The sequence below is a fragment of the Amblyraja radiata genome, chromosome 11 (assembly GCF_010909765.2).
Source record: "Amblyraja radiata isolate CabotCenter1 chromosome 11, sAmbRad1.1.pri, whole genome shotgun sequence".
Lineage (NCBI taxonomy): Eukaryota > Metazoa > Chordata > Chondrichthyes > Rajiformes > Rajidae > Amblyraja > Amblyraja radiata.
In genome coordinates, this window is record NC_045966.1 from 48,998,505 (window position 1) to 49,136,915 (window position 138,411).

The following is a 138,411-nucleotide window of genomic DNA, read 5'->3' on the forward strand; positions in this document are numbered from 1 at the left end:
CTATAAGAAGAGGTTGGACAAACCTCGATAATTCTCCTTGGAGCTTCAGAGGACGAAGGGCATCCTGATAGCAATACATAAAATCATGAGAGTCATGGATAGGGTAGACAGTCAGAGTCTTTTCCCCAGGGTAGAAATGTCAAATACTAGAGGACATAAATCAAGGGGAACGTTTAAAGGGGATTTGTGAGGCAGGTTTTTTTTTAACATTGTGAGTGCCAGGTACCTGGAACATGTTGCCAGTCGAGGTGATAGAAGCAGATACAATAGCAATGTTTAAGAGATATTTCGGTAGACACATGGACTGGCAGGAAATAGAGCGAAAAGAAATATGTGAAACCAGATAGGAAGAGTTTAAATTGACATCACAGTCTGCAAGTGGGCTTATTCCTATGCTGTATTTTTTATGTTCAATGTTTTAAAGCAGCCTTACCTCGGTTTCAAATTTTCGTAAGTTCTCTTTAAGGTTCTGTATATTTTTGTGCATGGCCTTACACGGAGTAAGTTTCTGTAGAGTTTTGGCAGCTTTACAGAATGCGTCAGATGTACTCAGATCCTGCAATGAGATTACTGAATACTTAAGCAGTGACAACAAATAAATCAGTTACACCAGATAGTAACTGTCTTTAGCCATGAATCGGTAATAATCTGCAAAGGTTCTGTACCTGTATTTTGAAATTAAACAACTTGATTGATTGATCATTTGAAAGATACAGCATAGAAACAACCCTTCAGCCCACTGAGCCCACGCTGATCATCGATCAGCCATTCATATTAGGTCTACGTTAACCTACTTTCATATCCACTCCCTACATACTAGGGGCAATTTATAGAGGCCTATTAAACTACAACCCCCCCCCCCCCCCCCCCCCCCCCCCAAGACTCAGGGATAATGTGCAAACTTCGCACAGACAGTACTTATGCTTTAGCTATTTCAGATTTTGTTACACAAGTTTTGATGCGGAAATTCGGATAGATATTAGTAGATATTGATTTGCCTTTCAATAAAATTTGATGCTGGTACATTGATGTGGTGGGGGTCGTGGGAAATAGGAGAAATGTTTGTGCACCTGGATGGTGCGTTGGGGTGGGTAGGCATGGGAGAGGATTGAGAATGGATATGTCAGGGGGGATAACTTTAAATTGGAGAATTCAACGTCCATGCCATTATCAAGGTGAATATGGTGGTGCCCCTCCAATCTGCATGTGGCCTTACTCTGGCAGTGGAGGAGACCAAGGACAGAAAACTTGATATGGGAATAGGAATCAAAAGGGAAGTTTTAAAAAATAAAGCTATTTTTGATCACAATAAGTTTATTTTTACTTTAAATTTAAGTTACTGCAAAGTAAAAATTCTAAAAGTGGCATATTTACATTGTATGGAAGAGTATGGTTGCACAAGTATCAATAAACGTACTTACTTGTCAATTTTATTGGTTATCTGCTGTTCTTAAGAGATAATTGTGTTGGACATAGAGTCTCTTGCCCAGAATCGAGCATCAGACGTCATAGGTTTAAGGTGAAGGGTAAAGATTTTAATAGGAGTCTGAGAGATAACTTTTTCACACAAAGGGTGGGAGGTGTATGGAATGAGCTGCCATAGGAGGTTGTTGGGGCAGGCACTATTGCAACAGTTAAGAAACAATTAGACAGGTAAATGGACAGCACAGGTTTAGAGGGATAAGCCCCAAATGCAGTTAGGTGGGACTAGTGTAGATGGGACATGTTAGTTGGTATGGGCAAATTTGGCCCAAGTACCTGTTTCCTTGCTGTATGACGATGACTCCACGACTCTATAACTCCCTGGACTGATATTTTTGCAAAGCATCTCTTTTTCCGCTTGTCAATTCCTAAAGAAACTTTTAAGCAGTTCTCTTGTTCCCGATGGAACTCATGTTATAATCAATTCAGCCCACATAATACAAATACTGTTTTCGAATTCATCAATACACATTATATCCAATTTGCAATATGGAAACATGAGTTATAGCAGAACAACCTGTATTTTTGCATATTAAAGCTGGAGGAGAATCAAATATTATTCAGAAATAATACACATATATAAAAATATTTGGAAAGAGAATTGTTTAATTATTCTGATAAATGGGTCACAAATTATTTAAAGTTTTCATGCGCTGCAACCTGCTTCTCCGGATTCTCTAATAGACCAAGGTTCTCTGTGGAAGTTAAGTGTGCCAGCACATCGTGCTTCAATCACCATTTGTGTTCCATATTAATGTTTCATTTCTTGTAATATTGAGCTTTCTCTTAAACACATCCATGGTAAACACATCCTGACTATTAATTCATATGTAAAAGTGCAATAACGTAGAACTGGTGTGAACAGATGATCGAAATGGGGTGTTAACTCGGTGGGCTGAAGGGCCTGTTTCCATGCTGTATTTTTCTATCATTCAATTATTTTGATCAGAAAATATATCGTTTAATTTATCATACATCTTCTTAGTTTAGTTTACTTTAGTCTAGAGTTACAGTCCGGAAACAGGCCCTTTGGCCCACTAAGTCCGCACCGAGCAGTGATCCCCATACACTATCTATACACTAGGAACAATTTACAATCTTACCAAAGCCAATTAACCTACAAACCTGTACGTCTTTGGAATATGGGAGGAAACCGGAGCACCCAGGGAAAACCCACACGGTCAAGGGAAGAACATACAATCTCCATACAGACAGCATCCGTAGTCAAGATCGAACCTGAGTCTCTGGCGCTGTTAGGCAGTAACTCTACCATTGCACCACCATACCGCCTTTGATCTCTAAAGATGTATCATTTCACAATTGACAAGATTAAACTCTAAAATGGATGTTCATTGACAAAATGAAATACAATTCACAAAGTGGTGTTATAGTATATAATGCGCGACTTACCTTAATATTGCTGAAAATGTCCATCACCATGTCATTTTTACAGGCATCCTTCAAATCAAAGGAACATGTTGTTAGACCACCTCTACTCGAAGAAATAGATTCCACAAAAACAGTTCAGCAAAATATGTTGATCACTGAGAAAGTACAATATAGCCAAATCCTATAAGAGTATCAAATCGTTCATGAATAAGATGAAGTCTTCTGTCTCTATTGTATTTTCTATCAAAAATCTAGGATAAACATTTATCATCAGTCAATATAATTGTTTGTTTTAAACCCAAGTCTTCTTTATGATTCTTTTACAGAGTAATAAATAAATAGTTATCCTTTGCAGACAACCTGAAAAATAACTTAGTTTTTCATTTTTTTAGAACATTTAGTGTTCAACAGGTAACATATAGTGTGAGATATTTTCTATTTTTACTCCTTTCTCTGGATCTTCCTGAGGACTTGAAATTTTAAATCCTTTATGGATCGTCACGTGGCTTATAAGCAGGCAAAGTTAAAATGTTCATTTCAAATGATCAAATTTGTTCGATTGTATAATAAGAATCCTGACTCCATACAGTATTGTGACATTAAGTGGTCAGCAATTATTTATACAAAAGGTACTTACAGGTACTTGCGCCTTTCTTATATCTTTCAGGGTTTTAATGATCTCCTTCACCGCTCGATGAGTTTTTTCGGGTCCTGATGCCCCACAGACAATGCTCAGTGCCATGGCGAAAAGCAGAACCTCAGTTTTCAGCATCTTGGTTTGGCAATGTTCTGACTACTTGAACAAGTCAAAGATAAAGATTTCACCAGAAGCTTGTTGAAGGTTGGTAGGTGAACATCTCTTTAAATACTTATTCATTCTTGGAAAAAAAAAAGTCCTTGAGTGTCACCAAACCACCCATATCTGATTGAAACTGATTAGAATTAATCTGTTCAAAAATGTAATTACATAATCTAAAGTCTACCTTCTGCACTGAAGTGGGCAGGAAGTAAACCCTTATCTGGCAATCACTGCTGAGTGAACATGGGGAATTAGGCAGAAGGTTCAAAAGCAGAACCCCAAAGATTGCAATCTCTGTATTAATCCTGGTGGCATGTGCAAGTGAGGGTAGGAGTAGAAGGATAAGGCAGATGAATGTGTGTCTGAGGACCTGGTGCAGGAGGGAGGGATTCAGGATCTTGGATCATTGCAATCTCTTCCAAGGCAGAGTGACCTGTACAAGAGGAATGGGTTGCAAAACTGGAGGAAGACCAATATCCTGATGGGAAGAATTTGTTAGTGCCACTCGAGACGATTTAGTCTGGCATGTGGGTAGGATCCAAAGTAGGCAGATGCCAAATTTGAAGAAAATTTAGAAGTTAAAGCAAGAAAGTTCAGTTGGTAGAATAGACAGGAGAAGGGTGGAGAGCCAGGAAGGTCCCACAGACTAAACTGACTTTATTTTAATTCAAAGGGAATAAATAAAACAGGACACATATTTAAGATGAGGGGGGGAAGATTTAATATGGACCTGAGGGGCAAATCTTTTTACACAGAGGGTGGTTTGTGTATGGAACAAGATACCAGAGGAGATAGTTGAGGCAACGTTTAAAAAACATTTGGACAGGTAAATGGATAGCAGAGGTTTAGAAGGATATGGGCCAAATGCGGGCAGGTATGATTAGTTTAGATGAGGCATGTTGGTCGGCATGGGCAAGTTAGGCCAAAGGGACTGTTTCCACACTGTTTGGCTCTAAGAAGCCTGACAGGTCAAGCAGGTAAACTAACTCTTTGCATGAATAAGTAGGAACTGGGAAAGTATTGACATTACAGAAAAATGGTTGAGAGATGGGCTAGACTGGCAGCTCAATCCTCTGGGTACAGAAGCAGCAGATGTGATAGAGGTGAAGAGGGGACACTTCACCACAGTACTTAGAAAGCATATTCCTCAGGGATCGTCCAGTGAGGTAATGGGAGGATAAGGAAATTTGATGGGGATGATCGCTTTGATGGGCTTGTATTATAGGCCCTTCCCCAAAAGTTATGGAGAAAGACAGGACCGATCAATAAGTTAAAGTCCTAAATTGGGGTAGAATTAATTTTGATATTAAATTTGGTATCATTAAAGATTGATTGGAAGATGGTGTTTGCAAATAGAGGGATGTCTGGCAAGTGAAAGGCTTTAATAAGTGAGAAAGGGAGAATTCCCAGCCACCATGTTCTTGTGAGAGTGAAGAGCAAAGCTGGTAGGATTATAGCATTCTGGTTCACAATGTACTGTATGTTGAGGCGCTAGTCAGGGAAAAGAAGGAGGCGTATGTCAGGTATAGGCAGTTGGGATCTAACAAACCCCTTGAGGAATATAAGGAATGCAAGAGTAAACATGAGGAAAATCAGGAGGGCAGCAAGAAGATGTGAAAAGGCTTTGACAGATAAGGCTAAAAAGAATCCTTAGGTAATCTACAAATATATTGAGAGAGAAAGGGTAACTAGGGAGCAAACATGGCCAATTAAGGATCAAAAGTGAGGTTTTAAATGAATATTTTTGTGTCTGAATATACTACAGAGAAGGTCCTAGAAGCTTGGAAATTCAGGGAAGAGAAAAATGATGTCTTGAAACATCCACTTTACAAAAGAGGAAGAAGAGGTCTTGAAGAGCATAAAAATAGCAAAATAACAGGTGCCTTACCAGGTGTAACCCAGAACATTGTGGGAAACTAGGAAAAACTGTTGGGCCCTGGCAGAGATATTTTTAGATTGGAGACCTATGATCAGTGCAGTGGCTCTGGAAACCATACTGGTCCACTGCTTATTATCCATATCGATGATTTGGGTGAGAAGGTAATTTGCATGGTTAGTAAGTTTGTGTTAGATATCCTCTTGAATGTCAGCAGTCTTTCTGGTGAAGGGATGTTAGGACCAGGAGCAAAAAATAGTTGGAGGAACTGTTTTTTGCTCCAGGTCTCAACAGCGTGTGTGTCTACACCTTACGTTTTGACCATCAAGACTCCTACCATTACATTCTTTTCTCTTTTGGCGCTCATTGACTAATTTTAACAAACCTTCTCAAGAGAGGACTCTCATTGCACATCTGGAATTCAGTTCATTGATCCACATTTGGCCCAAGGCTAATAAGAGATCCATTGACACCTTCTATCACTTTACTAACGGAAAGGAGAAGGCCAATTGATCTCTCCCACTTTTTGTGGACAATTATTGGTTGAAAAATTACCAGTCACAGTATTGTGGTTAAAGATAGAGCTGGAGCATGTATTGAAGCCTGCAGCCAAGATGTTGTCTAAGAGTTCAGTTTAGTTTAGAGATCCAGCCCTGAAATAGGCCCTTCGGCCCACCAAGTCCACGCCGACCAGCGGTCCCAGTACACTAACATTATCCTACACACTAGAGACGATTTACTAATATACCAAAGCCAATTAATCCACAAACTTGCACGTGTTTGGAGTAACATGCGCGTCTTTGGAGTGTGGGCGAAAACCGAGCACCCGGAAAAAACGCACGCGGTCACGGGGAGAATGTACAAACTACGTACAAGACAGCGATCATAGTCAGGATGGATCCCAGGTCTCTGGCATTGTAAAGGGCCTGTCCCACTTTCACGACCTAATTCACGACCTTTTTTACTCATGGACATTTTTCATCATGCTAGAAAAACGCCCCGACCTACTTGATGCCACGAGTACCTACGACAAGCATCAGGGCCTGCTTCGACCTACCTACGACCTCCTACGGCCTCGTGACGACCATGCTGCGAGTATGAGTCAAGGGCAAACTCGGCAGAGGTCGTGAATTAGGTCGTGAAAGTGGGACAGGCCCTTAAGGCAGCAACTCTACCGCTGCGCCACCATGCTGCCCAGACAGAGCTTAGCCTTTACTTTAACAGTGATCACAGCTATTTCTTCATGTGGAGTGAATTAAATGTGGGTAAGAACAGTGAGATTTGGGTGTCGTTAGACTGGTGATCAATTGTGTTTGTAGACCTGGGCAAGTTAATGGTTCAGTTGCTGTACTGTGGCAGATCCTTGTGCATTCTGACCTAATATCAACTTGAAAAGTCAGTAACACCTTCTTATCTTTGTTGCTGCCTTTACGTTTTGCAGAAAATATTGTTTTTATTTACTACTGTTACAATTTTGCTATTTGCATAATCCTGTACATTATAATTTTATTTCCATTTTATTTGGCGCTCATTTAATTTTCTTGCAATTTCTCTATTAACAATCTACTTGCCTATCTGATGAATAGTTAGTTGATTTTATTACATCCACTCTGTTAAAGCATTAGGAAAAAAAGCATACAATTTTTGAGCTGGAGAATAATTTCAGAACGAAAATGAATCGTTTTGCAATTTCAGCTAAATCTGATATTGATTTCATCAGAGATCCCCTGGGTGCACATATATTGAAGAGAGGAAACCTTAACCGACTCCAGAGCTCACAGTAACCACCAAGAGTCATTTCAAGAAAATGCTAACTATCAAACCAAGCTATCAGATTTCGCAGTATACTTCACAAACCAGCTAGCAAGCAATTTTATGTTTCCGAAAAAGCTTTGGAAAATTACATAAATTATAAAATGTTCAAATGGTACGACGGTACAATGGTACAAATGGTACATTAATTCTTCATCTTGTAAAACTGTGGTTATATGAGAAATATTATTTAATATTTTAGTCTGGACAAATCAGTTCAAATTGCATTAATTATAATTCTATATGTTAGGGTTATTGGTTTACAAAAAAAAGGCTACTGTCTTTGTAAGAAATGTCAGTGCAGCACAGTATCAATACTAGAGGGCAATGCATTTAGGTGAGATAGGTAAAATTTAAAGAGGATGTACAGAGCATTATTTATACAGAGGGTAGTGGGTTCTTGGTAGTGAATTGGTATCAATCAGGCAGATTAATTGTCCGAGATAGTATCATGCTTCTTCACAGTCCTTGGAAGTACACTTATCGAGACAAATGTCGTATTATATCACATTCTTGATTTGTGTCTTGTTGATGGTGGAAAGTCTTTGAAGTGTCAGAAGGTGAGCCACTCACAGCAGGATATCGGTGGCCAAGGCAGACTGCCCCAGTACCGTTGGACTCCTCTTGGACCAACAAAACTGATAATCCAGAAAGACTCTGGAACCAATGGAGCTGGAAAATTGATGGTGGACCTGTACATTAGAGCAATATACCATGTTATTTGTTAGTTGAGAGTTGCAATTTTACTGAAAAATCTAGGCTAGAAGCATGGTGAGTTTTGGTCTGTAAGTCTTCAGTAGTCCACCTAGCCCCATAGCTTTCTCTGTATCCACTGCTCCCAGCCATTTCTTGATATCGTGATGTGAATTGGATTGACTGCAAAGTAGCTTCTGTGACATTGTGGTGTCTCAGGAGGAAAATGAGATGGAACATCGACCATGGTGATACAAGAGGTCCATTCCACTTACTAACGATGGTCAGTGTTAATAGATCTACAGCCACTTCAGCTGTCAAATGTGGACCATTGCAGAAGGCTGGCATAAATTCTTGGAGTTAAACACCACAGTGAATATTATGTTGGGTCTTACTTTCAAATGCCCTCTGTACTCCGTGCCTACAATTTAGACTTAAAAAGTGCTAGAGAAACATTTTTCTCCAATATCATTAACAACACTAATAAGGCAAAAATCCTATTTGCAACTGTTGACAGACTGACCAACCCCCCAACACAAATACCACCTGAACTCCATTCCATGCAGAAATGCAATGAGTTTGCATTATTTTATACTGATAAAATTGAAGGCATCAGACGTGCCATCAATATCTCCGCTTCAAACAAAAATGTTGGATCACCACCCTGTTTAGGCAATAGTAACGTGGCAATGATGACATGCTTTAATGTCATAGACTCTAAAACTCTTGTGGAAACGGTGACACAACTAAGGCCATCCACCTGCTGCCTTGATGCTTTACCTACCAACTTCTTTAAGAATGTTTTTGACTGCCTAGCGATAGACATACTGCAAATAGTCTATCTTCAATCAGGTAATTTCCCAAAAGCCTTGAAAACTGCAGTTATTAAACCTCTTTTAAAAAAGCGGAGCCTAGATGCCTCTATTATTAACAACTATAGACCAATATCAAACCTATCTTTCATAAGTAAAATCATTGAGAAAGTTGTCCTCCAGCAACTTAATCACTTCCTGGCTTCAACTGGCTGCTACGACAACTTCCAGTCAGGATTTCGACCTCTTCATAGCACCGAGACCGCCCTTATTAAAGTTGTAAACGACATCCGTCTTAACACAGACTCTGGCAAAGTTTCAATATTAATGCTATTAGACCTCAGTGCTGCATTCGACACTGTTGATCACTCAATACTTTTGGACAGGTTGGAAAAATGGGTGGGGCTTTCAGGCACAGTCTTAAGTTGGTTCAGGTCATATCTACAAGATAGGAACTATTTTGTTTCCATTGGCGACTTTGTATCAGAACCAACCAACGTGACGTGTGGAGTCCCGCAAGGTTCGATCTTAGGGCCCTCTTTATTCAACATCTACATGCTCCCACTAGGGCAAATCATGCGAAATAATAATATTGACCACCACTGCTATGCCGATGACACTCAAATCTACGTAGCGCTATCACCAAATGACTATCGCACCATAGATCTGCTGTGCCAGTGCATTGAGCAAGTCAAAGACTGGATGTGCCAAAATTTCCTCCAACTAAATAAGGACAAAACGGAGATAATTGTTTTTGGTGCTAAAAAAGAAAGGCTTAAAGTAACCCAACACCTTCACTCTCTGTCCCTGAAAACTTCAAACAAAGCCAGAAATCTTGGGGTTATTATGGATTCAGATTTAAATTTCGACAGTCGCATCAAATCAGTAACAAAATCGGCCTACTATCACCTCAAAAACGTAGCAAGATTAAGAGGACTCATGTCAGCTCAAGACTTAGAAAAACTTGTACATGCCTTTATTACTAGTAGGCTAGATTATTGTAACGGTCTCCTTGCAGGTCTTCCGAAAAAAACTGTCAGGCAGCTACAGCTTGTTCAGAACGCTGTTGCTAGAGTTCTAACAAAGACCAAAAAATTTGAACACATTACACCAATTCTTAAATCCTTACATTGGCTCCCTGTATGTCAGAGAATTGATTTCAAAATCCTGCTGCTCACCTATAAATCACTACATGGTTTAGGACCAAAGTATATCACTGACATGCTTCCACTATATAAGCCTTCTAGACCGCTAAGATCTTCTGAAACCAATCTGCTAGTGATTCCCAGAGTAAATACAAAACATGGGAAAGCAGGATTTAGTTACTATGCAACAAATAGCTGGAATAAACTTTACTGAAGATTTAAGACTTGCCTCAACTTTGACCACTTTTAAAACAAGACTGAAAACTTTTATGTTTACTTTAGCTTTCAGCTAAATCTTAACTACATTGAACTTTTAACTTTTGCACTTTTATAATGCATTTTTAATTTTGCTTTTCTTTTCTTTTAATTCTTCTATTTTATTTCATTTTATTATTTCATTTTATTGTATGACATGTTTTTATGTGAAGCACTTTGAGTCTGCCTCGTGTATGAAATGTGCTATATAAATAAAGTTGCCTTGCCTTGCCTTGCCTACTTTCAGCTGGATTTGTTTCCAGATGCAGATCAAGTTTCTTATGAAACCAAACTCAACAGTGTGGGGGTTAACCCAATAATTAACCTTGAATGGCGATAATTCAGCTACAGGATGATACATGGAAAATCCATCCCATTTCAGCAAAAAAAGTGTGTGAAGCATCATGAAGTTGAATTATTCTGCTCAAGATTAGCTACTTTATCTGGTTTCTTCGTAAATCTAAATTAATATGGAGACATTGATAGGTGTATCCAAACAAATGACAAATTATTCAGACTTCAACCAAATTAGTTTGATTGCACATTAAAAGTAATTGAACTAGTCTTCTGCAACACTGGTTGGAGCAGTTTTATGATACTGGTTGATATCTATTCACTACCATAGATGGTGTACTGATTTGAGCATCGCATTGTCATCTTATCTATCCTATGCTATTCTGATTCTGAATTAATTAATATGCATAATTAGAATTGGAATTGTGATAGAGGTATGGGTGATTTCCAAATTGGTCACAAAATGATCTAAATTTGATTAACATCAGATGCCAATGTCAACTTTTTCAGCAAACCTAGTCAGTAAACTACGACATTAGATAGAACTTAACCGGGAAGCCCTGAGTGGGGATCAGTTTTGCAAACAGTATATCAGCAATTCAATTAACATATGAGAGATTGTTCATCCACATGTTTTCTTTGTACTCAAAATTAGACCTATCTTTCATGGAGCAAGCAACTGAATGGAGATACATTCAGTGCTGAATACAATCAAATGTGTAAGTAATTCACACCTTCACCACTGTCAATACCGCAAGTTACATTCAAGAACAGAAATGTGGGTAGTGAAAAGTTGTGATTTGCATCAGTGTTACAAATCTACACAAGCCTTCTGCCACAGGAGTGTTACAAATCTACACAAGCCTTCTGTTAGATTAAGTCAAGATTGTAAAACTGTTTAAAGGAAGATGGATTCAAGATATTCACAAAAAATCTTGAGTAACTCAGCGGGACAGGCAGCATCTCTGTAGAGAAGGAATAGGTGACGTTTCAGGTCGAGACGGGACTGAAGAAGGGCCTCGAACCGAAACGTCACCCATTCATTCTCTCCAGAGATGTTGCCTGTCCCGCTGAGTTACTCCAGTTTTTTGTGTCTTTCTTCGGTTTAAACCAGCATCTGCAGTTCCTTCCTACACTTTGCCCCATCGATCAAACCTGGTGCTGTGAGGCAGCAGCTTTACCAGCTGCACCACTGTGCAGCCAATATTGTTTGGCTAGTTTCAGTATTTAGACACATGGAAGAGTCAAATGAGAAGGGAACTTGCAGTAAAGTAAAATGCCCATGTGCCAGCTGCTCCAATCCTACTAGGTGGTAGGCGTGATGGGTTTGAGAGCTGTAATCAAGACCATTGATAAGTAAATGAAGTGATGCACTGGGTAATGGAGGAATCAAATGTTTAAGCTGATAAGAGAATTCAATCAAATAACTTAGCTGGATGGTGGTGACCTTTTTGCATGTTGTTATTTCAGGCAGATAATTCCATCATGTTTGTAGGTAGCAGAAAGTCCTTGGAGATTCATGTAGTGAGTTGCTTATCATAGGCTGTCAGCTTTCGACTTGTTCTCATAGCATTTACAGTATTTCAATTCAATTCAATTCAATTCAATTCAACTTTAATGTCATTGCACAAATACTGAGTATGGGTACAACGAAATGCAGTTTTGCGTCAGTCCGTAGTAGTAGTGCAATATAGAAAATTATATATTAAAATATAGATCATTTATATGAATGATCCATTTAATTCTGGTCAATAGTGATCCCCAAAACATTAGCTGTGGGAGTTCAATTAAATTCGAATTGTCTCTTTGGGGAGATGGTGTCATTTATCACGACTTCTTTTAGAAAGATGAGGAGAAATTTATTTAGTCCGAAGGTGGTGACTCTGTGGAATTCTTTGCCACAGTGGCCACAGCGGTAGAGCTACTGCCTTACAGTGCTGGAGACCCAGGTTCGATCCCGACTACCGGTGCTGTCTGTACAGTTTGCACGTTCTCCTCGTGACGGCGTGGGTTTTCTCCTGAATCTATGGTTTCCTCCTACGCTCCAAAAACGTGTGGGTCCTTTATGATACTGACTCCCTTTATGTGACAGTCCCTCTTATAGATCCCTTCGATGGTGGGGAAGTCAGTACCTGTGATCAACCGGGCAATGTTTGCCACTTTTTGAAATCTCGTTCTTTCCTGGATATTCGAGTTGGCAAACCAAGCCACAACACAACCAGTTAATATGCTATCTCAATACACCTGTAGAAACTCAAGAGCTTATTTGTCACCGGTATTCTTAGTGTAAGAGGTGAGAAGTTGTTAGAAGTCAGTGGTTTACACACATGCTTAAATAACTCAAATGCTAATAAAGATTAAGCTGTACTAACCCTTGTCCAGGAGTCTTTTGTTTAACACGTCGATTGGTACAATGTAGAGGTAATAGGATCAAAAACAGTATATTTGGAGAATTCCACATTGTCAGGTAGATGCCAGTGTTTTTGAAATACCAGAACAAGTTTGGTTAGTACAGGAGCAGCAAGACTTCAGCCTAACGGCAGATTCGATATAACCAAATGCAGCATCCAGTATCCTCATACATTTGTAATATAAACATAGAGTGATTATAGTTGGCATAAGAATGGCTTGTGTGATTAAATTTTTCTCAGGGAGAAGCTGCATTGTATGTACTTGACACTGAACAAATATTAAAAGTTAATTAACCTTATTTGACACTCAGATAATGGGCCCCACCACAGGTTAATACAATTCTATGAGAATGTTCGCATGAGGCCGTAGTTTGACTGGATTGTGTGACTGTTCCCTTCAGAAGTTTGTGAGTAATGTCAGGTAGACTGGATATGCCTTTGCTATACATAAATCTAATGCCACATGATCCATCTTGTTTTGTTTTATTTTATTTTGTTGGAATGGCACAACTGGCTTGCATGTTTTCTCATGTTTAAATATTAACTATATTCCTGTGCGTTAATATCACGTAATTCAATTCAATTTATTGTTATGTGTACCGAGGTACGGTGAAAAGCTTCTGTTGCGTGATAATCAGTCAGCAGAAAGAAGTGGCATGCGGCGTCACACGCACTAACCACCCGCACACACACGCTAACTACCCACCTTGATATTATATTAATATTACTTAGAGTGGGGGGGGGGGGGTAGAGAGTGAGGGCAGAATGAGAATGGGGAGAGGGAGAATGGGGAGAGACAGAGAGGGGCAGAGACAGAAATGCAAGATACAGAGGGAGAGGGGGGTGGAGGGGAGGAGGAGAGGGAGGGTGGAAAGAGAGAGATGGGAGGAGAGGGGAGGAGGGAGAGGGGGGCTGAGAGGGGAGAGAGCGAGAGGGGAGAGAGAGGGGAGCGAGAGAGGGAGAGAGAGGGAGAGAGAGGGGAGCGAGAGAGGGAGAGAGGGGAGGGGAGGAGAGAGGGGGAGGGGCAGAGAGGGGAGGGGGAGAGAGGGGAGGGGGAGAAGAGGGGGGGAGAAGGGAGGGGGGTAAGAAGGGAGGGAGGAGAGGGGTAGGGCCATCCAGCAGCCGTCGGCATCAAAGTCAGCCTCAGCTCCATGGCCTAACATCCTCGGCGCATCCTCTCTGTTCCCCCAGAGACCGCCGGTTATCTCCGGGTCGTCAGAGGACCGATTCCCGAACACTTCATACCCCGAGTACAGGGAAGGGGGGGCGAGTCTGAAGCGTTCGGGAGGGGGTCTGAGGGCATTAGTATTTGTCCTGTGGAATCTAGTCTCTAGACATCTTAGTTCCACCTTACTAACCTGACTCAGAACTGCTGTAGCTTTGGGAGCAACAGCAGGAGGAGATTAGCAAGAGATACGACTGATTGGTTCTAGCCCGAGTGGGAGGAGAGAAGTGAGTCAGAGGGGTGAAAACAGTCGAAACGTAGATGCCAAGCACAGGCAGACTTTACTCAGAACTGGTGTAGATTTGGGAGCAACAGCAGGAGGAGATTAGCAAGAGATACGACTGATTGGCTCTAGCCCGAGTGGGAGGAGAGAAGTGAGTCAGTGCTGGGAAAACAGTTGAAAACTGAGGAATTTGGTTTGTAAATTGGTAAATCAGGCAATTTATCAGTCAATTTAAGCAAGACTGCTCTTAGGGAGCGGCAGTGAGTGAGCGGCCTTGTGAGGGAAGTGTGAGTCTTTGGCGAGGAGACCACGCAATACGCTTGAGAGGTAGAGACGAAAGAAGGAGATGTCAGGCAAGCTCATTCAGTGCGATGCTTGCAGTATGTGGGAGGTCAAGGACACCGCTGGTGCCTCTGGCTGCTACAAATGCGAGAAGTGCATCCAGGTAGAGCTCCTGAAGGACCGTGTTGGGGAACTGGAGAAGCAAGTGGATGACCTCCGGTTCGTCCGAGAAACGAGTCGTTCCTCGACAAGTCCTACAGTAAGATTGTTACACCTAAGGTATGGAAGAGAGAAGGTGGGAGACAGTGAGAAAGGGAGGGAAGCATGGAATGCCAACGTCCCCGGGAGTTGTACCTCTTGTGAACAGGTTCACCCACTTAGAAGCTGTCGGGACAGAAGACATGTTTACACTGAGCGGCGGACTGGCTTGCGATGCGAATAGGGCTGTTGAGCCAAAACCAAAAAGGCCTAAGGCCATTGTAGTGGGAGACTCCATTGTGAGAGGTACGGACAGGGGTTTCTGCGGCAACAGACGGGATGCGAGGATGGTGTGCTGCCTTCCTGGGGCCAGGATCCAGGATGTCACGGACAGAGTGCAGAAAATCCTCAAGGGCGAAGGTGAACATCCGGAAGTGGTAGTGCATGTCGGCACAAACGATGTCGAAAAGAAGGGGATGAATATTCTGCAGCGTGACTTTAGAGAGCTCGGAAAAATGCTGAAAAGCAGGACCTCCAGGGTTGTTATCTCCGGTTTGCTTCCAGTTCCTCGTGCTGGCGAGAGCGGGAACAGGGAGACACGGGACCTGAACGTGTGGCTGAGGAACTGGTGCACGGGGCAGGGATTTAGATTCGTAGATCACTGGGATCTGTTTTGGGGTAAGGGGGAACTGTACAAAAGGGATGAATTGCATCTTAACAGGTGTGGGACCAGCATTCTGGCAGGCAGGTTTGCCACTGCTACACGGGTGGTTTTAAGCTGAATAAGGGGGGTGGGTGTCGAATGGGATAGTGGAGGATGGAGTTAAAGGGAAAGGGTTTCTTAAATGTGTGAGCGTAGAGACAGAGGGGTGTAAAATGAGGGTAGAAGCAATAGGTAGCAAGGTGAAAAGTAAAAGTGGCAGGCCGGAAAATACAGGGCAAAAATCAAAAAGGGCCACTTTTCAACAAAATTGTATAAGGGGTAAGAGTGTTGTAAAAACAAGCCTGAAGGCTTTGTGTCTCAATGCAAGGAGCATTCGTAATAAGGTGGATGAGTTGAATGTGCAGATAGCTATTAATGACTATGATATAGTTGGGATCACGGAGACATGGCTCCAGGGTGACCAAGACTGGGAGCTGAACATCCAGGGATATTCAATATTCAGGAGGGATAGACAGAAAGGGAAAGGAGGTGGGGTAGCGTTGCTGGTTAGAGAGCAGATTAACGCAATAGAAAGGAAGGACATTAGCTTTGAGGATGTGGAATCGATATGGGTAGAGCTGCGAAACTAAGGGGCAGAAAACGCTAGTGGGAGTTGTGTACAGGCCATCTAACCGTAGTAGTGGAGTTGGGGATGGCATCAAACAGGAAATTAGAAATGCGTGCAACAAAGGTAAAACAGTTATAATTCAATCTACATATAGATTGGGTGAATCAAATTGGCAAGGGTGCTGAGGAAGAGGATTTCTTGGAATGTATGCGGGATAGTTTTCTAAACCAACATGTAGAGGAACCAACGAGAGAGCAGGCTATTCTAGACTGGGTATTGAGTAATGAGGAAGGGTTAGTTAGCAGTCTTGTTGTGCGTGGCCCCTTGGGCAAGAGTGACCATAATATGGTTGAGTTCTTCATTAGGATGGAGAGTGACATCGTTAATTCAGAAACAAGGGTCCTGAACTTAAAGAAAGGTAACTTTTAGGGTATGAGACGTGAATTGGCCAAGATAGACCGGCGATTGATTCTTAAAGGGTTGACGGTGGATAGGCAATTTAAAGCCTGCATGGATGAACTACAACATTTGTTCATCCCAGTTTAGCAAAATAATAAATCAGGGAAGGTAGTGCATCCGTGGATAACAAGGGAAATCAGGGATAGTATCAAAACAAAAGATGAAGCATTCAAATTAGCCAGAAAAAGCAGCCTACCAGAGGACTGGGAGAAATTCAGAGACCAGCAGAGGAGGACAAAGGGCTTAATTAGGAAAGGGAAAATAGATTATGAAAGAAAACTGGCAGGGAACATAAAAACTGACTGCAAAAGCTTTTATAGATATGTGAAGAGAAAAAGATTAGTTAAAACAAATGTAGGTCCCTTGCAGTCAGAAACGGGTGAATTGATCATGGGGAACAAGGACATGGCAGACCAATTGAATAACTACTTTGGTTCTGTCTTCACTAAGGAAGACATTAAAAATCTGCCGGAAATAGCAGGGGACCGGGGGTCAAATGAGATGGAGGAACTGAGTGAAATCCAGGTTAGCCGGGAAGTGGTGTTAGGTAAATTGAATGGAATAAAGGCCGATAAATCCCCAGAGCCAGATAGGCTGCATCCCAGAGTACTTAAGGAAGTAGCCCCAGAAATAGTGGATGCATTAGTGATAATTTTTCAAAACTCTTTAGATTCTGGAGTAGTTCCTGAGGATTGGAGGGTAGCTTATGTAACACCACTTTTTAAAAAGGGAGGGAGAGAGAAAACGGGGAATTACAGACCAGTTAGTCTAAGGTCGGTAGTGGGGAAACTGCTAGAATCAGTTATTAAAGATGGGATAGCAGCACATTTGGAAAGTGGTGAAATCATTGGACAAAGTCAGCATGGATTTATGAAGGGTAAATCATGTCTGACGATTCTTATAGAATTTTTCGAGGATGTAACTAGTAGAGTGGATAAGGGAGAATCAGTGGATGTGTTATATCTGGACTTTCAGAAGGCTTTCGACAAGGTCCCACATAAGAGATTAGTATACAAACTTAAAGCACACAGTATTGGGGGTTCAGTATTGATGTGGATAGAGAACTGGCTGGCAGACAGGAAGCAAAGAGTAGGAGTAAACGGGTCCTTTTCACAATGGCAGGCAGTGAAGAAGGCTTTGAGTATAGGAGCAGGGAGGTTCTACTGCAGTTGGTGAGACCACACCTGGAGTATTGCGTACAGTTTTGGTCTCTTAATCTGAGGAAAGACATTCTTGCCATAGAGGGAGTACAGAGAAGGTTCACCAGACTGATTCCTGGGATGTCAGGACTTTCATATGAAGAAAGACTGGATAGACTCGGTTTGTACTCGCTAGAATTTAGAAGATTGAGGGGGGATCTTATAGAAACTTACAAAATTCTTAAGGGGTTGGACAGGCTAGATGCAGGAAGATTGTTCCCGATGTTGGGGAAGTCCAGAACAAGGGGTCACAGTTTAAGGATAAGGGGGAAATCTTTTAGGACCGAGATGAGGAAAACTTTTTTCACACAGGGTGGTGAATCTCTGGAATTCTCTCCCGCAGAAGGCAGTTGAGGCCAGTTCATTGGCTATATTTAAGAGGGAGTTAGATGTGGCCCTTGTGGCTAAAGGGATCAGGGGGTATGGAGAGAAGGCAGGTACAGGATACTGAGTTGGATGATCAGCCATGATCATATTGAATGGCGGTGCAGGCTCGAGGGGCCGAATGGCCTACTCCTGCACCTATTTTCTATGTCTATGTAATGAATCAAGGGCTCATTTGATTAAGTCCGCATGGTGTGCAAGTGCAGCAGCTCCCAATGTACCACATGAATTGTAGACTGGAATGAGTGGCTTGTTATAGGGGGCCCCAAAGGAAAGACGAATATTATTCTGTCATCGCATATCAAGCTAGATACTCCTTGACACTCATATTTCAATTATGGCAGTGATGTCAATGTATAAGGCACCATCTTCACTTCACACCAGAAGAGAAATACAATCATCCTGTGTCTCACCTTAAACAGTGAGCTAGTAGGGAAAGAGAATGCCTCATGCCTCTCCAACTCAATCAAATCAGTACACTCCCACCATCAACACAAATGCCCTCCAAGTTATTGATACTGCCGAGGACTTGCCTGCCACCCTTGGAAAAGGTGGGGTTTGGACTAGGATAATAAATTGGCAGTGCACAGCTAATAGTGTCAGAGTGTCAGTGACCTGGTTTCAATCCTGACTCCAGTGTTGTCTGTGCAGCTTACTCATTCTCTGAATGCACGGTTTTCCTTTTAGTGTTCACGTTTCTTACATCCCAAAGTCATGCAGACTGGTAGATTAATGGGTCACTGTAAATTGCCCCTATAGTGTAGATGAGTGGCAGAACTAGAGAAAATTGATGGCAATATGTGGATAATAAAAATTGGATTAATGTACAATTAGTGTAAATGAATGATTGGTGGTCAACAGAGACTTGGTGAGTCAAAGAGCCCGTTTCAATGCAAATTCCCTCTTATTCTAAATTGATACTCCCAGACTTGGTTTCTTGGTCCTCCAAAATATTCCAAATGGAATTTAAACTGGAGGAATTTAAACAGAAAGGATGGGCGACTCTGACAAGGCCTCTATAGTCACAATATGTACAGAGCATCGTCTTGTTATATTTTACAGGAGAGATGAACACACGACCATATGACAATGCCCCCAATCCAAGCTCCAGCCATCTCATCATCCTGGCCCCAAAACAATAATGACAAGCATAACATCGGTTTTCCTGAGGCAATGTTGGAGGGCATTGCAGATATGGCTATTCTTGGTATCTCAATTTATAGTTCAATCATTCTCAATGCCCATCATAATCTAAGAGGTTATTGATAGTGGAATAATGTAATACATAGGAACTGCAGATGCTGGTTTATACCAAAGATATGCACAAAATTCTGGAGTAACTTAGCAGGTTAGACGGCATCTCTGGAAAAAATGGATGGGTGACGTTTCAGGTGGGGGGCATTTATTGATAGTGGAGATGGAAGAGGTAGCTGGAAAGGCTTGATTACATTTAAAAGATTAGGCAAAGCTAGGGCAGATGAAACTCAACAAGGGAAAATATTTTGAAGCTGTACGAGACTCTGTACATACATTTAACTAAAAGCTACAGCATAGGTACAGGGAAGTGGGTCTTTTTCTCAAGAGGACAGGAATATAAATAGGTAGAAGTATCTATAGTTTCGTAGCCTCAGCCCAACTCACCCATTTCTCCACATCACTCCGTAGAGTAATGCATTGCTGGAGTACAGTTGTTATATTCCATCTCAGGAAGAATATATTGGCCAGGAAAAGGTGGTTGTGGGGGGGGGGGGGGGGGGGGGGTGTGAGGTGAGAGAGAGAAAGGGAGTGCAAGGCCACCCAGTGGAGCTAAATAATTATATAAACTGTCCCCACTCAGTTTGCATTTCTTTGCATTTGGAAGGTAAAATGAGTGGAGTTTTTGAAAGATTTGACAAGTGAAAAAACACTTCTTAGCAAAGCCCAAAAAAACAAAGCATTATTTTAACCTCATTGCAAGGCTCTTCTACAGTGATACAAGTCTTATACACAAAATGTAGAGGAAGCCAATTTCAAAATACTGAAATTACCATTAAGATTTTTGTTTAAATATGGAATTGAGGCACATGGGTGGCATTACACTACTGATTCCCACTGATGTAAATTAATAGTAAACAGATGACTACTTCTGTTCCTATGATTTCCACTGCAAAGTTGTTAGTTGAGACACAACCAAACCTTTTGATTCAGGTACTAAATTGGAACTGATGCTACTTTTCTAACACCAAATCAGATGACATCACAATTTTTAATTGACATTTAAAACAAAGACAACTCATTTAACAATCATGGTACATTCATTTCAAATAGCATTGCTAGCTGAGGTTTAGTGATAGCAATCTACATGTTTTATTTTTTGACATGAACATGCTGCATATATATACATATACATGGTCTTATATGTAAACCACTGCACAACCGACACAACAGATTACATGGAATAACCAGTAAAAACACATTTTTTGAAGAGCTTAAACCAACTGCTCGAAGCACATCGCATACGAAGTTAGTTTACATGAGGTGAAACATTAAAAACGAACCAGGGAGCCCCTGTAATAATCTCATCACATATCCCAGTATTAGTATATAATTTAAGAACATGTGCAGATTTCTATTATTATTTTTTAAACACTCTACAGTAACCTTTGCTACAACAATGGACATCGAGTACACAGTAATAAAACAAAGACAATGCTTTGCATTATGAATATGACATGCAACAATATATTCAACTGTTAAGTTCAAATCTATAGTAGACAATAAAGTCACCATGACCAATTGTTGTTAAATCCGAATACTTAAAGAATTGATGCTCATCCACAGATTAAAAAAAGGTTATTTTAATATGCTTGAAGTAAACAATTTTTCAGCTAAATTCTTGAGATTAATTTGAGAAATTACCACATTAAAGCATTAAAGTTCACAAAAAAAAACAAAATGCAGATATCTCAGAGATCATTTGCAAACCACTTACATGGTCAAGTTTCTCAATCTGATAATGCAGATATTTCAATAATTATGCAGATAACCAAATCAGCTGTACTTGCAGTTTTATATTACAGAGGTTTACATTCCACTAGCAAGTCTGCGGGATTCTGTGTAAAAAGTTTTTAATTTGTAAAGCTCGTTTCACGTGGCAGATTTTATTCCAACACTGAGGAGCTTAGGTAGTTGCGAGGGGCAACCAACCTTAATTTTAGGATACGGGGGAACCTACCCACTGCTGCCCCAGTGGTTCTGCTTGTAGGACTCTGGCATGGTCATGTCATCCATATATTTGAACACAAGTTCTGATCACTTTTGTGCTCTGGTACTATATAATAGAGGTATTCATTAATAATGTCAAAGGGAAATAAGTTGAAAATAGGGTATTTAATAGAATTAGTTCATTTGAATCCTTCAAAGCTATTACCTCTACAATATAAATCCTCATGCTTTGGATTATTAAGTATATTGATTTTTTTTCTTTAGTCACACTAAAACCTAAATTTGTTTTTAATCCTTGGAACCAGAATCAAGACATTTTCTGACCAAGAATGAGCTAATTAAAATAAATATATTTTTCGACTCCTAAATGTGTGGCAAAGAATCAACAAACTCCCAGGTTACTGTCAATGACCTGTTTAACATATTACAGAATGGAAACAAATTAACCTTTCTGTGGACACAGCTGGGTACTTTGAATTTGACTCAGTGTCCTGCTAATTTATGAAAATGACAGGACTCTGGGGTCTTTACAGCGAATGCCACATCAATGAAAACTGAAAGGCTTACCATATTTTTTTATCTGCTACTACCCTAGAACCACACACGGGCACCAAACATTGCTGTTTCAAGTGATGTAAACTGCAAGTATTCCCAGGTCAGCATCAAGCTCTGTGCATCCAAAGCATCAGCACATAAAGATTCATTTTGCACTTTAAACAGTAATTGACGGCAAAGTCTTGAGAATGGGTGGCGATCTGTTTTACTAAAGTTATAAATAATTGCTTTTCCTAACCTTGTAAAATGTTTACATAGCTGAATGGTACAACATTTAAGAATATGGTTGAACGTCATCAATAATGGGAATTCATACTTTGTTGGTGCAAGCTGACAATTTCCTTGTTATCTATCCTACAGCAGTTTGAACAAATCTCGGGTACCTTCCTCCCAGAGAAAAGCTGATGTACCTTCCTCCCAGAGAAATGCTCTAAGCAGAATACTTCACATGTTCACAAACGAGAGCAGCTTTCCATTTCACAAATACAAGGAATGTTTAAGCAAAATATCTGAGTTAGTGTTTTAAAAATAATAACTATCAAAGACTCGTTCTCCAATCCTGAGTTCCTGGTGGAGACGTGTTGAGAACTTAAATAACATTACAGACAGAACTACCCCACCATGGGCACCACCCTACACATGTGCAAAAGTGCTTTACTGTTGTTTCCTATATATATGTTTAAAGCTTCCTTAGTTAACAGCTTCCAATACATAGAATGTTTCAATTTATTTCTCATGCATTAAATAGCTGCCAACTGTCAAATGAAATGATCGTTTAATGTGATTTGATCAAGGAAGAATCCAAGACCATCACCAGTAGTGACTAGTACTATCCATTAAATTCAATACCACTGTATTTCGTTTTACCTTTATCCATTGAGTGATTAATTTTCCATGCCTAAAACATTTTACAAAGTTCAATTTCTACTATACTAGTTACAGTATTCCATGTTGAATGTCTTCATAAAATAATTCGGACTTATTCTCTTGTGATTTTGACGAACATCGAACTTTTCCCAAAGTATAAATCAACAGCGGAAATAACAGCTCATCCCTAGTTATCTTCCCAAATCCTCCCTTGTTTACTTCTTAATCGTCCCCATCAAATGGAAGTCAGTTTCTGTGTCACAAAACCCTTTCATCTTACGGAACCTCATCTCCATCCTTTCCATTTTCTTGAATCCTTGCTGGCGATGAAATAGAAGGCGAATAATTAATGTTCTTCTTCCTCCCCACTCTCCCAGGGTAAAAGATGTACCTTTTAATTTAACAACGTGGTTATGAAAGGACTGATGTAATATGCATTGCACTCTTAGAAAAATAAAGGAACCATACTATCCAGAGTATTCAACATTCACTTAACTTACATCAGTCACTGAACACAATCATAACTCCAAACCCTTAACATGTCACACCAACAATAGCACACACGAGGCTTTAACCAAACACAAGATGTACATGAAAAAGTGGTAAAAATGATGCCAAGTTTGAACGTTAAGGTCTCTATATTGCAGGAATTACACAGGATAGAGGTAACAGTTGCAGCTCAATGAAGTTACTTGGTACCTGATGTTTGGAACAATTTTAGAAGCTTAAAGTCCTTTAAGCTATAAATGTTTAGTATTATTTGCTTTAAATTTAAAGTCAGATACATATTTTTTTAATGAATAGCTTAGCTGCCCAAATGAGTACTTTATATTCACTGATAAGATACAATATAAGCCAAGGAATCTTGACTTCTCAAAATAATAGAATCTCAAAACATTAGTTAACAAAACTTGATCTCATGACATTCCATCATCATTAGCAATAAATTTGTCACACAGACCAGTAAATGTGGGTTCAAGAAATGCTCGTATGATACATAAATCATAATTGTTCTTTGCCATGGCATTTTTCAATGTCCTGCAACATTTCCCACTATAGTCAGACTGGTCATTTGATCATTGAAGGAGTCAATTCCAGCTTCAGCCTTTGTAGACCGTTTCCTGATTATGAAAAAGAAAACAAACCATAATAATTATTCAAAGATGTAAATTCAGCTTAATATTTTCCTAAGTGTATGTCAAATTACTGACCCTGTTATCAATATACATTAATAACGTACTTAGAATATAAGATGTGATTTCAGTTGAGATGAAGATGAACGTAGAAGTGTAACAACACAGAAGATAACGTTTAATGTTTTGATGATGAGGATAACACTGGCCTGATGGAATGAGCACTTGCAATGAAATGCAAGAATACAATCTTAAGTCTGGTGGGAAGAATGAGGATAGATAAAACAAACTAAATATTTCTGTCTTCCACCTCTCTTTCTCATGCAAAAAAAAAAAAAGCTTCTCATGTCCCCCTGTGCTGATGAAGTCATCAAACAATTTCCACGCAGAGTGAAACCTAGAAATTCTATTTTCAACAATGGTATATAACTGGACAAATGGATACAGGTCCACCACTGATTTTCCAGCAACTGGTGGTCAGGCACCTCCCTTAATCCAGACAACATTATGAGAGTGCACTTGAATTCCCTGCCAGAAGTCCCCCCGAAAATGTGGCGCCTAGACCAGATGAGGCGGCCAATCTTTACGTCATCTGGGCCGATATCCTGGCCCCTGGGTGGACCGTTCTGGTATCCTAGGATTCCTCTCATTGCCAGTGACCTCCGTTGGTTTGGCAAAACAGATAATCCAGAAAGGCTCTGGAACCAAGGTTGCTGGAAAATTAGTGGTGAACCGGAGCTTCGTCTTTGACAAAAAATTTGTGTATCACTCAAGGCAATCCATATTCATATTATCACATTGTTAACTAATAATCAAAAACATTATATTCTACATCACTGAACTGAATATTTCCTATGTATCACTATGCAATGCAGCATCTTTAAAGTTTGGTTTATTAAGTGAGGAAATAAGTGGTTAAGATTGTCTTAGTGTTGATCGCAAGGAAGTTCTGGAGTTCTATACTACAGAGAATGATGATTTGCAAGGGAGAAAAGCAGCTGGCGATGGTAATTTACACAAGGTAAGAAATGAAAGTGAACAACACAACAGGAAATGCACTCTAGGGGAGAAGATAAAGCAGGGAAAAAAACAGCATTACTAACAACTACCCCAAGTCTGGAGCAGCAACCAAATATTGCGTGGAAACACGTAATAAACATAATGCTAAACCATAATCACTCAAAATCCATGCACCTTCAAAACCGATTATGTACACGCAACCTGGGTGTTACAGCTCTTCAGGTAATAGTAGGTATGTTGCAAAGCCTACCTGAAGTTCGCTGAAAATCTGTCCCAGCCCGTGTGCGCGATTTTGGCGCCGTTTAGAGGGGGGCGGGTTTAAAACGCGATTTTCCCTAGCCTGTTCAAATCGAGGTTTTTCAGCCTAGTTAATTATTAACGAAAAATCGCTGGAAGATTCCAGCTGGAGCTATTTTTAGTTTTAAGGGCTTTCTTTACTTGTTATAGTAGGTTAAAAATTAACCTCTAAACCCACGACTGCCGACAACAGGTCGGATCTCATACAGGGGAAAACGGAAGGTAGGCTGTTTATTTTTACGTTAAAAAGGGCTTCTTAAGATCCCTTTATACAAAGTTTAATGTTGCGAGTAGCTAATTTGGGCCTCATTATATCCCGCAGTATTTTTCTGGGCATTTGAGGGCACAAATCTACCGCAATGTGAACGTTCTAGACCAGCTTGTTCACAGGATCCCACTAGAAAGCTGATTTAAATGGACTTTAATTTACAGCAATTGAACACTAAATTCCTTCCATTTGGCCTATAAATTAATGTAAATGAGATTTAAAAATCATGTTTTATTGTGAATTATTTGTGAATATTATTTGGACACTTAGGCTATTTAAAAATGTTAATCATTTATTAAGAAATGGATAGATGTTCAGATCTAGTAATTGAAGTTTGAAATTAGCTACAATTGGGTAACTAACTAATTATATGCTTTAATTTCAGGTCATCCAAGTAAGATTATTTTATATTTGTTTCAGAATGCTTTAATCTATGATAACTGAAAATTTCATTCAGTTCTCTTAATTTTTAAGAAAGTTATGGGCTTTTGACTATCCACGATCACAGCTTTTTTGTTATGTCCATAGAAAATCAATAGGGAACAAGATGCTAATTTCCGAGTATGACAATGGCCATAACATTTTAAATACTTGATATGAAAGTGAATTAGGTGTCAAATTAAACTTCTTTTTATGCTTTATCTGATGAGATAAATTGCAGACTTGATTTTTAAAATCTCAAAATTTTGTAACATTGCTAGTAATAGCAATTCACCCTTAGAGAATTCATAAATCACTAGCCAAAAAATTGATAGAAGGGATAATATATTCCCTCTTCCAGAATTTGTGAAAAAAATAATATTGTTATTTAACTTGCATTTCTTGATACATGCACAGATTAACATTGTTTTGCTTTATGGAATACAATGATGCAGACGGTTTTCTTGGAAAATAGGGATCGCCTGCGCCCACAATGAACATCCCTGATGGAAAACCCTTATGGCTAGTTTTAAAAAGAACACTAGCAGTTGACTTGGGTGTTCTTTATTTGTTGGGCAATTTTTCTCCTAACCTACAACACATCGCAGAATGACTTGCATGAGGGTTTATTCTACTTTGGGAATTATTATCTTTTCCTGTTAAGATTTAAATGGTACATGTCAAAAATGACAAGTTACTGGAATTCATCCAATACCTTTGAAATAATATCTCAATGAATAGTCATGATTTCAAATGTTAGAAAGAATAGAACAAAATGTAAAAGTTAAGATATATTTTATAATAAAACAAACATTAAGAAAATATTTCCTATAGCCTCACTTTCTTCCAGTTTTGGGTCTGGATTTTCCTCCTTTTGAAGTTCTTGGTCTCTCCAGTTTCATTAATGACTGACGAAGACTTTCCTCAGTGTAGGCCAAGTAAACATGAGACAGGTCCACTTCAAAGGGCTGAAATAATAAAGCCAGTGTTAACTAAGAAAACAATTAGGAACTTTTGGTATACCATTCAAGACCAACTTCAAGACTCAAGGACTAGCTTTTGTTTGATAAAGCAAGATTTTCCAGGTGGGATTGACATTAACATGCATCATAGAGCACTTATGCACATAGAAAAACTGCATTTGAATTCTACACAGGGATCATTTACCAAGATGGTAATATTGTTACTATATGATTGGAGACAGCAAGCAAATTGGATACTATTTATATGTCTGTGTGACCTAAAGAACTTCACAAAAATACTTATTTTGTTGACAAATATGACCAACAGCGTTCATCCAATTAAAGTTATTACAAATAGCAATTCAATAATCACACATCGATTTTGTTTGGTGCAAATTGTCTTTGCTGCGTGGCATTATATCATTCAGGTCTGTAGGTTGTATGTTCAAGTCCTACTCAGGCACAAAAATATAGATTAATACTTCAAAGAGGTAAGGGAGTATTGCATTGTCAAAAGAATTAAAGTTGAATAAAAATAGGATTTAAAAGTTATAAAACTGCTATCATATTGCAGCAAGTTTTAAAGAAATTACTGTATCCAAATATCTTTAACTCGTTAGGAATGTATGATCACAATCGACAATAATGTCCTTTTTTAATGTCCTGAACTACAGGTTAAATTTTAACTGCAACTGAATTGAAACACACTGCCTATGATCACAAATGATTTTGTAAAATTAAGTACCCTTAAGAATGGAATGGGGCACACAATTTCAAAATAAACATATCACTGCACTTGCGAATTATTAAGTTTTTTAACGATCCAAATCACTAAAATTGATTTTTTGTGGTTTTAGTCAGTATAATGCATTTTAAATAAAAGGTTCTACTGCTTGGCGCACTGGAGGCTGAGGTGATGTTACAGAGGTGTATAAAATCTTGAGGGGAATAGATAGGGTGAATGCAGTCTTTTACCCACAGTATGGGAATCAAAAACATGAGACAAAGGTTTAGGTGAGATGTGCACAAAACAATAGACACCCGAGTGGCAACGTTTTCACTCAAGAGTGGAACGAGTATATGGAACAAGCTGCCACATGAGGCAGTTGAGGCAGATATAACAGCATTTAAAAGGCTCTTGGACAGTTACATGGATAGGAATGGTTTCGAGGGATATGGGCCAAACTCATTCCGTGTGTGGAAGGGGCCTCGAAGGACGAGAAGCCGAAGCTAAGAAGAGGAAGCCAAGATACCGAACGGAAACGACACCGAAAAGCTAGAGGGAGAGGGAGAGGGAGAGGGAGAGGGAGAGGGAGACATATGTACAGGGACATATCTATCCATGCACTGTATACTTGTATTTATACTTATGCATTTCAAATATGTATGTCATGTTTTATACTTTGGAGAGAGAGAGAGAGAGATAGAGAGAGAGAGAGAGAGAGAGAGATAGAGATATTCCAGCCTCTTAACCCCAAGCACCGTGGTAGATCAACGCTTACAAAAATAATCCGCTCTATGGTTTTTTGCAGTCCACTAGCGGCGAATGAAAATTGAAAGTCCCCCCCACCCTCCCGTCTCCCCCGGCCAGTGATGTGATGGACAATCGCTGACAAGGTCTCGGACAATCCCGTCCCCGGAGACGTCATGTCCGTTATTTGGCTTTTCGGCGTCGCATATTTGTTTTTTTGGGTGTTGCGCCTGTTCGGTTATTTGGCTTTTCGGCGTTGTTTCCGTTTGTTATCTTGGCTTCCACTTCTTGGCTTCTGCTTCTCGTCCTTCGACGCCCCATCCGGGTACCAACTCATTCAAGTGGGACTTGTTTAGCTGGGGCATCCTGGTCAGCATGCACAATTTGGGCCGATAGGTTTGCTTCTGTGCTCTTTCATTTATATCTTGTTCGTATTTTGACAATTATCAAAAAGGTGGAATAATTAAATAATAAGTGTTGAGGCTTGGGTTGGACGGGGGAGGGTTTGGTAAGGAAAGAAATGTCTATAAAGTAAAGAATTCAAAAGTGGCATCAACTTACATCTTTTTCTTTTTTGTCCGGGACTGGCGTCTGTTTTCTCATGTTGTTTCCTGTATATGCCACACATTTCTACAAGCAAGCAGAGAAATATTTTGGCAACCATAAAATTTATAATTCTAAACAATGTCTTTGCAATGTACAATGAAACAAATGTGGAAAAATTGCAAGTCTTGGATTAAGATTCAGAGGGTTGGAACAGGTAAGAGCATGTTCCTACAAAATAGGAACTGCAAAATTAATTTTATGAATTGAACACAACATTTTCTGTAGATTTCCAACATTTTCAATAAACAAACACATTGGCATTACTTTAAATGTTTTTGACATTGTTTCATTGAATTTCTTTCAGTTTAACATTCAGACCAATTCTTTAAGCACCAAAACGTAGAAATTGTTCCCACTATCCATAGTCAAATGCCTTTGTTCTGTACGCATGCCTCTAAAAACTGACATTACATTGTGAACTGTAAGGAGATTATTAAGTGATTAATTTACTAAATGAAATTCATTGTGCAATCTATTTCATTTTGATATGTTTTTCAAATCAACAAATTGTTTAATTATTAATCCAACTATAAAGATATCTAAAGCTTACAAGCTAAAGGCAAAAATTGAAATACTATCGATCCTCTCAATGAGACAATTCCAAGGCTAGCATTACGTTACAGATGAACCAAGCTTATAGTGAACATGAATCCATCTAAAGTTCCAATACATTGACTCTACAACCTACCAACTGCCACTCCCCGATGTCTTCATTCCAGTGTACGTAGTTTTCAATCATCTCCTTGAAGGCATAAATATCAATTTTAGATAAACTTGCTCTCTCTTATCTATTGGTGCCAAGCACAAAATATAATAAATGCAAAGTATAAACCAATTCACTGTACATGATTTGATCAATCCTGCACCATAAAAAACATTAGGCTCTTCTGAAGTTATACTAAGCTTTATAATTGATTATTCAGTTATTAACCTTCCCAATTACCAATCAAAATTTCTACAGGCTAAGGTCTTACATGAAGTTCTACTTACAAAAAAATTAATAGCAATTTACTACTAATTTGCAAAATCTTTAGACACAGGAAGAGTAAATGCAATCTATCACTTTCCTAATGTACTGCTCAAAATATATTTGTTTAACATTTATAATAACAAAAGTTATTCCTGTTTTGTTTTTAAAGATGTATGACAAGGAAAGTGTCCTTTAGGTACAACAGGAGCACTTGTGTCTTGAGGTAGACACAAAATGCTGGAGTAACTCAGCAGGATAGACAGCATCTCTGGAGAGAAGGAATGGGTAACGTTTCGGGTTGAGACCCTTCATCAGACTTGCGTCTGGAACCTGATCTTATCATAATGGTCCTACATTAACAATTTTCATCATTATTCATTGAGGAAAAGGATTTTGAAGTTGGAGAACTTAGCAGAGGTGAAGGCGAAAGTCTTAATCAACAAAGAGGAGGTGCCTGATGCCTCAGCAGGTATAAAGTTGGATAAGTACCTCGAAGCAAATGGGACCTATCCCTGGTTGCTCTGGGAAGCAAGGGATGAGATTGATGGGGCTTTAACTAAGATTTTAAAATCCTTGCTGACCACAAATGAGTTTCCTGAAAGGCGACAAAAATGGCCTGTCTTTTCAAGAGAAACAGGGAAAAGCCTAGCAATTATAGGCCTGAGGGTCTAACATCAGTTGTAGGCATTGTTGGAGAAAATGCTGATAGTCAAGATAAACAATCATTTGGAATGCCAGGGTCTAATCAGAGACAGCCAATGAGCAGATCCTGAGACCAAACTGATCGAAATATTTGAGGAGGTAACCAAGTGAACTCATGAGGGGAAAGAATTGGCTGCGGATTAAATAAACTTCAGCAAGACCTTTGACAAGGTCCCACATGGAAGACTGTTCTAAAAGGTTAGGACCATGGGATCCAGGCAAGTTAGCAAACTGCATTCAAATCTGGCTTGGCAATAACAGACAGAGGGTGATGGTAGAGGGTTATTTTAGTATTAGGACACCTGGTACTTGTGGTGTTCCTCAGGGCTCAGAGCTGGGACCATTACTGTTTACAAAATACGTGAATGATTTGGTTGGATGTGGATGGAAGAAGCATGATCATTAAGTTTGTAATGACACAAAGATTGTCGTCATCCATAGCATGGAGGGTGTTCTTCAGCTACAGAAGGAAATTGATGTGTTGGTAAAATAGGCTGATAAATAGCAGAGTTAAATCCATACCATTCAGGAAGGCTGTACTATCCAAGCAATCCAATCAACATCATAGTTTTGTGTTTAAACAAAAGTATGTTCGACACAAGTACAAATTATTTAACTTCATAAAAAACCTTAGATTAGCAGATCATTAAAAATCCATTTGACCTGGTATTCTTGCGGAATAAAGTTGTCAACAATGAGCATCTGGAGTCTAAGTTCTCGGCCGAGCTGTCTTACATTCTCCAGCAACCCTTCAATCTCACGTTGATGTTCTTGCCGCAGGTCTGCCATCTTTGGATAAAAACCAAACAGACTATCTGTAACATTATGTGATGCAGGAAAAACACTCAGTCATACAACATGAAAAAATGCTCTTCAACCCAATTTGTCCATGCCGAGCAACATGCCCCATCTACACTAGTCCCACCTGCCCACATTTGGTCCACATCCCTCTAAACCTTTCCTATCCATGTACATGTACAAACATATTTTAAATGTTATTGCAATAAAAGACTGTGCATCTATCCTATCTACATTGAACCATTTAATGCAAAAAAACCCAAAAAACTGGACATAATGGGGTTATTTCCAACAGGACCTCCTCTACATATTGTCAAACAGATCCACTGCAAGGTAGCGCAGCAGTGTGGCAAGTTTGGGTGCTCTTCCCAGAGAGAGGTCCGCACTCAACCGATTCAATCTCTTTTTTACCTGTATGCATAGCTTCATACCTAAATGATCCAATTATATTTTCTACAATTCTGCACTCTGTATCTTCCCCTTTGCTCCATCTATTGTACATGAGTTTGACGATTGTACTTGTGTATCAAATATCTGATCTGATTGGATAGCATGCAAAACAAAGCTTTTTACTATACCTCAATATACACAACAATAATAAACCTATACCTAAACAGTGTTACTATTACATGGAAAAGGCAAGCACAAAATTGGGAAAGGATGAGCAAAATGATTTTAGCTTCTTTCCTAATTATTCTTTCTTGTAGTACTATTTTTTTAAATGCAACCCATTCGTGACCATCTTAAAATGTAATCTGTAAATTCTAAACTTACAACTTCAATGTCCTCTGTGAAGGACCCAATACAATGATGTCTTAGCATAGATGCAGAAAGAGTACTATCACTATAGATGGCTGAGAAAGAAAATCGATGTTGTAAATGTAGATTATATTCTTAGATATATGGTTCTAAAGACTGTCTTACTGGTTTCCTGGTTTGAGTTTTTTAAATTTAATGTCCTTCTGCAGTTGTACAGAGCCCTACCGAGACCATACCTGGAGTATTGTGTGCAGTTTTGGTCCCCTAATTTGAGGAAGGACATTCTTGCTATTGAGGGAGTGCAGCATAGGTTTACAAGGTTAATTCCCGGGATGGCGGGACTGTCATGTGCTGAGAGAATGGAGCAGCTGGGCTTGTACACTCTGGAGTTTAGAAGGATGAGAGGGCATCTCATTAAAACATATAAGATTGTTAAGGGTTTGGACATGCTGGAGGCAGGAGACATGTTCCTGATGTTGGGGGAGTCCAGAACCAGGGACCACAGTTTAAGAATAAGGAGTAAGCCATTTAGAACGGAGACGAGAAAACACTTTTTCTCACAGAGAGTGGTGAGTCTGTGGAATTCTCTGCCTCAGAGGGCGATGGAGGCAGGTTCTCTGGATGCTTTCAAGAGAGAGCTAGATAGGGCTTTTAAAAATAGTGGAGTCAGGGGATATGGGGAGAAGGCAGGAACGGGGTACTGATTGGGGATGATCAGCCATGATCACATTGAATGGCGGTGTTGGCTCGAAGGGCCAAATGGCCTACTCCTGCACCTATTGTCTATTGTCACCTGCATCTAGAGTAATGTTTGTGTGGAATAAATACAATTGTTAAAAATATATAAATCTTATAAAATATGTCCCAGAAGTACCATTAAAAATGTCTATTTGCGTACCTCAGACTTTGCTGCCATCAGCATGGTCCAAACTTTTTTCAGTTTCTTTGTTTTACCTTGCGCTTCCTCCTGCAAACTGGTATACTTCTCCTCAATGTCTAGACGTTCTTGCTTTAATGAAAAACATACCAGAAAAGTACATTATTTATTTGTAGAAATAACCAGAAATAATATAAATCAATGCAACCTTTTGAAGACAGTTTTATTAAAACCCCTTAGCCATTACAAATCCTTCTTCCCCTTAGCCATTACAAATCCTTTATGCTGCAGAAAAAGGACACTGTTGGGAACTTTTGATAATTTATTAGCTTATCTGTGCTAATGTAGTTTCAATATGATCACTGACAGGGGTGACTACTTGTGACAGGAAAATGTCTTCAGTGTAGAAAATTGTTCCACCAAGAATGGCAGAATGGCACTGGGGAAGTGCTAGGGAAATCAAAATCTTTGTTTAAATAAAAAAAGAAATGTTAAGGATGAATGGAAAACAGATTAAAATGGAAAGGTCTAGGGTAAAAAAATAAAATTAAACGCAATAAACCCAAATTTGAGATGACGTCATGAAAGGGAAATGAAAAAGGTAGAAAAAGGTGGGCATTGGTTCCTTGTGTGTACTCTGCCAATCAACAAGATCACTAATCACTGTGCAACTCTCCTACACTAACTCAATATCCCCAGGTCATTACAAAAAAACTATTGATGTGATGGCAGCCTCGCCAATAGTTTGTCTGTCTTTTCGTCTTTTCGTCTTTTTTGTGTTTTAAAACTATGTGTTAATGTTCTCTTGTTTGTTTTATGTGGGGGGGGGGGGGAGTTTTTAATCAATCTCTTACCTTGCCGGAGATGCGATTGTTTTCCAGATCGCATCTCCGGTCGCTCTGCGGCCTAACATCATGGAGCTGGCGACCTTGCTCGAGACTGACTTTGAGCCCCACCGCGGGGCCGTGGACTAGCCATCAAAACCTGCGACCCCTTGCCTGGGATCGGTGCGGCCTGCGGATTTCAACATCGAGGAGCTCGCAGTCTCGGGTAGAGACTGATGTAGGGAAGCTCCAAGCCACACGAGGTTCAACCAGCCCAGACCCAGGGTCCGATCGCCCGACGCAGGGGAGCTGAGAGCCCCCCTCGATGCGGGAACTTGATCGCCCTGATACGGAGGGCTCGACCGCCAGTTGCAGGAGCCAAGATCGCCCCGACGACGGTAGGTTCGAGTGCCCCGAATGGGAGAACAAAGAGGGGAAGAAAATTGAACTTTTTTTGCCTTCCATCATAGTGAGGAATGTGGGGGAGTCGCTGTGGTGGATGTTCATGTTAAAAATTTATTTGGGGATCTTGTTGCTCTTTATTGGTATGACTGTATGACAAATCAAATTCCTCAAAAGTTGCAAAACATACTTTACTAATAAAGTACTATTATGAATATGATTATGATTTTGAATCTACTGAACAACTGAGCCTCAGCAGTTATTGATTAACAGAGGGGGCTTCTTGTATTAATAAAGTAGAGGAAGAAAAATAGGATAAGATATTTCACGAAGAGTAAAGTTAATCAGAGTAAAGTTATTCACCAAGCCAGAGAACAGTATATTAAGTTGAGGGAATCAACTAAAAGAGGCACAAAAGGTCCAAACTGCATGAACAGAAAATCTTTAGTTGAAGTTTATAGAGGTAGAAAATAAGACCCTGAAGTAAATGAAACAGACTGAAAGTAGGTCAGCATGGGCAAGATGTATGGGTAAGCAGGATTTCATACAAGATAGGATCAGATAGTCTGAAGTTGCATAGAATGCAGCACAAGATGCAAGGCTATGTATATAGAGTAGCTTAGACAAGTATGCTGCAACTATACAGGATAGGTTCAGCTGCATTTAGAGTAATGTATGCAGTTCTGATTGCACCATTACAGTAAGGGTCTGGAGGCTATGGAGAAGGTGGAAAAGAGGTTTGCCAGAACGCTGCCTGGGATGGAGGGTATTAGCTATAAGGAGATGGTAGGCACAAAATGATGGAGTAACTCAGCGGGACAGACAGCATCTCTGGAGAGAAGGAAGGGTCAAAGTTTCAGGTTGAGACCCTTCTTCAGATCAAGTCTGAAGAAGGGTCTCGACCCGAAATGTCACCCATTCCTTCTCTCCAGATATGCTGCCTGTCCTGCTGAGTTACTCCAGCATTTTGTGTCTACCCATGATTTAAACCAGTATCTGCACTTCCTACCTACAGCTATAAGGAGAGGTTGGACATACTTTTTCCAAGGGTGGGAATGTCAAAGACTAGAGGGCATATTGTTTAAGGTGAGAGGGGAAGTTTAAAGGAGATGCGCAAGGCACTTTTTAAACAGAGTAGTGGGAGTCTGGAACTCATTGCAAGGGGGTGGTGATGGAGACAGATGTGATAGGAGTATTTAGGAGGTTTTTGGATAGGCACCTGAATATGGAGGAAATGGATGGATATGGCTCACATGCAGGCAGAGGAGATTTAATTTAACTTGACATCATGTGTGATGTGAACATTGTGGACCTTAGGGCCTGTTTCTGTGCAGTATTGTTCTATGTTATATCTTTATTTTCAGAGTTATTATATTCTGAATTTGCCTACTTCTCTAATGATGAGTGAATTAATAATTCATTGTACAGTAACCCCATAGCCCCATAACCTATGAACTTTACTTTTAAAATTGGGAAAATGAACAAAACTCTCCAATCTAGATTGGAACCAATAGGAGCAAAGTCAAAGTAACCAAAGAAAATCTGTCATCAATCTATTTTGGTCATTTAAACAGCACATTATCAGGATGATTGACTGAAGTAGGGTTTCAATTTTACGATACTAAGATTGTGTTAAGAGAATCAACCTCTTTTTCCTCCAACTCTTTCCGAAGTTGTTCTGCACGATTCCGACGAGTCTCCAGTTCACAGTTAGATTCATCCAGCAACCTCTCTTGCTCTTCAGCTTTAGCCAATAGATCCACTCCTCCCACTATCACCTTCTTCTCTAGTGCTGACAATTTTTCCAACAAAGTCTGATGTTCTTGCCTTGGGAAGTCCAGTGAAAGGATTTCATTACACACTTATTTTGTAATAAATAGCATTAAGATATAAATTCTCTTCGAAGGATTAAGAAAATATCAACTTTCAAGCATATCATGATTTGCCCATAAAATGAAAAGAACGTAGGGTGGGACCATAGTAGAATATGAGATAAGAAAAATAATGTTGTGCAAATACCTTCAGTCAAAAAAAATGCAAGGACTTTTTGCACAAAGTAATTTAGTAATTGACCACAAAAAACAAAAATTCAACAATATCTTAATCAGAATATAACTAACTCATCACAATCATAGGTCCTAATTGGAAAATAAATAATATCTGGTGCAAAATTCCACCATAACTACGGATGCAAACGTTTTACAGAGCATGCTTTAGTAAAGGATGTTCTGTAAAATGTTTGCATCTGTAGTTATGGTGGAATTTTGCAACAGATATTATTATATTCTTTATACAATATTTGATATACATGGTTTACTCACTCATTATACCAAGCAGTTTTTAATGTATTCTGCTATTACTAAACTATTTCTGTTAATCCAAATGCGAGTTAACACTCACTCACACAGTATAAATTCACAGAACAAAACAGTGGAGCATCTGTGGAGGAATTGGACAGTCGGCTTTCAGGAAGGAAATGCTCTTCAGATTAATTGGAGAAGGGGGAAGCAGGAAAAGAGAGGTGGGAGAGAGGGGGGGGGGGTATAAACTCTGGCACAAGTGATAGGTGGATACTGATGTGACTGGGGAGGGGGTGATTGGCAGATGGATAGAGAAAATGACAAAGGTGAGAGGTGAAAATAAAAGGGTTCAGATATGGAAAGAAGCGGAGTGAAATGTAAAGACCTAGCAAGGTGTTTAGATGGGAGGGCATAGGGGAAGGCAAAGGATGGATGAATAAAAAGGAACTGTGAGACTCAAGGAAGGGAGGTGAATATACCAGAGGCGGAGAGAAAGCAGTGTGTCTAAGGTGGTGGGAGAAATTTGTGCACGCAGGGGTGGGGAGGAGTGTACGTGGGAAAGAGAGAGATTGGGGGGGCGATATAGGTTGAAGTTTAGATTTCAATGTCATACCATTAGGTATTAAGCTACCCTAGTGGAATACGAGGTCTTGGCAGACAGAGTGCAAGTGTTCGGCAAAACGGTCGCCTAGTCTGTGCTTGGTCTAAGATGTAAAGGAGACCAATTAAGGAACATTCACTGCAGTAGATGAGGTTGAAAGAGGTGCATGTGAACTTCTTTCTCATCTGGAAGACAGGTACTCCTTGTACCATCTGGGGGGGGGGAGGGAAGGTGTGAGAGTGGAACTGTGGTACACAGAAGACACAGACAAGGGTTCCATCCACAACAGCAAGGGGGAAGCCACGTTTACTGAAGAAAGGGGGCATCTCCAAAGTCTTAAGAGTGAAAATCCTCATCCTGGGAAGAGATGCGGCAGAGGAGAAATTGACAGTAATGGATGGAGTCCTTGCAAGAGACAGCGTGGGAGGAAGTGTACTCGAGGCAGCCATGGGAGTCAGTGGGTTTGCAGTAGATGTCAGTCGATATTCTGTCCCATGATGGACAGAAAGATTGAGAAAGAGGAGAGATGTGTCAGAAATAGATCAAATTAATGAGGGCTGGAGGGCAGGGGGGGGGGGGGTGTAGATAGTAGTAAAGCTGATGCACACAAAGATCATGTGTCATATTGCAAAAGCATTGCATTGGAGATAAATCTAAGCAGAATAACATCAAGGTAAAAGGGGCTGTGGGAATGCAATATTTTCATGACTTCATCGTTGCAAAAAAACACAGCTTAGCAACTCTTTGGTGGCAATAAAAGGGGTCTTTGTGTAACATGCCAAGCCCCACTTCTTTCACGGGCCTGCTGCTGCGAAGACAGAAGCAAACGTTATTCTTTATGGGAAAGGGGTTGCAATGACTCGGAAATGAATGAAGAGCTCCCTCCGGAAGGTATGAAGGGGGGGGGGGGAAGAAGAGAGCAGGTGTTAAAATTGAAAGGAGTCAACCTGGGTCACATTCCCAGCTCTGGGCTGGGCCTACTGCAGAACACCCTCCTATAATATTTATTTTACAGTGATCTATAATAATCACTCTCCGGGCAACATGATCTAAATTCCCCAGGAACATTCCAAAAGAGCATTGCAGCAACAGTGCCATGACCTGAGTGTGATTGCAGTGGACATCATGAGAAAAAGATGATTAGTGAATAGAATGTCCAATTGAATTTCCAGTGTTGCAATCACACCTTACTCTTAAAGATTTGCGTTTAGAAATATAGCAAAGAGAAAAAGAAATTTTACCAAATTTCTAATCCCCCTACACCAAGAAAATCAAGGAATGTGAAGATAGTACAGTAAGTGATGCTCAGGTAAAAGATCAACTGTGAGTGTATTCAGTGATAGAAGGGCTGAATGGCCTACCCTGGACTCTATTTTTGCTGCTTTTCCCTTCACTGTCATGATAGCTACATCTGGTGGCTATAAACGGATATTGCAAAACTAAAAATATAATGTGTGCAACAAATCTGAAATAAACCATGGGGCACATGAAATAAACATCTCTTTATGGTGTATTTAAGGAAATCCTACTCAGTAAATACATTTCGGGACATAGGGGTAAATTTTCCAAACAATCTATTAAAAATGCATTTAAATGAAATGTAATTCAGAATTTAAAAACAATCGCTATGAAATAAACTGGCACTCAAGATCACAAAAATTGAGTGCACATCTTCTCAACTCACCCCCACCCTATTATACATTCCAACAACCACATGATACAAACTATATTGCAGAGATACCTATCTGTCAGTTTCTTTGTTGCATATTTTTCCCTAGATTCCCTATCTATAATCTAGGGAAACACTTATTCTTCAATCAAATACCTCTCTCTTCACAAATTTGGGTAAGTTTTGTTATGTAACGATGAAGCTTAATGTATTTTTTTCAGAATAAGAACAAATGTACATCTTTAAAAATGACTAAATTACACTATAGCAATTAATCTTTAAATGTTACCATCTCTTTATCTCCCTTCCTTAAAAAGGTGGAGCAAGCAGAGATGTTGAAAATGTTCTAAGGCAAGGTTTGATAAGGAATGGGTTGGGTGGGATTGAGGTGCGATTATGGTTACAGTATGATCATCTACAATCATATTAGAATGTGGAGTATGTTCAAGGGCAGGTACTTGCTCCTGCTCTTTATTCATACAAATGATTTTGATTTCTATGTGGAAGGTTACTGGAGAATTGATTAGCTGATCAGAAAGTTTCAACACATAACTCAAGACGCAAGGCCTTACATATTTTCCAAACTTAATCACGTTAAAATCTCACCTACAAACAAATATCATCATTTGCAATCTGATGTGACCTGACCTGTTGAGTATTACCAGTATTTTCTGCTGTTATTTTAGAATTCCAGCATCTGCAGCTTTTGCGGTCTCCCAGGTTCACTCTCTCTCACCTTGACAGCCAGAAGGGGGACTATGGATGCTGTTCATTGATTTCAGTTCAGCTTTCAATGCCATAGTCCCCACCAGACTTGCTGAGTAGCTGCTGGAACTGGGGCTGAACACTCCCCTGTGTGCCTGGGTCCTGGACTTTCTCACCGTCAGGCCCCAGGTGGTCAAGATGGGGAGACATACCACCAACCCCCTCACCCTGAACACAGGATCCCCCCAGGGTTGAGTACTAAGCCCCCTACTGTACTCCCTGTAAACACGTGACTGTGTGGCCAGGTTCAGCTCCAACTCCATCATCAAGTTTGCCGATGACACTGTGGTGGTGGGCCTGATCTCCGATAATGATGAGAAGGCCTACCGGGAGGAGGTGGCTGACCTGGCACTCTGGTGTCAGGAGAACAGCCTCCTCTTGAATGTCACAAAAACTAAGGAGCTGATTGTGGACTTTAGAAGGGTTCAACATCCGAGGACCTAATTGGAGATAAATGGGACTACGGTGGATAGGGTGAGCAGCTTTAAATACCTGGGAGTTCACATCACAGAGGATCTGACATGGACAACACACACTGCCGCACTGGTGAGTAAGGCAAGGCAGCGCCTTCACCACCTCAGGCAGCCGATGAAATTCAGGGTCTCTCTGAGGATCCTTCAGTGCTTCTACTCTGGTGCTGTAGAAAGCATCTTGTCCGGTGACATCTCAATCTGATTTGGGAACTGCTCTGCCCAGGACAGGAAGGCTCTGCAGAGAGTAGTGCGTTCGGCGTATGGGAACTACACTCACCCCCGTGCAGGACCTATAAACATAGAAAATAGGTGCAGGAGTAGGCCATTCGGCCCTTCGAGCCTGCACCGCCATTCGATATGATCATGGCTGATCATCCAACTCAGTATCCCATCCCTGCCTTCTCTCCATACCCCCTGATCCCTTTAGCCACAAGGGCCACATCTAACTCCCTCGAATATACACCAGGAAGTGCAGATCCAGAGCCAGCAACATAATGAAGGACCCCTACCACCCCATCAATGGACTGTTCCAGCTGCTATGGTCAGGCAAGCGCCTCCGCTGTCACGCTGTGAAAACAGAGTGGATGAGATGGGGTTTCTTCCCACAGGCCATGAGGACTGTAAACTCTAATCTCATCAGGGACTAATTTACTATTGTGTTGTGTCTTTTTTATTTTTTTCTAAAATGTGAATACTGGTTCTGTTCTATTCTGTTCTGTTATTTCTGCACAATCCGTAGGCATTGCCACTTTCATTTCACTGCACATCTTGTATGTGTATATGACAAATATACTGGAAATCAGAAAGAAAACAAGAAATATGAATTTTTCAGTATCATTGTGACATAGGAGAACATTCAGTCCTCATCTATGCCACTCTCGGAACATTCCCATTTCCTCACTGTGATCTATGTGAGAACATGCCTATGCTCCCTTGTTGTTATCCACATAAATCAGGGATAATTTTTAACAGTCAATTAACCTAGCAACCAGCATTTTGGGATATCAAAGGGAACTAGAGTAACTGGGGAGCAACACATGGTTACGGGGAAAACATGCAAACTCAGCATAGATGGCACCTAGATTGTTGAAACTGTGCACCAGCAGCACTAACAGCTGCACCATTGTTCTGCCCGGTACTCCAAATGTCAGCCAGTATCTGAAACTCCATTTCTTTCTCCAAAGATGCTGCATGACCTGCCGAATGTTTTCTGATTTGTTCCACGTCTTTTAAAATTAAAATTTCAGGCGTTTTTGCACATTTATTAGAGTCAGTCATACAACATAGAAACAGGCCTTCCTGCCTCACTTGTATTTGCAGATCAAGGTGCCTTCCTCAGCTAGTCCCATATCCCACTAAACATTTCCTATCCTGTCTTTTAAACATCGTAATTTGTACCTACCTGTACCACTCCTCTGGCAGATCATTTCCTATACCTATCACCATCTGTGGCGAAAAAAAACATGATCCCAAGGACCACTTTAAATCTTGTACCTGTGCAGACCAGTTGCGGCCAATTTGAGGTAATGAAAGAATACACTAACCGTTTCACCACCATTACAACTACAAAGTGTAAGCCCATATGTTTATTAACTTTAGTGACATGCACCTCAAAAATCACTCATTGAACTTTATAATCTTTAACTTACTGTGCTTTCAGGAGGTCTTTTTCTCGCTTCTCCAGCTCTGCTCTTGCTTTGTTCCTTTCTTCCTCCTCCATGTCAAGCTTAGTTTCAAGAACTTTTCTCTCTTCATCAATCTTTGCCTGCATTTCCACCATCTTTTCAGGAGATACCTTCTTCTTTCCTTCATTACAAAATAAATTGTGCTACCTTATTGCACAGATCACATTTATATTTGGCCACATTTTTCACATCTGGCCAAGTAAGGCTTCCTCATAATTAAACTCATCTTTAACTACAATGACTGCCTTAACCTGTTGATCATTTCCAATATTTTTTGTTTCTATTTCAGATTTCCAGCATTTGCAGTTTTTTTATTTCCAGAGTCAGAGAGAATTTGGGGCACAGAGGCCAGTACATCAGGGCTCTCACTTAACTTTTTTTCCCTGTTGCCAGCCGGGCAACCTTGTCAGCTTTTTAGGTTGCCAAATGACAGTTTAGGTGGTCATTTAAGACGGTTTGCATGACGCGTGCGATCATGTGCTCGGACGAAGTGCGTAGTTACCATTCGGAATTATGCTCAATGAAGCATTCACATATTATGTTCAAGAAGGAACTGCAGATGCTGGAAAATCGAAGGTAGACAAAAGTGCTGGAGAAACTCAGCGGGTGCGGCAGAATCTATGGAGCGAAGGAAATAGGCAACATTTCGGCCGAAACCCTTCAGTCTGAAGAAGGTTTTCGGCCTCAAAATGTTGCCCATTTCCTTCGCTCCATAGATGCTGCCGCATCCGCCGAGTTTCTCAAGCAATTTTGTCTACATTCAAATATTATTTCTGCTTCAAATAAGTCACAAACTAAACATATTCACCAATCAAGACATGATATATACCACAATGACATGCAGCAAAATTATAATACAATATCTCAACTCTTTTTACACATTGCAATTAATGCAATTTTTATTAGTTCTTTCCACTTCCAAACAAAAATGTGGTTGGATTATTCAGCATATGATCAACCTGTGTCAATAAATCCTGGACCATGGTAACATATATACTTAACCATGCACACTACAGATTGATGCAAGCATGTTTTCTGTGAAGGACCGAAAATTACCATGACATGGCCATAGCGTAGGTCGTTATTGCTATTGGTACAGAAACACTCTCGCTTCCCACATAATAACAAAATATACAGGTTGCAAGGAAATTTCTAAAGGCATTGTATGATAATAGCTGTTAAAACTGACTATGCCCATCTAACAGGTTAAACATTACACCAACTGACAAGAGATGGCCAAAGGCCATAACTGCAGCAAATGTTCTTTTGATAATATGTTTAAAGGTGTCAAAACGCCACATTACCGGATATTCAGATTAGATGTACATGTTGTGAACAGCAATGAAGATACCTGGTTTGTACGCACCAGGTTTAAATTTTTTTGTTGATAAACGCTTTTTTCATCATTCCCACTTCAGAATTAACGTTAAAATTTCAACTGAAATATCTCCTGACCAAATTTGTGATGTATATGACCGACTGTAGAAGTAAACCCTGGATAAATCCAACATATAGTTGCGAATCTTTCTCATTAAATAACTACAGTACTGATACTCCATATTAAGAGCATTGATTTGCCGTTAAAATGAATTCTGTAATAACGTGTCAACGGTAGCAGTGACAATCAAACACCGGTTTTAATGTTTCACGTGTTCACAATTTAATTAATCCATCTTTATAGACTAAAACAAATAATAACATCGGGAATTAAAACACATTTGATTGGATTCCGTTATCAAACATACTCCATGTTCGCTCTGAAGACATTTCCAGCACAATAGGGTCAGGGGGTGTGTGAATCAGTACGGGGTGGATAGGTGGCGGGGGGGGGGGGGGGGGGGGGGAGGGTCGAGAAGGCAATCGGTGCGGAATGGATGGATTGAGGCAGGTGGATTAGCACGTGTTGGTTGGAGTATGTAAAATTGAGAGGGGAGAGCACGGGGCATGTCAGTGGTGTTGAATGGGGGAATCAGTACGGGATGGATGTGGGGGGGGGATCAGTACAGGATGAATGGGGGGTTCAGTATAGGATGAATGGGGATAGACAAAAATGCTGGAGAAATTCAGCGTGTGAGGCAGTATCTATGGAACGAAGGAAATAGGCAATGTTTCGGGTCGAGACCCATCTTCAGACTGTTCCCCCCATTCTTCTTGAATGGGGGGATCAGTACAGGGTGGATGGGGGGGGGGGGGGGCAGCTCAGCACAGGACGAATGGGGGGTTCAGTACAGGATGAAGGGAGGGGGGTCAGTACAGTGTGGATCGGAGGGTCTGTGCAGGATGAATGGGGGGGGGGGGGAAATCAGTACAGGATGAATGGGGGGGGATCAGTACAGGATGAATGGGGTAGACAAAAGTGCTGGAGAAACTCAACGGGTGAGGCAGCATCTATGGAGCGAAGGAAATAGGCAACTTTTCAGGGTCGAGATTCTTCTTCAGACTGTTCCCCCCATTCTTCTTGAAAGTGGGGATCAGCAGTACAGGATGGATGGGGGGGGGGGGGTGTCAGCGCAGGATAAATGGGGGGGAATCAGTACAGGATGAATGGGGGGGGGGGGGTTCAGTACAGTGTGGATCGGAGGGTCTGTGCAGGATGAATGGGGGATCATTACAGGATGAATGAGGGGATCAGTGCAAGTTGAATGGGGGGTTCAGTAAAAGATGATGGGGGATCATTACAGGATGCATGAGGGGATCAGTATAGGATGAATGAGGGGATCAGTATAGGATGAATGGGGGATCAGTACGGGATGAATGAGGGGATCAGTACGGGATGAATGAGGGGATCAGTACAGGATGAATGAGGGGATTAGTACAGGATGAATGGGTGATCAGTAAAAGATGAATGGGGAGATCACTACAGGATGGATGGGGTGGGATTGGTGCAGGGTAAATGGAGGGTGGGTCAGTACGGGATGAATGGGTGGCTCCGTGCAGGATGAATGGGGGTAGAAGTGCAGGATGGATGGGAAGGGGGGTCAGTACAGGATGAATTGGGGGACCAGTGTAGGATGGATGGGGGGGTGGTAGGAGAATCAATGCGAGGTGGATAGGATGATCAGCGCAGGATGAACAGAGGCGGGACTGGGGATCAGTGCGGGATGCAGAGGAGGGGTCCCAGGAGGAAGGTCAGCGCTCCTCGGACAACATCGCCCCACAGCCTTGGCCGTCCCTGTCCACCGCCAAGTGCCGCCGCCAAAGGGGAAGGCGGTTGGGATCTCCTCGCCACCGCCTCCCCTCCTCCGCCGGCCAACAGCAAGGTGCGGGGCCGAGCGGTGCAGCTCAAAGATCCTATACCTATAGGATCTTTGGTGCAGCTGCTTCAGACAGCGGAAGGAGGCCTCCCCCTCCCTCCCTCCTCCCGGCCTCGGCGTGCGGGAGGGTTTGTTTTGAAAGTGCCGTTAGCGGATTTGTAAGTAGCGGCCGCTATCAGGGTGGGCGGGGTGTGGGAGGAGAAGGAGCCGCTGTCACGGCCACTGCTGCCGCTATTCGGGGCCCGTCATTGGCTCCGACCCTTCGTCACCCCGCTCCTAGTATCTTTGCCCTACAATACAGCCGCCGCCGACACGAAACATCACGTTCGTTTTCTCCAGAGATGCTGCCTAACCTGCTGAGTTACTCCAGTTGTTTGTGTCTATCGGTATAAACTAGTATCTACAGTGCCAAGCTGGGCAAAATAAGTCGGCGTTTAGGTTGCCCGACGGCACTTTGGGTGGTCATTGGCACCCGGGCAACCGTTAATTTCGAGCCCTGTACATCCCAATAAAATAGCAAATAAAACTAAGTGGTTTGGTTACTTTTATTTTACTTAATGTTTGTTCTTTAAAATGTTTTTAATAAATTGCTTGATATGTTTAAATATTTAAGGCTGAACTATTATCAACAACATACTGTTTCTATACACAATCTAATCGTAAACTTTTTTATTTAGCATCTTAATTGGGTTTCCATCTCAGTTCATTTCACCTCCTTCATTATGGGCTATTTAAAATAGATAAGCTGCTCCTTAGTAAACACGCAGTGCATCAGTTTAGTGGAATTGTGTTTAGTTCTTGTAAAGGCAACTGCCCACACAGTAAAGTGTATATAAAAAAAACATTATACTAAAAAAAAGTACAATTGAGGTCACAAACCTGCTTGGTCTTGAATTGGCAAAAAGTTAGTAGGCCATACAAAGGCAGCATGCGAATGTAGGAGGGAAAAGAGACAAAAATCAAGTCATTATTTTTGGCATTTCCAATAGCCAAAGCGATGGAGATCACAACTCAAGCACAAACTGTCGCAAATACAAAAGAAAGTTAAAGATAATGAGTCCTACAAATCGTAACCGTGCATGTTAAGAAATAAAATTGCACTAGCAAAAAGCTCTAGTTATTTATTTACTTATTTTTAATTAAAAGCCTATGTAAAAGCACTAGTTATTTAAACATGAATTTAGTGGATAAAGTTTATTTTGAAATGTAGTTCTCTCCACAAATTTCTTTAGCAACTCATGCAAGTTTGTTATTGTAATAATAGAGGTTTGAGTTGCATATAACAAACCTCTAAACCCATCTTTCAGCTGACAATCAAAATCATTGAGAAATGGTTACAAATATTTGAATCCACTAGGATTCCTAAACATGTTTAAGTACGTAAATGTTTAATTCCCATATCATCTTAGGAGTTCTGCTGCCCAGGCACATTTGCTGCCTCTCATCAAGAACAGGGTTAGGCTTGTAAGGACAAGGACAGGGAGCTCCTAATCCCTCCCCCCCCTCTCCTCTTCCAAGGTTCTCTCTGTGGCAGCAGGAGGATCTTAATGTATCTCATACTCCTGGTGTAAAGTCATCACTTGAACCATCAACTCTGTTTCTCTCTTCACAGCTGCTGCCTGATATGTTGAGTACTTCTGACATTTTCTAATTTAATGCTTCATTAACATGTAACTTGCTGAAAAGAACAGCTAATTAAGTGCCTTGTTGGCTGCTAAAATAGGGCAGAACAGGTATAATCCAGATACGTTAATTGCTCCGAGAAAATTTTAGGCCAGGCAAGTTAATATGGCTCAAAGGTTGCATTTTGAGGCCTGAAAGAACAATCTTGCTTCGATCACATAACTTAAAACTCAACTTTCGTGAACTCTTTTCACTAAGTTTGGCATGTATAATGACTCCCTGACTCTTATACCCAATGCCCCAATAAATAAAGGCAAACATACCATAGGCCTTCTTTATCACTTTATCTACTTATGTTGCCACTTTCAGAGAGTTATCGACTTCGACCCCAAGGTCCCTCTGTACGTCAAAGTTTTTAAAGGTTTTGCCATTAATTGTATATTTTCCCCTTAAGGGCCTGTCCCACTGTACGAGGTAATTCAAGAGTTCTCCCGAGTTTCCCGATTCGAACTCGGAGAATTACGGTAATAGCCGCTCGTAGGTACTCGGGGTTCTCGTGGACACTTTTCAACGTTGAAAAAACATCACGAGCTTACCGCGTTTCCCGAGTACCTACCGTTAGCGTTACGAGCCGCTAAGAAAAGTCCCTAGCTCCGATGTACCCGTTCTTCTACGTACTTGCATTCTACGTACTTACCACGTGTTTGATTTTTTTTTTTAAACTCGGGAGAGCTCTTGGGTAAACTCGTATAGTGGGACAGGCCCTTTACATTTGACACTTGTTCGGATTAATTTCGATCTGCAATTTCTCTGCCCATATCTGCAGCTGATCTATTCCCGCTGCATACTTCGACAACCTTCCTCACAGTCTGCGACCCCAGCAATCTTGGTGTCATCTGCAAACTTACTGACCAACCTTCCTTACATTCACATGCAAGTTGTTTATATATCTATCTTACAAACAGGTCTCAGTAGAGATCCTAAAGCGGCCTTTTCACGGGGCGACTTGACGCAAGAGTTAACCAGAGTTTAACATCGTGGGAACCTCGTGCGATAACAGTACGGCATTCGTGGACCACCGTGGACCACCGTAGCGCTAACGGCAGGTAATCGTGTATCTTGGTCACTCGGGAGAAAATTCAAGAAAGTTTGAATTTCTCCAAGAGTGACTTGTACACTTGTGGTTGAGCATTGCAACATTGTATGAACATAGTGGCCAGTGCGATATCCGTAATAACTCTTGCGGGTACTGTGGGAACTCCTGCGAACGGTGAACCCGGAAGCTGGACAGAGGGGACAGAAGGTGAGTAAAAATTGTCTTCTGTGGGATTGAATTTAAAAAATAAATAAAAATAAAGATTTGCATCCGCATATGGACATCAACTTATTCATGAGTTATGTTAATGAGATTCAAGAAAATAACTATAATCTTTAAAAGGGACTTTAAAAGGGACTTTACTGAAAGGTTACGCATTTTTATGGTCCGTGAGAAATTTTTCACATGTACTTCTTTGAGAGATACAGGTCGGAGTCCTCGCCGACTAGCGATCGATGCCTTTCCGAAGCAGGGTCCGGAACGCTACCAATCAATGGTGTACAGAGACCCGTGTAAGGAGTGAACTGCACATGCTGGTTTAAACTGAAGACAGACACAAAAAGCTGGAGTAACTCAGCGAGTCAAGCAGCATCTCTGGAGAAAAATAGCTGATGTTTCGGGATGAGACACATCTTCAGACTCAATTCCGATTAGGCTGTCTGAAGAAGGGTTCCGATTCGAATCGCCACCTATTCTTTTTCTCCAGAGATGCTGCCTGACCCGCTGACTTACTCCAGCTTTTTATGTTTTTCTTCCCAGATCTGACTTACCTGCTGAGTTACACCAACATTTTGTGTCCTTCTGTGCGTATTAACCAGCATTAACCAGCGTCTGCAGTTCCTTTAGACATTACCTAACTTCAGATTTTAGATATAGCGCGTGGGAACTCCTGCGAACAGTAAACCCGGAAGCTGGACAGAGGGGACAGAAGGTGAGTAAAAAAGGTGGTCTCAATATCGACAAGGGAACATGTGTCCTTCGAGGACGTCCCACCTAATTGTCATTGTTGGATAATCTTTTTAACAGGAACACTTGCAGAGATGGCTCCCAGAAAATCTCAAAGAAAGGGGGTAAAGCGTGTCAGAGATGTTTTTGCCATGCAGGAGAATGAGGAGGAGACGCAGCAAGAGAGACAGGTGGAGAGGCAACAGGAGATGCCACAGATAACACTGCCTGTGGGCTCCTTGGAGCAGGGAGAGGGTGAGCAAGGTGGATTTCAGATTGCCTCCCCAGTAGCCGTTGTAGGAATAGCCTCTACAGACGCTTATGTAAAGGGAAGATGGCAGAAGGTAAGGCCATATGACTTCACCAGGGAACAAGAGGGGGAACTTGTAGAATGGTACCAATTTAACGAGATTCTCTACGATAAATCCAGAGAGGATTATAGAAACAGGGAGAGAAAAAGGAACCTGCTGGAGACGAAGGCTGCCGAGTTTCCCGAGTGCTCATGTGAGTTTATATAACGATATATGTTCATCAAGAGGAGAACCATTTAATGTTATCCAAGATTTAAAAACATACATTGCTATTGATGTAAAAGTGCTGTGTTTGCAGTTAACTTAAACTTCTCTTATAAGTCTGTCTGTGCCCTGCAGCTACAAAGTAAAAAAGTCGCAGACAGCGCGTCAATTAACAAAACCACCATCCTGTACTCGAAATTACTTAGTATAGGCATGTCTCCAAATGAGCCAATTCAACCAAGGGAAGATATTTATAGTGTGTGAAAAAAAAAGTTACATCATTTGTGTCACGTGTAGTTCACGATGTTCATTCAAGATTTAACGCGAAAGTTCGGGAGACGGACAAGTCACTCGCACAAATAACAGAAATGCCGAGTACCGTGGGAACTCTTTATCTACCCCCCGTTATATCGTGCGAGACTCGTGCTGGACCACGACCACTTCACTCTGGTGACATCTTGCGTCAACTCGCCCCGTGAAAAAGCCCCATCACGGAACTCCACTGGTCACAGACTTTCAGCCTGTAGATTGTCCTTCCACCACAACTCTCTTCATTCTATCACTAAACCAGTTCCGAATCCATACGACCTGTTAATCCCGTGCATCTTAATCTTCGATCAGTTTACAATGGGGTATTTTATCAAATGCCTTACTGAATCCATGTGGACAACATCCATCGCCCTTGGTCACCTCCTTCCTCAAGTTGTTTTCTATCTCAATTTCAAAGTACAAATTTAAAACTACAGAAAAAAAGGTAGACGGGCCAAAATAGACTATATACAACAATGCATGCATGTCAAAGACTTGCAAATGGTAGGTTAACTGGTTATTGTAAATTCCACTCTCCCCCTCCCCCAAAGTCTAAGTGAGTGGTAGAATCTAGTAGGAGTTGCTAAAAATGTTGGGAGAGCAAAAATGGGTGGCTGGTGTAATAAAAAGGAACTGGATATGCTAGTTTAAACCAATGATGGTACAAAATGCTGGAGTAACTCAGTGGGTTAGGTAGCATCTCTGGATAAAATAGATCAATGATGTTTTGGGTCAGGAAGAAGACCAAGCCAAATCAGGGCCAAATTGGGTGGTTGTTCTGAACTCAATGAACAAGAAAGGCCTGTTTCTGTTCTGTGCCTCTATTTGAGGGGTATTCAGTCAATGTCTAAATATTATCCTGCAATCACTCTCAACAGAAATATAGTCAGGATTCCTGTGTAATCATTGGCAATCGAAGCAATTATATTCTAATACAAATTAGCATAGAACAGAATGGATAAAACCCGAGTCCAGAGATAATCTCACTGCAATCCAAGATGGGTTTGTCAGGATAATTAATGTAAGGACCTATCTAGAACAAGACAGCACTGTCTCACAATGAAGGCACCAACCACCCAAGACTGAGAGGAAGAACATTTTATTTTGGGTTTTGAATTATTGGAATTAATAATTCCATAGTTGCGTTAGTCAAATCAATGTATATTCAAGGTGAAGAAGCACTGATTTTTTATTGAGAGAGTGAATCAAGGTTTATGATAGGAAAATTCATACAAAATATTAGCAAAGATTTCATTGAATGGTGGTGTGGCTTGAGGGACTGCATGAATTACTCCTGCATCTTTTGTTATAATACAACAGCAATTTTCTAGATCCCATAAAGTAAAAGATAATTAACCAGAATTGGTTTTAATGAGGTTTGACCACATAAGAAATGTTAACCGCAATAAAGAGAAGAACACAAGAATGATGGAGCAGGAGTGGGTCACTCAGCCCTTCACCATTCAATATGATCATGAGTGATCTATGCTCTTTATTTAACATGGGATATTTTACATGCCCCCATGGGGAAAATAGGATTCTGGTTTAACATTTAAACTGATATGTTAGAAAGCATAGCAGCAGTACATTTTAGAACTGAAGTGGGATTTGCATTTAACAAGCATGTGGATACTTTAAAATAACAGAAGCATAATTTGTTGGTATAATAATGAAGGTACTACCTGTTACAATAATTAACCTGTCATACAATAATTTAATGGCCCGTATGTTTTCTTCAGGCAAATGAAAAATATTTGTGTATGTACCCTTATGTAGAAATGCAAATATTAAGATAAGCAATTAGGTAAAGTGAAGACATTAGAGTATTAACATAACATCAACATATCAAGGCCAACTACATGAAGGTTAATTTATACAGGCACCTTTCCGTTTCTTTTTCTTCTCTCTTCCCTCTCCATTTTCCCCTTCTTCTTCTTCATCTTCAGACGCACTTATTTCTGAACCAGAGATTTCTTCGCCTACAAATCGTTACAATAAATTAAATACAAGCAGTTCCCTGGTTGCATGAGGGTTTGATTCCTGAGAACATCCATTTTCTATAGCTATCCATATCATCTCACACTGCATATCTATATATATCTATATATATCTATATATATCTATATATATATATATACATACACTAGACTAAGTGGGTCCCAGCATCACACGGGAGAGCTGGTCCCCCAACGCAATATTCCACCTCTCCACTAATTCCAATATTGGTGGCCAGTGGGGAAGGGGTGGGGGCTTTCAGGAGCACTAGTATGGGTGTTGTGGGCCGAAGGGACTGGTTTCCAGAGGGCTAGTATGGACATTGTGGGCCGAATGGATTCTTGGGCTGGCGGCTCAGTCACTCAAGCCTGTTGTGCTGGCAGCTCACTCACTCACGGCTGGTGGGCTGACAGTGGACACGGCTATTCCTTGAAATTCCATTTCAAGCATGGTGCAAGGTCACCAAATTCAAGTGCAGTTTCTTACCACTTCAAGCAGGGTGCAAGGCCACCAAATTCAAGTGCAGTTTCATACCATTTCAAGCAGGGTGCAAGGCCATTAAAGACAGTGAGTCGTGACCTCTCCCTCCTCCATCTTGCAGAGACTGAGCCACGGCCACACTTCTGGGTTTTATAGTCCCTCTCCCCCTCCCACCAGAAGGGGCGTGGCCTTCATGCGTGAATAACTGGAGAGAGAATCTCAACATTTTTTAAACACTAATAACTCTTTTATTTTTCATCGATGGGAAAAATTCTCGGCACCTGATGAGCGGAGGGGGACTGAGTAAGATGGCCAAAAATCACAGCCGTACGTGGTAGCGTTTGTTCTAAAATCAATATAAAGCGCAAACAGGAAGTGGTCAAGATTAGACTATTAATTATATAGAAGGCAAGGCAACTTTAATTAGGCAAGGCAACTTTAATTAGGCAACACAGCTTTAGCATTTCCAAACCTTAGGCAACACAGCTTTAGCATTTCCAAACCAAAGGCAACACAGCTTTAGCATTTCCAAACCAAAGGCAACACAGCTTTAGCATTTCCAAACCAAAGGCAACACAGCTTTAGCATTTCCAAACTATATTTTCAAACCACATTAAGCGCAATGACAGGTCAGTAAAACCACTCACAGTTTAGTAGACATGTATTCAGTATTATTCACAGCTCAGACTGAGAGACGTGACTCACTCGCTCCCCCGTCTTGCAGAGACTGACTGAGGCACTCAACACTTTGGGTTTTATAGTCCCTCCGAAGGGGCGTGGCCTTCAGGAGAGAGAATCTCAACATTTTTTAAACACGGGTAACTCTTTTATTTTTCATCGATGGGAAAAATCATCTTGTCCTGCGCAGTGGAGGGGGACTCTGGAGTAAGATGGCCAAAAATCACAGCGGTAAGTGGCAGCGTTTTTTCTAAAATCAATATACAGAACAACAGGAAGTGGTGAAGATCAGACTTTTAATAATATAGATGTATATTACTAAAACTGTCATCTTGTTTGTTTGTGCAGGCGATGTTGCCGAGCCCTGGACTAACCAAACCCTTGATCCTGTCCCGCCAACATTTTCTCAAAATTTATCAACTTAAATTGGGGGTGCATCTTCGACGCAGGTGCTTCATCATTGCCAGAAAATACGGTACATAAGAACGTTTTGTTTTTTTAAATCGTGATTTTCAGGGATAGGAGGGAGGTTTCATTTAAAACAAAAATCCACAATTTCATTTTGTGGGGTGGGGTGGGATAGGGGGGAGGTTTCACTTTATTTTAAAAATCGCGATTTTCATTGTCGGGAGGTGGGATAGGGGGGAGGTTTCGTTTTTTTTAAATCACGATTTTCATTGTGGGGGTGGGTGGAGGTGAGGAGTGGGGGAGCAGGGGGATAGAGGGAGAAGAGAAGGGTAGGGAAGGGAGACGGATTATGGAGGGAGGGCTTAGGGCAGGGGAAAGGAAAGGGAGGGAGAGGTGAAGGAGGGAGTGGGGGAGGGGATGAGTGGGAAAAGACGAGGGAGGGGGGGAGAAGGTGGAGGGTGCTGGGGGATGAAGGGGAATGGAGGATAGGGGTAGGAAGAGGGATGGTGAGGTAATAGACAATAGGTGCAGGAGTAGGCCATTCAGCCCTTCGAGCCAGCACCGCCATTCAATGTGATAATGGTTGATCATCCCCAATCTGTAACCCGTTCCTGCCTTCTCCTCATATCCCCTATATTTTAGAGCCCTATCTAGCTCTCTCTTGAAAGTATCCAGAGAACCGGCCTTCACTGCCCTCTGAGGCAGAGAATTCCACAGACTCACAACTCTTTGTGTGAAAAAGCGTTTCCTCATCTCCGTTCTAAATGGCTTACCCCTTATTCTTAAACTGTGGCCCCTGGTTTTGGACTCCCCCAACATCTAGCGGGTCCAAACCCTTAATAATCTTATATGTTTCAATGAGATGCCCTCTCATCCTTCTAAATTCCAGAGTATACAAGCCCAGCCGCTCCATTCTCTCAGTATATGACAGTCCCGCCATCCCGGGAATTAACCTTGTAAACCTACACTGCACTTCCTCAATAGCAAGAATGTCTTCCCTCAAATTAGGGGACCAAAAATGCACACAATACTCCAGCTGTGGTCTCACTAGGGCCCTGTACAAATGTAGAAGGACCTCTTTGCTCCTATACTCAACTCCTCTTGTTATGAAGGCCAACATGCCATTCGCTTTCTTCACTGCCTGCTGTACCTGCATGCTTACTTTCATTGTAAAGGAGGAGCGGAGGGAGAAGAGAGAGGAGGGGAGGATGGGGGGGTTGAGGGGAGGAAGCAGAGGAGGGTTGGTGGAGGGTGGGGAGAGGGAGGATAATGGATGAGGGGAAGAGGGGAATAGGGGACTGAGGAGGGAGATTGAGATGCATTAACATTGATCTTATTTTTTACAAGTTGTTGCCATTTTAGACTTTAAAACGTTGCAGTCGCGCTCCCACTTGCCAGCCGTGCCTGCGCAGTTAGGGGAGGGGTGCCGTGACTCGTGTCACAACGGGGATCTCTGTCGTCACAATGGGAACCCGTCAACCATACTGCAGTTTGGTGGAATATTGCGTTGATCAGCCATGATCATATTGAATGGCAGTGCAGGCTCGAAGGGCCGAATGGCCTACTCCTGCACCTATTTTCTATGTTTCTATGTTGGGGGAACTGGGCCGAACAGGTCCCACTTGGTCTAGTACTTACTATAATTCCTTCGTTTCATTTAATAATCACATTAACACTACCCAATAATTAAACCGATGGAATATATACTGTATTCACTTATTAATGAATGCCATGAAACACTCTATTTTAACTTCTTTAAAAATGTGCAAGATAAGTTGTGTACAGTCAAACCTCTGTAAATCAGATCAATTGCAATCTAGGGATCCCTTATATTTTTATTTAATCTGTAGCTCAGTTTTCCTTTACATCATGGGTCAGTACCTTCCTTCAGTTTATTCCTGAGATCTTCAATTTCCTTCTGGAACTGACGCAGAAGAGCATCTTTAGGATCTTCATTAATTCTAGCTTTATTCTTGATATTCTTTGCTCTGTTTGCATACCGTAAAGTACTGATGGTTTCATCATAGTTATAATCCGCTGGTCCAATGTTTGCACACTAATTATAAAATGGTAAAAGAGAAAACATGATTCACGTTCAACCCTGTGATACTGAGTAGTCAGTCTTAGCAACTTTGCTGTAAGGATATGTCAAGCAATGGGAAATTAGAGTCCTCTGTCATAACATAAAGTGAACATTGCAGTGGAACTAAGTTAGCACAGTTAGTAAGTTGCGAGTGATCTGTGGTCTACAGAAATTATTAAATCAAAAAGCAATTTACAAATAACTCACAGCCCAATATTTAACGTTGTTGGTGATGTAAACTTTCATTTTAAGAAAATTAGGCAATGAAGTTCTATTGACGTCTATGAAAAGATGCAGACAGATAACAATGTTGTCAATTAATGTGAACCTCATAATTAGCCACATTAGATTTTCTACCTCTCCAATAAAAATCCTCAAGCTAAAAATAAATTCATTCGTAGCACTATGCCATCCCATCATTCTTTCAGAAAAAGTCAAACATTAACTGTAAATAATATTTTTATTAATATTTATATTCATAATAATTTTATCCTGTTTTATCTATAGGAAGCAACCCACTTATGTGTAGTGGGTTAACATAAGCAATAGCATAACATATGTTAAGATTCTACACTTTTTTAGATGACACTTTTGATTTACAGGTGCAAGTGTCTGCTGATGCGAATGCTATTAACAATGTTCAAATACAATGTAATCTCACAAAACGATTCTTTATCTATTAAGTACCAGAAGGACAAAATTATAATCTCACCATCATGGTCTTCGAATTACCTCCTAATGAATCTTGAAGTAAACGTGTCAACTTGGAGTTACGATATGGCACATGTGTACTTTTACCATCAACAAGGGCCGAGATAACATTACCAAGGGTGGACAATGAGAGGTTAATCTTTGTTGCTTCTTTTAATCGCTGCCCTGTGGCTCCAGTTTTTCCTTGCCGTTCTGAACCCTGCAAGCACAAATAATGGGACCAATTTTTTGCAATGAAAATTTTAAAATCTGCTTTCATGATTACAAAGATTGAACCTGATATATGCTTTACAAATATTTCCAAGTGGATGGCAATAAATAATGAAATGCACCATACATTATTGAGCCATTATAAAGACAGATTAACAAAAACAAAATTGCTGCAAATAGTCAACCAGTCAGGCAGCTTATGTGGGAAAGGAAGTAGTTCTATCCTTCTGATGAGAGTTCACTGATCTAAATTATTTATTGTTTTTCTCTGCAGGGAAACGACCCAATTCAAATATTTAACTAATATCTTTCACCTACTCAGATGTCACCCTAAATGTTATGTTCAAATTCAGGAGAATATACAATGGTCTAACGAGAGCAACAAATGCTATTACACTAGGCTAAGATGAAAATGCTTTTAATATTTTTTAATAATCGTTAGAGCATATCAGATGCTGAAAATATGAAATTATAAAACTGGAAAGGCAGGATATATTCAACACTTCAGGAAGAATGTGTGGAGTTCAAACCAGAGTTCATGTTTCTAGCTGATTAATTTATAAATGCACTTGGCATACTATTAGGTAGTGAACAATTTCACAGAAGTTGGTGAACAAACTGCAGTATTAAAAAAAAGGAAATAGATAAAATATAGTGGCCATGACATTATTTAAATTTTGCAGCTTTTCACTAAAGAACCCAGAGCATTTTCAACAAATATATTAATGCACATATTGCAAAAATGTTTGAGCGTACTACAGAACACAATAGGAGAAGTGTTCATGTCATGTGCTACCTTTTAAAAAGCAAACTTATGAGAAAGAGGGGTAATATCCATAGTGATTCAAGAGAATGTGCAGTAATTATGGAGGTAATGATTAGATGAAGGTCACCATGTGTCAAAGTGGTTAAATCTGAAATTTATTGGCAGAACAAAATACTGAAAATAGGAAAGGAAAAGAAGGATGTCAGACTTGGAATTCAGTTATTAGTAATGGGTGATTAGATTAGACAAAATTAACACAAACATAACCAAGAAAGTATAAAAAAAGATTTAAAAATACAAAAAAATCTGCAAAACCATAGTTTAAAGTTAGGTAATTCAAAATACAGGTAATACATAACACATTATACATTCAAAATGTACTTCTATTATTTAAATATGTTGTCTAGGATATATTGCCAATTCTTACAGCAAGATCAACGAGGTGTAGCTTGCCCATGCGCACGTGAATATTTCCATCTATTCCTTTTTCACTACACTCAATAGTAATGGTGAAAATAGCATGAGAACGAGAACTGTGCTCATTCATATTTGTGGCACCAACAGAACCTGGAAGAAAAACAAAAGACTAATATCAACGTATGGCCATTTTCTTTTAAAAGCCAGATGCAAAACATAGCTGAGGTTTTTACACAAAATAATTCTGCCAATGGGATGCAATTCTCCCTCCTCTGATTTGAAAGACACAAAACCTTTTGCCACTGTTAGAAAAAATCTACTTTGTTCATCTTTTATCATGGATTCTGTTTATAGACTTCATGTAGTTTGATAGCTAAGTAGTAGCACGTATTTTTTAATCCAACACAAATATATAAATTTAACAATATTTCTCAGGGCGTCAAAGAAAAGAATTAAAATAGTTACAAATTTCAAAAGGTTAGAACGGAAATATTCAAATCCACCCTCAACACAAAGCTTCCGAATAAAGAAAATTCAAAAATGGCCTAGTTACTACTTATGATGATGCCATTCCTGACATTACGAGATAATTGAGAAAATACTAACATACCTCAAACTTTCAAGGAAATTCATGAACTATGAATAAAATTCCACTATAACCATCAGCTTTAATATGGACACTCTCAAGGACATACAATTGAATATCCCTAACCTAATTTGATAGTTTTGCAAATTTATGGGGATAGAGTTTAATTTTGTTCCCCATATCCCTCAGTGTCGAACGAGAGACAGCTCAGGGATCAATAAGATTGGCTAATTTATTTTAAATTGGAGAGATTACAAAATGTCCACTGGTTTTCCAGATGTTTGATTTGTATTTTTTAACTAGAAGAGACATCTCTGGTGCATTTGACTAAACTGATGGGAAATGTTAACAAATAACATTACGGCGAGATTCTTAAGATTGACTTATTAACAAAAAAATGTTGGTCTACCAAAGTACAAAGTACGAATCCCATGACAAAACTTCCATTATTAAATTATTTTGTAAACTTACGGTTTTTATTCCCTAAAGTCATAATACGGTCCATGTCATCTGCATTGTTTACTACATAACCAGAGAGATCTTTAATATATACTCCAACATCAGGCCGTTCCTTAACCTATACAATGAAGCAGATGAATTTGAAATACAACATGAAAATCAAGAAGACTGAATTACCATTATTACTCTCAAAATCAAACTAACTGGAGTCATTTTGAATTCTACCACAGGACAATAATATGGTAGAATGGAAGAAAATAAGTTGCCCCAAAGGATAGTCAAATCCATTTTCCTGTACAAGTAGTGGATTATAAAGTAGAAAACAAATCAACACTGCAAGTAAAAAGGATTATTAAATTGTAAATAAATTTTAAAGTTGGCCTTACTATTAAAAGAACCGTGGCAAACCCATGGGTTTTTACATGGTCTTTCATATCTGCTGAAAGTCATCGTGGACCCCAAATCTATATGACTGTGGGAAAGGAATATCTGGTAAATGACAAGATTAATGGGTGGATTTTCCTTCCACTTTAGCTGGTTGCGCAACATCAACTCAGCTTCTTACCTCCAGTCTCTGACTCTGATCCTTTCCAAGAAGATCACGAACCTCCTCATTATAAATCTCCAGGTAAGATACTCGCACAAGGAATCTAAAAGAAATGATAAAAGCCCTATATTCAATCATTTAAATTCAATAATCTACATTTCTGACAGGCTCACATCCAAAATGGAGTAAAGTTTGCAGATGCAGACACTGCATTGTACTTTTAAAACTCTTCCTTACATATTTTAATTATAAAAAAAAAGTTTTTTTAAATCCTGGTGGAACTCTATGTCGGGGTGCACCTGCATAAGAAACGGACATACTGCAGATGCTGGAATCTTGAGCAAAAAATAAGCTGCTGAAGGAATTCAGCAGGTCAGGCAGAGTCTGTGAAGGCAAATTAACAGTCGATATTTCAGTTTGGGAACCTTCTTCAGTCTGAAGGTGGGTCCGGACCAAATTTTGTAGCCATCAAATCTCATATAGAAATTTCCTGTTAATTATCATATCTTAATAATATACTGAGAAACAGCAATACACTCGTCAAACTCATCCAACTTGCAACCCCTCAGTGCTTAAATTCAGGATTTTCATTACACTGTAATAACTGTACCACTACCACATTGGGAAAACAGAAATTGCAGTGATTCTCATCCGTATTAAGCCCAGCTAAAAATACCCACTTTATCTTTGCCTTGTGTCTTCTTCATCATCCATGTAAAATCGTAGATCTATTATCAACTCTGATAAAATTATTTATCCTAATATTGTTACTCTACAATTTAATGCAACCACAAGATGTCTTGGTCTTCATGATCTTGTAGCATGAATATGACATTACTGAGATACCATCCGCTCCAACCAACCAACAATTATATCTACTCTTAAACAGGTGAAAGTATTACAGTACACAAAAAAATGCTGGAGAAACTCAGCGGGTGCAGCAGCATCTATGGAGCGAAGTAAATAGGCGACGTTTCGGGCCGAAACCCTTCTTCAGACTGATGGGGGGTGGGGGGGGAGAATGAAGGAAAAAGGGAGGAGGAGGAGCCCGAGGGCGGGGGGATGGGAGGAGACAGCTCGAGGGTTAAGGAAGGGGAGGAGACAGCAAGGGCTAGCAAAACTGGGAGAATTCAACGTTCATGTCATCCGGACGCAAGCAACCCAGGCGGAATATGAGGTGCTGTTCCTCCAATTTCCGGTGTTGCTCACTCTGGCAATGGAGGAGACCCAGGACAGAGAGGTCGGATTGGGAATGGGAGGGGGAGTTGAAGTGCTGAGCCACCGGGAGTTCAGGTAGGTTATTGCGGACTGAGCGGAGGTGTTCGGCGAAACGATCGCCCAACCTCCGCTTAGTCTCCCTGATGTAAATCAGCTGACATCTAGAGCAGCGGATGCAGTAGATGAGGTTGGAGGAGATACAGGTGAACCTTTGTCGCACCTGGAACGACTGCTTAGGTCCTTGAATGGAGTCAAGGGGGGAGGTGAAGGGACAGGTGTTGCATTTCTTGCGGTTGCAACGGAAAGTGCCCGGGGAGGGGGTGGTACGGGAGGGAAGGGAAGAATTGACAAGGGAGTTGCGGAGGGAGCGGTCTTAGCGGAAGGAAGACATAGGGGGAGATGGGAAGATGTGGCGAGTGGTGGGGTCACGTTGGAGGTGGCGGAAATGGCGGAGGATTATTTGTTGTATTTGCCGGCTGGTGGGGTGAAAGGTGAGGACTAGGGGGACTCTGCCCTTGTTGCGAGTGCGGGGATGGGGAGAGAGAGCAGTGTTGCGGGGTATGGATGAGACCCTGGTGAGAGTATTACAGTGATTTGTGTATAATTTAACACAATTCAAAATCAAGATTTAGTTTTTTTGTTTTATACGCAATGATTTAACTCAGCCCCATATAACTATAGGCACATTTATTTTTGGAATGTTACCTGGTATCTCCCTCAGACTTTGCAATATGGCCAAATATGTGTGCAAATGAATTGGGAATAATACCCCTAAGTTCAGGCACAGCTCGTACTCCTTCCATGGTGAATGTCTTCCCAGTGCCAGTTTGTCCATAAGCAAATACTGTGCCTATGGAATAAAAAAGTGTATTGTAATTTTAGGTGATATTTAACATACAGAGACTAAGCAATAGAGTGAAACATTACAAAACATTGCGATGCAAGATATTAATATATTTTAAATTCACATCGTTTTCTGGTGGATCAGGCCCGCAATAAGATGATCAATCTAGAAATTAAAAACTTCCTGCAGATAAACTCAATGAAGAGACAACTTGAATAGAATCCTTAAAATGAAAGGATTCAGTAGGATAGCAGCAGAAAAAGCTTCATAAGTAACAATAATCACCTATAAATACAATACAGAATTTGAGAAAAAGAACAGTACAAATTAACACGAATTATATAGATGAATGCAGGAAAGAGTCTGTAACGGATGGTGGTGGAGACAGATAAGATAATGGTTTTTAAGAGGCTTTTCGATTGGCACATGGGTGTACCAATGGAGGGATATGGATCAAGTGCAGGCAGAGGGGATTAGTTTAACTTTGCAGCATGTTTGGCACAGACATGCTCTGCGCTGTACTGTTTTATATTCTACTAGACCAAGTGGGACCCGTTGGGTCCCTGTCACACGGGAGGGCTGGTCCCCCAATGCAACCCATTCCCCCAACGCAATATTCAATTACTCACCCATAGCCCCCACAAGAGGCCTGGTCCCCCAACACAACCCATTCCCGAACGCAATATTCGACCACTCGCCCATAGCCCCCAACTGCACAGGGGCGGCTCATTTCCTCTTACTCACCCTCCCTCATTTTAAACTTTAAAAAAAAAAATGCAATTGCACTTGCTAGGGCTGGCATGACCCAGTGTCCTGGGATTGCAACATTGTAGCGGGCAGGGTTACAATCCCATTGTGATGTCATAGCTGTAACTGCCAGTGCAGATGGAAGAAATATTTCTCAAAGTGGGATTGTGTAAAGTTAAAAATGTGAATAACTAGTAAAATATAACATAAGTCTGAACTAAACGTGATAAAAACATGCCACAAGACAATTGTGAGTAATTGTCCAAAAATTGTAGCACTATCATGTACCGTTTAGGTGTACGTTCAGGATCTTACTCACTCACACAGATTCACTAACAAACAAGATGACAGTTTTAGTAATATAATAGAACAAGTGCAGACCCGATGGGTCTGCTTCCCCAATGCACCTGTTCCCTACCCATAGCCCCCATGGGAGGCGTGGTCCTCCAACTCAAGCCGTTCCCAAACGTATGATTCCAGCACTTCCTGCCTCCCTCAGCAATGGGCTTTAAAAAAAATTCCAATTGCGCTTTCCCTGCGTGTTGCAATAGCAATTTGCCCTCCCCCCTCCTGTGAGGTGAAAAGTTCAGAGTGTTCCTGTGTCGCAACATTGTATCGAAGTATGTTGGAAGCTGGCAGGAATGATTCTAATGAAAAATGGGAATCGGAATATGTCTGCTCCCGCAACTATGTGGTCTCCCAACGCAATATTCCACCATTCAGCTGTTCCCCCAACGCAACTTACCCTGTTCCCAAACCTAAGATTCCAGCACTCCCCTGCATCCCTCAGAAGTAGACTTTAAAAAAAATTCAAATTTCACTTCCCCTGCCTGCCGCAGAAGTTCCAACTGCAATACCGATTGTCCCTTCCCCTCCTGTTGAAAAATCCCATTGAGGTGAAAAGTTCAGAGTGTTTCTGTCTTGCGACTTTGTATCGAAGTGTGTTGGAAGCTGGGAGGAAGGATTTTAACAGTAAAAATACTGTTAAAGTTAGCATTTTAAAAACTTTAATCGTGAATAACTTGTGAAATATAGGACAAAATCTTCAGTGAAGCTGATCACTGCTAGCCGAGCCATTGTGATGTCATCAGTTCAAGCTGGTCATTTTAAATTCAAAGTCTTTTGATTTTTTTTTAAACTTTAATCAGTAATAAGTCGAGAATAAGTCGAGAAATAAAGCATAAAATGTTCAGTGAAGGTGGTCTCTGCCTTGAGGGGAAAAAGGTGAATCAGAATATGTGAACATTTTGTCGTTACCGCGTAGTGTTTATGCGAAGATGTAAAGACAACCACATCTACACACACCCACATATACCCAAATACAAGATCAGAGTTTTAGTATATTTAGTAAGTGGGACACGTTGGGTCCCATGTTCACACAGAAGGGCTGGTCCCCCAACGCAATATTCCACCTCTCCACCAATTCCAATATTGATGGCCAGTGGGAGGGCTTTCTGGAGCGCTAGTATCGGTGTTGTGGGCTGAAGGGACTGGTTTCCAGAGGGAGAGTATGGACATTGTGGGCCGAATGGATTATTGGCCTGGCAGCTCAGTCACTAAAGCCTGGTGTGCTGGCAGCTCACTCAAGGCTGGTGGGCTGGCAGTTGACTCACGGCTATTCCTTGAAATGCCACTTCAAGCAGGGTGCAAGGCCACCAAATTCAAGTGCAGTTTCATACCACTTCAAGCAGGGTACAATGCCACCAAATTCAAGTGCAGTTTCCTGCCACTTCAAGCAGGGTGCAAAGCCACCAAATTCGAGTGCAGTTTCCTACCACTTCAAGCAGGGTGCAAGGCCACCAAATTTGAGTGCAGTTTCATACCACTTCAAGCAGGGTGCAAGGCCACCAAATTTGAGTGCAGTTTCAAACCATTTCAAGCAGGGTGCAAGGCCAACAAATTCAAATGCAATTTCATACCATTTCAAGCAGGGTGCAAGGCCACCAAATTCAAATGCAGTTTTATACCATTTCATGCAGGGTGCAAGGCCACTAAAGACAGAGAGTTGTGACTTCTCCCTCCCCCTTCTTGCAGAGATTGAACCACACCCTCACACCAGAAGGGGCGTGGCCTTGTTGGCATGATTGACAGGAGAGAGAATCTCAACATTTTTAAAACACTGATAACTCTTTTATTTTTCATCAATGGGAAAAATCCTCTGCACCCGATGAGCGGAGGGGGACTCTTGAGTAAGACGGCCAAAGATCACAGCCATACATGGTAGCGTGTTTCCTACAATCAATATACAGTGCAAACAGGAAGTGGTCAAAATTAGACTTTTAATTATATAGACGGCAAGGCAACTTTTGCATTTTCAAACCAACTTTTCAATTAGGCAAGGCAACTTTTGCATTCTCAAACCAACATTTCAACTAGGCAAAGCAACTTTAGAATTCTCAAGTCAGCTTTTCAATAAGGCAAGGCAACTTTAGCATTCTCAAACCAACTTTTCAATTGGGCAAAGCAACTTTAGAATTCTCAAGCCAGCTTTTCAATAAGGCAAGGCAACTTTAGCATTCTCAAACCACCTTTTCAATTAGGCAAGGCAACTTTAGCATTCTCAAACCAACTTTTCAATTAGGCAAGGCAACTTTAGTATTCTCAAACCAACTTTTCAATTAAGGCAACTTTTGCATTCTCAAACCAACTTTTCAATTAGGCAAGGCATTCTCAAACCAACTTTTCAATTAGGCAAGGCATTCTCACACCACCTTTTCAATTAGGCAAGGCAACTTTAGCATTCTCAATTCAGCTTTTCAATTAGGCAAGGCAACTTTAGCATTCTCAAACCAACTTTTCAATTAGGCAAGGCAACTTTAGCATTCTCAAACCACCTTTTCAATTAGGCAAGGCAACTTTAGCATTCTCAAACCAACTTTTCAATTAGGCAAGGCAACTTTAGCATTCTCAAACCAACATTTCAATTAGGCAAGGCAACTTTAGTATTCTCAAAACAACCTTTCAATTAAGGCAACTTTTGCATTCTCAAACCAACTTTTCAATTAGGCAAGGCATTCTCAAACCAACTTTTCAATTAGGCAAGGCATTCTCACACCACCTTTTCAATTAGGCAAGGCAACTTTAGCATTCTCAAACCAACTTTACAATTAGGCAGGGCATTCTCAAAACAACTTTTCAATTAGGTAAGGCATTCTCAAAACAACTTTTCAATTAGGCAAGGCATTCTCAAACCAACATTTCAATTAGGCAAGGCAACTTTAGCATTCTCAAACCAACTTTACAATTAGGCAGGGCATTCTCAAAACAACTTTTCAATTAGGCAAGGCATTCTCAAAACAACTTTTCAATTAGGCAAGGCATTCTCAAACCAACTTTGCAATTAGGCATGGCAACTTTTGCATTCTCAACCCAAAAACCACTCTTGCATTTTTAAACTACATTTTCAAACCACACTAAGAGCACTGACAGGTCAGTAAAACCACTCAGTTTAGTAGACATGTGTTCAGTGTTATTCACAGCTCAGACTGAGAATTGCAACCTCTCGCTTCCGCATCATGCAGAGAACTGAGGCACCTCCACACTTACAGGTTTTAGAGTACGTCCGGTAAAGGGCGGGGCCTTTAGGGGAGAGAATCTCAACATTTTTAAAACATTAATGTCTTTTATTTTTAATCGATGGGGAAAATCCTCTTGTCCTGACCAGGGGAAGGGGGGCTCTGGGTAAGATGGCCAAAAATCACAGACTTAATGGCAGCGTTTTTTCTAAAATCAATATACAGTGCAACAGGAAGTGGTCAAGATGAGACTTGGTGGGTTGAAGGGCCTGTTTCCACGCTGTATCGTTAAATTAAACTAAAAACACTAAAACCAGAGGAAATCTAAAGAAGGGCCTCTACCCGAAACATCACCCAATTTCTTCTATCCAGAGATGCTGGCTGCTCCATGGTATTCCCCTGCACAATTAAAGCATGGAATAGTCTTCACCCATAGTTACCTGACCAGATGCAACTAAATTTAAGGTAGCTCTTATTTCCCAAGAACCCTTTTTTGCTTGCCAAGTCCAAGTCAAGAGAGTTTTATTGTCATGTGTCCCAGATAGGACAATGAAATTCTTGCTTGCTGCAGCACAACAGAATATGTAAACATAATACAGAACATGAGATAAAAGTTCAGTATGTCTATACACAATAAATAAACAGATAAAGTGCAATTGGCTGTTATTTTTCAGAGTTTGAAGTTTGGTGGTGGTGGCTCCACTCCTGTTTAAATTCCATTTGGAATATTTTTGGAGGACCAAGAAACCAAGAAGCAAGAGTTACTCCAGGGAGTTACTCCAGCTCCAGGGAATGATTCTGCATTGGTTTTCAGCTGTCGCGGCAAGGCGGCGACCGGACATTATCGTCCGTGGCTGTGCGCATGTGCAGTGAGAGGATGAGGCAGTGCGCATGTGTAAGGTGGTCGGCCGTGCCGGCGGATGAGGAGCGAGCGGAGAGCGGAGACCCGAGACCCGGATATGGACACGGATGGCGGGCGGAGGCGAAGAGTGACACAGAGAGAGAGAGAGAGAGAGAGGGGGGCCCGCTCAGAATTAAACGATAGGTGTCCCGGCTGCTTGCCAAGCCGGGCATAATGGCATGGCATTTAGGTTGCCCGGCGGCACTTTAGGTCACCATTGGCACCCGGGCAACCTCTAATTTTGAGCCCTGCCTTCCTTTTTAAACTTTTAAAAAAATGCAAGCACTTGCTGCCAGGACTTTAAAAAAATCAAATTCCACTTCCCCAGCACTCCCTCCCCCCTCCTGTCCAGCCTCCCTCTGCCAGGACTCAGTGTTCTGTGATTGCAACATTGTTGCAAATGAGATCCCATTGCGACGTCATAGCTGTAACTGCCACTGCAACTGCCACTGCAGTGTTCAAGTTATTATTTCTCAAATTGGATTTTGTAAAGTTATAATGTGAATAACTTGTAATATATAACATCAATCTGAATGAAACTTGATGAAAACATACCCCAAGGCAATTGTGAGTAAGGAGAGCAAAAATTGTAGTGCTATCGTGTACCATTTTGGCGCTATTTCAGGATCTCACTCACAAGCAGACATTCAAACAAACAAGATGAGAGTTTTAGTAACATACCAGACCAAGTGAGACCAGTTGGGTCCCTGTCACATGGGAGACCTGGTCCTCCAACGCAACCTGTTCCCCCTACGCAATATTAAAACACTCACCCATAACCCCCAACACAATATTCCACCACTCAGCCATAGCCCCCAACACAATATTTCACCACTCAGCCATAGCCCCCAACTGTTCAGGCCGGCTCATTTCCCCTTATTCACCCTCCCTCATTGTAAACTTTTAAAAAAATGCAATTGCACTTGCTAAAGGACTCAGTGTACTGGGATAGCAATATTGTAGTGGGCAGGGTTACAAACCAATTGTGACGTCATAGCTGGTAACTGCCAGTGCAGATTGGAAAACATCTTTCTCAAGTGGGGTTTTTTTTAAACTTAAAAATGTGATAACTTGTAAAATATAACATCAATCTGAACGAAATTTGTTGAAAACACACCACAGGACAATTGTGAGTAAGGTGGTGCAAATTTGTAGCACTATCGTGAACCGTTTTGTTGTAATTTCAGGATCTCACTCATTCACAGACAGACATCCAAAACAGACAGACAGACATCCAAAACAGACAGACAGACAGACATCCAAAACAGACAGACAGACAGACAGACATCCAAAACAGACAGACAGACAGACAGACATCCAAAACAGACAGACAGACAGACATCCAAAACAGACAGACAGACAGACAGACAGACATCCAAAACAGACAGACAGACAGACAGACATCCAAAACAGACAGACAGACAGACAGACATCCAAACAGACAGACAGACAGACAGACAGACAGACAGACAGACAGACAGACAGACAGACAGACAGACAGACAGACAGACAGACGGACAGAGAGAGACAGACAGACAGACAGACAGACAGACAGACAGACAGACAGACAGACAGACAGACAGACAGACAGACAGACAGACATCCAAAACAGACAGACAGACAGACAGACATCCAAAACAGACAGACAGACAGACAGACATCCAAACCAGACAGACAGACAGACAGACAGACAGACAGACATCCAAACCAGACAGACAGACAGACAGACATCCAAACCAGACAGACAGACAGAGACATCCAAACCAGACAGACAGACAGACAGACAGACAGACAGACAGACAGACAGACAGACAGACAGACAGACAGACAGAGAGAGACAGACAGACAGACAGACAGACAGACAGACAGACAGACAGACAGACAGACAGACAGACAGACAGACAGACAGACAGACGAGGAATACATTTCAATCAATGTACAAGGTGAAATGATAAGAATAGGAAAAAAATATGCATTATACTGGTACTAATTGATTAAACCAAAGGCCTTATTTTTGGGCCATAAATTCAATTTGGACAATTTTCATTCATATAGAAAGTAAGGAAAATTCTGAGACATGTGTATCAGTTAACCCAAGATTATTGGGGTCTGACGGCAGTTCTGAAGGTAACATTCAAAACTTTCCGACAGAACTAAGTTCGGAACTGAAGTATATACAACTACACACTCCCAAATTTCCCCAGAGGTTCTTGCCGCGATTACTCTTACTGTACTCAAAGGCTAGATTACTACACGTTTCCTGTTGCTTTTGAGCAGTTCCATTGGGGTAATTTGCACTCGGGCACAAGTTCAGTAATTCAATTTATTTCAATGTAGGATCAGGTTGAGGGAGGAAAATAAAAATAATTTTCTTTCCATTTTTTAAAATAACCTGTACGTATTTAATTATTGAATATTTTAATTTAATAATTGAAATGTTTCTAAGTGATTAATTTTTAATATTTCAATGCCAGAGACATACAGTGGCTTGCAAAAGTATTCATACCCCTTGAACTTTTCCACATTTTGTCACTTTACAACCACAAACGTAAATGTATTTTATTGGGATTTTATGTGATAGACCAACACAAAGTGGCGCATAATTGTGAAATGGAAGGAAAATGATACATGGTTTTCAATTTTTTTTACAAATAAAAAACTGAAAAGTGTGGCATGCAAAAGTATTCAGCCCCCTTTACTCTGATACCCCTAAATAAAATCTAGTGCAACAAATTTCCTTCAGAAGTCACCTAATTAGTAAATAGAGTCCACTTGTGTGTAATCTAATCTCAGTATAAATACAGCTGTTCCGTGAAGGCCTCAGAGGTTATTAGTATATGTAATGGTGTTGTTTGATCCACACTCCATGCCAGTTGGTGGCGGTAATGCACCAAAAAAGTTGTTTGCCAACCGCCAAAAAACACCACATAGAAGAAGAAGAAGGCCTCAGAGGTTTGTTAGAGAACATTAGTGAACAAACAGCATCATGAAGCCCAAGAAACACACCAGACAGGTCAGGGATAAAGTTGTGGAGAAGTTTAAAGCAGGGTTTGGTTATAAAAAAATATCCCAAGCTTTGAACATCTTACGGAGCACTGTTCAATCCATCATCCGAAAATGGAAAGAGTATGGCACAACTGCAAACCTACCAAGACATGGCCGTCCACCTAAACTGATAGGCCGGGCAAGGAGAGCATTGATCAGAGAAGCAGCCAAGAGGCCCATGGTAACTCTGGAGAAGCTGCAGAGATCCACAGCTCAGGTGGGAGAATCTGTCCACAGGACAACTATTAGTCGTGCACTCCACAAATCGGGCCTTTATGGAAGAGTGGCAAGAAGAAAGCCATTGTTGAAAAAAAGCCATAAGAAGTCCCGTTTGCAGTTTGCCACAAGCCATGTGGGGGACACAGCAAACATGTGGAGGAAAGTGCTCTGGTCAGATGTGACCAAAATTTTGGCCTAAATGCAAAATGCTATGTGTGGCGGAAAACTATAACTGCACATCACCCTGAACACACCATCCCCACTGTGAAACATGGTGGCGGCAGCATCATGCTTTGGGATGCTTTTCTTCAGCAGTGACAGGGAAGCTGGTCAGAGTTGATGGGAAGATGGATGAAGCCAAATACAGGGCAATCTTGGAAGAAAACCTGTTAGAGTCTGCAAAAGACTTGAGACTGGGGCGGAGGTTCACCTTCCAGCAGGGCAACGACCCTAAACATACAGCCAGAGGTACAATGGAATGGTTTAGATCAAAGCATATTCATGTGTTAGAATGGCCCAGTCAAAGTCTAGACCTAAATCCAATTGAGAATCTCTGGCAAGACTTGAAAATTGCTGTTCGCAGACGCTCTCCATCCAATCTGACTGAGCTTGAGCTATTTTGCAAAGAAGAATGGGCAAAAATTTCAGTCTCTAGATGTGCAAAGCTGGTAGAGACATACCCCAAAAGACTTGCAGCTGTAATTGCAGCAAAAGGTGGTTCTACAAAGTATTGACTCAGGGGGGCTGAATACTTTTGCACGCCACACTTTTCAGTTTTTTTTTTGTAAAAAAATTTGAAAACCATGTATCATTTTCCTTCCACTTCACAATTATGCACCACTTTGTGTTGGTCTATCACATAAAATCACAATAAAATACATTTACGTTTGTGGTTGTAACGTAACAAAATGTGGAAAAGTTCAAGGGGTATGAATACTTTTGCAAGCCACTGTAATTGCAACAGAAGGCTGTGGAGACAAAATCAATTGATATTTTTAAGTTGGAGATTGATATATTCTTGGTTAGTGCGGGTGTCAGGGGTTCGGCGGAGAAATCAGGAGAATGGGGTTGAGAAGGAAAGATAGATCAGCCGTGATTGAATGGCGGAGCAGACTTGATGGGCTGAATAGCCCGATTCTGGACCTACAACATAAGATCTTATGAGCATTCACAAACACAATTTTTCCCCACAGCTTTAACTGATACTAGACTAAGTGGGACCCGTTGAGTCCCAGCTTCACACGGGACGGCTAGTACCCCAACGCAATATTTCACCTCTCCACCAATTCCAATACACACCCTCCACCACACACACACACACACTCACTCACACACTCACACACACACACACACATACACTCACACACACACAGACACACACACTCACTTCATAATGCATTTATTCCTTCCAAACACAGTCGGACCTAATAAAGCATTGCAGTTTCAAACACAGGCAGGGCAGCAGGCCAAACAACTCATGGCATTGTCATTTCATTTCATTTCCAATTAAGCATTACACGTTCAAGCACAGGCAGGGCAGCAGGCCAAACAACTCATGGCATTGTCATTAAGGGCTAACAAATCATTTATTGCAAGCACATTGCAGACGCACAGTTCAGTTGATTCACAGCTTAGAATGATAGTCGTGGCCTCTCCCTCGCGATCTTGAAGAGTGACTGACTCATGTCCGGGCATCCGGAGTTTTTTAGTCCTGCCCCCCCCGGAAGGGGCGTTACCTTCTTCACAGTGATTGATAGGCGAGTGGACCAATCAGCTGATGTCAAGGTTTTTTTTGTTTTTTTTTAATTTATTAGAAGTGAGTACAATGCATTGGTACAAAAATTATGTTAACATATTTCATTCTCTGTACAACTTCAAGGTTTTTTAAACACTCATACCTTTTTTTTTTAATCGATGGGAAAAATCCTTGGGGCTGGCTCAGAGGAGGAGGACTGTGAGTAAGATGGCCAAAAATCACAGCGATACATGATAGTGTTTTTTCTTATATCAATATACAGCGCAGACAGGAAGTGGTCAAGATGAGACTTTTAATTATATAGATTTAACTATAATGGGGTGAAGGGAGCTTGCTATTTACGTTAAAAGTCACTGCATTCAATAAAGTCTTGCTGATCAGATTGGAGCAATAGAAGGAGCTAGAAAAGCAGGAAGGTTTAGGTAAAGCACTTAAAGTTTGAGAAAATGGGAAACTGGAAACCAACGTAGGTCTGCAAAGAATGGAAGTAATGTGATTGCTACCCTGGAAGCCAGCATGGCCCAATGCAGCTAGACTATCAAAAAGATTTACTCCCATATTAGCAAGATTCATGATTCAAGAGAGTTTATTGTCATGTGTCCCAGATTTTTACATTGCTGCTGCACAACAAGATATATATATATATATACACACACACATCAATCAACAGATAAAGTGCAATTGGCTGTAATAGTTCAGGGTTTGTTTGAAGTTGTGTTTAATAGTCTGATGGCTGTGGGGAAGTAGCTGTTCCTGAGCCTGGATGTTGCATATTTCAGGCTCCTGTACCTTCTACCTGATTGCCGTGGAGAGATGAGTATGTGGCCTGGATGGTGTGGGTCCTTGATGATGCTGGCAGCCATTTTGAGGCAGCGACTGCGATAGATCCCCTCGATGGTAGGGAGGTCAGAGCCGTTGATGGACTGGGCAGTGTTTACAACTTTTTGCAGCCTTTTCTGCTCCTGGACGCTCAGGTTGCCGTACCAAGCCACGATGCAACCAGTCAGCTAGCTCTATACTGTGCACCTGTAGAAGTTCGAGAGAGTCCTCCTTGACATACCAACTCTCCTTAATCTTCTCAGGAAGTAGAGGTGCTGTTGTGCTTTCTATATGATTGCATCAGTGTTCTGGGACCAGGAGAGATCTTCAGAAATATACACGCCCAGGAATTTGAAGTTCTTGACCCTTTCCACCAACAACCCGTTGATATAAACGAGACTGTGGGTCCCCATCCTACCCCTTCCGAAGTCCACAATCAGTTCCTTGGTTTTGTTGGTGTTAAGAGCCAGGTTATTGTGCTGGCGCCATTTGATCAATCGGTCGATCTCACTCCTCTTGATACGTCCCACAACAGTGGTGTAATCGACGAACTCGATGATGAAGTTCGCACTATGTCCGGCTACGCGATCTAGAGTATATAGTGAGTACAGCAAGGGGCTGAGCACCCAGCCTTGAGGTGCTCCCGTGCTGACTGTTATCGAGGGTGACACATTTCCATCAATACGGACAGATTGTGGTCTGTGAATGAGGAAGTCGAGGATCCAATTGTAGAGGGATGCGCAGAGACCCAGATCTGAGAGCTTGGTAACCAGCTTCGAGGGGATGATGGTATTAAATGCTGAGCTGTAGACAATGAATAACAGCCTGACATATGAGTTTTTGTTGTCCAAGTGGTCCAGAGCGGAGTGGAGAGCCAGTGAGATCGCATCCACCGTTGATCTGTTGTGGCGGTAAGCGAACTGCAGTGGGTCCAGGTTTTGTCGAGGTATGAGTTGATTTGCGCCATGATCAGCCTCTCAAAGCACTTCATCACCACAGACGTTAGTGCCACTGGTCGATAGACATTGAGGCATGTCACCTTGCTCTTCTTGGGCACCAGTATTATTGATGCCCTTTTAAAGTAGGTGGGAATCTGAGACCTCAGAAATGAGAGGTTGAAAATGTCTGTAAAAACTCCAGCCAGTTGGTCCACACAGATTTTTAAAACACGCCCGGGTATACCATCAGGTCCAGGCGCTTTCCGCGGGTTCACCCCTCTGAAGGATCTTCTGACGTCAGCCTCTGTGACTGTGACCAATATACCATCACGGCGAATGGGGGCTCGGGAAGGCACAGCAGTGTTCTCCCTATCAAAGCATGCGTAAAACACATTGAGCTCGTCAGGGAGTGATGCTTCGCTGACATTTAAGCTGCCTCCTGATTTTGCCTTGTAGGAGGTGACTGCATTCAAGCCCCGCCACAGTTGCCGAACATCCGTCTCGTCCTCCAGTCCCTTTTGGCCTTTTTGATGGCCTTACAAGGTCGTATCTGGACTTCTTATAGGCCTCTGTATCTCCAGACCTGAATGCCCAGAATCTAGTCTTCAGAAGAATGCGGATCTCATGGTTCATCCAAGGCTTCTGGTTAGGAAACACTCGGAAGGTTTTTGTTGGGATGCAGTCCCATCAATGAGAATTCTTCCTCCTTCCCTGCCTTATTATCAACACTCCTCCTCCCCAATAACTTCAATTTTCATATTTTTGCTCCTGCTCTCTTTTCTTTGAAATCATTCCTTGGAAAGAGAAAAAGTTAGATTGGGGATGGGGGGTATAGAACTTAAGGCATGAAAGGAGGAAGAATTCTCACTGGTGTCTGTTGTTAATTATGGCGGAAAATCTTTTTTGATGCACCCTGCAAAATCCACGAGCCATGCAACGGGTCATGCTGGCTTCCAGAAAAATCCCATTAGTTCCATTCCACCTTTCATCATCCTGTAAAATCCGAACTCATTCTCCCTCGTACATGCGCATCAACTCCCATTTGACCTTCTCAGACATAAATTTAGATAAGGGGTAATTTTCCCTAACCCAATTGACTTATCAGCATGTCTTTGGGAAGGAGGAAATTGGAAGAAACCCATGCAGTCAAGAAGAGACTGTACAAACATTGCACAAACAGTACTCCAGGTCAGAATCAAATCCAGTCGCAGGAGCTGTGAGGCACCAGCACCAACGGCTGCACCACCATACTGCATCAACAACATTTACAGCCTAAATTAGCAACAAACAGTGCTAGAATTCGAATATCCATATTAATATCTGCGTACTACAGAATGACTGTAGAAATAATTATTACAGCAACCATTCTCCTAACATCTACCAACAATTATCTTAATAGTTGGTCAATAACTTCATAGAAAAATTGCACCTCTTTTTGCGATTTAATCTTAATTGTCTCAATTCTTAGTGTCAAGGGATAAAGCATCAAGAAAAAAGGTTAATGCAATGTTGATAGTTATCCATGTACATAATCAGAATGTATGTCTAGATCACTAAAGAAAATTCTGGACATAAAATCTGAAACCAAGATTTATTCCAAATAACATTGCAAATATCAATACTATGAGAAAGCTAGAAAAAAAAAAGATTCCGCTCCATCCATTCTATTTCAATACTGTACATTATCAGAGTATACAAATAAAAATGTTAGTGGTGTTCTTAAAAGAAAATACATCTTTACGGCCAAAACTATAGCCAATTAAGTGTAGGTATATCTATCTATCTATATAACTCAAACTCTGATCTTGTATGTGTATGTGTGTGTTTGTGTGTTATTACATCTTCGCAAAAAATATACGCGGTAACGATAAAATATTTACATATTCCGGGTGACATTTTCCTGTCGAGTCCAAAACTCCTTATCTGAAAATGTCATGCTTTATTTCTCGACTTATTACTGAAAATGTTTAAAAATGACAAAACTTTCAATTTAAAATGACTGCCTTTCACTGATGATGTCACAATGGGTCTGCTCCGCGCCGTGTTCCACGTGCTGTGAGTGACGTCACCCCCCGACCCTTCCCTCCCCCCCCCTCCCCACCTCCCGGTTATTCAAAAGGCTCAGAAAGAAAGAACAAATCGGGCCCTGTACTGAAGAGGCCGAGCTCTCGGCCCTCGGGTCCTCGGTCCGTCTCTGACCCTCTCTCTTGGTCTCTGCTCCTCTCTCTCCCTCTCACTGCCTCTCTCTCTCTCTCTCCCTCTCACTGCCTCTCTCTTTCTCTCTCTGCCCCCCTCTCTCTCTCTACCCCCCCTCCCTCTCCCTACCCCCCCATCCCTCTCCAGCCGCGCCTACGACTTGGGGCCTATGCGTGAGTGGACAGGGCAGGGGATGGGGTAAAAGGAGCGAATTAATAATATTAATATAATATCAAGGGGGGTGGTTAGTGTGTGTATGGGGGTGTGGTTAGCGTGTGTGGGGGTTGGTTAGTGTGTGTGTGTGGGAGAGTTGGTTAGTGTGCGTGTGTGACGCTGCAGGCTGCCCCCTCCCCGTCCCTGGGGCACAGAAAGAGGGAGGGGGGGGAGAGGGGGTGAGAGAGGGGGTGGTGGAGAGAGGAGTGGTGGAGGGAGGGAGGGAGAGGGGGGAGGAGAGGGCCCTTCCTCTCTGCCCCCCCCCCCTCGCTGCCCCCCTCCCTCTGTGGCCCCCCTCCCTCTGTGGCCACTCTTCCTCTCTGCCCCCCCTTCCTTCAATGCCCCTCCTTCCCTCTCTGCCCTTCCCCACTTCCCCCCTCTCCCCTTCTTCCCACTTCCTCTCTCCCCCCTCTCCCCCATTGCACTCCATCCACCTCACCTTTCTAGAGAAGCATATGTTTTTATAGATTGTGTCTTTCTGTGTGTCTTTTTAATTTGACTTGACTTGACTCTCTGAACAACCGCACAAGAGTTCCTGTGTGTAAGCACAAATGGCAAATAAAGTTCTTGACCTTTGACCTCTTTGACCTTTTTGACCCCTCTCCCCTCTCCCCTCCACATCCATCTCCCCCTCCCCCTTCCCCCTCCACCTCCCCCTCCCTTCCCCTACTCTCCCCCAGTCACCCTTCCCTCCACCCCACCCCTCTCTCCACCCTTCCCCCCTCCTCTCTTCCCCTCCCCCCGCTGACCCCCTCCACCCTCCTCCCCCCACTCCCACCCTGTGTGTGTGGGGGGTGATTAGTGTGTGTGTGACGCCGCTTGGTCTAGTTTATATTAAAACAGCAGCTTCCATCTCACAATGACGTCAAGGGGATAGGGAGGGTAGAGGGGTTATGGAAGGAGTGACTGAGGGTAGGGGAAAGGAGAGGGAGGGAGAGGTGAGGGAGGGAGAGGTGAGGGAGGGAGAGGTGAGGGAGGGAGAGGTGAGGGAGGGAGAGGTGAGGGAGGAGGGGAGGAGGAGGGGTGAAAGAAGAGGGAGGGTGAAGAGGAGGGGGGGAGTGCTGGTATATGAGGGGAAATTAGCCGTGCCTGCCCAGTTGGGGGCTATGGGTGAGTGGTGGAATATTGCATTGGGGAAGGGGTTGCATTGGGGGCACATTTTAAACTGTGCAAACTGCCACTTTGACAAAATTCACTTGCGTGCACTGACAGTTTGCAGCTTATGACGTCACAATGGGATCCCGAATCTCATTTACATAAAAGATCGCTCTTTTTTTTTTTTTAATCAGTTACAATGTTAACACAGACAGGGCTCCCAGTGTAATGAGAGATTAGTAACATTGTTGTAAGGGGAGGGAGGTAGTGGGGGAGGGGACGAGGAGAGGATTGGTGTTTAATATTATTTAAACAGAGAGGGAGAGGTGGGGGGTAGGGAGGGGAGAGGGGATATGGAGGGAGGGAGAGACTGAGGGTAGGGGAAAGGAGAGAGAGGGAGAGGTGAGGGAGGAAGTGGGGGAGGGGAGGAGATGGGAAAGAAGAGGGAGGGTGAAGAGGAGGGGGAGGGAGTGCTAGGGGATGAGGGGAGTTGGGGGCTATGGGCGAGTGGTGGAATATTGCGTTGAGGGAACTGGTTGCGTTGGGGTAACGGGCGAGTGATGAAATATTGCGTTGGGGAACGGGGCCCCAACATGTCCCACTTGATCTAGTATCTTATCTTGTAACTATTAAAACTCTGATCTTGAATGTGTGTGTGTGGGTGTATAATCACACCTGCTCGAAAAAATGACGCTCTAACGGTAAAATATTTACATAATTCTGTAGAGATTTATCTCGTGGTCAAAATTCGCCTTATCTGAAAAATGCATGCATTATTAATCAAATTACTTATTAAATTATTATTAATCAAAACGTTCAATAAATCTCAAATAACTTAGAAATTCGGCTGGCTTTGGCTGATGATGTCACAATGGCTGCACGTCGCCCGCTCGCAGCAACCCGCTCCTCGCCCGCAGAAGCCCGCTACTCGCTCGCAGCAGCCCGGCCGCCCGGCTCCCCTCCTCCTCATCTATCCCCTCCTCCTCTCCCCACCTCCCTCCCCCTCCCTCTCTCTCCCCCTTCCCCCTCCTCCTTTCTCTCCTCTTCCCCCTCTCTCCTTCCTCTCTCTTCCTGCTCTCCCCTTCCCCCTCACTCCCTTCCCCCTCCTCTCCCCTACTCCTCACCTTTTCCCCCACTCTCCCCGTTCCGCTCCCCCCCCCCTCTCTCACCCCCCCCCCCTTTTGTGTGGGGGGTGGTTAGTGTGTGTGTGATGACGCAGGCTGCCTCCCCCACAACTGAGCGTTGAGGGGACGGGACCCAACGGGTCCCACTTGGTCTAGTATATTATTAAAACTCTCATCTTGTTTGTTTCCATGTCTATCTGTCCGTCCGGATGATCCTGAAATTAAACCAAAACGGTGCATGATAACGCTACAAATGTTGGCCCACCTTACTCACCATTGTCTTGGGGTGCGGTGTATCAAGTTTCGTTCAGATTTATGGTATATTTTATAAGTTATTCACATTGTAAACTACAAAATCCATTGACAAAAATTGCTTGAACAATGGGATCTCATTTACATAAACTGCCCATCAGCAGTGATCCACCCCACAATGACATCACAATGGAATATCATTTACACAAAATTTAAAAAATCTTCAAAAACACAGCAGCGTTCCATTCAGATTGATGTTATATTTTACAAGTTATTCACATTTTAAACTTTTAAAAATTCACTTTTCACATTAAAAAAATAAAACTTTTCACTTTAAAACTTGCCCTACCTGTTATAATGTTAACAAATGACAGGACTCCCAGTGGAATGAGAGATTTGTTACATTGTTGTAAGGAAAGGGAGGGAGTGGGGGAGGGGAGGAGGAGAAATGTTATTTAAACATTGTGTTTAGTGGGGGAGTGGGATAGGGGAGGTGAGGAGTGGAGTGGGGGAACAGGGAGATACAGGTTAGGGAGGGAGTGACTGAGAGTAGGGGAAAGGAGAGGGAGGGAGAGGTGAGGGAGGGAGGGAGTGGGCGAGGGGAGAAGGAGAGGGGAAAGAAGAGGGAGGGTGAAGAGGAGGGGGAGGGAGTGCTGTGGGATGAGGGGAAATAAGCTCGCCTGCGCAGTTGGGTGCAACGGGTGAGTGGTGGAATATTGCGTTGGGGGAACGGGACCCAACGGGTTCCACTTGGTCTCGTATAAAATAAAAATACCATGCAAAAGCTTCATCGTTCAAAAAGTGTATTTTTCCGCATCTTATTATTCAATTTGGGGAATCCCTTCTTCCACCAGTCTAACATTTCTCACACTGGGAAGTGGCTATCCCACTTCCCAAACCTTTCCCACACCACTCCTATTAAAAGCAATGAGCCATGGAATGTAACAATTTTCATTATACTTTGCTAGATCCATCCGGTGTTGCAGGTTTGCAAGGATATGAATAAATAGAAAGACTGTGAATTTGCATTTTTTTTTGTACAAAAATCTGGCGATGAAAATATTTTACATTCAACGTGAAAATATTTTTCTACATTTCACTGAATTTTATCTGAATGAGTGACTTCCTGGCTTTGAAATCAAGAAATAACAGTAACATTTAAATAGTTTTAAGAAAATTCATAACTGAAAGTAGTTATAAACTTAAGATTTACCATTATATCCTTCCAGAACAGAATCGACAATAGGTCTTGCTGTGAGATTGTACACATCTACTTGCTTGCTCTCTGGTCCGAAAACTGTATCAAAAGTAAATGTTTTTGGTGGCTCATTGGCGGCATCTGTCTTATAGACCGTGATTGTTCCTCGTATCTCATCCACATTCACCACTTGTCTGTGTCCCATATTTCTTTCTTTTTCATTCATTGGCCGACAGCGTACCACAACTTTCACATTGTCACTGGCTTCAATGCGGTCACTCCTCTCTAATTTATTACTCTAGAAAACAAACAAAAATGATTAATCACTAATAAAGCTAAAAATTAAATATCAATTCAACATTTTCCCTTCATCATGAAATAAAATGCCTTTCAAATACTTGACCAAAATTTTATTTTCCATGCTTCAATTTTATATGCAATTCAAAACTTGAGTTGAGTAACAGTATCAAAACAGTAGCATGCTACTGCATCAAATAAATTTACTTAGTATTAAAGATAAATAATTTACTAATATCAAACATACTAAATATTACTTGCACAAGGTGGACTGGATGAAAGGTTACAGAACATGAAGTGAAATTTCACAATTGTTAATACCGATAAGCCCCTAATAAATGAAAGGAAACTACACCAGGCACGTGCCGTCAGGGTAGGCAAGGTAAGCACTGCCTACCCTGATTAAAATTATGAAATGGTAATTGTTAAATATAAATAGTAAAGGCATGGGAGAATTATGCCTATCTAAGTGATCGATCTCTTAGGTAGGCATAATTCTCAGTGCCTTTCATCCGCAGCACTTGCAACATGCGAAGGTCTGTGCAACCCACATGCCGTCGGCGCTGCTTCAAGCCGTCAGTGACAAGCGGGGCTGAAGGCAGCTGAAATTCTGCCTTTGCTGTACTGCGCATGCGCAGCAGCACAAGCTCCTTGGTGGGTTTTTCAAATATGGATAGTCATTATTTTAAGAGTATCTTAGGAAACAAAGAGAGAAGATGGAGTTCGTGTACCAATAATGTGGTAAGTAAATTTCTTGGTGCTATATGTTTTCAAATACCGTATTTCCCGGGGTGAGGGGGGAGAGCACCTTTCACAGCATTTGGGGAGTCTGGCCCGAGGTAAAGCTGCGGGGAGGGCAGGAGTGGTGTGAAGGAGGGGGTCGGGGATCAGGCCAGTAACCCACTTGCGACGCTTCGGGCACGGAGCCACCGCATTGTGGCCGGGGGGAGAAGTACCTGGGATGGCTGTGAGCAGCCGACGAGACCGGACAGCCCTTTCTGCCGGCCCGCTCACCTCTGGCAGTGCTCTCCGTCTGAAAACCTCTCTCCTGCCGCTTGCTGGCTTCACTCATGTCAGCCGCTTCCCGGAAGTCCTTAAACTCAAACAGCGCGTTCAAGGGACCAATTGAGGTTACCTGGCTGTGGGAATTTAAGGAATTTAAGGCGAGCGGCAGGTGAGAGATGTTCAGTCGGAGAGCACCGCCAGAGGTGAGCGGACCGGCAGAAGGCACTGAAGTGGCGGCCGCTCGCAGCCACCCGAGCTGCTTCCTTCCCCGGAAGTGGTAGCCGGAGCGCTGCGGCAGCGGTAAGTGAGTTACTGACATAATCCCCGACCCACTCCTTCTCAACACTCCTGCCCTCCCTGCAACTTTACCCCTTTTCCCACCATCTCTCCACCTGCCTTCATCCTCCATCCCCCACCCATTCAGTAATTAAAAAAATGAAGGAGATTTGGAAGCCTTGGGCAAATTGAATTGATACTTATTTTTATTTTTTTATTTTTATGGAGAGAACAATCGCGGTTTAAGATTTTTTTTTAAAGCCGACTGACTGCCTACCCTGAATAATCACTCACGGCACGTGCCTGAACTACACCTACATATGGCAGCAAATTAAGCACAAGTCCACCAGCGATTTTCTGGCACCCTTGCTTCCAGAGATTTGTCGTATTATCCATTTTGCTGAGCCAGTAGAGGTCAGGGTCTTGGGGGGGTGGGGGCAGGGACGGCGTGGGGCAAGATTCCGACCTGCAAAGTCAGCAGTGGAAGTCAGCTATGGGAGTGGATCTGCCAGCTTCAACTGAGCTGGAGTTCCAGAGCCCTGGCAGCGGCCGGCAAATTCGACCCGCCGATCGGTGCAGGAGCCCTGATGTGCCTCGGCACCACATTTTTGGGGGAATTTCCAGGGGAGATTTCAAGCATGCTCTCCTCATTTTGTCTGGATTAAAGGAGTTGATGGACCAATTGCCAGAAAATCGGTGGTGGCCCTGTAAAACAAAATCTAAGTTACAATGTAAAGGAATTAATAAAATAAACAAATTCAAGGCAACTTTGTAGCCTTTATAGCCTTGATAGTGTGCAGATGTATTATTGTTGGCATAAGCTACAATCAAAGGAGTTCTCTCCCCACCAGAAGATTTGAGAACATAAACTATACTTACTAATTTATTATAATAACTTACTAATTTGTTGTACATACAAGTGTTCTCCTGCAGGCTGCCAGCTTTTAGATGAGATAGTTAATTAAGAGTTAATCATCTGTTTCAATTGGATGTTAAAGCATTCCATAAAATCCACAAAAAACAGATTGAAATGTATTCTTCAATCAACAACTCAAAACGCCAACAGAACATCTCATTGCTGATTATGAATATGCAAATTAGCTGCTCCACCATTATCCATGGAATAAAACTGAAAAACTACATACGTGTAGGAAAGAACTGCAGATACTGGTTTAAATCGAAGATAGACACTAAATGCTGGCGTAACTCAAGCGTGACAGGCAGCATCTCTGGAGAGAAGGAATGGGTGACATTTCGGGCCGTGACCCTTCTTCAGACTGATGTCAGGGGAGTGGGCGGTACAGAGATAAAATGTAGTCGAAGACAGTAAGACTGGTCAGAGAACTGGGAAGGGAGAGGGGATGGAGAGAGAGAGAAACCAAGGGCTACTTGAAGTTAGAGAAGTCAATGTTCATAACGCTGGGGTGTAAGCTACCCAATATGAGGTGCTGTTCCTCCAATTTGCGCTGGGCTTCACTCTGACAACGGAGGAGGCCCAGGACAGAAAGGGCAGTGTGGGAATGGAAAGGGGAGTTAAAGCGTTGAAGAACCGGGAGATCAGGTAGGTTTAGGCGGACTGAGCAGAGGTGTTCAGCGAAACGATCGGTGAGCCTGCTCTTGGTCTCGCCGATATACAGGAGTCCACACCTATAACAGCGGATAGTTTGGAGGAGGTGCAAGTGAACCTCTGCCTCACCTGAAAAGACTGTTGAGGTCCTTGGACGGAGTCGAGAGGGGGAGGTATAGGGACAGGTGTTGCATCTCCTGCGGTTACAGGTGAAAGTACCTGGGGAGGGGTGGTTTGGGTGGGAATAGATGAGTTGACCAGGGAGTTGCGGAGGGAACGCTCTGCAGAAAGCAAGGGGTGGAGATGAGAAGATGTGGCTACTAGTGGGATCCCATTGGAGATGGCGAAAATGATGGAAGATTATGTGCTGTATGCGACGGCTGATGGGGTGGAAGGTGAGGACAAGGGAGACTCTGTCCTTGTTACGAATGGGGGGAGAGGGAGTAAGAGTGGAGCTGCGGGATATCGAGGAGACCCCAGTGAGGACCTCATCTATAATGGAAGAGGGGAACCCCCGTTCCCTAAAAAATGAGGACATCTCCAATGACCTGGTATGGAACACCTCATCTTGGGGATGAGGTGCTCCATAGACAGAGGGTGCAACACCTGCTCCTATACCTGCCCCCTCGACTCCGTCCAAGGACCCCGACAATCTTTTCAGGTGAGGCAGAGGTTCACTTGCACCTCCTCCAACCTCATCTACTCTATCCGCTGTTCCAGGTGTAGACTCCTGTATATTGGCAAAACCAAGCGCAGGCTCAGCGATCGTTTCACTGTAAACCTCCGCTCAGTCCACATCAACCTACCTGATCTCCCGGTTGCTCCACACTTTAAATCCCCCTTCCATTCCCATAGTGACCTTTCTGTCCTGGGCCTCCGCCTTTGTAGAGTGAAGCCCAGCGCAAATTGGAGCACCTCATACTGTATTTCACTTGGGTAGCTTACACCCCAGCAGTATGAACATTGATTTCTCTAACTTCAAGTAGCCCTTGCTTTCCCTCTCTCTCCATCCTCTCCCCCTTCCCAGTTCGCCAACCAGTTTTACTGTCTCCGACTACATTTTATCTCTGTACCACCCACTCCCCTGACATCAGTCTGAAGAAGGGTCTCGATCCGAAACATCACCCATTCCTTCTTTCCAGAGATGCTGCCTGTCCCACTGGGTTAAGCCCGTCCCACTTTCACGACCTAATTCACGACCTCTGCCAAGTTTGCACTTGACTCATACTTGCAGGCTGGTTGCCACGAGGTCGTAGGAGATCGTAGGTAGGTCGTGATGCTAGTCGTAGGTACTCGTGGCATCAAGTAGGTCACTGCACTTTTTCTAGCCTGATAAAAAAATGTCCACGAGTAAAAAATAAAAGGTTGGCGTGGAAAAAAATCGATACTTTTTACTCGTAGGTAGGTCATAGTAGGTCGTGATGCTAGTCGTAGGTAGTCGTGGGTGTTCGGAGGCAGTCGAAGGTAATAGCTCCGGGGTGAAAAAAGGGTCAGTAGAAAAAAAAAGGTATTTAAACAGCAGAACGTCACCTCTTTCACTCCAACGCATGTTCATTCATAGCTGGAGAGTTTTTTGGAGAGGAGATTTGTGTTTTGGTGATGGCACCAAAAAGGCAGCAGGGCAGGGGGAGGGCACTACCCTAAAAAAATGGCCATGCAGGTGTTGACCACCCAAGAGGATGAGTGGCAGGAGGTGATAGTGCAGGAGGAGGTAACCCTGCATGAGAGACCTCTGGAGGAGATCAGGGTGGTAATATACAGTGGCTTGCAAAAGTATTCATACCCCTTGAACTTTTCCACATTTTGTCACGTTACAACCACAAACGTAAATGTATTTTATGTGATAGACCAACACAAAGTGGTGCATAATTGTGAAGTGGAAGGAAAATGATACATGGTTTTCAAATTTTTTTACAAATAAAAAACTGAAAAGTGTGGCATGCAAAAGTATTCAGCCCCCCTGAGTCAATACTTTGTAGAACCACCTTTCGCTGCAATTACAGCTGCAAGTCTTTTGGGGTATGTCTCTACCAGCTTTGCACATCTAGAGACTGAAATTTCTGCCCATTCTTCTTTGCAAAATAGCTCAAGCTCAGTCAGATTGGATGGAGAGCGTCTGTGAACAGCAATTTTCAAGTCTTGCCAGAGATTCTCAATTGGATTTAGGTCTGGACTTTGACTGGGCCATTCTAACACATGAATATACTTTGATCTAAACTATTCCATTGTAGCTCTGGCTGTATGTTTAGGGTCGTTGTCCTGCTGGAAGGTGAACCTCCGCCCCAGTCTCAAGTCTTTTGCAGACTCTAACAGGTTTTCTTCCAAGATTGCCCTGTATTTGGCTCCATCCATCTTCCCATCAACTCTGACCAGCTTCCCTGTCCCTGCTGAAGAAAAGCATCCCCACAGCATGATGCTGCCACCACCATGTTTCACAGTGGGGATGGTGTGTTCAGGGTGATGTGCAGTGTTAGTTTTCTGCCACACATAGCGTTTTGCATTTAGGCCAAAAACTTCAATTTTGGTCTCATCTGACCAGAGCACCTTCCTCCACATGTTTGCTGTGTCCCCCACATGGCTTGTGGCAAACTGCAAACGGGACTTCTTATGGCTTTTTTTCAACAATGGCTTTCTTCTTGCCACTCTTCCATAAAGGCCCGATTTGTGGAGTGCACGACTAATAGTTGTCCTGTGGAGCTGAGCTGTGGATCTCTGCAGCTCCTCCAGAGTTACCATGGGCCTCTTGGCTGCTTCTCTGATCAATGCTCTCCTTGCCCGGCCTGTCAGTTTAGGTGGACGGCCATGTCTTGGTAGGTTTGCAGTTGTGCCATACTCTTTCCATTTTCGGATGATGGATTGAACAGTGTTCCGTGAGATGTTCAAAGCTTGGGATATTTTTTTATAACTTAACCCTGCTTTAAACTTCTCCGCAACTTTAACCCTGACCTGTCTGGTGTGTTCCTTGGGTTTCATGATGCTGTTTGTTCACTATTGTTCTCTAATAAACCTCTGAGGCCTTCACAGAACAGCAGTATTTATACTGAGATTAGATTACACACAAGTGGACTATTTACTAATTAGGTGACTTCTGAAGGCAATTGGTTGCACTGGATTTTATTTAGGGGTATCAGAGTAAAGGGGGCTGAATACTTTTGCACGCCACACTTTTCAGTTTTTTTATTTGTAAAAAAATTTGAAAACCATGTATCATTTTCCTTCCACTTCACAATTATGCGCCACTTTGTGTTGGTCTATCACATAAAATCCCAATAAAATACATTTACGTTTGTGGTTGTAACATGACAAAATGTGGAAAAGTTTAAGGGGTATGAATACTTTTGCAAGCCACTGTATGTCCCCACCACCACCCCATCCTTCACTGCCTCATTTGAAGGCAGCAAAGCAGCCTATTCTCCTGTGTCTGAGGCATCAGAGGCAGATGCCCCATTGGTGGTGATGGAGGGCTGGAGGAAGGTTATGCCCTACATCTTCACCAGGCAGCAGGAGGGGGACCTTGAGGAATGGTTCCAGCAGAATGCCATCCTGTACGAAAAGGAAAATGAGGGGTACAGGGACAAGAATAGCATGCTTGCCATCCACTGCCCCACATGTGTGCTGATAGTTCCATCTTTTGTCAAAGCCCAGCGCCACTCTCTTCCAGTCTTCTGGTGTACTGGGACAGTCCCCCATTCACCCATTGAGACCTCTTCTTGTGCTTCCTCTTCACCCTTGCTCTTCCCCTTCTGCCTTTCTTAAAAGGCTGCTGAAGCAAAAGGGCTAGATGGATTACTAATGTCAAATACACTACTATCAACTTCATGTGGGGGTTGGGGTCCACATAACTGTCACATTAAATATTCTACAAGCAACTGCAGCTGTAAAATGTACTATGTTTTTTTCCAAAGCCTTAACCTCTGCCATCTGTTAACGACAAGACACAATGGAACACTGCCACCAGCAAGTTTCCCTCCCTCAAACACCATCAGTACTTGGAAAATACTTCCTCATGTTTGTTGTGACAAAGTGCTGCAACTCACTAGCTAAAAGCATTATTGTGGCTTAGTAATTGACTCACCACTGCCATCTCAAGGACAATTATAGAATATCAAAAATAGATGCCTTGCAAGCAATGCCCAACATTTATAAATTTAAATATAAATTTAAAAGCAAGAATTCATCAGCCATGAGGAACTTCGGGACATTTGTCGAAATGAAAGACACCCATACATTTATCTATCTTCCCTAAAACAGGGCTCGAAATTAGCGGTTGCGCGGGTGCCAATGACCACCCAAAGTGCCGCCAGGCAACCTAAACGCCTAGTCATTTTGCCCGGCTTAGCATTGCAGATACTGGTTTATACCGAAGATAGACACAAAAAACTGCAGTAACCCAGCGGGCCAGGCAGCATCTCTACAGCGAAGGAACGTGACGCTTCGCGTCGGCGGCGGTAACAAGCAAAGATACTAGAGGAGTTCCTCTAGTATCTTTGGTAACAAGCTGTAGTGCGGGGTAAAGATACTGGGTGCGGCGTGACGGACGGTCGGAGCGAATGACGAGCCCCACACAGCAGCAGCGGCTCCTTCTCCTCCCGCACCCCGCCCGCCCTGATAGCGGCCGCTGCTTGCCACTCCGCCATATCCGCTTTCAAAACAAACCCTCCCACACGCCGAGGCCGGGAGGGATGGAGAAGGAGGCCTCCGTTCGTCGTCTGAGGCACCTGCACCGCTCGGCCCCGCACCTTGCTGTTGGCTGGCAGAGGACGGGAGGCGGTAGCGAGGTGATCCAAACCGCCTCCCCCTTTGGCAGCGGTACTTGGCGGTGGACAGGGACGGCCAAGGCAGCAGGGCGATGTTGTCCGACGAGCGCTGACCTTCCTTCCTCCCCACCTCCCCTCTCTCTCTCTCTCCCTCTTGTACGCCCACCTCCACCCCCCTTATCCTGAGACCCCTCCTCTCCATCCCGCACTGATCCCCATTCCCGCCTCTATTCAGTCGTCACTGACATCCACTGTGCTCCCCTCCCCATCTACCGCCCCCCCCCCCCAATCTATTCATCCGGCGCTGATCACCCTATCCAACTCGCATTGATTCTCCTACCTCTTCCCATCCATCCTACACTGGTCCCCCAATTCATCCTGTACTGACCCCCTTTCCCAATCATCCTGCACTTCTCCTCCATCCATCCTGTACTGAACCCCCCATTCATCCCGTACTGACCCACCCTCCATTTACCCGGCACCGATCTCCCCATCCATCCTGTAGTGATCTCCCCGTTCATCTTTTATGGAACCCCCCATTCATCCTGTATTGGATCCCCCAATTCATCCTGTACTGATACCCTCATTCATCCTGTACTGATCCCCCCATCCATCCTGCAGTGATCTCCCCATTCATCTTTTACTGAACCCCCATTCATCCTGTACTGATCCTCTCATTCATCCTGTACTGATCCCCCATTCATCCTGCAGATCTCCCATTCATCCTGCATTGATTCCCCCATTCATCCTGTAGCGAACCCCCCATTCATCCTGTAGCGATCCTGCCATTCATCCTGTACTGATCCCCCCATTCATCCTGTACTGATCCCCCCATTCATCCTGTACTGATCCCCCATCCATCCTGCACAGATCCCCCCTCCCCCGTCCATCCCGTACTGAGCCTCCCATTCAACCCCTCTGACATCCCCCGCGCTCTCCCCTTTCAATTTTGCATACTCCAACATGCACTAATTACCCTGCCTCAATCCATCCATTCCGCACCGATTGCCTTCTCAAAGACCCCGCCCCCACCCCCCCGCCCCCCCCATCTATCCATCCCGCACTGATTCGAATCCCCCCCCGACCCTACTCTGCTGGAAATGTCTTCAGAGCATTGACTATGTTTGATAACGGAATGCAATCAAATGTGTTTTAATTCCCAATGTTATTATTTGTTTTAATCCATAAAGATGGATTAATTAAATTGTGAACGCGTGAAACATTAAAACCGCAGTGTTCGATTGTCACTGCTACCCATGACACGTTATTACAGAATTCATTTTTACGGCAAATCAATTCTCTTAATATGGAGTATCAGTACTGTAGTTATTTAATGAGCAACATTCACAACTATACGTTGGATTTATCCAGGTTTTACTTCTACAGTCGGTCATATACATCACAAATTTGGTCAGTAGATATTTCAGTTGAAATTTTAACGTTAATTTTGAAATGGGAATGATCTAAACAGCAATTATCAATAAAAAAAATTTAAATCCGGTGTGCACAAACGGGGTTTCTTCATTGCTGTACACAGCACATACATCTAATCTGAATGTTCGATAATGTGGTGTTTTGACACCTTTAAACATATTACCAAAATAATATTTGCTGCAGTTTTGTCCTTTGGCCATCTCTTGTCAGTTAGTGTAATGTTAAGCAATTTAATAACAACTCTGGCACTGGCCACTTAAGTCAGCTGCCCTGGTCAATTTATGACTGTTTTTACTTGTATTTTAATGTTGCTGTTTTTTTTACCTGCGCTTTTTAACTATTCGTATTGTTTTTATCAGGGACTGGATTGTTTAGGATTGTTTTTATTGTTTTTATTTATGTGTGAAATGTTTAAGTTTTATGTGCGATGCTCTGGTATTCCCTGGGAAACGTGTTCTCATTTTGCTCTGTACAACTGTTGCTTTGCAAGATGACAATAAAGGTTGATTGATTGATTGGTTTAACCTGTCAGATGGGTATAGTCAGTTTTAACAGCTATTATCATAAAATGCCTTTAGAAATTTCCTTGCAACCTGTATATTTTGTTATGGATAAATTATGTGGGAAGCGAGAGTGTTTCTGTACCAATAGCAATAACGACCCATGCTATGGCCATGTCATCATAATTTCCGGTCCTTCACAGAAAACATGCTTGCATCAATCTGTAGTGTGCATGGTTAAGCATATATGTTACTACGGTCGAGGATTTATTGACACAGGTTGATCATACGCTGAATAATCCAACCACACGTTTGTTTGGAAGTGGAAAGAAATAATAGAAATTGCATTCATTGCAATGTGTAAAAAGAGTTGAGATACTGTATTATGATTTAGCTACATTGTCATTGTGGTTAATATCATGTCTTGATTGGTGAATATGTTAAGTTTGTGACTTTATTTCAAGCAGAAATAATATGTGAATGCTTCATTGAGCATAATTCCGACTGCTAACAACGCACTTCGTCCGAGTACATTATTGCACGCGTCATGCAAGCCATCTTAAATGACCACCTAAACTGGCATTTGGCAACCTAAAAAGCTGCCTAGGTTGCCCGGCTGGCAACAGGGAAAAAAAGTTAAGTGAGAGCCCTGTAAACTATTACAAAAACAGAGATGTAATGCTAAGGCGTTATAAGGCGCTGGTCAGGCCGCATTTGGAGTACTGTGAGCAAATTTGGACCCCATATCTGAGAAAGGATGTGCTGGCTCTGGAGAGGATCCAGAGGAAGTTTACAAGAATTATTCCATGAATGAGTGGGTTAGCATATGATGAGCATTGGCACTGGGCCTTTACTCACTGGAGTTCAGAAGGTCAAGGGGGGACCTCATTGAAACTTACAGAATAGTGAAAGGTATAGAGTGGATGTGTAAAGGATGTTTCCACTGGTGGGAGAGTCTAGGACCAGAGGTCATAGCCTCAGAATTATAGGTCACTCTTTTAGAAAGGAGGTAAGGAGGAACTTCTTTAGTCAGAGGGCAGTTAATTTGTGGAACTCATTGCCGCAGAGGGCTGTGGAGGCCTAGTCAGTGAATATTTTGAAGGCAGAGATAGACACATTCTTGATTAGAACGGGTGTCACGGGTTATGGGAAGAAGGCAGGAAAATGGGATTATGAGGCAGAGATCAACCTTGATTGAATGGCAGAGTAGAATCGATGGGGCGAATGACCCAATTCTACTCCTAAAACTTGTGAACTTGTGAATTAACTGAGGCATATCGAATTTTGTATACACATCAGGGCTGCCAACATTGGGTGAGAGTTGGGAGTGAGAAATTGCGAGAGACCAAGCCCAAGGGAGTATAGCGAGGGGGAAGAGAGTGTCCCCCTCCCATTGGTATGGAACATTTGCATTTTTCAGCTTGAAATTGTGCAATATGGTGCATACTGTAGCGAGTCTTTTAACTTACACTTGAATGCAATATATATTTAAATTGGATTTGAGCGTTTTTGAAAGGGGGGAGGCTGTGCGATCACTGATCACTGGCCTTGCGGGTACCCGGTGAGGGAGTGGAGCAACCGAGTGGGGAGAGGGTGTGGAAGAAGGGTGTCCCCCCTCCCAGGGTAGGAACTTTTTGAAATTTGATGTATTAAAATCATGTTTTAGTGCACTGTAGAAGTATGATTTCAATGTTTTTTGTATGAAGTATTTTTAAGAGGTAACTTTTTAAGGGGTAACTTTATCCACACAAAGGGTGATGGGTGTATGGAACAAGCTGCCAGAGGAGGTAGTTGAGGCAGGGACCATCCCAACATTTAAGAAAACGTTAGACTGATACATGGATAGGACAGGTTTGGAGGTATGGACCAAAAGCAGGTGGCGTAGCTGGGACATGTTGGCGGGTGTGGGCAAGTTGCACCGAAGGGCCTGTTTTCACACTGTATCACTCTATGACTACATTATACCTATTCCATGCATGAATGCTTCAAAATCAAGTGATTGCGTTTTATTGCCATATACTCAAGCATAGAAACATAGAAAATAGGTGCAGGAATAGGCCATCGGCCATTCGAGCCAGCACTGCCATTCAATATGATCATGGCTATTCATCTAAAATCAGTACCTCTTTCCTGTTTTTTCCCCATATCCCTTGATGTCGTTAGCCCCAAGAACTAAATGTAACTCTCTCTTGAAAACATCCAGTAAATTGGCCTGCACTGCCATCTGTGGCAGAGAATTCCACAGATTCACAACTCTCTGCGTGAAGAAAGTTTGTTCTCATCTCAGTCCTAACTGGTCCCCCCTTTATTCTTAAACTGTGACCCCTGGTTCTGAGCGACCCCAACATCGGGAAAATTTTTCCTGCTGTTACAGTAAGTGAAAATCTAGCAGGCAAGCAGGATGCTTTCACCAACCACCCCCATTTGAAGTCCACTATCTTCCACCGTATCTACCCAGTGCTTGGTACTTACTTCCAGCAGCCACTGGTTGTCCTCCAGGATGCACCGAGCCGCAGCCTGATCCATGCCGGTCACCTGGGCGAATTCGGCACAGAGACTCTCACAGCAGCGGCGCAACGCTTCGACGCCTCCGACGGCCTGGGACTCTTGCACTGAGGCTGCTCCATGGCCGGAGCTGCAGTGAGCGACTCGCCAGCCCGGCAAACACTCTCCAGCCCCGCTCCCCGTCCGCATCTGGCCCCGCCGCTGCTTCCGCTTCCAACACCCGCGGCCCATGCAGTTGATATGAGTTTTGAAATTTTCATTGATCACAGAATTTCTCACAACAGAGCGAGAGAAATTTGTGATCAGCGTGAGAATTTGGTGAAATGCGTGATTCTCACGCTCAATGCATGGGAGTTGGCAGCCCTGCCTCTCTATCCCCCTCTCCCCCTCTCTCTCCACCTCTCTTTCTCTCCCCTCTCTCCTTCCCACCTCACTCTCATCCCTCTCTCTCTCCCCCCTCTCTTCCGCTCTCTCCTCTCAACCTCTCTTCCCTGTCTCACCCCTCACTCTCTCCACTTACCTCTCTCTTCTCTCTCCCCATCTCTCTCCCCCTCTCTCCTCTCTCTCCCTCTCTCTCTCTCCCTCTTCCCCTTCTCTCCCTCCCACTCTCCCCCTCTCTCGTCCCCTCTCTCCTCTCTCCCCCCTTTCCCCTCTTTCCCCTAACTCTCTCCCTTCTATTTCCCCTAACTCTCTCTCCCCCCCCCTCTCTCTCTCTCCCCTAACTCTCTCTCCCCCCCTCTCTCTCTCCTCTCTTCTGCTCTCTCTCCTCTCAACCCCCCTCTCTCTCATCTCCCCCCTCTCACTCTCTCCCTCTTCCCCCTCTCTCCCTACCACCTCACTCTCACCCTCTCTCTCGTCCCCTCTCCCCCCCTCTCTTTCCCCTAACTCTCTCTCCCCTCTCTTTCCCCTAACTCTCCCCCCTCTCTCCCCCCCTTTCTTCTCTCTCTCCCCTCTTCTCTCTCTCTCCCTCCCCTCTCTCCCCCTCTCTCTTTCTCCCTCCCTCTCTATCTCTCCCTCTCTATCTCTCCCTCTCTACACTCTCCCCTCTCTCTCTGTCTCTCCTCTCACCGCTCTCTCTTCCCCCCTCTCTCTCTCTCATCTCTCTCCCTCTCTCCCCCATTTCTCCATCCCACCTCACTCTCCCCCTGGCTCTCTCTCCCCTCTCTCTTTCTCCTCTGTCTCTATCTCCTCTTTTTCTTTGCCCCCCTATCTCTCTCTCTTTCCCCCTCTCTCTCTCTCTTTTACCACCCCTCTCTTCCCCCTCTCTCTCCCATTCTCTCCTCCCCCTCTCTCTTCCCTCTTTCCCCTCTCTCTCTTCCCCCCCTCTCCCACCTCACTCTCCCCCCCCTCTCCCTCTTCTCTCTCTCCATTCACGCCCCCTCTGTCTCTCCCCTCTTTCTCCTCTCACCCCCCTCTCTCTCCCCCCACTGTCTCCCTGTCTCCTTCCCCTCACTCTCTCTCCACCTCCCTTTGAGAGTCTGTCCCTTCGGCACAGAGACTCTCGCGGCAACGGCAACGCTTCCGACGGCTCCGCGGCCCGGGACACTCGCACTGTCCGGAGTGCTCCATGGCCAGAGCTGCAGCGAGCGACTCGCAGCGCCGCACTCGACAGTCCCGACTCCCCGCATCTGTTCCCGCCGCTGATTCTGCTCCCATCTATCCCGCAGCCCCTGCTCTCCAACACCCGCGGACCATGCAGTTTATCCGAGTTTTGAAATTTTCGTTGATCACAAAATTTCTCACCACTGAGCGTGAGAAATTTCTGATGAGCGTGAGGGCGTGAGAGTTTGCTTGAGGGCGTGAGTCTCACGCTCAAAGCGTGAGAGTTGGCAGCCCTGACACATTTACAGACAAAGTGGATGCCCTTATCATTTTTTCTATGTAATAAGTTGGTAAATTTTATGGAGATCATAAAGGTCAGTTATGACATTTCACAGCATCGATAATCATGATTCAATTTTCAGGCAAAATCATATTCACATTTTTTTTGGTTTATGCACAGAAGGTGTGAATAGCTTTGTCCTGGAGGCATATTCATGTGCATAAATCTAATAGGAGTCCAAATACTTAAAGCACATGGGGTGGAAGATAATACTGGTGTTAGGAAGTTAATCTCTCTAGAAATTGAATACATCTTATAGATTTAACAAGTGTTTGGGTGATCCTCACACTCTGCAAGATGACTACCATTATTCTCAATTCCCACATGTGAACAATCTAAATCCAGATTAAACGTGATTAATTGTACAACAGATTCAGATGGTGAAATTGATTATTTGGTAACAGGTTAAAAACACCCAATTAATAACCCAATGTAAAGCAGTTACATCTGCTAACCTTAGCGTATGATTTAATAATATGAAACTTTCCACACCAATATCTCAGAAAATTGTTACTTTTACCTTAATTGTGGCTTCCCCTCTCACAGTAGCAAGGGACCCCAACCGCATTCTCAATCACTTGCTTCAGAGTTAGTACAAGGATAGGAATTCCCTCATTCTCCTTTCCAACTCCAATGTTCAAAGCATCATCCTCCATAACTCTTACCACCTTCAATGAGATTCCACTACAAGATATCTTCCCCTCCCCTCCCACCAACTTTGCCAACCATTCAACCTCTCATGGCATTTTCCCATACAACTACAGGAGATGGAATATGTGTATTTTATTTCTTCCCTTCCCACCATCAAGGACTCCAGCAATCCTTCCCATTGAAACAGAAAATCACTTTCACTTCCTCCAACTTAATATGTTGCATTCCATGGTTTCTTCAACATTAAACAAACTCAACACAAATTATGTGATTTTGTTGTAGATATGTCTATTAATTTTATGTGACCCAGAGCTTTCAATTATCTGTCATTTAATTTCTCAATTTCTGTCATCCTCCTATGCTAATCACTCCAAAGAAATCAAAGGAACATCAACTCATTCTCTATCGAGCTCCTCTCCAGACCCTTGTAACCTATCACAAGTAACACAGCACAGGCATCAGCCCTTGTCCCAACTCAGTCCTCAGTCGACCTCCTTGTGAATCTTTTTTGTACACATCTAGCTTATCTAGCACACCAAGCAGAACAATTTCCTAAGGTGTTGTTTCATCAACATCTTGTATAGCTAAAATAAATTGTCCTGACTCTTGTAGTCAATGATCAACCAACTAAGGCAAATGTGCCATATGTCTTTTTCATCACCCTATCTACCATGTGTTACCACTTTCAGGGAACAATGTACATACACCGAAGATAGACACAAAAAGCTGGGGTAACTCAGCGGGACAGGCAACATCTTTGGAGAGAAGGAATGGGTGACGTTTCGGGTTGAGACCCTTCTTCAGACCGGTTCGGGATAAGAGAAACGAGAGATATAGACAATGTGCAGAGATAAGGAACAGTGAATGAAAGATATGCAAAAAAGTAACGATGATAAAGGAAACAGGTCATTGTAAGCTGGTGAAAATGAGAAGCTAGTGCAACTTGGGTGGGGGAGGGATAGAGAGAGAGGGAATGCCGGGGCTACCTGAAGTGAGAGAAATCAACATTCATACCACTGGGCTGTAAGCTGATTGTGTTCCTCCAATTTGCGTTTAGCCTCACTCTGACAATGGAGCAGACCGAGGAGAGAAATGTCTGTGTAGGAATGGGAAGGAGAATTAAAGTGTCCAGCAACCGGGAGATCAGGTTGGTTCACGTGGGCTGAGCGAAGGTGTCCCGCGAAACAATCCCCCAGTCTGCGTTTGGTCTCGCCGATGAATAAGAACAACGGATACAGTGGATGAGGTTGCAGGAGGTGCAAGTGAACCTCTGCCTAACCTGAAAGGACTGTCGGGGTCCATGGACAGAGTCGAGGGAGGAGGTTTAGCGATAGGTGTTGCATCTTCTGCGGTTGCAGGGGAAGGTACCTGGGGAGGGGGTGGTTTGGTTGGGAAGGGATGAGTTAACCAGGGAGTTGTGGAGGGAACGGTCTCTGCGGATGGCGCAAGGTGGAGATTGGAAAATGTGGCTAGTGGTGGGATCCCGTTGGAGGTGGCGGAAATTTCGGAAGATTATGTGTTGTATGTGATGGCTGATGGGGTGGAAGGTAAGGACTAGGGGAACTCTGTCTCTGTTGCTACTTGGGGGAGGGGGAGCAAGGGCGGATCAAGGGGTACCGAGGAGGCACAAGTGAGGGCCTCATTTATCATGGGAGAGGGGAACCCCCGTTCCCTAAAGAATGAGGACATCTCGGATGTTCTAGTATGGAACACCTCATCTTGGGCGCAGCTCGGCGTAGACGGAGAGATTGGGATTAGGGGATAGAGTCTTTGCAGGAAGTAGAAGTGTAGTTGAGATAGTTCTGGGAGACATATACCTCAGTCTTTCTGTTCTGCATCACTCCCCAGGGCCATGCTAGTCACTGTGTAAGTCCTACCCAGGTTTAACTTCCAAATTAACTGTAACAAAGATTAATTTTATACCCATCTGTTATTTCTTTGCCCATTTTCCCAATTGATCTTGATCTTGTTATAACCTCAGACAACCTTCTTCACTCAATACTACAGGGTTTTGAGTGTCTTTTGCAGAAACACAGTGCCCTTGACACAGCATGCTCTTCCATCTATCACAGAGACTCTCATTGTCATTCCCACCCTTTTCCCTATCTTCCAAATCTACAATTTAAGAGGTTTTCCAGTTCCACTGAAAAAACAGAAACATCAACCATTTCTTGCTCTATATATGTTACCTGACGTGAAGTTGCCTTCATTTTCTATTTTTATTTTATTTTATTTAGATGCATGTTTTAATTCAAACCATACCAAGAGGTACAAATGTTAGATTCCTAGTATCATCTCCAAATGTTATAAAGAAAAGCTGAGAGGGCTCACAAAAAAATGTGATACTGATGTTTAAAAATAGCTAATGAAACTTGAACATACTATTTTAATCTGGGAGTAGAGATGAACACGTAATGAGTCATTCTATCAGATTAGAAATCTGTACTGGGAAGATAATAAATCAAATAAAACCTGTTAAAAAGACTGTCAAAATATATGAACAGGCTGGATTTTGTTCCAAGGAGGAGAATTTTGTGCAATACATAAAAAAGAGCCAGATACATAAGGATTTAACTGTGATTAATAGAAAACTAAGTGGAAGATAGGAGGGCATAGGAAATTTAAAATATAATTATTGGAACGCAAATTCTTAACCCATCTTAAATGTGGTAAGTGGTGCATGTTTGCAATTCTCTGCAACTTAACAAATGACATATACTGACATACATGGATCACTCAAAGGAGTAGGACCTCTTTTAAGCTGCAAAGGAATCAAATATTTCATAAAACTATAGTGACAGGCACTCAAAAAATGAATTTATTATGATAGAATGATTCTGGGACATTTCTCTGGGGAAACTATATTCTGTGGGAATGGAAGTCATATTAGTGCAGCTACTGTCACTTCCAATTCAGTAACCTAGAACAATGATAATCCAAGAATAATATTCAAAAATCTATTACTTAGTACTTCCCATTTAACATGTTAAGAGAGACCCCAATATGTTAGGAATATACCAATATTAGAAATCAAGTCACTTGGTTCTAATCAGAGTTAGATTTGCCTTGGCCAACCTGGTAACCTGGTACCCCAAAAAATCAGTCTTACTCCTGGCTTTGTTGATATATACCAGTATTAAATGTGTCATTGTGAACAGTTAAATAACTTCTAAATGTAGATTAAATACCTTACAAATTACAACTTCAGTGTGCAGCAAATATATTTTCAATAACATTTATGCAATGACGTAGAACAAAAAGATGCTACACGTATGTCAACAATGAAACATTAAACCAACATTTGTGATTCATAAAAGGAAATGTATTCCTGGAAAGTTTCCATAATACAAATGTATCAACTTTGGCAGACAAATGCATTATTGGAATGTTAGTAGTATAATGATTTGTACAAATATTGGTATATTATTTGTTGTAGAGAAAGATAAACATTCACGTTCAAGAGATGAAGCCTAGAATCAATGATCTTATACGGAAAACTCATAAAATAAATCATACGTAAATTAGTGAATATCTGTATTGTTTGTTATAAAAGGTGCATCACTTGATATATTCATTTTACAGTTAACTTCTTAACACATGAAGAATAAAATGTTTAATGAATATATTGGCATTAGGACACCAAGAATAATTGGAAGGTTTTGGAGATCCTTTTAAAGATGGAAAATAAATATGTAAAAAGGTTCAGGTGCTTCAAAGAGGAAACAGCACCAATATTGAAAAAAAACACATGGTCAGCGCCATCAGACAAAGACTGTATAAAATTAAAGAGACAGGTAGACAAGGCAATAAAGTCTGAAGAAGGGTCTCAACCCGAAACGTCACCAATTCCTTCTCTCCAGAGATGCTGCCTGTCCCGCTGAGTTACTCCAGCTTTTTGTGTCTATCTTCAATTTAAACCAGCATCTGCAGTTCCTTCTTACACAAACAGAATTTCAAACTGGGTAAGTGGAGTTTGAATTCCATTATTCAGGCGTGGGTCACTCAGCACACAATGGAGACACGAGGAAACAAGGATAATAAACAAACGGGACTCATTGCAGAAGAATGCGACAATGAATATTTAGCCAAATTAAAGATTCAATGCATTGTGCATTGGGTAATAAGAATAAAAACCACTATATCATTTTTAAAAATCAGCAATGTATTTGAATACATTGAAGATCAGGTAAGGGAGGTGGTATTGAAATCATGTAGTTTTATAAATGCATTTTGGTTCAACTCTGTTCTTGTGCTGTAGCATTAATGTGTGCAAATAATCCTTCATTTAAACCCTCAGTGTTGGATAAATGTGTTGTACAATGGAAAAATCATGGAATTAAAAAGATGGGACATCTTTATAGAAATGGTACTTTTCTCTCGTTTCAGGAGTTACAACAGAATTACGAATTACATTCAAATAATTTTTTTAGATATTTACAACTTAAAGATTATGTTAAATCACATACACAAGAATACAGAACTAGAGAACCAGAGATTCTAGATGAATGTTTGAATAAACACCCTAACACAGTCAAATTAATATCTTACATTTATAATACTCTTTTAGACAGTGAGATTCCGTCGACGGAATTATATAGACTAGCATGGGAAAAGGAATTAGCTCAACCTATAACGAAAGATATTTGGGACGAAAGCCTACAACATATACATCAATGTTCGTTAAATGCCAGACATTCTTTAATACAATTTAAAGTACTACATAGACTGCATTATTCTAAAACAAAATTAAATAGAATTTTTACTAGTATCTCTCCCATCTGTGATAAATGTCAATGCTCTGCGGCTAATTTAACCTATACTTTTGTAAATTGTATAAAAATTAAAAATTACTGGATGGATATTTTTAAAATAATCTCTGTAGTTGTTAATATCCAACTGGATCCCAATCCTAAATTAATAATATTGGGCATATCAGAACAATACCTAAAACTTACAACAAACCAAAGAAATTGCCTTGATTACAGTATAATAATTGGGAAAAAATTAATATAAAATTTTTGGAAAAACCCAGCAACCCCCACAATCAAGATGTGGATTATGGAGATGTCGGAGACCTTACATTTGGAACAAATTAGATTTGTCTTAATTGACAAACCAGAATTATTTACTAGAATATGGTCTCCATATGTAGATTACTAGACTAAGTGGGACCCGTTGGGTCCCATGTTCACACGGGAGGGCTGGTCCCCCGACACAATATTCCACCTCTCCACCAATTCCAATATTGGTGGCCAGTGGTGGGGCTTTCTGGAGTGCTGGTATGGGTTCTTGGGGTGGCAGCTCAGTCCCTCAAGCCTGATCTGCTGGCAGCTAACTCACGGCTGGAGGGCTGGCAGTTGACTCATGACTATTCCTTGAAATTCCATTTCAAGCAGGGTGCAAGGCCACCAAATTCAAATCCATGTTCCTACCTTCAAGCAGGGTGCAAGGCCACCAAATTCAATTGCAGTTTCATACCACTTTCAGCAGGGTGCAAGGCCACCAAATTCAGTGCAGTTTCATACCACTTCAAGCAGGATGCAAGGCCGCCAAATTCAAGTGCAGTTTCATACCATTTCATGCAGGGTGAAACCACCATAAAACCACCCAAAACACCAAACTCACAGTTCAGTAGACATTCAGTGTGTTCAGTTGATTCACAGCTCAAACAGAGTCATGACCTCTCCCTCCCCCATCATGCAGAGACTGAGCCACACCCACACTTCCGGGTTTTATAACCCCTCCCCTTCCCACCGGAAAAGGTGTGGCTTTCAGGTCGTGATTGACAGGAGAGAGATTCTCAACATTTTTTAAACACTAATACCACTTTTATTTTTCATTGATGGGAAGAATTCTCTGCACCTGCTCAGCGGAGGGGGGACTGAGTAAGATGGCCAAAAATCACAGCCGTAAGTGGTAGCATTTTATCTTAAATCAATATACAGTGCAAACAGGAAGTAAGAGCATTTGCAGTAGTGCCTTTCAACCTCAAGCCAAAACACCCAAGCCACCATTTGCAGTAAGTAGTGCATTTCAACTTCAAGCCAAAGCACCCAAGCCACCATTTGCAGTAAGAAGTGCCTTTCAACTTCAAGCCAAATCACCCACCACCATTTGCAGCAAGTAGTGCCTTTCAACTTTAAACCAAAGCACCCAAGCCACCATTTGCAGTAAGTAGTGCCTTTCAACTTCAAGCCAAAGCTCCCAAGCCACCATTTGCAGTAAGCAGTGCCTTTCAACTTCAAGCCGAAGCACCCAAACAACCATTTGCAGACAGTGCCTTTTTACTTCAAACAAACCATATTTTCATTTTCAAACCACATTAAGGGTACTCACAGTTGTGTAGATATTTGTTCAGTGTTATTCAGAGCTCAGAGAGGTGTGACCCTTGGCTTCATCCATCTTGCAGAGACTAAGTGAGGCACACCACTTCCTGGTTTTATAGTCCCTCCCCCTCCCTCCAGCAGGGGCAGCAGAGGGAATGGTGAATTTTTTTAAAACATTAATATCTCTCTGATTTTCCATCAATGGGAAAAATCCTCCGCATCCGTAAGGCGGAGAGGGGCTCTGAGCGAGGTGGCCAAAAATGACGGCCATAGGTGGCGGCTTTCTGTCGGAAATCGCAGCACAGTGGGCCAAAAGCGGTCAAGATCAGAGATTTAGTAATATAGATTTGAAGGGGTAGTTTGGACCGGCGCGGAAGCCTGACTGAAACCTGAATCCAGGACTAGATGAAAAGATATGTTCTCTGACCTACGGACCTATCTCCTAAGTTGTATTATTGATAGTTTATTCTACTTTTCTAATTTCTTTCTTTCTTTATTTTCCTATCTATAAATATAAATAAATAATTAGAGGCAATGTTAATATGTAACCGATAAAGGAGGATCCCAGCTACTTTGGTAACTGGGTCCTTGGAATCCTGGATATTTAATATGTAACTGTTAAACAAAGTTTATATTGGTTTGGACTATGATATGCAGTTGCCTCTAATAAAAAAAATATTAAAAAAAATAAAATTAAAAAAAAAGAATAAAAACCACTATATCATTAAAAAAAAAACAACAATGTATTTGAATACATTGAAGATGAGGTAAGGGAGGTGGTATTGAAATCATGTAGTTTTATAAATGCATTTTGGTTCAACTCTGTTCTTGTGCTGTAGCATTAATGGGTGTAAGCTACTGGAGAGGAAAATACACAAAAATAGAGGGTTTTCTTGCTAGGCAAATGGATAGCTTGATTTTCACTGTTTATTTTGTTATATCTTGAGTTCATATCTCAATTATGTTAAAGCCAAGAATGGTTTCAGGAGGTTAGGATTATTGTAGGATTGTTGTTAGGAAGGGGAAGGAAATGGGTAGTACATTTACATTGAATAAATCACCAAAACCTGATACATTTGAGAAGCATTTAAATTATAAAATATGCTACAAATTACTATGCCCACAAAAGAAATTTGAAAAAGGATTTAAATCAGGAATTTGTAATAAACAAATTAACATATATTCAGCATTAACAGCCAAGAGATGAACAACAATTATTATTTAAAGATGGGCGTGATGAAGGGAGCCGAATAGTATAATCATCTTGTGGACCAATTGATAGAGGTTTATTGGAATGAATGGCCAGAATCCCTATTATCAGAATGGTTAATGGAAAACCAAATGGAAATTGATATTCTTTCATCCAGAATTTTTTCTGCTCCCATGCTTGTATAAAGGAAGCCAATAGAAAGCTTGAAAGGCAAGGATAAATAGTTGTGTGATTTGGAGCTTACAAAACCATTGAATGAGTTAAGCAGCAAAAATCCAATTTGCATTTTTTGTATTCTGTTCATATTGTTTCATTTCTATGATACTTTCTAATTTTCCAAAAGAAAGTTCCAGTGCTCTGTCACACACATTTCGATCAATATGCAGGCATCAGTACATGACTACCAAATTAATCTGTTCCTAGTTTATGCAGTATAGACATTGCCTATATGCCAAACGTTTAGGAAAAATGGCAGAAAAATGAAATACATTATAAATGAAGCACTTATGCTAATAATTTCTAGAAATGCTGCATTAACACAGCACTGAAGCAGGCCCTTTGGCCCAACACACCCATACTGAATAGCAAGTACCCATCTTTCTAAATACATTTACTAGATCTTGATCCATAGCCTTCCATACTTTTTCCTATTCAGTTCAGTTTTATTTGTCATATATAGGTTAACACAGGGTCAACGGTACAATGAAATGTTTTTGACAAGACAACGGGTCACCTCAGCAATGATATTACAAGGATAAAATTAAGTTAAAAAAAAGATAAGAGTGACATTGGTAGGTAAAAGACAATAATAAATAAAATAATCAACATATATGATGTGTTTATGAGTTCAGAAGCCTGATGGTATGATGATAAAAAACTGTTAAGTCTGGTGGTGCGTGCAGCCATGCTCCTATATCGTCTGCCTGACGGTAACACGGAGAACGGTCTGCGAGCTGGCTGGCTGTGGTCCTTGATGATGCTGTGTGTCTTCTGCAGGCACCGCCTGTGGAAAATTTCCTGAATGGCCAGGAGACAGTTGCCAGTGATGTGCTGTGCCGCCTTCACCACTCTCTGTAGTGATTTGCGGCTGTGAGCAGAACAGTTCCCGTACCAGACTGTGATGCAGCCCGTCAGCAGACTGTCGATGGCGCAACTGTAGAATTTTGTGAGGATGCTGGCGTTCATGCTAAACTTCCGCAGTCTTCTCAGGAAAAAGAGCCGCTGGCGGGCTTTCTTAGTTATTGTGTCCGCGTGCAGTGTCCAAGAGAGGTCGTCAGTGATGTGCACACCGAGGAACTTGAAGCTGCTGACCCTTTCAACCTCAGCATCACCAATGTGGATGGGGAGGTGTCCACTCCCCTGCTGTCTCCTGTAGTCCACAATCATCTCTTTAGTTTTGCTGACATTGAGAGAGAGGTTATTTTCCTGGCACCAGCTGTTTAGTGCCTTTACCTCCACTCTATAGGCCATCTCATTATTGGCTGTGATGAGGCCCAGGATGGTTGTGTTATCAGCAAACTTTAAGATGATGTTGGAGCTGTGCTTAGCAGTACAGTTGTGCGTGAATAGGGAGTACAGGAGAGGACTGAGTACACAGCCCTGTGGTGCGCCTGTGTTGAGGATCAGTGAGGAAGAGGTGTGGCTGCCAATTCTCACCACCTGGGGCCTTCCCGTCAGGAAGTTGAATATCCAGCCGCAGATGGAGGTCTCCATTCCAAGATCTAGGAGCTTGGGGACGAGTTTTGAGGGAATGATAGTGTTGAATGCCAAGCTGTAGTCAGTGAAGAGTATTCTCACATATGTATTCCCTTTGTCCAGGTGGGTGAGCGCAGTGTGAGTTGCCATGGCGATGGTATAGTCCGTGGCCCTGTTCGGTCTATACGCAAACTGAAGAGCGATGTAGAAAAGGTTAATGGTAGGAAACTACTCTTGGCACAAGTATCTTGAGCAAGAGAACATAGAATTAAGATACAGTGTAATTGGTTTTGAGGGAACAGAGAAAGAATTTTACCCAGGAAGATTACCCAGGTGCGTGTCTAGATATTTCTTAAATGTTGCAATACTACCTGCCTCCAGAAATGACTTCCAAATTTTCCTGGGTAACATTCTTTCACTGTTCCCTCGAAACCAATTACACTTTATCCTAATTCTATGTTCTCTTGCTCAAGATACTTGTACCAAGAGTAGTTTCCTACCATAAACCTTTTCTACATCCCTCAATGTTGTACACCCCAATCAGCCACAGCATCCTTGCATTGCCTCCTCTGCACCAAGAAAAATAAACTCATCCCGCAGTCTCTCTTCACAATTGGAACACCACATCCCAGGCACCACATCAAGACTGCTCAGTTAAATTGTTTGGTAGCAGACTGATCCAAAACATTGACCTTCCTTTTGCCTCCACAGATGCTGCTTGACCAGCTGAGCTCCTCCACCAGTGATTGTTATTCCAGATTTCAGAATCTGCAATCTTTGTCAACATCCTCATGAATCTCAACTGCTGGAGGGAGGTAGGGGTTGTATCCCATATTCTTCTTCACACCTTATCTATCCTGTTCTACCATCTTCAGGAAGCCTTGAACTTTTGCAGCAAGGTTCACAATAATCCCTCAGGCTCCACCATTAATTGTGCAAGTTCTACCATTACTCGTCCTCCAAAAGTGCATCACCTCGCACTTATCAGGATTAAATTCCATCAGACATTGCTCTGCCCTATCTTTCTCCAACCTGAATGACTAGGTCCTTTTCTCATGCAGGAAGTTGTATTTAGCATTTCATGCTGAAAGACATCTGATGGTCACAAAGTGCTGGAGTAATTCACCAGGTCCGGCAGCATGTCTGGAGAACATGGATACGGTGACTTTTCAGGTCGAGAGCCTTCTTCAGACTGGCTATCGGGTTGGAACTTATCTTCAGACTTATGGGCCTGTCCCACTCAGGCGATTACAGGAGACTATGCAGTCGCCACATGTTCGCGGGGTGGTTGCCGGGGAGTCGCCTTCACAGGGCTCTCACTTAACTTTTTTTCTCTGATGCCAGCCGGGCAACATCGGCAGCTTTTTAGGTTGCCAAATGACAGTTTAGGTGGTCATCTAAGACGGCTTGCATGACGCGTGCGATAATGTGCTCGGACGAAGTGCATAGTTACCAGTCGGAATTATGTTCAATGAAGCATTCACATATTATTTCTGCTTCAAATAAAGTCACTAACTAAAGATATTCACCAATCAAGACATGATATATACCACAATGACATGCAGCAAAATTATTATACAGTATATACAGTATCTCAACTCTTTTTACACGATGCAATGAATGCAATTTCTATTATTTGTTTCCACTTCCAATCAAAAATGGTGTTGGATTATTCAGCGTATGATCAACCTCGGTGAGACCAAGCGCAGGGTTGGCGATCGCTTCACACAACACCTCCACTCACTTCGCAATAACCAACCTGATCTCCCGGTGGCTCAGCACTTCAACTCCCCCTCCCATTCCGAATCCGACCTTTCTGTCCTGGGCCTCCTCCATGGCCAGAATGAGGCCCACCGCAAATTGGAGGAGCAGCACCTTATATTTCGCTTGGGTAGTTTACACCCCAGCGGTATGAACATTGGCTTCTCCAATTTCAGATAATCCTTGCTTTCTCCCTCCTTCCCCTCCCATTCCCAGCTCTCCCACAGCCTACTCTCTCCGCCTCTTCCTATTTTTCCTCCGCCCCCCGGCCCCCCCCCCCCCCCCCGGACATCAGTCTGAAGAAGGGTCTCGACCCAAAACGTCGCCTATTCCTTCGCTCCATAGAAGCTGCCTCACCCACTAATTTTCTCCAGCTTTTTTGTCTACCAACGGGATCCCACCACTGGCCATATCTTCCATCTCCTCCCGTCGGCTTTCCGCATAGACCGCTCCCTCCGTAACTCCCTGGTCAATTTGTCCCTTCCCGCCCAAACCACCCCCTCTCCTGGCACTTTCCCTTGCAACCGCAGGAAATGCTACACTTGTAGCTTTACCTCCCCCCTTGACTCCATTCAAGGACCCAAGCAGTCATTCCAGGTGCGGGAGAGGTTCACCTGCACCTCCTCCAACCTCATCTAGTGCATCCGCTGCTCTAGGTGTCAGCTGCTCTACATCGGCGAGACCAAGCGTAGGCTTGGCGATCGCTTCGCCCAACACCTCCGCTCGTTTCGCAATAACCAACCTGATCTCCCGGTGGCTCAGCACTTCAACTCCCCTTCCCATTCCAAACCCGACCTTTCTATCCTTGGCCTCCTCCATGGCCAGAGTGAGGCCCACCGTAAATTGGAGGAGCAGCACCTCATATGTCTCGTGCAGTTTACACCCCAGCGGTATGAACATTGACTTCTCCAATTTCAGGTAGTCCCTGCTTTCTCCTCCCCTTCCCAGCTCTCCCTCAGCCCACTGTCTTCGCCTTCCTTTCTTCTTCCTGCCCCCCCACCCTCATATCAGTCTGAAGAAAGGTCTCAAACCGAACCGTCGCCTATTTCCTTCGCTCCATAGATGCTGCCTCACCCACTGAGCTTCTCCAGCATTTTTGTCTACACATTCACACAATTTCTGTTATCCCATTTTCCTCACCCACTCCCTACACATTTGGGGCAATTTTACAGAGGCAAGTTAACCTTAAAAGCCAATGCGTCTTTGGGATGCGGGAGGAAACCCACACGCTTGCTGGAAGAATGTGCAAATTCAGCACAGGCAGTGCCCGAGGACAGATCTCTGGTATGTGAAGCAGCAAGTCTGTTGTGCTGCTGCAAGTAAGGATTTCATTGTTCTAACAGGGACATGAGATAATAAAACACTCTTGACTCTTGACTTGCGTCGCTAATGTGCGGGATAGAACTAGTGTACGGGTGATCGGTGGTCGGCGTGGACTCGGTGGGCCATAGGGCCTGTTTCCACGCTGTATCTTTAAATTAAACTAAAAACACTAAAACCTATTCTATCCAGAGATGCTGGCTGCTCCATGGAGTTCCCCCGCACAATTAAAGCATGGAATAGTCTTCACCCTACCATGGTTACCCAACCAGATGCAACTAAATTTAAGGTAGCTCTTTTTTGCTCAAGTCCAAGTCAAGAGAGATTTATTGTCATGTGTCCCAGATAGGGCAATAAAATTCTTGCTTGCTGCAGCACAACAGAATATGTAAACATACTATAGAACAGGAGATAAAAGTTCAGTGTGTCCATATACCATAGACCATATATATACACAATAAATAAACAGATAAAGTGCAATAGGCTGTTATTTTTCAGAGTTTGGAGTTTGGTGGTGGAGGGTCCACTCCAGTTTAAATTCAATTCGGAATATTTTTGGAGACCGGGAAACCAAGAAGCAAGGGAGTGATTCTGGGAGTGATTAGCTCCAGGGAGTGATTCTGCGTTGGTTTTCAGCGGTCGCGGCGAGGCGGCAACTGGACAGCAATGGCGGCCAGATCTCCCACAATGTATAGGGAGGGAGAAAGTACCCGACGCCGACCAGTTGCCGTGGCAGTGCGCATGTGCAGGGCGGCCTATGATGTGCTGGCCGTGGTTGTGCGCATGTGCAGGGGAAGGATGTGCAGGCCGTGGCAGTGCGCATGTGCAAGGTGGCCGGCTGTGCCGGCGAATGAGGAGCGGGCGGATAGCGGAAAACCTGCGGCCCAGACACGGGTATGGATGGCGGACGGAGACGGAGAGTGACAGAGAGAGACATAGAGAGGGGAGCCCGCTCAGAGTTGAACGATAGGTGTCCTGGGTGCTTGCCAAGCCGGGCAAAATGGCACGGCTTTTAAGTTGCCCAGCAGGGACTTTAGGTCGCCATTGGCACCCGGGCAACAGTTAATTTTGTGCCCTGGTCGCGAGGAGTTCCCGCATTCTGGGAACTAGTCGCGGCCTCATTATGGTCGCCACAAATTTTTCAACATTAGCAGCGACTAGAATGAAGCCGGAGAGTAGCGAGAATTCTCGTGCCGGAGGTGAGTCAGCAGGAGGTCCTAGTGGGTTGCCAGGAGGTCGAAGGTTCTCGTAGGTTCTTGCAGGTTGTAGCCGGTACTGACCGGTGAATTTCATTGGCTCATTGGGGAAAAAAAACATAAGCAGTAGTTTTCAGAACCAAGAATAACCGACTGGTAATATTAAATGTCCATCGAACTTCACAGCCGTGTATCTCTGGCTTCTTAAAAGTTGTCTGATATCTTAAAAGTTGTCTGTTGTCTCCACTTCTTCTCCCTCCCCCCCCCCCCCCCCCCCCCCACTCTTTTAAAGGACTTACTGTACACTGTGCTTTAGCTGTCTTAATGACAGCACCAACCTTCCTGTTCTTTGCGGTGTGTGTCTGTATCACCTTGGCTTTGCACCGTGTGAATTTCAGACAGGGCTCCCCCCGCTTGCCCTGTTCCCTCCCGCGATGTGTTTGTGTGTTCCACTCTGACAATCGCCGTTCCAGTTGCTGGTTTTTCAGGCGACTGCCGGCAACTTAACAGTCGCCTGAAAAAAGGCCCATTTGGAGACATTCTTCAAAATAGGCATACTTTGAGGTGATTTTGCAATGGAGCAGTAAAATATAGAAACAAGCAACTATAGATGCTGGTTTACACAAAAAAGACACCAAGTACTGCAGTAACTCAGCGGGTCAGGCAGCATCTTTGGAGACATCAGTTCAGTTTATTTTATTGTCACATGTACCGAGGTACAATGAAAAGCTATTTTGTTGCGTGCTAACCAATCAGCAGAGAGACAATAAAGAATTAGTTGATCCAGTGCTTGACTCAGTGTTTTACTGAACTAGACCAAAGGGGCTGTCCCACTTGGGCGACCTAATCTGCGAGTTCTAGCGAGTTTGCCCTCGACTCATACTCGCAGCATGGTCGACACAAGGTCATAGGAGATCTTTGTAATTCTCCTTCACGCTCAAGAGTAGTCCCCATGTACTCGAGGCCTCAGCTGGGTCGCGGCGTATTTTTCAACATGTTGAAAAATGCCCGCGAGTAAAAAAAGGTTGCCATGGAAAAAATGTATACTTTTTTTACTCGTGGGTTTAGTCGTAGTAGGTGGTAGTAGGTCGGCATGTTAGTCATAGGTAATCGAGGGTAGTCCAAGGTAGTCGTAGATAGTCTTCATCATAGTCGAAGGGAGGTCGAAGGAGGTCTTCACTCTCCACTATTCGGTGTCCAATTTTCCCGAAGTTAGTCGTAGCTAGTCCTAATTAGTCTTCAACATAGTCGAAGGAGGTCAAAGGAGGTCTTCTACATAGTCGAAGGAGGTCTTCAACATGACATATTTTTCGAACTCTCCTAAACTCGCCAATTAGGTCACCCAAGTGGGACACCCCCTTGAGGGGGTAAGCTGTAGGAGCATAATTACACCTGAACCACTGTGTCAACCAGCATCTGCAGTTCCTTGTTTCTACATCTAGACTTCTGGTGGTGCTGCACTCCCTCAGTGCTGTCAGCCTAAATTAGTGTAATTTAAAAAAAAAATAAACTTAGACCATGGACGTGGTCAAAGGGCAATGAATGAGGTCCAAATACAATTAAAAAACTATTTAAACATTTGTTTTCATAAAAAATAAGCATTAATAGTTCCCTCATATTAATCACGGCATTTAAATCAATTTCAATGTTTCAAACAAATGAGATCTCGTCATCCCTTACGTAATAAAATTGATACACTCGTATCCCTCTTGCTTCAAGATCCAGTTCACTCAAATCCATACCATCAACATTCAATCCGATGCAGATATTGTTTACAACACCATCGTGTTTATCACAATGATCCAGATGGGCTTGGCCCCGTTCTCTCAACACAGCTCTGATTTTAACCGTCCTCCATTCTCAAGGCAATATTTAGCTAGAAAATAAGGTGAATCAAAACTTTCTCGGCCCTAACAGTCAACGAGGGGGTTTATTTTGCGATAGGTTGGTAATGAATGGAGATTGCTGGCGAGTCGAACGATAGGGTGGGTTACAGGGGGGGGGGGGGGGTCAAATTTCATCTCATATGTGTGAGAGGGAGAGGCAGGGTGGATGTTGTTGGGAAGGGATAAAGGGGAAATATGATGGTTTCACTGGATCAGAAGACAAGGAGCTGGGTTCCTATTTCTGCCGCAAGCAACGTAGTTCGAGTGCAGGTAAACCCTGCCATCGCCCGACACTGAGCGCTCAGAAGGGCTCTGTTGTCCACACTCCCGCTTCATGTTAGCGACGCGGCCTATCAACCAAAGACCAACGCCGCGGCCTCGGGCGATTGACAGACTACAGATCAGTTTCAAAGGCCCGAACTCATTCCCTCCCTCCCTCGCTCGCCGGTCCCGTAGGCCGGCCGCTGCCTATTTATCACCTGCAGGCTGCAGCCTCGGCGCTGCTTCAACTCACCGGCATGTTGGACGCCGCGGTGGAGTTCGCTCGGATTTGATATCCAGCTCCCTCAATCTCAGCCTTTCCCCGACCGACCGATCTATCGACGTTCCCCGACCGACCGATCTATCGACGTTCCCCTCCCCTCCCCGGCGGCGGCGGCGGCGGCAGCGGCAGCGGCTCGAGCCCAACCGACAACAGCTCCACCCCGCCCTGACGGGCAGCTCTCTCCGCCAATCACACGACGCGCCCACCGGGATTGGGGCGGGACTAGACTGCAGTGCGTCTGGTTGCCTTGGATACAGAATGGAAACAGGCCCTTCGGCCCAACCTGCCCATGCTGACCAGCATGTCCCATCTACACTCGGCCCACCTGTCAGCGTTTGGCCCATATCCCTCTAAACCAGTCCTATGAAGGGTCTCGACCCGAAACGTCACCCATTTCTACTCTACAAAGATTCTGCCTGTTACTCCAGCAATTGTGTATATCTTAATAATTGTTGAAAATAAAAGAGTTTTCCCTTACATTTCCTAAATACATAAGGGGGGAAAAGGTAACTAGCGATAGAGTGGGACCTCTCAGGAATCAAAGCGGTCACCTCTGCGTGGAGCCACAGGAGATGGGCAAGGCCGAGGAGAAACAATAGGGTGGTTGCACGGAAGGTCACTGGGTCATAGGGCTCTACGCACGGAGCCGCTAAATCCAACTGGAAGACATCCGTCACTTCCGGTATATGTTATTAATGCTAGAAACGCGTACTTTCCTACCTGTTAAAAACCGCGAAAATGTTGAATTTTTGCGCTGAAAAAAGTAGTGGGAGTCAGGGTAAGTGTGAGAGACATGTACCCAACTTCAGAATTCCAAAAGTGAAGCGAAATGAAGGTATAGAGAAGCGAGAACTGAATGGACTACAGCAGCTAAAGTGCTTGGTAAACATTGAAAATATTGGGAATTATCGCGTTTGCTCACTGCATTTCATCAAGTAAGGCATAATTTGTGTTTTTTCTTGATTCCTTTGGCATCTAAAAATTCTCAGAAGTGATAAATCTGGCTGTAAAATTTTCTTCAGATGCATTTTCATTTTGTATGTTAAAACCCACGAGAACCATGGGCGATTTAAAAAAATTACAGCCAGATTTATCACTTCTGAAACTTTTTAGATGCCAAAGGAATCAAGAAAAAACACAAATAATGCCTTACTTGATGAAATGCAGTGAGCAAACGGCCAATGTTCGCCAAGTACTCTGGCTGTTATTATTCCTTCAGCTCTTGTTTCTATCTACCGTCATTTCTCCTCACTTTTGGAATTGTGAAGTTTGCTAAATGTCGCTCACGCTTATCCCGATTTCCATAATTATTTACAGCGCAAAAATTGACAATTTCAGCGGGTTTTAACGTGCCCGCTACGCTGGAAACAATGGTAAGTGCCTACCTGCAGTACATCGCGTGTAATCCATTTGGAGTAGCGTAGCAACAGTACGGGTCATGAGTCGTGACCCGACTGCCGCGAAACCTCCCTATAGGACGGCGGAAATCAGAGCAGTTACTGGAAGTGTCTTGAGAGCAGTCAGGGTTACCATCGAAGAAGTACTGAAGATACTGTCGTGTTTGAAGGTAGACAAATTTCCAGGGCCTGATCAGATATATCCGAGGACATTGCGGAAAACTAGAGTTAAAATTAGGCGAGCTCTGGTTGAAATTTACGAGTCGTCCTTAAATACAGGAGAGGTGCTGGAAGACTGGAGGGTGGCAAATGGTGTGCCTCTTTTCAAGAAGGGCTGCAGGGAAAATGCTGGAAACTATAGGCTGGTGAGCTTAACATCTGTAGTTGGTAAGTTACTGGAGAGTATTCTGAGGGATAGGTTATACAGGCATTTAGATGGGCAAGGGCTGATTTGAGATACTCAGCTTCAGTGTAGCAGTGCTAATTTTTTAGGTGCCGGACCTGTCAAACAGGGGCATCATTTCAGGTTTTGCTGGGGGGGGAGGGGGCAAGCTAGTCTCCCAAGAGGGTCAAACAATATTATAGCCTATGACTACACCCCAGTGTATATCTTGTACAATAAAACATATAATACTCACTCTACCGAAGCTCTGGGCCACACACACACACACACTCACACACACTCACACACCCACACACACACTCACACAATCACACACACTCACACACACACTCACTCACCCAATCACTCACCCACCCACTCATTCACCCACTCACTCACTCACCCTCTCACACCCACCCTCCCACCCTCTCACCCAGTCACCCACTCATTCACTCACCCACTCACTCACTCACTCACCCACTCACTCACTCACCCACTCACCCACCCACTCACAGACCCACCCAATCACTCACTCACGCACACATACTCACACACACTCACTCACCCATACCCACTCACACACACTCACACACAAACCCACACACTCACTCACTCACCCACCCACTCACACACCCACTCTCTTACACACTCAGTCACGCACCCACTCACTCACCTACTCACTCACACCTGCAATGGACCACAACTGTACTTTATTCGGCGCCAGATTGGTACCCTCAACAAACGCTTCCTCGCCTATCTGGACTCTACCAAAGATCACAAGCTTGCCTGCCTCCACCGACACGCCTCGACTCGACCGCCCGCAGGCCTGGAGCTTCACTGCTGGACCGCGGCGCCGCCTGCCCGACCACCACGAGGACGAGATTGCCACCACAAGGAGCAGCATCAACATCCACCGCCTCTCCGACCTTCACCGCCTTCCCGGCGAAACCCAGGCATGGACCACCGAAACTACCACGGCTGCCGACTCACCGCCTCCCAGGGGCCACCACGCTGTTGTCGCTGACTCTCACCACCTCCCTGGGACCACCGCCGCTGTCGCCGACCTTCACTGTCTCCCCGGTGTCACCGATGCTGCTGCCGCCGACCCATACCAGCCCCCCACGGAATTCCACCAGCGATTCCGCCGACCCTCACATCTCCACCGGCCACCAGCGGGCCGGAGACGTCACCTCACCAGAGTTCCAGGCTCAGCACCAGGCCCGCAACCTCCACGATGCAGACAGCATGTGGTCTGACTCTGATGGGTCCAACTGCTCCTCCCGCCCCCTCCGCCTCCACCCCTCCTATATGGAACCTCAGTAATGATGGGTTTTCCCCTTCCCACTCTTTCAACCAGGTTACCCTGACCACACACCTGCTACTTAAAATTTCCGCTGTTTTTTTTCGCCCAGAGTTGCCGCAGCGGCGCTCCGGTGAGCTCTGGCAGCACTGCACCCCTGGGTAGCATGGTTTTGTATGTGGAAGGTTGTGTCTCACAAATCTGTTTGATTTTTTTGAAGACGTGACCAAAAAGGCTGATGAGGGCAGAGCTGTAGATGTTGTGTACATAGACTTCAGTAAGGCGTTCGACAAGGTTCCGCATGGTAGGCTGCTCCGGACGGTTAGATCGTGTGGGATCCAAGAAGAGATAGTTGAATGGATAGCAAATTGGCTCCATGTAAGGAAGCAGAGGATGATGCTGGAAGGTTGCTTCACAGATTGGATGCCTGTGACTAGTGGTGTGCCTTAGGGTTTGGTGTGGGGCCCGTTACTGTTTGTCATCTACATCAATGATTTGGATGAGAACACACAGGGCAAGATCAGCATGTTTGCTGATGATACAAAAGTTAGTGGTTTTGCAGATAGTGAAGATGGTTGTGAAAGATTGCGGCAGGATCTGGATTGATTGGCCAGGTGGGCAGAGGAATTGTTGATGGAATTTAATACAGAGAAGTGTGAGGTGTTGCATTTTGGGACATCGAACAAGGGCAGGACCTACACAGTGAATGGTAGGCCTCTGTGTAGTGTGTAGCGCAGCCGGATCTAGGAGTACAGGTGCATGGTTCCTTGAAGCTCGAGTTGCAGGTAGATAAGGTGGTCAAAAAAGCTTTTGGCACTTTGGCCTTCATCAGTCAGAGTATTGAGTATAGAGGTTGGGAGGTCATGTTGAAGTTGTATAAGACGTTGGTGAGAGCGCATTTAGAATATTGTGTTCAGTTCTGGGCACCATGTTACAGGAAAGATATTGTCAAACTTGAAACGGTTCAGAAATGATTTACGAGTATGTTGCCAGGACTAGAGGGTGTGAGCTGTAGAGAGATGTTGAGGAGGCTGGGTCACTATTCCATGGAGTGCAGGAGGGTAAGGGGAGATCTTATAGAGGTATACAAATCATGAGAGGAATAGATTGGGTAGATGCAGAGTCTTTTGCCAAGAGTAGGGGAATCGAGGACCAGAAGACATAGGTTCAAAGTGATGGGGAAAAGATTTAATAGGAATCCAAGGGTAACCTTTTCACACAAAGGGTGGTGGGTGTATGGAATAAGCTGCCAGAGGAGGTAGTTGAGGCTGGTACTATCCCAACATTTAAGAAACAGTTAGACAGGTACATGTTTCCACACTGTATCACTATGACTATAACTCTATTTATGAAGCCAAAATAAAAGATGATGGGAAAATCACTTTATCTTGCAATAGCAACTTTTACATTATCAGTATCAGATCCAGAACCCTAAATTAGATTGATAAACCTCATCTTCTCCCAATAGAGTGATGCCAAGAAGTTGACTAAACACCTCTAGAAGGCAAAAGTGATTTTCCTTCCATTCGCCTGAGATGAAATTTTATCTCGTGGAGATAAATGATGGGCAAGTGCCTAAACCTGTCTTTAGGCCAGGTAAGAATTTCATTGTTTCGTTTAGAAACATATGACAATAGAACACGAAATGCCACAAAGTGCTAAAGTAACTCACTAATTCAGGCAGCATCTCTGGACAATAAAACACTCTTGTCTCTTAACTCATATGTAGTGCATTGGCCTATCATTTATGGCCATAAAGTAACATTTGATCTCATCCCTGATTGAAAGAAAATCTAGAAACAAAGAACTACAGATGCTGGTTAATGCACAAAAGGACATAAAGTGCTGGAGATGTTGCCTGACCTGCTGAGTTACTTAAGCACTTTGTGTCCTTTTGAGAAAGAAAATCTAGATGTATAAAATATCAAGTAACTTTAATTTCATTGATTTCATATTTGATTGCAATCATTTTAGTTCCTCACCCTTTCAAAAAGTATGATTATCTTTTAATAAAAGAATATCCAAATAACCTGAATTCTTCATAGCAAAAGAAGAAAGATGCAATAAAATGCAAGTAGCAAACAAAATGCGTACAATAAGGAAAGGAAATTAGAGATTTCATAGAAAGTATGGTAGAGTTTAAATTACAGCAGGAAATACTTCCACACATTAAGATCAATACAATAAAACCAAAATATTAGAAAATATTATTTTTAATTTGGAGATTATAAATAAATGTGCAATGACCGATTTACATGTTTTCATATTATTCCTTTTTAATATTTGTATGCATTTGGTTAGAGGCGAGAACTGAAAGAATGCAAAAATTGAAGAACAGCATAACTGCATATGCTATTGAGTTAAGAGGGATAGACAGCATGCCAATTTTACATTGTATTATTAATTTAAGAGGAAGACCAAAGCTTTGCTTGAAGGGTACGATTAAATGAGATATGAACATTTTTAACATTGGCACTGACAACTGGGAAGCTGTTGCTGAAGACCAGGGGAGGTGGAGAAAGGACCTCCAGGCGGGTATGAAACACGTGGTTCAAGACAATAGACAATAGGTGCAGGAGTAGGCCATTCGGCCCTTCGAGCCAGCACCGCCATTCAATGTGATCATGTGACCGGTGAGACACGGGAGACTGGTGACCAAAATTAGAGCACATGGTATTGGAGGTAGGGTGTTGACATGGATAGAAAATTGGTTGGCAGACCGGAAGCAAAGAGTAGGAGTGAACGGGTCCTTTTCATAATGGCAGGCAGTGGCGAGTGGAGTGCCTCAAGGCTCGGTGTTGGGGCCGCAACTATCTACCATATATATTAATGATTTGGAAGAGGGAATTAGGAGCAACACTAGCAAGTTTGCGGATGACACTAAGCTGGGTGGCAGTGTGAACTGTGAAGAGGATGTTAGGAGGTTGCAGGGTGACCTGGACAGGTTGAGTGAGTGGGCAGATGCGTGGCAGATGCAGTATAATATAGATAAATGTGAGGTTATCCACTTTGGCGGCAAAAACAAGGGGGCAGATTATTATCTCAATGGGTTTAGGTTAGGTAAGGGAGAGGTACAGCGAGACCTGGGTGTCCTTGTACACCGGTCACTGAAAGTTGGCGTGCAGGTACAGCAGGCAGTGAAGAAAGCTAACAGAATGTTGGCCTTCATAACAAGAGGATTTCAGTATAGGAGTAAAGAGGTTCTTCTGCAGTTGTATAGGGCTCTGGTGAGACCACATCTGGAGTATTGTGTGCAGTTTTGGTCTCCTAATTTGAGGAAGGACATCCTTGTGATTGAAGCAGTGCAGCGAAGGTTCACGAGATTGATCCCTGGGATGGCGGGACTGTCATATGAGGAAAGATTGAAAAGACTAGGCTTGTTGACTGGAGTTTAGAAGGATGAGGGGAAATCTTATAGAAACATATAAAATTATAAAAGGACTGGACAAGTTAGATGCAGGAAAAATGTTCCCAATGTTGGGTGAGTCCAGAACCAGGAGCCACAGTCTTAGAATAAAGGGGAGGTCATTTAAGACTGAGGTGAGAAAAAAAGTTTTCACCCAGAGAGTTGTGAATTTATGGAATTCCCTGCCACAGATGGCAGTGGAGGCCAAGTCACTGGATGGATTTAAGAGAGAATTAGATAGAACTCTAGGGGCTAGTGGTGTCAATGGATATGGGGAGAAGGCAGGCACGGGTTATTGATAGGGGATGATCAGCCATAATCACAATGAATGGCAGTGCTTGCTCGAAGGGCCGAATGTCCTCCTCCTGTACCTATTTTCTATGTTTCTATGGCTGATCATCCCCAATCAGTACCCCGTTCCTGCCTTCTCCCCATATCCCCTGACTCCGCCATCTTTAAGAGCCCCATCTAGCTCTCTCTTGAAAGTATCCAGAGAACCGGCCTCCACCGCCCTCTGAGGCAGAAAATTCCACAGACTCACAACTCTCTGTGTGAAAAAGTGTTTCCACATCTCCGTTCTAAATGGCTTACCCCTTATTCTTAAACTGTGGCCCGTGGTTCTGGACTCCCCCAACATCAGGAACATAGTCAATGTCAAGAATAGTCAATGGCAACAGCAACTCATCCCTAATCCAAAGGACAGAGACAACATTTGCTTGTGGAAGCTGAGGTGGGGTGTGGGAATCTGCCTCTCAAGGGTAGACCTTGCCAGCCACAGCAGAAATGCAACCAAAGATAAAACATTCCCCTCACCAAGCAGGATGACATCAAAGCTGCACCATCATCTCTCACAGATGGACGGATGCCAACAACATTCATGTCCGTAAATGAAAAACTAATCTTCTTTGGACATTTCAAATTTAAATGCAAAATGGTTTCATTTCAATCATTCAAAAATATTACTATTTTGTTATTTCAGAGTGTGATTCAATCTGTGAAAAATTCTTGATTACATTTTTAATCACTTGACGATACTAACGTCCAACACAAATATACAAAAAGTTGTTGAACTGAAATAGATTAACTTTAAATTTCTGGACAGGTTTAATTTGTATCTACGTCTGAACTGCAGTAACTACACATCATCGTTTTTCAGCAGTGAATCAGATAGCTCAATGTAATTTTTGTAAAACTAGTCCATATTGCCCAATATTTTAATGTAAGTTCGGTTATCTGAAATAACCAACCAACCTTCTGAACCCACTTTACAATTCATACCTAAATAGAGGTAATTTACAAACACCTCGGTGTTATTCTGTGAGCAAATATGGGTCTTATCATCTTGTCCCCTATTAATTTTCACAAATTCTATTGTTTCTCTTTGAAAAAAATCTGTTTGAAAAGGATATCATAGCATATCATTAATTGCCTTAAAAAGCTGCAGATAGTTCTTTACGGCAGATGCAACTGATTATCTAAAGGCAGCAAATTTTCTTCCAAAATGAAAATCAATCTTCAAGGTAACACAACAGTTAAACATGTTTAATGAAACTTGCATTAATTTCTAATTGTTCAACACTGCATTAAAATTCACAAATATTTAGCTTTAAACTCACTTTTTTCCACATTATTTGTCCAGAAGTCTGGTTTGCCTCTGCATAACATGAAACCCAAACCACCATGACAGAGCAGAAATGTTGTGCTAATGGCTTATGGGATTTAGCATTTTGTTCTGGCATGCTGCCACACAGATGGGCTGACCAATGAAAAACATCCAACTTGTGAACTTCATTACAAAAGTTCAGCAATTTAGGTGCAGATCATGGGAAGTTAAGACAATAAAATGATATGAAGTATTCACAAAATGTAGTCTATTTAGCTCTAATGTTACATGGCCCATTTTTGTAAAACTCCATTGCAGATTTTAGAACTGCCCTATATGACCAGGTTTTGATTTTCTTTTTTTCTTATTTTTAATTATATATATTTGCTGAAACCATTACGTTATCCCTGTGTGGATTGTAAACATCTAATATTACAGGTGAAATCTAAGCATTTTTTCACAGAAACATAGAACATAGAAAAATAGGTGCAGGAGTAGGCCATTCGGCCCTTTGAACCAGCACCACCATTCAATATGATCATGGCTGATCGTCTAAAATAAGTACCCCATTCCTGCTTTTTCCCCATATCCCTTGATTCCTTTAGCCCTAAGAGCAAAATCTAACTCCCTCTTGAAAACATCCAGTGAATTGGCCTCCTCTGCCTTCTGTGGCAGAGAATTCCACAGATTCACAACTCTCTGGGTGAAAAGGTTTCTCCCCATCTCAGTCCTAAATGGCCTACCCCTTTTTCCCAAACTGTGACCCTGATTCTGGACTCCCCCAACATCGGGAACACTTTTACTGCATCGAGCGTGACCATTCCTTTAAGAATTTTATATGTTTCTATGAGATCTCCTCTCATTCATCTAAATTCCAGTGAATACAAGCCCAGTCGACCCATTCTTTCATCATATGTCAGCCCCGCCATCCCGGGAATTAACCTGGTGAACCTACGCAGCACTCACTCAATAGCAATGATGTCCTTCCTCAAATTAGGAGACCAAAATCGCACATAATAATCCAAGTGCGGTCTCACCAGGGCCCTGTACAATTGCCAAGGCCGGCCCTAGGCCGATTGGACCGATTTTTCCAAATTGGGCCCCGCGCCCAATGGGGGCCCCGCGTTAATTTCCGTATTTCATATGGAAATACAAATTCCATACTAATTTTTTAACAAAACGAACATGGATAACAAACGATGTGTTGACTGCTGCTGTAACACTTGTAAACAGGCAGTTGTTAGCAAAGATCCTATAGGATCTTTAGTAGTTAGCAAGTAGTTAAACAATGCATTCCTCAGTAAATGCGATATATTGTGTCACTCGCTGCCGCCGGAGCAGACCCGGGGGGTGGGAGTTTACAGGGCAACAAGCCGCAGCACCGCAGCGAACTCAGCCGTGAGTATTGAACGCTAAACGCCGGGAGCGGGCATGCGGGCCGTGGGGTGGGTGGGGGGTACACAAAAAAGCTGGAGAAACTCAGCGGGTGCAGTGGTTGGGGTGGTGGGGGGGTTGTGTTAACTCGTTCGCTCTCCCCCGAATTGTCATGTTACTCACGACACGTGACTCAATCATAATTATTTATTTATATATTTCTACGAAAAATTTTCCCAATTGGGGCCCCGCACCTCCTAAGGCCGGCCCTGACAATTGCAGTAGTACATCCTTGCTCCTAAACTAAAATCCTCCCGCAATGAAGGCCTACATGCCCTTAGCTTTCTTCACTGCCTGCTCGACCTGCATGCTTACTTTCACTGACTGATGTACTAGCACACCCAGGTCTCATTGCACCTCCACTTTTCCTAATCTGACACCATTCAGATAATAATCTGTCTTCCTGTTCTGGCCACCAAAGTGGATAACCTCACATTTATCCACATTATACTGCATCTGCCCTGCATCTGCCATACATCTGCCCACTAATCCAACCTATCCAAGTTACCTGCAGCCTCATAGCATCCTCCTCGCAGCTTACACTGCCACCCAGTTTTGTATCATCCACAAACTTGGGGTCACATTTAATCCCCTTGTCTAAATCATTAATCTTATTATATTACTAAATCTCTGATTTTGACCGCTTTTGGCCCACTGTGCTGCGATTTCCGACAGAACGCCGCCACCTACGGCCGTCATTTTTGGCCACCTCACTCACAGCCCCCCTCCGCCTTACGGGTGCAGAGGATTTTTCCCATCGATGAGAAATCAGAGAGATATTAATGTTTTTGTTTTAAAGCACCATTCTCTCTGCTGCCCCTGCTGGAGGGAGGGGGAGGGACTATAAAACCAGGAAGTGGTGTGCCTCACTCATTGTCTGCAAGATGAATGATACCAAGGGTCACGCCTCTCTGAGCTCTGAATAACACTGAACAAATGTCTACACAACCGTGAGTACCCTTAATGTGGTTTGAAAATGAAAATATGGTTTGTTTGAAGTAAAAAGGCACTGCCTGCAAATGGTTGTTTGGGTGCTTTGGCTTGAAGTTGAAAGGCACTACTTACTGCAAATGGTGGCTTGGGTGCTTTGACTTGAAGTTGAAAGGCACTACTTACTGCAAATTGTGGCTTGGGAGCTTTGGTTTAAAGTTGAAAGGCACTACTTACTGCAAATGGTGGCTTGGGACATTTGGCTTGAAGTTGAAAGGCACTACTTACTGCAAATGGTGGCTTGGGAGCTTTGGTTTAAAGTTGAAAGGCACTACTTACTGCAAATGGTGGCTTGGGAGCTTTGGTTTAAAGTTGAAAGGCACTACTTACTGCAAATGGTGGCTTGGGTGTTTTGGCTTGAAGTTGAAAGGCACTACTTACTGCACACGGTGGCTTGGTGCTTTGGCTTGAAGTTGAAATGCACTACCTATTGTAAATGGTGGCTTGTGTGCTTTGGCATGAAGTTGAAAGTCACTACTTACTGCAAATGGTGGCATGGAGTTGAAAGTCACTACTTACTGCAAAGGGTGGCTTGGGTGCTTTGGCTTGAGGTTGAAAGGCACTACTTGCTGCAAATGGTGGCTTGGGTGCTTTGCTTGAAGGTGAAAGGCACTACGTATTGCAAATGGTGGCTTGGGTGCTTTGGCTTGAAGTTGAAAGGCACTACTTACTGCAAATGATGGCTTGGGTGATTTGGCTTGAAGTTGTAAGGCACTTCTTACTGCAAATGGTGGCTCGGGTGCTTTGGCTTGAAGTTGAAAGGCACTACTTACTGCAAATGGTGGCTTGGATGCTTTGGCTTGAAGTTGAAAGGCACTACTTACTGCAAATCATGGCTTGGGTGATTTGGCTTTAAGTTAGCCGGGAAGTGGTGTTAGGTAAATTGAATGAATTAAAGGCCGATAAATCCCCAGGGCCAGATAGGCTGCATCCCAGAGTACTTAAGGAAGTAGCCCCAGAAATAGTGGATGCATTAGTGATAATTTTTCAAAACTCTTTAGATTCTGGAGTAGTTCCTGAGGATTGGAGGGTAGCTAATGTAACACCACTTTTTAAAAAGGGAGGGAGAGAGAAAACGGGGAATTACAGACCAGTTAGTCTAACGTCGGTAGTGGGGAAACTGCTAGAATCAGTTATTAAAGATGGGATAGCAGCACATTTGGAAAGTGGTGAAATCATTGGACAAAGTCAGCATGGATTTATGAAGGGTAAATCATGTCTGACGAATCTTATAGAATTTTTCGATGATGTAACTAGTAGAGTGGATAAGGGAGAATCAGTGGATGTGTTATATCTGGACTTTCAGAAGGCTTTCGACAAGGTCCCACATAAGAGATTAGTATACAAACTTAAAGCACACAGTATTGGGGGTTCAGTATTGATGTGGATAGAGAACTTGCTGGCAGACAGGAAGCAAAGAGTAGGAGTAAACGGGTCCTTTTCACAATGGCAGGCAGTGACTAGTGGGGTACCGCAAGGCTCAGTTCTGGGACCCCAGCTATTTACGATATATATTAATGATTTGGACGAGGGAATTGAATGCAACATCTCCAAGTTTGCGGATGACACGAAGCTGGGGGGCAGTGTTAGCTGTGAGGAGGATGCTAGGAGGCTGTAAGGTGACTTGGATCGGCTGGGTGAGTGGGCAAATGCATGGCAGATGCAGTATAATGTAGATAAATGTGAGGTTATCCACTTTGGTGGCAAAAACAGGAAAGTAGATTATTATCTGAATGGTGGCCGATTAGGAAAGGGGGAGATGCAACGAGATCTGGGTGTCATGGTACACCAGTCATTAAAAGTAGGCATGCAGGTGCCGCAGGCAGTGAAGAAGGCGAATGGCATGTTAGCATTCATAGCAAAAGGATTTGAGTATAGGAGCAGGGAGGTTATACTGCAGTTGTACAGGGTCTTGGTGAGACCACACCTGGAGTATTGCGTACAGTTTTGGTCTCCTAATCTGAGGAAAGACATTCTTGCCATAGAAGGAGTACAGAGAAGGTTCACCAGACTGATTCCTGGGATGTCAGGACTTTCATATGAAGAAAGACTGGATAGACTTGGTTTATACTCGCTAGAAATTAGAAGATTCAGGAGAGATCTTATAGAAACTTACAAAATTCTTAAGGGGTTGGACAGGCTAGATGCAGGAAGATTGTTCCCGATGTTGGGGAAGTCCAGTACAAGGGGTCACAGTTTAAGGATAAAGGGGAAATCTTTAAGGACCGAGATGAGGAAAACTTTTTTCACACAGAGAGTGGTGAATCTCTGGAATTCTATCCCGCAGAAGGTAGTTGGGGCCAGTTCATTGGCTATATTTAAGAGGGAGTTAGATGTGGCCCTTGTGGCTAAAGGGATCAGGGGGTATGGAGAGAAGGCAGGTACAGGATACTGAGTTGGATGATCAGCCATGATCATATTGAATGGCGGTGCAGGCTCGAAGGGCCGAATGGCCTACTCCTGCACCTATTTTCTATGTTTCTGTTTCTAAGTTGAAAGGCACTACTTACTGCAAATGGTGACATGAGGTTGAAAGGCACTACTTACTGCAAATGGTGGCTTGGGTGCTTTGGCTTGAGGTTGAAAGGCACTACTTGCTGCAAATGGTGGCTTGGGTGCTTTGCTTGAAATTGAAAGGCACTACTTATTGCAAATGGTGGCTTGGGTGCTTTGGCTTGAGGTTGAAAGGCACTACTTACTGCAAATGGTGGCTTGGGTGCTTTGCTTGAAGTTGAAAGGCACTACGTATTGCAAATGGTGGCGTGGGTGCTTTGGCTTGAAGTTGAAAGGCACTACTTACTGCAAATGATGGCTTGGGTGATTTGGCTTGAAGTTGAAAGGCACTTCTTACTGCAAATGATGGCTTGGGTGATTTGGCTTGAAGTTGAAAGGCACTTCTTACTGCACACGGTGGCTTGGGTGCTTTGGCTTGAAGTTGATAGGCACTACTTACTGCAAATGGTGGCTTGGGTGCTTTGGCTTGAAGTTGAAAGGCACTACTTACTGCAAATGGTGGCTTGGGTGCTTTGGCTTGAAGTTTAATAAATTCACCATTCTCTCTGCTGCCCTTGCTGGAGGGAGGGAGAGAGACTATAAAACCAGGAAGTGGTGTGCCTCACTCAGTCTCTCCATTATGGATGAAGCCAAGGGTCACGTCTCTCTAAACTCTGGATAACACTGAACAAATGTCTACACAAATGTGAGTACCCTTAATGTGGTTTGAAAATGAAAATATGGTTTGTTTGAAGTAAAAAGGCACTGTCTGCAAATGGTTGTTTGGGTGCTTCGGCTTGGTTGACAGGCGCTACTTACTGGAAATGGTGGCTTGGGAGCTTTGGCTTGAAGTTGAAAGGCACTAACTGCAAATGGTGGCTTGGGTGCTTTGGCTTGAAGTTGAAAGTCACTACTTACTGCAAATGGTGGCTTGGGTGCTTTGGCTTGTAGTTGAAAGGCACTGCTTACTGCAAATGGTGGCTTGGGTGCTTTGGCTTGAAGTTGAAAGGCACTCCTTACTGCAAATGGTGGCTTGGGTGCTTTGGCTTGAAGTTGAAAGGCACTACTTACTGCAAATGGTGGCTTGGGTGCTTTGGCTTGAAGTTGAAAGGCACTACTTTCTGCAAATGGTGGCTTGGGTGCTTTGGCTTGAAGTTGAAAGGCACTACTTACTGCAAATGGTGGCTTGGGTGCTTTGGCTTGAAGTTGAAAGGCACTACTTACTGCAAATGGTAGCTTGGGTGCTTTGGCTTGAAGTTGAAAGGCACTGCAAATGGTGACTTGGGTGCTTTGGCTTGAAGTTGAAAGGCACTACTTACTGCAAATGGCGGCTTGGGTGCTTTGGCTTGAAATTAAAAGGCACTCCTGCAAATGCACTTACTTCCTGTTTGCACTGTATATTGATTTAATTAAAACGCTACCACTTACGGCTGTGATTTTTGGCCATCTTACTCAGTCCCCCCTCTGCTGAGCAGGTGCAGAGAATTCTTCCCATCAATGAAAAATAAAAGTGTTATTAGTGTTTAAAAAATGTTGAGAATCTCTCTCCTGTCAATCACGCCCTGAAAGCCATACCTTTTCCGGTGGGAGGAGGGGTTAATAAACCAGGAAGTGTGGGTGTGGCTCAGTCTCTGCATGATGGGGGAGGGAGAGGTCATGACTCTGTCTGAGCTGTGAATCAACTGAACACACTGAATGTCTACTGAACTGAGTTTGGTGTTTTGTGTGTTTTTTTGGTGGTTTCACCCTGCATGAAATGGTATGAAGCTGCATTTGAATTTGGTGGCCTTGGATCCTGCTTGAAGTGGAATGAAACTGCACTTGAATTTGGCGGCCTTGCATCCTGCTTGAAGTGGTATGAAACTGCAATTGAATTCGGTGGCCTTGCACCCTGCTGAAAGTGTTATGAAACTGCACTTGAATTTGGTTGGGGTCAAGGAAAGAGCGTTCACGTCGCGGCCCTGTTTCCACCAATCTTTCCACCACCACGCACAAGAAGCACAAGAAGCAACAAGACAGACACCATTGTATGCAGATGCCGAGAAGTGTGTTCAGCTCCGACTGAACAACTTCTAATCTTGTGTGTGGACTCGATAAGAAGAAGGACTTGAATTTGGTGGCCTTGGATCCAGCTTGAAGTGGTATGAAACTGCACTTGAATTAGGTGGCCTTGCACCCTGCTTGAAGTGGTTGGAAACTGCAATTGAATTCGGTGGCCTTGCACCCTGCTCATAGTGTTAAGAAACTGCACTTGCATTTGGTGGCCTTGCACCTAAGGACCTGTTAATTCCTACTCTTTGCTTCCTGTCTACCAACCTGTTCTCTATCCATGTCAACACCCTACCCCCAATACCATGTGCACTAATTTTGCACACTAATCTCTTTAGGACCTTGTCAAAGGCTATTTGAAAGTCCAGATACACCACATCCACAGGCTCTACCATATCCATCCCACTTGTTACATCCTCAAAAAATTCCAGAAGATTAGTCAAGCATGATTTCCCCTTCATAAATCCATGCTGACTTTGACCGATCCCGTCACTGCTGTCCAAACACACTGCTATAACATCTTTAATAATCGACTCCAGCATCTTCCCCACAACCGATGTAAGGCTAACTGGTCTATAATTCTCTGTTTTCTCTCTCCCTCCTTTCTTAAAAAGTGGAGTTACATTGGCTACCCCCCAGTCTACAGGAACTGATCCAGAGTCGAGAAAACATTTGTCACCAAAAGCATTCACAATGATCACCAAAGCATTCACAATTTCTTGAGCCACCTCCTGGAGTACTCTGGAATGCAGACAATCAGGTCCTGGGGATTTATTTGCCTTCAGTTCCAACTGTTTCCCTAATACCATTTTCCGACTAATGTGGATTTCCCTCAGTTCTTCCCTCCCACTAGATCCTCGATCCCTTAATATTACCGGGAGATTGTTTGTGACTTCCTTAGTGAAGACAGAACCAATACTCATTTAACTGTTCTGCCATTTCCTTGTTTCCCATTATAAATTCACCTGTCTCTGACTTGAAGGGACCTACATTTGTCTTCACTAATCTTTTCCTTTTTACATATATGAAGAAGCTTTTACAGTTAGTTTTTTATATTCCCCACAAGCTTTCTTTCATGCTCTCATTTCCATCTCATAATTAACCCGTTTGTCCACCTCTGTTGTTATAAATTTCTCCCAGTCCTCCAGTTTGCTGCTTCCTCTGGCCAATTTATATGCCTCTTCCTTGGATTTAACACTATCCATGATTTCCCTTGTTAGCCACTGTTCAGCCGCCTTCCCTGTTTTATTTTTTCGCCAGACAGGGATGAACAATTTTTGGAGTTCATCCATGCGGTCTTTAAATCTTTGCCATTGCATCGTCACCATCAACCCTTTAAGTATAATTTGCCAGTCTATCTTAGCCAATTCCCATCTCATACCTTCAAAGTCTCCTTTCTCATTCTCCATCCTAATGCAGGAATTCCACCATTTTATGGTCACTGTGCCCAAGGGGCTTTGCACAACAAGATCGCTAACTAATCCTCCCTCATTACCCAATATCCAGTCTAGGATGGCCTGTCCTCTAGTCAGTTCCTCGACATATTGGTTTAAAAAACCATCCTATATACATTCCAGGAAATCCTCCTCATGTTTTAGACTGCTCAAAATGTATGTATTTTTAAATATATTTAACATCTATCTAAATGACTAGGAGTTTGTCAACAAGCGAATAGAAAAACCATATATGTCTACATTTGTTTGAGGATGATAGCGTTATGGAGTCAGGCGTCTTGGAGCAATTTTAATCTTACAAAGAAAAATGTGTTTTATTGAAAAGTACACTGTGATCTCATCTTGCTAACTGGTACACTGGATGTGTAGATAGTCTTGCTTTTTTCCTTTCTTAGTGAAAACCAGAATCACCATGGTTATATTGTTCTAAATAGGCATTGTGCAATGGGAAATGATTGAATATGCATTCTATTTTATACATCAGTTGACAAACAGTTTATGAAGTTAAAATTGAATGATACTTTCTAAGTCACAGTTAGGTTAACTATTTATTCTTCATGCTCCACATGTATCCCTAAAATGCCATCAATACTTTTCACTATTTATTAAAGAGTCTGAATGTCACAACCATTTATCAAATATTATTTAATAGAAATAATATTTGAAATTTTACCTTGACATTTTCCAAAGTCATTATCTATTTTAAATTTTAATTTTTTTCTTTCATTCCATAATGCCAGAATAATCAGGAGCTCTGGTTCAAATCGTCAAATATTTTTAAATAATTCAGTTAATCTCTAACACGAATGAAAATCAGATAATGTCACAGTAATTCTGGATACTTTTATTCTATTCTAATATAGATTTTAAATGCTTCCAAATAAATGTAAGTAATAAACTGTATATGTTCATTGTTTCCACATGTTTTCTTTCTATTCTGCTTTTGTTAAAATCTACAATTTTAAATTAATCTTTAGTTTCACTTGCCTTTTTTTTCCTTCAAAGGAGAATTCAGCAGCAGAAACAGAGGACAGTGAGATTGGAGGCAGCAACAGGGCAAACGATGGTCATAGGATACATGATACCTCCCACTTTTGCCTAAAATTACTTTGAATGGACATCCACTGTGCTTTGATTATGTGCAATGGAGTCTGGCCAGACCTGTGATGTAATCACTGACAATGGAAACATTTGTGCTGTTTAACCTACAAAAGATTGTTCACTTCCATTGCCAGGGTCCTAGCAATGTTGCAGCACCTGAACGTAGGGTTTGAGAATAAACATTTTATTTACAAAAATAAATTAATGCAGAATAGAAAAATAGAAAAATAATATATAATGCTGAATAGAACAATGATATATAATGGAACTGGTTTGTTCCATTGTGATAATGCGTTGCATATTGACATAGCCCCCACAAAATTAGGAAAATACATACCAGCACAAAACTTAGATAATCCCTGCTCTTTCAAACAAAAATGCATGTGTTCTGCTTTATCATTTTGAAAAGATGGTCCCAGGCAATCTCATTTTGATAAACTTACTAACACATGTCCTGATTGCTCTGTAATCGTTATAGCAGAATCCTGTTACATACCTATCCCAGCCCACCAAACACTTCCAATCCCCAATCATCTTATATTTCATGCAAAACTAACCTACCGTTCTTCCTTCCCAACCACAACTAAACCCTGTATTCACCTGATTTTTTGTGACGAGCCTTTTAACATGCCTAATTAGCACATTACATTTCTAGTGAAACGTTTATTGAGTCATTACAGTATTTAACACTCTTGCAGTTACTGCTGCATGCAACCTTTTATATCACAGGAAGATTGGGATTCAAAATCTTAACTTTTTTGTCCTCAAAATATTGCAATTCCTTGAGACAATAATGAAACATTAACTTTTGCTTCAAATGGTTGTAACTTCTTAGCAAATGTACCAAAACACATAGAAATGTAAAGATGGTTCCAATTGAGCCATTTCATGCAATATTTATCAAGTCCCAGAGGTGCATAAAGTGGTGTAACAAAGATGACAGAATACATTCAACTACTTTACTCAAATCAAGGCAGCAGTAAGCAGCCACCCATGTTTTTGAACAAAAAAAACAAAAAGCCTTTGTTAAAACCTAAAATTTTAACCTAATTTTTAAGTTTAATTAGATACTTAATTGAAAAGTTTTTAACTTCATATTATGTTTATTGCTCATAGTTATTGATCCAATATCTATGTTTGTCATCGACAATTAGTAATCAATATTGACCTTAACCAGAAATCTGATTTTATGTTCACTTTACTAACAACATATGTTGAAAGTTTATAGCTGATTAAATGATTTGAATCAGAATAATGAAACCTTTGAAAATCTAAAATAAAATAATAAAATAATTGAAAATAGTGTGACAGGAAGACAACTAATGCTAAGGTGTGAAATAACAAAAATCGGAAGAGTTTAATCCCCAGTTTTTCAACTATTTCAAAAAAATACGTACATTAAATGTAATGTGATAATGTAAAATTTGCCAACAGGCAAAAGAAACCTCAGGTTTAATTGTCACCCATTCTTTCTCTCCGGAGATGCAGCCTGTCCCGTTGAGTTACTCCAGCATTTTGTGCCTTTCCACATGTTTAATTGTTGAGTTAGTGTTCAGCAATCCATCACAATACACAATAGTGGATGCATTAGTGATAATTTTTCAAAACTCTTTAGATTCTGGAGTAGTTCCTGAGGATTGGAGGGTAGCTAATGTAACCCCACTTTTTAAAAAGGGAGGGAGAGAGAAAACGGGGCATCACAGACCAGTTAGTCTAACATCGGTGGTGAGGAAAATTCTGGAGTCAGTTATTAAAGATGGGATAGCAGCACATTTGGAAAGTGGTGAATTCATTGGACAAAGCCAGCATGGATTTATGAAAAGTAAATCATGTCTGATGAATCTTATAGAATTTTTCGAGGATGTAACTAGTAGAGTGGATAAGGGAGAACCAGTGGATGTGTTGTATCTGGACTTTCAGAAGGCTTTCGACAAGGTCCCACATAAGGATAAGAGGGAAGTCTTTTAGGACCGAGATGAGAAAATCATTTTTTACACAGAGAGTGGTGAATCTGTGGAATTCTCTGCCACAGAAGGTAGTTGAGGCCAGTTCATTGGCTATATTTAAGAGGGAGTTAGATATGGCCCTTGTGGCTAAAGGGATCAGGGGTATGGAGAGAAGGCAGGGATGGGATACTGAGTTGGATGATCAGCCATGATCATATTGAATGGCGGTGCAGGCTCGATGGGCCGAATGGCCTACTCCTGCACCTATTTTCTATGTTTCTATGTTTCTACACTGTGGTAGCTCAGGATGAAGAAAGAAATATATTTTTTAATTCATCTCTGCACACTTGAGTATCATGGACAAGGCCAGCAATCAGTGCTAAATGCTAAATGCCCCAGAGAAAATGGTTGGTGAGCAGTTAAAATAAATCACTTCATTCTATCTGTTCAAAGTGATATTATAACATTGGATTTTGGCCAGAAACAGTGAACAATTGTAAAATATGTTCAAGTTCGGATGTATTTGACTTGAAGGGGACATGCTAATTTTCTACGTGTTGTTCTTAATAAAAACTGAAAATGCTGGAAACACTCAGCATGTCAGGCTGCATCTGTGGAAAGGAAAATAGAGTTATGTTCAAGTCGAAGACCATTAGAGCTGGAAAAAAAGGAAATATATTAGTTTTAAATTGCAGAGAAGATGGAGAAGGAATGGGTAGGACAAGTGGATAATCTGTGAGTTAGGAATAAGATGTAGAGTTCATACGATTGATGGATTAACAGTGGAATTTAGAGCATGATAATACAAAGAAAGGAGCATAAAAAGTTGCAAAATACAGAGCTTTAGTCCATGCCTTGCAGTGCTACTGCAGAGATAAAAACTGAGCCAGTATCACAGATGATTAAGGGAAAAAAGGAGAGGGGCCTAACAGTCCTTCCTGGGGAAGCCACACTTCGTTTGCACTCCTTTCAATCTAGCATACTTCAAGTCAAGAGCGTTAACTGTGATTTGTACCAGGAATGGAACAATGAAATTCTTACTTGCTGCAGTCTTACAGGCCCATTAATGCAATAACACATAAATAAATATACAATATTAAAATATGCAATAAATAAATAACCAGTGATACTAGGTAACCCGGCCATAATAGTGCAACATTTAAGTCTGCAATGTAACAGAAGCAGAGTTCATAATAGATCATAGTTGCTGAGGTAGGATTGTTCCAATAATGCAATAGATTAATAACTAATAATACTAGGTAACCTGGTCATAACAGTGCAAAACTGTAGTGCAACCAAAACAAAGTTGATTGTAGATCATAGCTACTGAGGTAGGATTGTGCTTAGTGTTGTGGTTGCTGAGAAGAAATTGTTCCTGAACCTGGAGAGTACGATTTTCAGGTTCCTGTACCTTCTTCCCGATGGTGATAGCAAGACAAAAGATTGGCCAAGGTGGTGTGGGTATTTGATGATATTAGCTGCCTTTTTTAGGCAGCACCTCCTGTAGATTCTTTCAATGGTGGGGTGGTCAGTACCCATGATGTACGGGGGCAATGTCTGCAGCCTTCTTTGTTCCTGGGATATGAGTTACCAAACCAGGCCATAATGCAATGAACTCTCTATGTACAACTGTAGAAGTTCGATAAAATATTTAGCGGTCTATTAAATGTCCTCAATCTGCCAGGGATTAGAGGCGTTGGTGAACTTTCTTCTGGAAGGCGACTCCGGACTGTCAAAGCTGCCACAGCCAGACATAAAACCATCTTTTTTCCACAAGTAGTAGTTCTACTCAATAACCAACAATCTGTAGCCTCCTTTTGCACTGGTATTTTATTTAATTCACATGTTTAATCAATAATGTTTTATTATTAATGTTTAATGTTTTATGTATCATTTTTAACTGTCACTGTTTGTCATGTTGTCACTTACGAGCGGAGCACCAAGGCAAATTCCTTGTATGTGAATACTTGGCGAATCATCAGAGAAATACACGCTCTAGAAGTTAAACCATTGACTTTTTCCACTGCCATCCCCTCGATGAAGACAAGTTTATGGAGAACACTGGCTTTCCCTTCCTGAAATCAACAATCAGGTTCTTGGTCTTGCTAATATTAAGAATAAGATTTTTGTTCTGGCATAATTCATTCATTCAATATTATCTCCTTCCTGTACTCTGACTCATCATTACCCATTATTCATCCAATAACAGTGGTATCATCTGTGAATTGAAAAATGGTGTGGAGCTGTGACTGGCTATGAAGTCACGGGTATAGAGAGAGTGGAGCAGGTGACTGAGCACACAGCCTTGAGGTGCTCCTGTACTGATGGTTATTGAGGAGGAAGTGTTGTTGCCAAATCACACCTTATGGAGATCTGTCAGTGAAGAAGTCGAGGATCCATATACACACGGACGAGCAGTAACGCAGTTTTCTGAGTTTGGTGATTAGTTTAGAGGGAATGATGGTGTTGAATGCCGAGCTGAGTCGATGAACAACATCCCAACGGGTGTACTTTATTTGATGTTCGCAATATGGTCTCTTCTATGTTGACTAAGAGAACTCGAGGTAAAGGAGCCATTAGGAGGCAGTGACCATAATATGATCAATTTAAATCTACAATTTGAGAGGGAGAAGGGAAAATTGGAAGTGTCAGTATTACAATTAAATAAAGGGGGCTCTGGAGCCATGAAGGAGGAGCTGGCCAAAGTTGACTGGAAAGATACCCTTGCAGGGATGACAGTGGAACAACAATGGCAGGTATTTCTGGGAATAATTCAGAAGGTGCAGGATCAATTCATTCCAAAGAGGAAGAAAGATTCCAGGGGTGTAAGGAGTGGCCATGGATGACAAGTCAGGGACAGTATAAAAAGAAAAGAAAAGAAGTATAGTATAGCAAAGATGAGTGGGAAGCCAGAGGATTAGGAAACTTTTAACGGGCAACAGAAGATAACTAAAAACCAATACGGGGAGAAAAGATGAGGTACGAAGGTAAGCTAGCCAGGAATATAAAGGAGGATAGTAAAAGCTTCTTTATGTATATGAAGAGGAATAAATAAGTTCAGACCAAAGTTGGACCCTTGAAGAATGTAACAGGTGAATTTATTATGGGGAACAAGGACATGGCAGACGAGTTGAACAGGTACTTTGGATCCGTCTTCACTAAGGAAGACACAAACAATCTCCCTGATGTACTAGTGGCCAGAGGATCTAGGGTGATGGATGAACTGAAGGAAATTCACATTAGGCAGGAAATGGTGTTGGGTAGACTGATGGGACTGAAGGCTGATAAATCCCCAGGGCTTGATGGTCTGCATCCCAGGGTACTTAAGGAAGTGGCTCTAGAAATTGTGGATGCATTGGTGATCGTTTTCCAATTTTCTATAGATTCAGGATCAGTTCCTGTGGATTGGAGGGTAGCTAATGTTATCCCACTTTTAAAGAAAGGAGAGAGAAAATTGAATTATAGACCAGTTAGCCTGACATAGGTGGTGGGGAAGATGCTGGAGTCAATTATAAAAGATGAAATAGCGGCACATTTGGATAGCAGTAACAAGAACAGTCCGAGTCAGGATGGATTTACGAAGTGGAAATCATGCTTTTTTGAGGATGTAACTAGGAATATGGACAAGGGAGAGCCCGTGGATGTAGTGTACCTGGACTCTCAGAAAGCATTTGATAAGGTCCCACATAGGAGATTAGTGGGCAAAATTAGAGCACATGGTATTGGGGGTAGGGTATTGACATAGAAAATTGGTTGGCAAACAGGAAACAAAGAGTAGTGCCAGGCAGTGATTGGTGGGGTACCGCAAGGCTCGGTGCTGGGACCGCAGCTATATACAATATACATTAATGATTTAGATGAAGGGATTAAAAGTAACACTAGCAAAATTGCAGATGACACAAAGCTGGGTGGCAGTGTGAACTGTGAGGAGGATGCTATGAGGATGCAGGGTGACTTGGACAGGTTGGGTGAGGGGTGTGGATAAATGTGAGGTTATCCACTTTGGTGGCAAGAACAGGAAGGCAGATTATTATCTGAATGGTGCCATGTTGGGAAAAGGAGAAGTACAATGACATCCAGTGATCCTTGTTCGTCAGTCAATGAAAGTAAGCATGCAGGTACAGCAGGCAGTGAAGAAAGCGAATGGCATTTTGGCCTTCATAAGAAGAGGAGTTCAGTATAGGAACAAAGAGGTCCTTCTGCAGTTGTACAGGGCCCTAATGAGACCACACCTGGAGGATTATGTGCAGTTTTAGTCTCCAAATTTGAGGAAGGACATTCTTGCTATTGAGGGAGTGCAGCGTAGGTTCACGAAGTTAATTCCCAGGATGGTGGGACTGTTATATGTTGATAGAATGGAGCGGCTGGACTTGTATACTCTGGAATTTGGAAGGATGAGCGGAGATCTCATTGAAACATATAAGATTATTAAGGGTTAGGACACTTTAGAGGCAGGAGATGTTGGGAGAGTCTGGAACCAGGTGCCACAGTTTAAGAATAAGGGGTAAGCCATTTAGAACAGAGGGTTGTGAATCTGTGGAATTTTCTGCCTCAGATGGCAGTGGAGGCCAATTCTTTGGATGCTTTCAAGAGAGAGTTAAATAGCGCTCTTTAGCCCCTGTCCCACTTTACGAGGTAATTCAAGAGTTCTCCCAAGTTTTCCCCTGATCCAAACTCGGAGAATGTCCGTAGTGGGTCCGTAGGAGTTTGTGGATTTCTTGTAGCGGCTTGTAATGCTAACGGTAGGTACTCGGGACATCCGGTAAATTTGTGACGTTTTTTCATCCCTCCAAAAAATGTCCACGAGTAAAAAAATACTCATGATGAAAAAAATTGTTACTTTTTACTCGTAAGTGCCGCTAGGAAACATCCACGAACTCCTACGGACATTCTCCGAGTTCGAATCAGGGCAAAACTCGGGAGAACTCTTGAATTACCTCGTACAGTGGGACAGAGGCTTTAAAGATAGTGGAGTCAAGGGATATGGGGAGAAGACAGGAACGGGGTACAGATTGTGGATGATCAGCCATGATCACAGTGAATGGCGGTGCTGGCTCGAGGGGCTGAATGGCCTACACCTGCATTGTCTATAGTCTATTATCTGTTGTCTAATGCTGAAGTGTAGGAGAGAAGATAAAACAAAATGAAAAGTTAACATATATGATTAATACTTTCAATTTTAAAAATATTGAGAAAAAAACTATTGTAATAATTGTATCAGTTAACTATACAATATAAAACCAAGTTTAACAGAAATTAAACATTTCAATGTCGAATTAATTATACTTTCTAAATCACTGGACATTTCTACAAGTAAAAGATTAGGCGATAGCAACTTAAATGTTGTATTTCATGTTACCTTATTCATACTGTTCAATTTGTTAGTGCCGGTAATTGTCATTAGCACATTTTCCGTTCAAATACCAACTCAATTAAAATTAAACCCATTTTCATAAAATATATAACAAAATAGCAAATATTTATAAGCATTAATTTATGTTTGGTGAGGAACTGTTTTATAAATTGATACATTAACCCGTGTCTATTCCAGTCATGTTAACATCTAGTCAGTAGCCAAATTATTTTTTTAAAACCTCAGTCTAATAGAAATTTAAATCAGTCTGAAGAAGGGTCACAACCCGAAACGTCACCCATTACTTCTCTCCAGAGATGTTGCCAGTCCCACTGAGTTACTCCAGCTTTCTCTGTCTATCTAGATAAGCATATACTGACTTGACCACAAGGTGTCATCTTAGTCTGTAAAATGAAAAACTCCATTGTTACTTGTTCAAAATGGCCATTCCTGAACTGACTACTAAACTTGTCTCCAATATTAATTCTTCATTACAGGAATATGAACCTATCAGAATCAGAGTCCATGGAAAAATCAATCACAGTTAAAAAATTCTGGTAGCAGATTTTAAGTCAATCAAATCCTCAGTGTTCAATTGTGCATGCACGAGGTATGTAAAATTAATTAGGAGGTCTCACCAAGCAAACAAAATCTATCACCTTGGCCAAGTTAATACCATTCTGGTCTCTGAATGAAAAGCTAGAATTGTGAAATCCCATTTCGGGTAAATGATGCATACTGAAGGAACATAGCATTAACAGAGTTGTTGTTCTTTAGGGAACTCAAACAAGATGTCCCAGTTGAATGTTAAATATCCCATAAATTACTTTGAAGAGCAAGCAACATTCAGTCTTCAATCAATATCATTAGAAAACACACCACTTTCTAGTTGCCAGTGGAAAACTTGCTTTGTACCAATGTATTGTTTCAGTTTCTATATGATCAAGATGAGTCAATTTCAAAAACACTTTGTCTACTCCACTGCGAAATCTCCTCAAGGTATGCCTACTTTGAAGAGGTTCTCCTCCTCCCTCCGAAAAAGAGTCTGAAGAAGGGTTTTGGCCTGAAACGTTGCCTATTTCCTTTGCTCCATAGATGTTGCTGCACCCGCTGAGTTTCTCCAGCACTTTTGTCTACCTTCAAAATTTATGACGCCATTCTCACAGAAGACTATTGAAATGCAAGTTTATATTTTGTTTCTCTATTACACTCTTAGTCCAGATAAGAATATTGCACTGTTACTCATTCATATTCTTTATACTACACATATGATAACGCAATAAAATAAAACATTTTAGCCATATTTATATTTTTCTATAATTGGGTTAACATTATGTAAATGATTCTTTATTAGTTTTATTTGATTACCTCACTGTTACCTAGAAATTATTCAAATCAAAAATTGTGCTTTAACTTTAGTTAATTCATTTTCTTAATCGAAATCATTACTCACTTGAAAGATCATCAAACTGGAAATTTAAATCTATTTCTCATTTTATAGGTGTATGAGCTATCATTGAGATGTTCTCCGTTTTATTTTAAATTTTCAGCATCTATTCTCCTTCGCTGTTGTTTTAGTATTTTTCTCTGTGGAGTCATGCAGTTTGAAAAAATATGTTTTCTGAACGAGAAGAAAAATGACGAATAACTTTAGCAGGTCATGGCAGATTAATGTAAATTTCTGGTCGACCACATGCTTAATGTCAGATTTGAGGTCTTGATCAAAGACTTTTCTTCAGTTGGCCAGACTATGTTTGCATACTAGAAAAAGGCAGCAGGGGGCCCTACCTTTCTGTATGCTTTGGAGACATGAGCTACTTACATCGGGCACCTCAAAGCACAGGAAAGGTACCACTAATGTTGTCTCCGCAAAATCCTCAATATCCATTGGCAAGATATTGTAAGTATTGTCACACTCCTCTCACATGTCCAAAAACACACTTTTCTCTGACTTCTGTTATAGCAAGCAATTTCCAGAAAGAAGAAAAGATGCTTCAAGAATGTTCTTATCGCCTTTCTGGAAAAAAGGTATAATTCTCACTATCTCATAAAAATCTTAACCTATGACTGCTCAAACTAGAGCAGGAGCATCTTAAGAAGGGCTTTGACTCAATACATCACCTATCTATTTTCTCCAGAGATGCTGCCTGACTCACTGAGTAACTCCAGCATTTTGTGTCTATCAATGAAAATCTTGCCTGTGGCAGCATCATAGGCATATCGACATAGACAAACACAAAAAAGCATAAATAATATATAATTTACCCATAAAATTCTGCGAAACAGTAAAAAGAAAAAAGAGGATTATAAATAAACTAGACATTAGTGCAAAACAGTGTTAGAGAATAAAACAAGTCCATGGTAGTGCAGGAAATAGTCCAAGGGGCTTTGATGTCAAGGTAGGATTAAAGTTGTGCGGGTTGTTCAAGAATCTGCAAGAATGTAGCTGTTCCTGGACCTGGTGATGTGTGACTTCAGGCTTAACAAGAAGAGGTCATGCTTCAGATTGTGGGGATCCTTAAAGACAGTTGCCACCTTTTTGAGGCAGTGCCTCAAGTAAATGCTGTCGCTGCTGGGGAAGGCTGTGCTCATGATAGGCTGGGCTAAATGCTCTATTCCCTGCAGGCTCCTGCATGCCTGTGCGTTGGAATTGCCATATCAGGCCACAATGCACAAATCGTGATACTTCAGCATCTGTAGAAGTTTGAGTATTCTGAGAAATACAAAATGTCATTAAAATTCTAAGAAAGTAGAAACGCTGGCATGCCTTATTTATGATGATATCTATGTGTAGCGGCAGATTTTTATATCGTTCAAGAGATTACTCCCTCTAGCCGCTAAATGGACTACATGGTTAAGGGGAATGTCTTTGTACGCATGCATGCTCTCCGTCGGGGACCTTCAGAGCTTCTTCATGGATTAATCTTCAAAACACAGTTTTTTGATTAATAAATTCTTTATTGTTGATGAAAAACAATAAGGTACATCCAAACTTCTTCCGACTCGTACACTATAATCTTCATCGAACTCCAGCTTATTGCATTAAAAGTTAGAAAACTCCTCTTGTCTCCGTTACGCTTTGCGTGGTCAAAGGGTAAACCTTCCCCATGTTGGTCCAAAACTAAACTAAAAACTAAGCTTCTGTGCAAGAAATTTAGCTCCAAACACACCCCAAAATACGTCATAAATCCCACCCACAATATAACGGGCAGTCTAAAATTTAAAGGCACATGCCATAATTAATGACACACAAAACAAGCCAAATGGCCACTACACTATGTGAGAGACCCAGGACAAGTCATCCGAGCTGTTAATGCCCAGGAATTTGTGGCTGCCAATTCACTCCATCACTGACCCACCAATGAAAACAGGTGTGTGGTCTCTCAAAGTCTTTCTTTTCGAAGGTACTGAAGAATTCCTTCGATAACGGAAACAGGAGATATCATTACGTGGTTTGACATTAGCTTCATATATTAGTCTGATGATTACATAATTTACAATCTGTATTTAATCTGTTTTTCCTGATTGTATGATTATCGTCATGAAGACATTTAATTTAAAACATCTTTGTCATAGTTCAGGCAGCATGATTCTTATGTTGCGAGAAACTAAGTGCGAGTGAAATCTATCTACTTTCATATATAGAAAGAAAAATCAGATATCACAGGAATTCAGTCTTTAATGGAAGTCAT

General features: G+C 42.3%; 2 protein-coding genes across 4 annotated transcripts in view; both read right to left on the minus strand.

The window, feature by feature from the left end:
* LOC116978800 (interleukin-4-like) overlaps positions 1-3,696 on the minus strand; it is a 4,931-nt gene extending 1,235 nt beyond the window's left edge. The window contains exons 1-3 of the mRNA XM_033030088.1: positions 3,509-3,696; positions 2,893-2,940; positions 434-556 (exon numbers count right to left, since the gene is read on the minus strand). Coding sequence (XP_032885979.1) covers positions 434-556; positions 2,893-2,940; positions 3,509-3,643 — 306 coding nt within the window. The 5' untranslated portion in view covers positions 3,644-3,696. The remainder of the gene's footprint in view (positions 1-433; positions 557-2,892; positions 2,941-3,508) is intronic.
* Positions 3,697-20,435: 16,739 nt separating this feature from the next.
* kif3a (kinesin family member 3A) lies at positions 20,436-118,072 on the minus strand. 3 transcript variants are annotated; one of them, XM_033029883.1, is made up of 19 exons: positions 109,894-109,972; positions 109,782-109,863; positions 79,015-79,297; positions 60,843-60,987; positions 58,938-59,022; positions 58,385-58,490; positions 57,338-57,477; positions 55,936-56,133; positions 55,022-55,196; positions 51,463-51,558; positions 45,971-45,979; positions 41,802-41,958; positions 35,991-36,171; positions 33,140-33,250; positions 31,348-31,473; positions 29,701-29,754; positions 28,968-29,036; positions 26,814-26,941; positions 20,436-23,956 (listed from the first exon to the last, which is right to left on the minus strand). In XM_033029883.1, exons 2-19 carry the CDS (start codon positions 109,785-109,787, stop codon positions 23,866-23,868), a joined length of 2,160 nt encoding a protein of 719 aa, XP_032885774.1. In that variant the 5' UTR covers positions 109,788-109,863; positions 109,894-109,972; the 3' UTR covers positions 20,436-23,865. The 3 variants fall into 3 exon arrangements, with proteins under 3 accessions (XP_032885774.1, XP_032885772.1, XP_032885773.1); XM_033029881.1 differs by lacking the exons at positions 109,782-109,863; positions 109,894-109,972 and adding an exon at positions 117,913-118,072; XM_033029882.1 differs by lacking the exons at positions 45,971-45,979; positions 109,782-109,863; positions 109,894-109,972 and adding an exon at positions 117,913-118,072.
* Between the last annotated feature and the right edge of the window lie 20,339 nt (positions 118,073-138,411).

What these genes read in the sequence shown, in the direction of transcription:
- kif3a (XM_033029881.1), bottom strand. Translation starts at nt 118,035, where the DNA reads ATGCCAGAACAAAATGCTAAATCCCATAAGCCATTAGCACAACATTTC. An exon ending in TGTTCTGGAAGGATATAATG is followed by an intron (nt 60,988 to 79,014) that starts GTAAATCTTAAG and finishes TTTATTCCATAG; the next exon opens with GCACAGTATTTGCTTATGGA. An exon ending in ATCAGAGTCAGAGACTGGAG is followed by an intron (nt 58,491 to 58,937) that starts GTAAGAAGCTGA and finishes TTCATTGTATAG; the next exon opens with GTTAAGGAACGGCCTGATGT.